The sequence below is a fragment of the Oryctolagus cuniculus genome, chromosome 11, assembly GCF_051225735.1.
Source record: "Oryctolagus cuniculus isolate XC-2025 breed Fujian yellow rabbit chromosome 11, ASM5122573v1, whole genome shotgun sequence".
Lineage (NCBI taxonomy): Eukaryota > Metazoa > Chordata > Mammalia > Lagomorpha > Leporidae > Oryctolagus > Oryctolagus cuniculus.
In genome coordinates this window covers 30367778-30510821 of record NC_142877.1, presented here as the reverse complement: position 1 = coordinate 30510821, position 143044 = coordinate 30367778, and the positions used below count along the sequence as shown (strand labels likewise).

General features: G+C 45.7%; 1 protein-coding gene, 4 long non-coding RNA genes and 1 pseudogene across 10 annotated transcripts; 4 read left to right on the top strand and 2 right to left on the bottom strand.

The window, feature by feature from the left end:
- Positions 1-19167: 19167 nt before the first annotated feature.
- On the top strand, positions 19168-20386 carry LOC100358596 (small ribosomal subunit protein uS2 pseudogene; annotated as a pseudogene).
- A 4883-nt stretch (positions 20387-25269) lies between these two features.
- GPCPD1 (glycerophosphocholine phosphodiesterase 1) lies at positions 25270-86160 on the top strand. Of its 6 annotated transcripts, XR_016215897.1 has the most exons (21): positions 25270-25469; positions 30462-30538; positions 33199-33295; positions 37127-37211; positions 43538-43613; positions 45415-45456; positions 48002-48125; positions 51810-52041; positions 54956-55118; positions 56888-57020; positions 58742-58796; positions 62906-62998; positions 64459-64536; positions 65188-65227; positions 66699-66760; positions 69210-69275; positions 72698-72834; positions 73400-73535; positions 75373-75533; positions 82789-85212; positions 85500-86160. XR_016215897.1 is itself a non-coding variant. In XM_002710841.6 (20 exons), exons 2-20 carry the CDS (start codon positions 30490-30492, stop codon positions 82976-82978), a joined length of 2019 nt encoding a protein of 672 aa, XP_002710887.1. In that variant the 5' UTR covers positions 25270-25469; positions 30462-30489; the 3' UTR covers positions 82979-86160. The 6 variants fall into 6 exon arrangements, 4 of the variants coding, with proteins under 4 accessions (XP_002710887.1, XP_008254504.1, XP_089163379.1 ...); XR_016215898.1 differs by lacking the exon at positions 43538-43613; XM_002710841.6 differs by having other exon boundaries at positions 82789-86160.
- Positions 86161-93299: 7139 nt separating this feature from the next.
- Positions 93300-101951, top strand: LOC149123403 (uncharacterized). The gene is made up of 2 exons (XR_016215900.1): positions 93300-94227; positions 101438-101951. It is a non-coding gene; the product is annotated as an uncharacterized LOC149123403 (long non-coding RNA).
- LOC103348227 (uncharacterized) lies at positions 101609-107069 on the bottom strand. Its single transcript, XR_016215899.1, has 3 exons — positions 106935-107069; positions 102481-102537; positions 101609-101740 (listed from the first exon to the last, which is right to left on the bottom strand). It is a non-coding gene; the product is annotated as an uncharacterized LOC103348227 (long non-coding RNA).
- A 4754-nt stretch (positions 107070-111823) lies between these two features.
- On the top strand, positions 111824-118965 carry LOC149123402 (uncharacterized). Its single transcript, XR_016215896.1, has 3 exons — positions 111824-112056; positions 114270-116201; positions 117189-118965. It is a non-coding gene; the product is annotated as an uncharacterized LOC149123402 (long non-coding RNA).
- A 3021-nt stretch (positions 118966-121986) lies between these two features.
- LOC149123401 (uncharacterized) lies at positions 121987-128977 on the bottom strand. Its single transcript, XR_016215893.1, has 3 exons — positions 128724-128977; positions 124650-126533; positions 121987-123662 (listed from the first exon to the last, which is right to left on the bottom strand). It is a non-coding gene; the product is annotated as an uncharacterized LOC149123401 (long non-coding RNA).
- Between the last annotated feature and the right edge of the window lie 14067 nt (positions 128978-143044).

Below are 143044 nucleotides of genomic sequence, written 5' to 3'. Positions count from 1 at the left end.
GAATGTCAGCACCTGATCTGGAGTTTCATTCATGCGCACATAGAGAAGGATTTAAGCTGAAGCCAAACCTTTCATCCTTATAATTCCATCTCATGGGACTTGGGTCTTAGAAGAGGGAAAAAAGAACAACAAACCCTAATGAGAAAACACAGGAAATGAGATTGGTCGTGAGAACATTCTTCCAGTCCCTGCGAGCTCAGTTGACTGCAGCTGTGTCGCTGAGGGCCAAAACCGCAACAAACAGGAACTAGGGTGTTCATTGCTCTTCACTGAGAGGGATGGGCTCAGAGCGTCCTTGTTTTTGGTCTCAGATGCTGATTTGTCATATCAATTTCTGGATATGGGTGCGATGGAGTACGGCAGGTCGGTCGTATCCAGCAGGATTCCAGGTTAAGACAGAAGCAGTCCTTGGCCGACGTTGCCTTTGATTTGTCTCAAATCTCAGAAGTTCCTTAAAAGTCTGCTGATTTCCTCATTTGGGGAAAAATTGAGCTGACATTATGACTGTGGTAATGACTGATGATGGAAATAAAAGAATGCTATGAGCAGAAGAGGACTACAGAGGCTTGTTTCAGAGAAGAGGGTCGGGGACGCTGCTGGGAGTGGACAGGAATTAGGCCAAGACCCAAAGGAAGAGACAGAGCTAGCATGAGAAGAGGAGGGGAAGAGTTTCTAGGAAGAAAGAACCACAGAAGCAAAGACTCTGAGGCTGGCCAGGACTGCTGCTGTCAGCCCGAGAGTGGCGTGGAATGAGCCAGTAGCAAAGGAGCCTGGTCTTGCAGCAGCTTATAGGGCATTGCAAGTTTGTAAAAATAAAAAAATATATTCTCAGTGTAGTAGGCATCCATTGAAGGCAGTTAACATGGACTGTAGCACAATTTGTTTTATCTTTTACAATAGACCTGGTCTCTGTGTAGAGAATAGTCAGACAGAGCAAGGAGATTGGGTGGTAGTGACGGTGGACAAGTCTGAAGTGAGCTTGGGAGACAGACCCAGCTGCACTCCTGGAGAGCTGGATGCAGAGAGTGGAAGGAATCCAGATACAGTGACGTCTCTCAGTGGTAGCTCAATGAGAGGTGGTGCCATTTACAAAACAGGTAAAGCTTAGGGCATGGGGAACAGGTTTGAGAGGTGCCTCAGTTCATTTTCTGTGCTAATTAGAGAATACCAAGGATTGGTAAATTATAACAAAAAGAGCTTTATTCTGGCTCACAGCTCTGGTACAAGGTCAGGGAGTCACATCTGGTAATGGCCTTCTTGCTGGCAGAGCCCAGGGAGGCACGAGACATCACATGGTGAGAGACAAGGAATATACAAGAGAGCTAGCCAATTATTGCAGCAGCCAGAGCTGTGCCGATCAGAAGCCAGGAGCCAGGAGCTTCTTCCGGGTCTCCCATGCAGGTGCAGGGACCCAAGGATCTGGGCCATCTTTTACTGTTTCCCCAGGCCACAGCAGAGAGCTGAATCGGAAGTGGTGCAGCTGGGACTCAAACTGGCACCCATATGGGATGCCAGCACTGCAGGCAGCGGCTTTACCCACTATGCCACAGAGCTGTCCCTGTAAAACACATTCTTGAGGCAATTAATTTACCCATTAATCCACATAAACAGATTAATCAAGTCATGAGGACAGAGTAATCACCTTTGACATCTCACCTAGTCCCACCTTTTAATATCTAAGAATGAGGATTAAATTTCACCATGACTTTCAAAGAAGCCAAACCACAGTAGAAGGTGAGGAAATAAGGGCACCAGGAGACACCATGTGATGTCTGTGAAATCCTAAGAGGATTATTAAGAAGGCAGTCAGGTACAGCATTCTCAAGTTCCATGGAAAGATCAGAGCTGGAAGCATCAATGTGGACAACTGTTGGTGTCCAGATGGTAGTGGAGCCATGGGGTTGGATAGGATCATGCAGAAAGGGAAGACACAAAGTGACCAGCATCCCCCAGATTTGGAGGTTGGATGGTACAAGAACCTACATCGATGGCCAAAGAGGTAGCAAACAAGGAGAAAATGGTGTTGCAAAAACCAGGAGGAGAGTTATTTCTAGGAGTGGTGGGTATCAGCTGAGACAGTGTTGCTTAGACCTCAGAAAATACATAAACAGAAAGAGGGTGGGGTGGGTGTTTAACCTGGTGGTTGAGATGCCTGCATCCCACTTGGAGCACCTGAGTTTTGTTCTCTGCTCCAGCTCCTGGCTCCAGCTTCCTACTCATGCAGACCCTGAGAGGCAGCAGCAATGACCCAAGTGATTGGGTTCTTGCCATCCATGTGGGAGACCTGGATTGATTTCCTGGCTCTTGGGCGTTTGGGGAGTGAATGAGTGAATGGGAATTTGCTTACACTCTCTCTCAAATAAATAAATGGGGGGGAGGGGTTGTCCATTGGACAACAGGTCCTCTGTGACCATGAAGACAGCTGAAGACAGCAGGTGTGGTGAAGAGACAGGGGGAAAGATCCAGGCCAGAGGGAAGTGGAGACAGCATGAAGAAGGCATTTGTCTAAGAAACCTGGCTCAGATGAAAATAGTTTAGGAAAACTTTTGCCCTCCTATGCACTGTGAAATAGCAAAACTCTAAGGTATTGTCATATTATGGTCTGGATTTCCCTTCCTGTTTAGATTTAGATTTGTCTCCATTTTCAATTAGCACTAACTAGAAAATCACCATTCATCCCAGCGTGAAACTTGGACATTATTGCTCTGCGAAGTTGTTGCTAATTGCATTGACACAAGTAAACTTCCTGCAAGACTGTGTCCTTGTTGAATGAGAGATCATTTTGGAGATCTTGATTTCGTGTTAGAAGCTGAAAATATCTTTCCATATTTATAAAACCAATTAATAATTCAGTAGAAATATTCTTCTTATAGTTCAGCCAAGAAACTGAAAATTACCTCTTATGGAAGTGTGAGGGCAGATTGTCTCCTGCTGTCAGTGCAGGAATAACTTTGCAAAAGGAGAAATGGGTCCATCATTCTCACTTCTGTTTTCACTTCTTATCTTTTGCAAGACATGTCAGGGACCACCAGGTCTCAAAACCCTCCACTCCATTCCCAGCTCCAGGACCCAAATTAGGGCTTGGCTTTTCCTTCAAATGTTCCCAGCTCCAGTATTTGTCTTCTCTTTTCTCTGCTCAACATTGTCTTTTCCTTAGCCTAGCTCACGGTCGCGATGATCCCTACCTCCTTGTCTTCACATCTTATGTAGTCTGTTCTCTGAATATGACTGACCTCAATGAGCCACAGGCTATTATAGATATGAGAGAGGATGACTTCTGAAGCTGGGTCCCAAAACACATAATGGCCTCCTGCTCCTCATCTCTTGGGTTGTTTACTCCGGAGGAAGGAAGCCACCTTGTTGCAAGAATAGTGACACAATCCAAAGAAAGGTCCTTTCAGGGAGGATCTGAACCTTCCCGCCTCTAACCAGCACCCCCCTGAGTGCACCATCTTGGAAGTGGGTCTTCCATCCCCAGCAAGTCTTCAGATAACTCCAGCCCCAGCTAACATCTTGACGGGAGCCCCTGAGAGACTCCAAGGCAGAACTACTCAGCTAAAGTGCTGCTGACACCAGGAACTGTGATATGCAAAGCACATTGTTTTAAGGCACTAAGTTTTGGGGAGATACTGAATACATTCCTGAACTACTGGGAACAACTTCACAACCTGCCAGCTTATGTATTATAAAGAGACTTGTTTCAAACTCAAATATGTAACTGATAAGATTTCAGAAAACTGGGAAAGTGGCATGAAGGAAAGAAGGCAGGGAGTAAGTAAAGGAAACATTTTTTTCCTGTGCACATGTGCATTTTTGAGATGTAGGAAAGGGCAGAAGATGGTAACATATAGCAAGGCAGGTCCTGTGAGCCTGACTCCAGATCAGACTTTTCCTGGCCTATATTTAGAGCTTCTTTCGTTCCTTCTCTTAAAAATAATGACAGCAACAACAAAACTTTTATTGAACTAGATTATTGTGGTAAATTAAAAATAACCTAAAATACCCTAGGGGTAGTCCATTGTGGGAAGCAACTGGGAGCAACTCGGACTAGACTAAGTTACTGGAATTAAGACTTATTCTATGCATCTGCTCTCCCACAATATGGCGCTGAGAAGGGAGTAACAACTTCTACACAGCTGCCTCCAGTTCAACCAATAAACAGCAGGACCTGCTCCTGATTGGAGGAGAGCAGCATACTGGGCGTGTGGGTAGCAGAGTTGGGATTGGTGGAAGAGGACTATAAAGGAGGAGAGAGACAACATGCACCAGGAACACCTGAGGAACATCTGAGCAGCCCCTGAGAGAGCCGGCCGGCGGTGTGCCGCTCCCCCGCGGAAGTGGGGAAAGTGGCTGGGGGAACCGCCCTTCCACGGAGGTGGAAGGGACGGTAGCCAACCTGGGAAGAACCAGCAGCAAACCCGGGGAGGGCTGAGCAGACAAAAGAACAGCGCAGGGTCCTGTGTCGTTCCTCCACGAAGACGGGGAGCGACATAATGGTGCCGTGACTCGGATATGAAGCCTAGGCAGGGCTTAGTGTTGTTCCTCCATGAAGAGGGGGAGCGATAGTCCATAACCATGCCATGCTGTGAGGAAGCCCAAGTAGCCACAAGGAGAGATGCTTATGGAGAGACGCCTCACTGGCCTCACCTGTTCCAGCATCCCAGCTTTGTTCAACTTGGTGAGCAAAGAAGTCATCCTGGGCATCTGGTTGACTCAGCTTTTGTGCCTCCTCCAGCCTCAGCTGCCATTTGACTGTAGCTGCATGAAAAACCCTGAGCCGGAACATCCCAGTTGAGTCCAGTCATCCAAGAAATGAGAGATCCTATGGTTTTTGTTTTAAGCCACTTGTTCTGGAGTGGTTTGTTCTGCAGCAAAATTAATCAAAGTAATTTTAATGGTTTGCCTATGGTTGACTGTGTGCCCCAAGGGCTTGTGTGTTGGAAGCTTGGTCCCCAATGTGGTGATGTTTTGAGGTAGTGGGACCTTTAAAAGATGGAGCCTAGTGGGAGGTCCTTGGGAGATTAAAATAGTTCTCATGGGGGCTCAGTTAGTTCTCACAAGAGGGTCTTACAGGAAGATCAAGCCTGGCCCCTCCCCTTGTTCTGGCTTCTGTGTGATTGCTCCCTCTGTACACAATCCCACCGCGATGCCTTTGGCCAACATGTGATATGGTCAGGAGAGCCTCACCAGAGCCAGTGACATGCTTTTTGGATGTACAGCCTCTAAAACCATGAACTAACTAAATAAGTTCTTTTATAAGTTACCCAGCCTCAAATATTTTGTTGTAGTGATGGAAAATGGAAGAAGACAGCACTGAGAGTAGGACTTATAAGAGGAAGATGAGGAATCCTTGTCAAGGCGTGTGGTCATTCATTTGTCATGGAGCCATTTGTGTGGCTGTCTGATTTTCTCAGGCTCAGGAGCAGAAGGAATGAACAGACGGGCTTATGCAAGACTAATTTTACATAGGCTATGAAGGGCTTCATTAAAAAGAAAGAAAGGGGTCCAGAAAATGAAGGATTCTAGGGCCAGTGTTGCCTGAATAATTTAACTGTAAAAAAGAAGGAGAAGGAGAAGAAAACAAACAGAAGCTAATGTGTCCTTTTCTAAACTCTTGGTCACTTTGTTTTGTTTTAAAGATTTGTTTGAAAGGCAGAAATACAGAGAAAGACAGAGACAGAGAGAGATCCTCCAACCAAAATGGCTGCAATGGCCAGGGCTGGGCCAGGCTTTAGTCAGGAGCCTGAAATTTCTTCTGGGTCCCCCACGTGGGTGCAGGGCCCTGAGTGCTTGGGCCACCTTCCACTGCTTTCCCAGGCACATTAGCAGGGAGCTGGATTGGAAATAGAGCAGCTAGGATTTGAACCAGCACCCATATGGGATTGTAGGCAGTGGCTTAACCTGATACACCATGACACCGGCCCCTGGTCAGCTTGTTTCATCCACAATTCTGTGTATCCTATTGCAATCACTTAGGTACTTGAATTATCCCCAGTTATGAGAGAGTGACATCAAATGAGGTAGTACTGGTTATCTTCTGAGCATCCCTGCTCAATGCTTCAAACATGTCTTTAATAAAAGTTTATAATGTTATTAGGTATTTACATTTATTTCTACTTATTTTTGCTTTATTTTAGCAGAGAGAGAGAGAGAGAGAATCTTCCATCTTCTGGATCCACTGGCATACTCCCCAAATGCCCACAACAGCTGGAGTTGGGCCAGGCTAAAACCTGGAGCCAGGAACTTTGTCCGATCTCCCATTTGGGTGACAGGGATCCAAGTACATGTGCCATCATCTGAGCTTTCCAGGGTGCACATCAACCACATCAACTGGAATCCAGATCAGAAGCAGAGATAGGACTCCATGCACTCCGACAGGGCATGCATGCATCCCAAGTTGGGGCTTAACCCGCTGAGCCAAAATCCCCTCCCCAAGGTATTTAATTTTTAGGAAGCATCAACATCCTTTCATTGTTAACATGTTTCTTGATCAGGAAGCGGAGTACTGGGAGTTTTCAAAACCACAGGTAATAAGTAGGCTTCCCACCGTTGGTCTTTGATTCCTTTGATGGGGCCTCTTGGTCTCATTGTTCATGATTTTGATGAAGACCTCCAATGGCAAATACTTCAGACTGGGATGTTAAGTGTATAATTTTTTTTAATTAATTAATTTGAAAGGCAGAGTTACAGCGAGGCAAGGAGTAAGAAAGAGAGAAATCTTCCAACCATTGGTTCACTCTTAAAATGTCCACAATGGCCAGGGCTGAGCCAGGCCAAAACCAGTAGCCAAGTTCTTTGGAGTTTCCCATGTGGGTGCAGGCCCCAAGCACTTGGGTCATCTTCCATTACCTTCCCATGCACATTAGCAGGAAACTGGTTAGGAAGTGGAGCAGCCAGAACTTGAGCTGGCGTCCATGTGGGATGCAGGCACTGCAGGCAGTGGCTTTACCCAATACACTACAGCACGGGCTCCAGGTGTATCATTTTATAGTGGAAATTCTTATGATTCAGGGATAGTGAAGAACAATGTAATATTTTTCAATATGAGTCTTTGGCAAGTCCTGTGGCTGTCAACAAAACGCCGTTTGAGAGACTGGAGAAGGGGCTTGGAGCTGGGCGTCCTTGGGTTTACCAGGTGAATGTTTGCTCCCAGGAATGGGAGATTTATTTTTAGAAAGCAATGCCATTAATTAAGCAGGTCAGTGAGGTCTGAGTTTGTTCTCTTGGCTTGCATCACCCACTGCTTTGGGGCTGTTCTAATTGGAAAACCAGTCATGAGACCTGTCTAGCATTTCTGTAGAAGCAGTCTAGATGTTCTATCAAAGTTACATGCTCCACAACCACCACTCCCAAACCATTAAAACAGGCCTGAACGCATCCAGGCTGATAAGTAGCTGCAATTTCACAAAACAAAGTGAGAAAAGTCAATGTTAATAGAGTCTAAGATTTCCTCTGACAACAGTGTTGACTAGGGGTGGGACAGGCAGATGGGAACTGGGATTTTAATCTTAGGATCCTGCAACTCTCAACAGATTTAGAACAGAGACAATTGAATGTAATGTAAATACTCAACCATGTTCCCTGAAGCCCAAGGATTTCTGAGCAGGAAATACTGGCTTTCATTTCCCTATAAAGGGAGGGGGGGACTCAAGATTACTGCCCACATTCCTTCAAAAAATCAGTTCAAATAACTTATCTTGAAAAACAAAGCAGCCATATTCTACAATCTCATTCTATCAAAGAAAATAAATATGTAAGATATTTTGTGAAACTTTCAACTTGGAAAACCTTTTTTGGTCAACTCAAAGAATGCTTTAAAAGGGGACCAATATGCTTCTTCCATTCATATTTTGTTAGTAGCTTTTAAATATTTTGTGTTTTAGTCCTTTTGTTGTTGATAAAATGACATTGTGAAATAAAAATGGGTACATTTTGATAGCCATAAGCACAATTCAGATAAACACCTTTGGAAGGCAAGAATGCTTAAGTAACATTAATTTTTTTAAAAAGATTTATTTACTTATTTGAAAGAGTTACACAGAGAGAGGGAGAGACAGAGAGAGAGAGAGGTCTTCCATCTGCTGGTTCACTCCCCAGTTGGCCGCAACAGCTGAAGCTGTGCTGATCCGAAGCCAGGAGCCAGGAGCTTCCTCTGGGTCTTCCCATGCAGGTGCAGGGGCCCAAGGACTTGGGCCATCTTCTACTGCTTTCCCAGGCCATAGCAGAGAGCTGGATTGTAAATGGAGCAGCCACATGGGATGCCATCACCACAGGCAGCGGCTTTACCTGCTATGCCACAGCGCCAGCCCCAAGTAACATTAATTTTAAAAGTTATGAGCCGGCGCCGCGGCTCACTAGGCTAATCCTCCGCCTAGCAGCGCTGGCACACCGGGTTCTAGTCCCGGTCAGGGCGCCAGATTCTGTCCCGGTTGCCCCTCTTCCAGGCCAGCCCTCTGCTGTGGCCAGGGAGTGCAGTGGAGGACGGCCCAGGTGCTTGGGCCCTGCACCCCATGGGAGACCAGGAAAAGCACCTGGATCCTGGCTCCTGCCATCGGATCAGCGCGGTGCGCCAGCCGCGGCAGCCATTGGAGGGTGAACCAACGGCAAAGGAAGACCTTTCTCTCTGTCTCTCTCTCTCACTGTCCACTCTGCCTGTCAAAAAAAAAAAAAAAAAGTTATGATCTAGGGTTTTAAATTAATTTTTGATGTAAATATTTTTTCTATATGTTCAATCAAAATTGTATTTATGTATTTGAGAGGTAGAGTTACAGACAGAGAAAGGGAGAGACAGAGTAAAAGGTTTTCTATCTGCTCGTTCACTGCCCAAACGGCCACAACACCTGGAGCCGCATTGATCCAAAGCCAGGAGCCAGGGGCTTCTTCCAGGTCTCCCACGTGCAGGGACCCAAGGACTTGGGCCATCTTCAACTGCTTTCCCAGGCTATAGCAGAGAGCTGGATCAGAAGAGGAGCAGCTGGGACACGAACTGGCACCCATATGAGATGCAGGCACCACAGGCAGAGGTTTAGCCTATTGTGCCACTGTGCCAGCCCCAATAACATTTTTAATATATCATATTTCAAGTATTTAAATTCCAAACCATAATCATGCCTACATGCAAATATCCATGGGAAGACTTTGCTCTACTATTCTCTCACAACACAGGACACTTCTGTGACCATGACCCCAGGTGTGTGGGTTTTTTCCCCACACACTAAGCAAGCGAGCAGTTCTGCACCAGACAGCAGCTGGGCGCCCTCTTGTTCAGTTCAGTTCTGTGCCCAGAGAACGCACAGGTTGGGAGCTTGGTCCCACAAGAAGGTCCTCTACGTTCCACGCCAGTTGCAAGCTCCAGACTCTTTTACCTGTGTTTCGGGCCAACTACTATGGGAAAAGTGACGATGAAGTGGTTCTTGTTTCACATAGAAGAATTTCCACGCGGACAAGGCAGTGAGCAAAGCAAGATTTATTTAAGTCAGAAACTTCCTGCTGCAGTAGCTAGGAGTGAGCTCTGACAGGCAGACCTGAGAAACTGGTAGAAGTGGAGCCTTTTGGGGTCAGCACTGTGGCGCAGTGGGTAAGCATCCCCCTATGGCACTGGCATCACATATGGGTGTTAGTTCTAGTCCCAGCTGCTCCACTTCCCAATCCAACTCCCTGCTGATGCACCTGGGAAAGCAGTGGAGGATGGCCAAAGTGCTTGGGCCCCTGAACCCACATAGGAGACCTGGAAGAAGCTCCTGACTCCTGGCTTTATCAGCTCAGCTTTGTCCATTACAGCCATTAGGAAAGTGAACCAGTGAATGGAAGAACTCTCTCTCTCGGTCTCTCCCTCTCTCTGTCTCTCCCTCTCAAGTAAATAAGGAAATCTGAAGCAGGAGAGGAGTCTTTGAAGCATGATTCGGGGAACAATCAAAGGGCGTGGACAAAACCCATCAGAAGCCCAGACTTGCAATTCTGTCTAGCCTACTCAGGATAAAACAAAAAAGCAGAATGGAAGGTTAGGTAACTTTCTGTTCTCATGAGAAAACTAGAAACTCAGAAGGGGTAGGATCGGCACTTTTATCTTGCTAAAGGTAGCTTTGAGGGAGAAGCGTGCAGGGAGCTGAATTGGAAAAGGAGCAGCCAGGAATGAACCAGCCTTCTAATGGGATGCCAGCGCCCCAGGTTGGGGCTTAGCCCACAGTGCCACAGTGCCAGCCCCTTGTGCATTCTTAAAGAGACTTTGCCCTTGGGGTTGGTGCTGTGGTATAGCCTGTAAAGCCGCCGCCTGCAATGCTGGCATCCTATATGGGAGCCGGTTTGTGCCCCTGCTGCTCCACTCAGAAGAAGCTCCTGGCTCCTGACCCAGCTCCAGCCATTGCAGCCATCTGGGACGTGAACCAGCAATGAAGACCAGCCTCTACCTCTCTCTAACTCTACCTTTCAAATAAATAAATATTTATCAACAACAAAGATATTTCCCTTTTCTCATTCCCATGGGGACCTGGCCTATTAGTTTATCTCCTCATACAATCAGATAAAAACAAGGGTTCCAGAACCCCCTTCTTGGGTTCTATTCATTTGCCAGAGAGAACCACAGAATTCAGGGAGTCACATTCACTAGCTGGTTATAAAGGATATCCTAAAGGATGCAAATGAACAGATCAAGAAGAGGTCCATGGAGCAAGATCTGAAAGGGCCCCAAACACAGGAGCTGGGATGTGCCACCATCATGACATGGGGATGTGTTCATATTCACCCAGAAAGGAAGAAAGTCCAGGAGGAAGCCCCATGGAACTTGGTTATGGAGTCATGATTAATAAATCATTGGCCATCGATGGTTGCGTCAACCTTCATTCCCTCTTCCTTCTCTGTAGGTGGAGGGTGGGGCTATGAGTTCCAACCCTCTGAGAACAGGCTGCTTCCCTTGGAACCCACCGTGTGGTTATCTAGGGACTTTCCAAAAATCACCTCATTAACATGAACTCAGATGTGGCAGAGAGGAGCTTGTTATAAATAATTATAAATCATATATATATATAAAACTATAAATCATAGTAGATACTATTATTACAAAATATCTACCATTTCAGCAACTAAGACTACATTTGGGAGGACATTTTCCCCAAATGATCAAGCTATATTGGATCTACATAATCAAAAGAAAGGTCTGTGCAATCTAAAGTGACATGGTACAATTTAGCTCAGCCTCATTTCCACTTGGCGTGGGTAATCTGTAGACTTTATCTCTGTATTTGATACTAATGCACCCAATTTACACCAATTTTTTTCCGTTTCAGACACAGTTTGCCCAACTCACTCTTTTGTAACATCTCTCATGGACTTTAGATACTGTTTTCTCTGCTTACCAACTGTAGAAATGGCATAAACATTGGGTGAGTTATCTAAGGTGTCTACAAACATGTTACGGGAAAAGGTAAATGAAACTGGAACCAAAGACGTTGATCGTAGGCTTGATGTCTGATATTTACCAATTGTGCAAATGTTTTCCCACATTCAGTTTGCTTTGGTGAGTACTTTCGTAAAAGTTACTACACAACTGCAGGGTGTGGCTTCTTAAGGAGATAATTCAAGCCCAGGATTGCAGCACCTGATAATCTGCAGGGGCTTTTGTGTAAGGGGCAACCCAATGATGCTAGATGCTAATGTAATTCTTTGGTTACGTGGACTGGCATCATCTTGAAGTTTAGTCAGTGCTCCATCACTGTAAGCTCTTGAAAGTACATTGTCCAGCTCAAGAATATTAGGCGACACACAGATCACACATGCTAGGACCGACCCTATCTACAGCACCTTTGATGTAAATGACAGAAATGACCAGCCCTGGTCTCCCGCAGTCTCTCAGTCTCCCTCCCTTTGTGTAAAGCTTTTTGGTTGTATGATTGCAAATCACCTTCTCACTAAAATTTATTCACTAAATTAAGGGAGTGGTGCTGCCAGCCCTGCACAGCCCCAGATTACCGGAGCTGTGAAGTAATTTATCTCCTCTATAGATAACAACTTGTCATTTGATTTTGTCTTGAGGTCTTTCCAGGAGCCCCAGGCCTTGAGCAAAAAGTAATTACCATCTGCAGTAGCTGCTAGAGACCACCTTGCCACCATCGAAATCCCCAGAAAGACATGATGTAACCAATGTCACCAATGGAAGGTCTCAAGCACCAGAGACCGACTGGAGAGCTGCACAGGAGCTGAATGTGCACCTCTCAACCCCTGCTGTGGTCCCCAGGATCCTTTCCCTTTAACCCTCTAGACTGGGAATCAAGCAACGCATGCCTGACTCATTGCTCTGAGTTGTGCAAATAAATACCTACTCTCTTCCACCACTGCCCCACGTCAGTGATTGTCCTTGCGCAGCAAGCCAGTAGACTCAGATTTGGGGGATCTACAACAGTGTCAAAGACTTACAAAATTATGTATTCCTTAAGCAGTGCTGACCATTTAAAAAGGTTTTTATATTCATGTATTTGAAAGGCAGAATGAGAAGAGAGAGAGAGACAAAGAGAAAGAGAGAGATCTTCCATCTGTTGGTTCACTCCCCAAATACTCCCAACAGCTGTGACTGGGCCAGGCCAGAGCCAGGAACCAGGAACTCTATCTGAATCTCCCACATGAGTGGCAGGGACCCAAGCACTTGGGCCATTGTGTGCTGCCTACCTGGGTGAGCATTAGCGGAAGTGCAGTGCCTGGGAGTTGAACCAGTCACTCCAATATGGATTACAGGAGTCCAAGTTGTGACTTAACCCACTGCACCCCAGCACCTGCCTCAATGCAGCCCTTATGACTGTGGCAAGACTGCTGAGTCTTGCTGTTGAAAACAAGAGCCAAGAAATAGCAGCAGCACTCCCTGGGAGTCAGTAAGAAATTTGGAATCTCAGGCCCCACCTTAGAGCTGCTAAATCAGAATCTTCCCTTCAACAGAATCCCCAGCTGATTCATGTGTAAGTTAAACTTTGATAAGAGCTGAACTAGGCCTTAAATTCAAGGGTATCCCATAATTATATTTTGATTTCTTAGATTATTGAGCAGTGACAGCTGTCTCTATCTGCCTCTCTTTATTTTCCCTTTTCTTCTTTCTTTCCTTCCCATTCTTTTTTTTAAAAAAATAATTATTTTATTTATTTGAAAGACAGAGTTACAGAGAGAGATAGAGTCAGAAAGAGGTCTTCCATTCCACTGGTTCATTCCCCAAATGATCCCAACAGCCAGAGCTGAGCTGATCTGAAGCCAGGAGCCAGGAGTTTCTTCCGGGTCTCCCACTCGGGTGCAGGGCCCAAGGACTTGTTCTATTGCTTTCCCAGGTGCATTAGCAGGGACCTGGATTGGAATAGCAGTAGCTGGGACTCGAACCAGGGCCCATATAAGACGCCGGCACTGCAGGTAGCGGCTTTACCCACTCTGCTACAGCGTTGGCCCCAAGTTAAGTGTATTTTGAAAGCCCTGTGTAGTTCTAGTAGGCATGGAGTTTTTGAAGAGTCTTCCTTTGTGTGGATTTCCATGCTTTTGCAGTAGAAATAAACTTATCATTTAGTTCCATTTTCCAATAATTTTTTAAAGGATTTGTTTTTATTTATTTGAGAGGCAGAGATTCAGACAGAGACACAGAAAGAAAGATCTTCCATCCATTGGTTTATTCCTCAAATGGCGAGAATGGTTAGAGCTGAGCTGTTCTGAAGTCAGGGACCAGGAGCTTCTTTGGGTCTCCCACACGGGTGCAGGTGCCCAAGTACTTGGGCCGTCTTCCACTGCTTTCCCAGGCCATTAGCAGGGAGCCAGATTGGAAGTGGAGCAGCTGGGACTCAAACCAGCGCCTTTATGGGATGCTGGTGCCACAGGCGGAGGCTTAACCTTCTACCCACAGCTCCGGCCCTTCCAAGAATTTTTTGAAGTAGTCATGGATGACAGGAAAACAGGAGTCTTCAATTCACACACATACTCACAAAACCAAATAACTTAGCCTACCCGGAGCATACACCTGTAGGGAGGTTGAGCCCGGGCTATAGAAGGTGGTGGAGGTCACAGGGCTATGGCTCTCTCCATTGGGTTTGTGCTCTCTCTAATTCTGCACAGGAAGGAAGAAAGTGGCAGGTGGAAGTGGTAAGGTGCCAGGCTTGAGGAAGGCCATTGAGACTCCTGCTGTCTCCCTCTGCACATCTCTTCACCTGTCTCTCCCTCTGTCCACCCATCTTGGACTTGACATGGTTATTTACAAACCACTGCCCCAAATATCTAGCTTTCACTTCCTTCTCGGTATTCGTTGGGTCTGTATTGTGCGCTGCAAATAAATATGTCCAACTCCTAACCCCCATCCCTGTGAATGTGACCTTATTTGGAGATAGGGTCTTTTTAGATGTAACCAAGTGAAAATGAGGTCATTAGGATGAACCCTAATCCAATACAACTGGTAAAGAAACTCACACACAGATACACACAGAAGGAAGATGACATGAAGACAGACGCCCAGGGAGAATGCTGTGTGATGACAGAGACAGAGATTAGAGTGAGGCATACACAAGTCAAGGAATGCCAAGGATCACCGACAACACCAGGAGGTAAGAGAAAGGCATGGAGCAGATGAGAGCCCTCAGGGAGCATGGCTCTACTGGCACCTTCATTTTGGCTTTCTGGACTCCAGAGCTGCAATAGAATGAATTTCTTTTGTCTTGAACCACTGAATTTGTGGCACTTTGTTACAGGAGTCCTGGGAAACTAATATAGTATGTAAACTGAAGTTGCTGAGAAAAGCTGATCGGCTTAATTTTGATCAGGTGTCTAACCCTGTGGCCAATCAAAGAACACCCTAGCTTTGCTTCCTAGTCTGGGTATGGGTGGGGCAGTCGGATCTTCCTGTGAAAAAGCTAGTAGGCTAGGACCGGTTGGACAACGACCAGTGAGCGAGTGGGGGGAAGCAGGACTTTAACCTTCAGTTGCCCATCGGCTAGATGCTTGCGTTTCAGGGAGACACAGTGAACTGCCAGAAAGTTCCTCCATTTCTTTGAACGCTAATAAGGGACTTGCTGATATTTTATTGTGAGGGAAAGGCAAGCCTATCCAGCCACTGAGATCAAGTTGACCAATATGGCCTTATTTTGACAAAATATATCTATGCCAAGTACTCTTTTTTTTAAAGGTGCAACTATTGCATTTTTTTTAAAGATTTATTTATTTATTTGAAAGGCAGAGGCACACACACGCACACGCACACACAGAGAGAGAGAGAGAGAGAGAGAGGTCTTCCATCCGCTGGTTCACTCCCCCGATGGCTGCAATGACTGGAGCTGCACCGATCCAAAGCCAGCAGCCAGGAGCTTCTTCTGGGTCTTCCACATGGATATGGGGGCCCAAGGACTTGGGCCATCTTCTACTGCTTTCCCAGGCCATAGCAGAGATCTGGATCAGAAGTAGAGCAGCTGGGAGTTGAACCGGCGCCCATAAGGGATGCTGGCACTGCAGGCAGTGGTTTTACCTGCTACGCCACAGCACTGGTCTCGCCAAATACTCTTAAAAGGTGTGGTCCCATAAGAAAGAAAAAGTGGTTAATGAAATAGCTACTCCAGGGCTTAAGTATGAGGAACTACTAAATAGGCTATTCAGAAAAGTTATTAATCTGGTTACTTTATGGCTGAAGCAGGCAGCAAAGAGATTAAAAAATAAAAACACAACAACACTCAGAGATGTTGAATGTAGTGTTTTGTGTTTCCCTAATCTGATTGAAATAGCTGCAATGGGAAAAGTCTTTTTTCTGGGGCTTTTTTTTTTTTCTTTCCATTCTTAAAATTCCTTCATGGTCCAGCTGGAAAAACAGGCCTCATGACATGCAAAGCCAAGTTCTGAATCATTCCACTTAAATAAATAATTAAATAAAACCTGAATTTGAGCCCAACTAGTAAATCCATAATCTTTTTAAAAAATATTTGTTTTATTTTATTTGAAAGGCAGAGTGACAGAGAGAAAGAGAAAGAGAGAGAGAGAGAGAGAGAGAGAGAGAGAGAGCATGCACATGCCCAAGCTTCTATCCAATGGTTTACTCCTCAAATGCTCATAACAGCAAGGGCTGTGTCAGGCAGAAGACAGGAGCCAGGACCTCCATCCAGGTCTCCCATGTGGGTGACCAGGGGCCCAGACACCTGGACCATCTTCCACTGCTTTCCCAGGCATGTTAGCAGGGAGCAGCATCAGAAGCAGTACAGCCAGGACCTGAGCCAGCACTCGGTGTAACCTTTCAATCTAGAAATGTGGTGTGCTGGAAAATATGGAACAATGGGCTCTCTGGGCGGAGAGGCCCTGCTTTGTGTTGTGTCCCGGTGCCAGACAACAGTGATGGCCAATTCCAAGACTCCAAGCTGGGAGGAGGTGTGCACAACTGACATCTGAGCTAGCTCCTGCACACTGCTGGCAAGGAGTTTGTTTTTGACATCTGTAAAGAACTTAAAAAAAAAAAAAGTGTTGTTTTCTCTGGGCCACGCGTTTCTACACAAGACCTCCTCCACAGTTAGTGTTCTCTTAAATCTTACACTTGATGAAGCAGATATGATCTCAGTTTTATAGGTCATAAAACTCCAAGCCCAGGAGAATTAGCAGTTTGTATATAAACAGGCAGCCAAGCAGAACTAGTGAATTATTTGACCTCCATAGCCTTTGTTTCCTTTTCTGCAAAATGGGTTAATAATAGTACCTCAAAGATGGCTGGGGGGATTTAATAGAATAATACATGTAAAGTTGGTACCACCTTGCCTCATATGCAGATATTCTTAATTCCATAAATATGCATGGTAGAAAATTAGAAAATAACAATATGCCAAAAAGAAGAAATCTTGAAATACGTCTTACAAACATTATTTTTTATTCATTTGAAAAGCAGAGTTATACAGAGAAAAGTTTGAGAGACAGATCTCCCATCCACTGGTTTATGCCCCAGATGGCCACAATGACCAGGTTGGGCCTGACAAAAGCCAGGAGCCAGGAGCTAGGAAATCCATTTGGGTATCCCATGAGGCTGGCAGGGGCCCAAGCACCTGGGCCATCCTCTGCTGCTTTCCCAGGTGCATTAGCAGGGAGCTAGATGAGAAATGGAGCAGTCAGGGCTCAAACTGACACTCATTTAGGATGCTGGCATTGCAGGTGGAGTCTTAGCCCACTGCATCACAATGCTACCCCAAAATAATTTTAATTGCTAACAATGTTGGTCTTAGCCAGAATTTCGTTCTGGCTTACTATGATTTACCAAGGGCATATCCAGAATATGAAATACTTTTCCAGTGATGAAGCACTTGAACAATAGTTTAGAAGCTTAGGTTATATACCAATGTATGAAAATGACTTTAAAAACAAATTAGATCACAAATAATAATGCCATTGTCTCTCACATGTACTATGATGTTCTCTCTCGAGTGGAAGTACTACTAAGAAGGGGACCCAGCCACGGCCTGGGTATTTGAAACCCACAGTGTCTGCAAGGAATCTTTTCTCTTATTTTTTAAAAATTTATTTATTTGAGGGGCCTGCACTGTGGCAAAGCGGGTAAAGCTGCCGCCTACAGTGCCTGCATTGCATATGGGCACCAGTTCGAATCCTGGATGCTCCACTTCCGATCCCGCACTGTGCTATGGTTTCCAATGGGTGCAGCTACGGTCGTTGTGGCCATCTGGGGAGTGAAGCAGCAGATGGAAGACCTCTCTCTCTGTCTCCCTCCCTCTGCCTCTCTGTAACGCCACCAAATCAATCAATCAATCTTTTATTTGAAAGGCGGAGTTAGAGAGAGAGGAAGACACAGAGAGATCTTGCATCTTTTGGTTCACTCCTCCAAATGGTCACAACAGCTAGGGCTAGGCTAGAATGAAGCCAGGAGCCAGGAGCTTCTTCCAGGTCTCGCATGTGGGTGAAGGGAACCAAGCACTTGGGCCACCCTTTGCTGTTTTCCCAGGTCATTAGCAGGGAGCTGGATACTACAACGCCGGTCCCAAGTGATGTTTCTTATGAGTGCTACAAGAAACATGAGAAAACTTGGCCAGCGCCGCTGCTCAATAGGCTAATCCTCCACCTAGCGGCGCCGGCACACCGGGTTCTAGTCCCGGTTGGAGCGCCGGATTCTGTCCCAGTTGCCCCTCTTCCAGGCCAGCTCTCTGCTGTGACCCGGGAAGGCAGTGGAGGATGGCCCAAGTGCTTGGGCCCTGCACCCACATGGGAGACCAGGAGAAGCACCTGGCTCCTGGCTTTGGATCAGCGCGGTGCTCCGGCCGCAAAATGCCAGCCGTGGCAGCCATCGGAGGGTGAACCAATGGCAAAAGGAAGACCTTTCTCTCTGTCTCTCTCTCTCTCACTATCCACTCTGCCTGTCCAAAAAAAAAAAGAAAGAAAGAAACATGAGAAAACCAGATTGAGCAAATTCACAGCTAGACAGGGAGCGAGCAAATGTGTTTCTTCCAAGCACAGACTGTTGTGCTCCCTGGAATAGTGAGTTAAGAACAGTGCTGTGGTATAGTAGGCTAGGCCTCTGCCTGCAGTGCCAGCATCCCATATGGGCGGTGGTTCTAACCCCACTGCTCTTCTGTTCAAGCTCTCTGCTATGGCCTGAGAAAGCAGTGAAAGATGACCCAAATGCTTGGGCCCCTGCACCTATGTGGGAGACCCGGAAGAAGCTCCTGATTCTTGGCTTCAGATTGGCCCAGCTCCAACCTATGTGGCCATTTGGGGAGTGTACCAAGGGATGGAAGACCTCTCTCAGCTCTGTCGCTCCCTCTCTCTGTCTGTAGCTATACCTCTCAAATAAATAAATAAATAAATAAATCTTGGGGCGCTGGTTCTGTCCTGGTTGCTCCTCTTCCAGGACAGCTCTCTGCTGTGCCCTGGGAAGGCAGTGGAGGATGGCCCAAGTGCTTGGGCCCTGCACCCACATGGGAGACCAGGAGGAAGCGCCTGGCTCCTGGCTTTGGATCGGTGCAGCGCATCAGCCATAGCGGCCATTTTGGGGGTGAACCAACAGAAGGAAGACCTTTCTCTCTGTCTCTCTCTCTCTCATTGTCTAACTCTGCGTGTCCAAAAAGAAAAAAAAAATAGAACTGCAGGGTTTCAGCAGAACAAGAGCTATGTGTTCAGCTCCTCCTCCTCCTTTCCTTCCTCCTCCTCTTCATTATCTTCTTTCTCCTCCTCCATCCATATCTCCTTCCATCTTCTTCCTCCTCCTCTCCCTCATATTGCGGGGAGGCCATAAAAGTGAAGATTTACTTGAAGCAAACAAAGGGGAAGCCTTCTGAAACTACAGGTTCATAATACAGTTTGTGACCTGACCTTAGCATACACAATACAGAGCACACACCCCAAGTATTTTAAAAGATGGAAAGAAAGCTTTCGGCACTGCACTGTGAGGGATGCATACGGCTTTGTGCTTGATTCCCAGCGTAACTTAAAGGGAAGCTGTCACAACACTCAGCGCCCTTGATGTCCTGCAAATGGAGGAGGAGAATGTCCTCAAATTCCTTGCAGCAGGAACCCACCTAGGTGGCACCAACCTGGACTTCCAAATGAAACAGGACATCTACAAAAGTGATGCCACTGATATCACCAATCTGCAGAGGACCTGAGAGAAGCACCTGTTGGCAGCTCGTGCCACTGTTGCTGTTGAAACCCATGTTGATGTCAGTGTCACATCCTCCAGGAACACCGGCCAGAGGGCTGTGCTGAAGTTTGCTGCTGCCACTGGAGCCACTCCCATTGCTGCCCGTGACACACCTGGAACCTTCACGGAGCAGATCAAGGTGGCCTTCCGGGAGCCATGTCTTCTGGGGGTTACTGATCCTAGGGCTGACCACCAGCCTCTCAGAGACACGTCTTATGTGAAGTTGCCCGCAGACTCTCCTCAGTGCTATGTGGACATTGCCATCCCATGCAAGAAGAGGGGAGCCTTCGCAGTGGGTCTGATGTGGTGGATGCTGGCCCAGGAGGCACCATCTCCCGTGAACACCCATGGGAAGTCATGCTTCATGTCTGCTTCTACAGAGATCCTGATGACACTGAAAAAGAGCAGCAGGCCGCTGCTGCAGAAGATGTGACCTAGGAAGAATTGCAGGGGGAAGGGGCTGTCCCAGCTCCTGAGTTTACGGCTACACAATCCGAGGCTGCAGACTGGTAGGAGGGTATGCAGGTGCCCTCTGTGCCTACTCAGCAGGTCCCCACTGAAGACTGGGCTGTAGCTCCCACTGATCAGGCCACTGAGTGGGTAGGAACAACGTGGAGGGGTCTTACGCTGCTTTAAACAGTATCTGAAACAGAAATGGAAATGAGGTTGAAGGAAAATAAACACTAGTTTAAAAGAAAAAAGACAAAAAGGAAGCTATCCATAAAGGAACTTTGGTTTGGCTGAGCCTAGCATCCTGAAGAATCAACACTATTTTGAAGACAAAAAGACTTCTGAATATTGTAGGATTCTTAGGTCTTTTGAATTCCTTAAAATTTTCAAGATGAACTTTGATCTTCTACAGCAAGAATTTTGGCCATTTGCTTTACACAATGGCTCCTCACTTTGGCTATAAGTCTATTATTTGAATTATGAGTGATTTAATGATTTATTTATTTATTTGAAAAACAGAGAGAGAGAGATATCTTCCATTCGCTGGTTTATTCCCCAAATGGCTGCAATGGCCAGGGCTGGGCCAGGACAAAGCCAGGAGCTGGGAGCTTCTTCCAGGTCTCCCACATGGGTGCAGAGGCCCAAGCATTTGGGCCATCTTCTGTTGCTTTCCCAAGAGCATTAGCAGGGAGCTGGATCTGAAGTGGAACAGCAGGGACATGAACTGGAGCCTAAATGGGATGCCAGTGTCACAGGTGGTGGTGGCTTAACCCGTTATATCACGATGCCACTGGCCTGGAATTAAGAGTTATTGATTTGACAATGGCTTTGCCTCCTCTCCATCCCCTGCCATTATGAGCATTTGGGGGAGTGAATCAGCAAATAGGAGTTCACAAGTGGGTTCTCTCTCTCTCTCTCTCTCTCTCTCTCTCTCTCTCTCCCCCTCCCCACCCCACCTCCCAAATAAATAAATAAATCTTGAATGTGGTTGTTTCTCCTGTTGACAAGACCAATAGCTGCAACCCCTGCGTGCTTCATCCAAGGAATCATTTGATAGAGCAGGAATCCTGATACTTTATCTTAGGGACAAAAGCACTGATGATACCAAAACTCACCCAAATAGCATTGGTAGGTTAGAGAAACCCCCCCGCCCCAATTATCTTTAAAACAAAACAAAACAAAGAACTTACAACTTAACTTTAAAAAAAAAAAAACAACAACAACTTAGAACTGAAAACGTTGCTGCATCACCAATGGTATGATAGAACACTGTTTGGAGAAACCAGAATGCTGCAGTTACTCAGGGATGAATGGTGAATGTGAAGAACTTTGAGGAATACCTAAGCAAGTTATTTCATTTTTATCTTCCTTTTGATGCATGCACAGAAATGATATCTAGTACAATTTATAACTAAAAGAACACATTCAATAAGTAAAACTAGAAATTCTAAGAAAGCATCATGTCTCAGTACCGAGGGTGGTATTTTTTGATTCTTTGTATCACCTTATGATTTGATGACACTGTTTCCTAGGAGTGAGGTTCAGAGAGGGTCAACACTGGGAGCAGCAACAGGCACTGTGCCAGGTGCTGGGTATGTTTTCAGACTCCATGTGAAACACCCTATGGTGTTCAATTTCACATTTCACTGGTGAAGAAATAGGTCAAAGACGACGTTTTGACCTTACTGTTGGAATCTTTCTTGTTCCAGGCGATTTGCTCCAAAAATGCATTCCAGAACTCAGAAAGCAACAAAGCAAAAAGCAGTAGCAAATTTGAAATCGATTTCAAGGCTCATCTTTGAGATACTAAAATTGCGCTGGAAATCAGCAGTTGCTTTGGTTATTTTATGTGAGTGAACAATCAATAGCAAACATTAATAATCTTTTATCTGCATGAATCATAGATAGTGCATGCTATAATTTGGGAAGCTGTCCATGGACTGAAGCAAAAGGAATGAAGGGAGGGTGTGGCTTCCTTTGACTCCATGGAATCCCATGGGAGTGCCTTTTGAGTGGCAGGGCCACCAGTGAGCTGCACCGGTCACACAAAATTGATAGCATTTGAGCCTGATGAAAGATTCCAACAGTAGGGCAATTGTGGAATACTTGAAGAGGATACCCACAGTATTTTCATAGATTGGACAAGAGTCAAGTGTAAGTGATCAGTCGCTCATCCAAGTCATAATGATTGATTCTCGGAGAAGACTCAGCGTAGAAAAAACGCTGGTAAAACATAGAACTGCTGGGATAAGATGTGCTATTATCTAAACACTGTTGGAAGAAGCATTACTTCCTTTAAATGTTTATAGTGGATCTTTATTTTCTGTTAATCACCATTCGGTCAAGCTACTGTTTGCCTAAATTTTTTTTTTTTCTGACAGGCAGAGTGGATAGTGAGAGAGAGAGACAGAGAGCAAGGTCTTCCTTTGCTGTTGGTTCACCCCCAAATGGCTGCTGCGGCCGGTGCACCACGCTGATCTGAAGCCAGGAGCCAGGCGCTTCTCCTGGTCTCCCATGCGGGTGCAGGGCCTAAGGACTTGGGCCATCCTCCACTGCACTCCCGGGCCACAGCAGAGAGCTGGCCTGGAAGAGGGGCAACCGGGACAGAATCCAGCACCCCGACTGGGACTAGAACCCATGGTGTGGGCGCTGCAGGCGGAGGTTTAGCCTATTGAGCTGCGGCGTCGGCCCTGTTTGCCTAATTTTTATAGTTCAACTGAATAGCCTGAATCCATTCTCCTTTCCTAAACACTGTTGAAATGACAGAAGAATTGATAAAGGATAAAATATGGACTTGCAAAATTAAAATAATGGCTTAAAAAAAGACTCACAGTGATAAAAGTTGACTTAAAAATTAATTGATACCAACACAAACCAATATTTTTGTGGTAAAGTGTGAAAAAATTGAATGCAATAAAATTGTATAAAATAAAAATAATTTCAGTAAAATGTACAGGGAACAAATTAGCAAAAGCTTTACTGTACATCCTAGAAAAATTAATGAAGAAACGTAAATGGTATCAAGAGTTTTCTTTAGAAATAAAATCTCAAAATGCATCAATAATACAATTTTTCATCAAACATTTATATTCAAAGTGTCATATTGAAGGGTAGGAATTAATTCTAATCCTGGCTCTTAAATATAGAGCTTTTCCCATCAATATCATTATCACTTTTTTTTATAAAGATTTTATTTATTTATTTAAAAGGCAGAGTTACAGTGAGAGGGAGTGAGCCAGTGGGTGGAAGATTTCTTTTTCTCTCTGTCTCTCCTTCTCTCTATCCTCTGCCTTTCAGATGAATAAAAATATAATTTTAAAAAAATTAGGCAAATAATGGCTTGACTACATGGTGATTACAGGAAAATAAAGACGCACTATAAACTTTTTTTAAAAAGATTTATTTATTATTTGAAAGGCAGAGTTAGAGAGAGGCAGAGGCAGAGAGAGAGAGGGAGAGAGGTGTTCCATCCCCTGGTTCACTCCCCAGATGGCTGCAACGGATGTAGCTGTACTGATCCAAAGCCAGGAGCCAGGAGCTTCCTCTGGGTCTCTCATGCGGGTGCAGGGGTCTAAGGACCTGGGACATCTTCCACTGTTTTCCCAGGCCATAGCAGAGAGCTGGATCGGAATTGGAGCAGGCGGACTCTAACCGGCGTCCACTTCGGATGCCGGCATTGCAGGCAGTGGCTTTACCCACAATGCCACAGCGCCAGCCCCCACTATAAACATTTAAAGGAAGTAGACTACTATAAAACATTCGTCACCGAAATACAACTAATAGAGGAATGAACTCAACTCCAGCTGTTTGGAAATATACACAGCAGACCTCAGCAGACAATAGCATGTAATCAGAAGGAAGCTATAATTCTTTTAAAAATTTGGGATTAAAATGAATTCCATCAAAAAACCATTGCTGGGGGCCGCACCTGCGATGCCAACATCTCACATGGGCACCTGTTGGAGACCCAGCTGCTCCACTTGATCCACCTCCCTGCTAATTAGGGCCTGGGAAAGCAGTGGAATATGGCCCAGGTGCTTGGGCCCCTGAGCCCAGGTGGGAGACCCAGATGGAGTTCCTGGCTCCTGGCTTCCCTCTGGCCCAGCTCTGGCCGTTGCGGCCACTTGGGGAGCGAACAAGCAGATGGAAGAGCTCTCTTTCTCTCCTTTTCTCTCTTTCAGTAACTCCTTCAAATAAATAAATCTTTTTTTTTTTAATTGCAATCTGTGTCAGCCATTACTATTTATTAACTGGATGAATGACATTGTCAAAACTATGCCCTGGGGTGTAATCCAGGTTCAAACATCAAGTGTGGTGGTGAACAATCCTATTTATAAGACTAGAAGTTCTCGGTAGGCACCTTCCAGACAACTTGCACCTGGAGCTACCTCTTGTTCCATTTCACTTGATGTAAATAAAATCCGGCCACCCCGCTACCTTAGAGGTGAACCAGAGGCTAACCCGATGCTGGTTAGGTTACAAAGCTGATCAGTTTGCGGGAGGGGGTGGGGACATCAAATAAACTCTGCCTATTTTTTTTTTTTTTCAATTTTTAAGAGGGTCCATTTCTCAGGAAGTAAATTATTAGAACTTCTGCTTTCAGAAAGCTGTTTCAGACTGGTTTGCAAACGAGCATCCTGGGGGCGGCGGCCGGGGCGGGGGGGGGGCGCTCAGAGCAGATTGGATTCGGGTTGCCGGATGGTCCTGACAGCTCCCAGGTGGTGCTGTAGGCCAGGAGATCGTACTTTGCCTAGCGACGGTGTAAACTCTCAATCATCCTCAGACTCCCTAGCCCTCGTTTTAGCTTCAATGATCCAAGTGAGACTGGTCACGAAAGTTTCCAGCAAACATCAGGCCTGTTATTTTACCTCACTTTCAAAGGGGGGAAAAATGCAATTCAGAATTGCAGCTTCCGCTTCCACATTAAGTTGTCTCTAAGAGCTTTGGGGGAACAACGGGCAGCATCTCCAATCTCAGGCCACATGGCTTCTGCGTCTCCACCCTGCAGTCGCGCGGGTCGGAGGGCTAGGCTGACGCGGGGGAACCCGGGGATGCCCGGCCACGTCGGCCGCCGTCGCGGGCCCTTTCCAGGAACGGGCGGGCCCGCCTCCAGCGCGCGACCGCCGATTGGCCGAGGCACGGCCGGGCGTGACGTCAGGCCCCGCCCCGCCGGCCTCCGGCCCCGCCCTGCGGGGTGGCCTGGCAGTTTGGTCTGGAGCAGCTGAAACCGGTTTGAGAGGAGGCGCTTTCCACCGCTCGGCGCCGCCGCGGGCCGCCTGGAGGAGCGCTGGCGAGGCGCGGACGGCGGGCGCCCGGCACCTCGGCCCGCAGCCCTCGCTCCCGGGCGAGGAGGCGGCGGCGGCGGCGGCGGCGGGGGGGACCCGCTGAGCCGTGGACCCGGCAGGTGAGGCCGGCGGGCGGGCGCTGGGTGCGGAGCCGCGGCGGCGGCTCACGTGGCAGGATGAGGTGTCAGGGCGGCCCCGGCGGGGACGCTGGGGGCTACGGGGCCGAGGGGGGCGGGCGGGGTCCCCGCAGCCCGGGCAGGGGAAGCGGCGGCCTGGACGTCGGCTGCAGGTCAGACTTGTCGTCCGGCGCGCATTGTTTGTCGCCGCGACTCGGCTGAGCTGCCCGGTGGTTTCCCTTCTCATCCGGAAAATAATCGGGAGCGTTTGGGGTCGTGCAGGGTTTGGGGGGCGCAGAACCACCGCAAATGCAGAGCCGTGAGTGCAGGAACAAAGAGGCGGCCGAGGGCGTCCGGGGGCCCCCGTTGTCCACATCCCGGCCCCGGCTCCCCTCAGCCCTCGGCCCTTCGGTCATTCATAGTGTGGGACAAACTGCCGCTTGGCCGGGATTGCCCCGGGATGATGGCCAGCGGGGAAAACTCTTTGAGCGGCAGACGGAGCGCGTTGTGCTGTGTGGACACAACGTCCAGGGTGGCCGGCGGCGCGCGGTGCTTGCAGGCAGCCGAGGCGCCTTCCTCCGCTGGGAATATTCCTGCTCCAGGAACGGGCATGCGTGCCCTCGGGAGGGGAGGTCTTTAACCCTGCGGCCCCCTCCTCGCCTGAGCTCTGCTTTTTTCCAAGGCTCGGCGGGCCTCCTTGCTGACTCTGGGAGGCAAGAGCCTCCGTCTGTCAGATGCTTCCTTGCACCCCCTCTACCTACCCCCCAACCCCCGCCCGGGCTCCGCCGTCCAGGAATCAAGGAAAGCAGGCGAGCCTCTCCCCTTTGGACAGCTGTTTGAGGCTGATGTAGCCAGCCTGGAGGAACTGATGAAACCGAGCAGGATGTCTGTCTCATTGCCCATTTCTGCCCAGCTGCAACCCACTCCTCTACTTCTCGGGCTGCTGCTTGCTACCCTGCTGAGCTTTTACATAACTAAGGAATGAGTGCGTGCAAGCCTTGGGTCTTTTTCCTCACCCTAATTCTTAGTGCACTGGAGAGCACAAGGCCAGTGGAGCTGAAACTGCCCACCGCCCAGTTCATACCTGATTTAGGGACCAGGGGACAGCAATCTTCTGGAGATTTAAGTCTCCAAAATGAAATAAAGGCCACTCGGAGGCCCAGAAGTAAGAACCACAAAAGGAAAATTTCCGCAGTGGCAGAGGGAGTGAGATTTGCTATGAAGTTTGCAAATCAAGTCTTCCTGTGTGTATAATTTAAATGGAAAAGATACGTGGAATCCCTCTTTGAAGATAGTATCAGGATAAAGTGAAATGGGACACGTTTGGGAAAATGTCAAACGTTGTTTAGAAAGTCGATCAAGGAATTAATTTGGCTTAGTAAAATCAGCTTTACAAATGCCTTCCTAGTAGAACTCGTGATGTCTGCATACGTTTGATTAAAATAAATACTGGCTTAAAGTATACAGGGTCAGAGGCCGGTCATAATGAGCCTCCAAGTGGAGTGGAAGTTAATGCCAGCACTCTTGTGTTCCGTGATCACAGCTAGTTAGCAGTCGCAGAACTGCTGGAACCTAGGAAAGAGCAAGGAGAATTGGAAACAGCTTTTTCCTTGGGGAAGCTGATGTTCTTTTTTTTGGCCAGAAATACACAGTTTGACTAAAAATATCTGACTGAAATTCAGCTCTCAACTAAATGCTTCCTGCACCTTGGTTTCCTTAAATCCTCCTTTTGTTCTTCACACTGCTAAGCCAGTAAGGTCATGCGTCGGTTGGCAAAGTTTGCTTGTCAGAAAGAACAGGGTAAAATTTGTCTTGCAGGTAGTGTGAGCTCTGAAATATGTTTTTGATGCTAATTATGGAGTTGTATTTTGCTAACTGCTTGAGTCTTAAAAGTGTTAAAATAGTGTTAAAAATCATTCAGAATCCCTAAAAATGCAAAATAGAGGTTATATTTAAAAAAAACAAAAACAAAAACCTGTCCCAGAAAGTATAGCATGTACAAGAGGGCAGTAGGTGACTTAGTCCAGCTGCCTGTCTACATATGGTTAGTTCACTGTGTATGACAGCCAGTTTCCTTTTGCTGTATGTGTCTTCTGGAGGACTACTCCCCTCAACGTTGGGTTGATTTTTGCTTGTTGGAAGAGGAAATGTGGGTGGGTGTGTGAATTTTGTGTTCCACAACAGAACAGGTTTTTTACCTTGTCACTGCTGTTGTGGTGGTAGCTGGTGCTTCAGTCCTGCACCGCAGTTCTGGCTGTCCATGATCCCATCCACTGCAATTGCAGCGGCTCCCCAGCCTTTTATTTGGTATAGCATTGCGTTTTGAGGGGTAGAAATTGAATTTGATTTCTTGACTTTTGATGTCTCAAAAGCAATGGTACTTTATTGATTGGCAATTTGTTTGGGGGGGGGGGTCAGTTTGTGCCTGTGTGCACAGCTTTGTATGGTACAGTTACTGCAGCTGTTCATTGCTAAGCTAGGATAGCCACTTTGTAAACAGTGAAAGACTCAATAATTAGTTGATTTCTCATTTATTAAATTCATATAAGTTTCCTGTTTGTCTTAATGCATTAGAAATCTGGAGATAATTTTGTACCAGCTGTTAATTTAAATGTATTAGATCTGATTTCCCTGAAATTGCTTAAAATAGTAATTTAAAATTGGTCAATAAATAGTTGAGTACCAACTGTGTAATCATGCAGATGAGATGATTCTTAGTTTGAGAACTGCAGTAAGCACCACGGGTGAAAGTGTGATTCCGATTAAGATTAAGGCTGGTTTTTCAGCCATTGTGTTGGATGATAAAGTTTTTGCTGTCCCTTAAACCTGATTCAGTAATTTAAAAGCCAAGCTTTATTTGATGTGATAAAGATATGCAGAATTAAATGTAAGGCCATAGCGTTTCAATGAACCATCTTATTTATTAGGAAAGGAAATAGACTCTTAGGGTTTCACTCAGATTCATACCAAATGTCATATTGAGAGAACTGTTAAGATACTTGGTTGACAGTAGGCCTACGAGGGGGTGACAATCTAGAGCTACTTTTACATTTAGAATGTTCTTAGACAATGCTAGAGCTGATGTATGACTTTCAATAGATTGTGTTTATAAGAAGGTAAAATAAGGGATCTTAGAAGTCATTCTGATCAAGGACAGGTTTTCTGCAATGCAGAGTCTTGGGTTTTTCAGCTGAAATTGTGGAGTTGCCAAATAAGGAATTGTTATTCCAAGTATAACATAACACCACACTGACTGGTGCTTTCATTTTATTTATATATTTAACATTATACCTATGTAATATTCAGCACTACATTTTATAAGTGACATGAATGGGATGATATATGGTTTATAGCTAACATTCTTGTACCCTCCTTCCCCAGATACCTTAGTAAATATTTGGAATTAGGTTTTTCAGCCTCAGTCCTGTTGATGTTTGGAGCTGGACAGTTAGTTGAAAGGCTGTTCATGCATTGTACAGTGTCAGCAGCACTCCTGGCCCCACCTTCTAGATGCCAGGAACAACACTCCCCAATTGTGGCAACCAGGAGTGCCTGCTGACATTACCAAATATACCCTGGCGGGCAGAATTGCCGTCAGTGAGAACTGCTGATACACAACTGATGCAGAGAAGTGTGGCTAACTGTTCATTAAATGACCCTTGCAGTTACTGTGGACTCAGGGGGAGGGGAAGGAAGCAAAGGGGAAATTGAAGAGTAAACAGCCATGAAAGGTACTTTAGGGTTGTTTTATGGAGTCATATACAAATGCAAATAACATTTGAGATGGTAAATTGATGGACATATGCAGAATTAAGGCATGATTGGAAGTCTTTTAGGAACATTGGTGAATTTGGCAGCAAAGGCTTTTGAGGGTGTTGGAGAAGTTATGAAGAATGTGATGTGTCCTTGTGAGGTGAATGTGTTCTTTATTTAAATCTCACAGCTTTTTTTTTTTTTTTTAAGAGAAATTATGTGTGTGTATTTTAAAGGTCTATTTCCTGTCTTCCCCCAGGTACTTAAGTTAGGGGATGGTAAAGAGATTTGCTTGGCTGAGGAAGACGGAATAAATGGGAGAAAAATAGAAAGTCTGGATAAGTAATAAAAGTGATTCCAAGTGACAGACATGAGGAAGAAGATTCCAATTGACATAAACTATATTAATGTGAAGAGATTTAGAAGCCAAAATACAAGTATCTGTTAGAGGCTTTAAAAGTTTTGAATGAAGTTGACAACTTTGGAAACAAAGGTATTAGGTGTAAGATCAGTTAGATAAAATGAACAAGACTTGGTAATGGATGCTAGGTTTGAGCCTGTAAAATTTGCATAATGATGGTCCTCATGATTAATAAAGAAAAAAAATCTGAGAAGCGTTGTTTATGGGGGAAGTTTTTTTTTTTAAGTGATTAGTTACACTGTTACCTTACAAGAAATTTCTCAAACTTCTTAGAGAACATAACTAGCTTGTTTCAGTTTTGGTTCTTAAATTCTTTGGTTGTTATTAAAGTAGCAATCCTAAGTTTTTTTCTATCTGTATTTGGTTGGGGTTTGTTGTTTTTCTTTCCACCATAACCTGAGCCTGGTCAGGAAAGATAGGTTGAATTTGGAGCAGCTGCTTATCAGAAGCAAATATGTGGAAAGAGAGTCTTGACTCCTTAAAAATAAAGTTTTGGCATTTATTTGTTTTGTTGTATTTCTGGTCTGTATATCCTAACTAAATAGGTTTGTAACATAAAGCCTTCAAACTTGCTAGATAGTAATTCAGTCAGTTGCTCATAGTTGAAAATAATTTTTCATTATTCTTTGCTTTTTGTTTCTTTTTTCCTTTCACCCTCATCAGTTTTTCTTTTTAAAAACAAGCATAAAAGCTGCAAAGACATTAAATATTTAAAAAATACAAATGTAGATTAGGTCTTGATTTAACATGTTTCATGATGTCACTATCTACAACTAATGTTTTCTTATATTCCAAATGATGACTTTTCTTTTTCTTTCTAGCAAGACATCCTAAAATAAATCCATCAGAATGACACCTTCTCAGGTCACCTTTGAAATAAGAGGAACTCTTTTACCAGGTATTGTAGTTTTACTTAAATACTTTTTAAAATTAAATGGGCATTTTTTTAACTAAATTATCTTAAACATAAGTTCATAGAGTGTGCTTGTTTTTATATGAAAATATCTATAGGTCTTGCCTAATAGAAATACTGAGCATACTAAACCCAAAGTAAAAAAAAACTCAAATAATATCATTCTCATGCTTTCTAAGCAAACTGAATATAATTAATTTTGCATAGAACAAAAATGGTTGGGCTCTGAATTTTTTTTTTTTAAAGATTTATTTCATTTATTTGAAAGGCAGAATGACAAAGAGGGAGAGAGAGACAGAAAGAAAGAGACCTTTTTTTTTTTTTTACAGGCAGAGTGGACAGTGAGAGAGAGACAGAGAGAGAAAGGTTTTCCTTTGCCGTTGGTTCACCCTCCAATGGCCGCCGCTGCAGCCGGCGCACCGCACTGATCCGATGGCAGGAGCCAGGATCCAGGTGCTTTTCCTGGTCTCCCATGGGGTGCAGGGCCCAAGCACCTGGGCCATCCTCCGCTGCACTCCCTGGCCATAGCAGAGAGCTGGCCTGGAAGAGGGGCAACCGGGACAGAATCCGGCGCCCCGACCGGGACTAGAACCCGGTGTGCCGGCGCCGCAAGGTGGAGGATTAGCCTATTGAGCCACGGCACCGGCCCTGAATTTTTTTTTAAGTAACATGAAAATGAAGGAAATTGTGCTAGGTGAGCAGTTGGGTAAAATATTTGGGTAGAATAACTTTGTTTCCTAACTAGAAATCCTTTTTTTAGCCTTTCTGTGTTTTTTAATTAATGTATTAAAGCATTGTGAAATAATTTCAGTGTAAGATAGCATGTCAAAACTGTGTCACACCTGGGCTATGTACCACTCTGTTAGTATCCTCTGGTTGTGTTCACTTTCTCTCAGTTCCTCAAATCTATATTCCTTCCTCCATTCTTCTTTTTTGGTGCCTTCTTAACTTCTGTTTTCTCTGTCTAGATCCGTGCTCCTTGACTTCCCATTCCCTATGTTTTGGCCCCTATGAATTTGCCTCAGTGTTTGGTGTGTTTTTTTTTTTTTTTAAATACTTAAATAAATTTGTTTTTTATTTTATTTTATTTTTATTTATTTATTTATTTTTTTAATTTGAAAGGCAGAGTTACAGAGAAGTAGAGGCAGAGCGAGAGAGCTCACACCACAAATGGCCGGAGCTGGGCTAGTCCATAGCCAGGAACCAAGAGCTTCTTTCAGGTTTCCCACTTGGGTTCAGAGGTCCAAGGCCTGGGCCATCCTCCGCTGCTCTCCCAGGCCGTTAACAGCTGGATCAGAGGTGGAGCAGCCAGGAAACGAACTAGTGCCCATAAGAGATGCTGATGTCACAGGTGGCAGCTTTACCTGCTATGCCACAGGGCCAGCCCCTGTATGTTGGCTTTATTTTTTTTTAAAGATTTATTTGTTTATTTATTTGAGATATAGAGTTACAGACAGAAGGAGAGACAGAAATCTCCCATCAGCTGGTTCACTCCCCAAGTGGCCACAATGGCTGGAACTGTCTTCCCCTGCTTTCTAAGGTGCATTAGCAGATAGCTGGATTGGAAGTAGAGTAGCTATGGTGCCCATATGGGATGCTGTAGTTTTATCTGCTATGCCACAGCTCTGGCCCCTCATAATGTTCTTGATCTTTAGCTTGTTAGTAGCTGCTGTTTGAGTTCCTGGAAAATGGTGGTTAATATTTATGCATTATACTTTTGTACATTTGGTGTTTGCCCCCTTTAAATCAGAAGTGTCGCTCCCCCTCTTTGTGGAGGAACGACACAGGACCCTGCGCTGTTCTTTCGTCTGCTCGGCCCTCCCCGGGTTTGCTGCTGGTTCTTCCCGGGTTTCGGCACCATTATGTCGCTCCCCCTCTTCGTGGAGGAACGACACAGGACCCTGCGCTGTTCTTTCGTCTGCTCGGCCCTCCCCGGGTTTGCTGCTGGTTCTTCCCGGGTTGGCTACTGTCCCTTCCACCTCCGTGGAAGGGCAGTTCCCCCTGGCCACATTCCCCACTTCCGCAGGGGAGCGGCACACCGCCGGCCGGCTTTCTCGGGGCTGCACAGGTGTTCCTTCAGCTAGATGTTCCCCTTAGATGTTCCTGGTGCATGCCGTCTCTCTCCTCCTTTATAGTCCTCCTCCGCCAATCCCAACTCGGCTGCCCACACGCCGAGTACGCTGCTCTCCTCCAATCAGGAGCAAGTCCTACAGTTTATTGGTTGAACTGGAGGCAGCTGTGCGGAAGCTGTTTACTTCTCTCCCAGCGCCATATTGTGGGAGAGCAGGTGCATAGAATAAGTCTTAATTCGAGTAACTTAGTCTAGTCCGGGTTGCTCCCCACAAGAAGGTATTTTATCACTTTATATTTTTGAGTACTTGTTACTGGTTTGCTAAGTAGTTGAACAAATGAAGGGAAGTTCATCCCTGTGCCTCCCCCCTTTCTCTGGTATTTTTGGTTCTGAAAGAGTGAATCAGATAAGGTGCTAGTGTGGTCCCTCAGCCGAGTGCAGGTTCCAGTGAGGCTCTTTTGGCTCTGCTAATGGAGATTCTGCATTCAGTTGAACTAGATAGAGCAACTGCTTTCAAAAATGTGAAACTTTGCTGCTTAAACCTGACATTGTGGTTGATGGTTTTGCTCTTCAGGAGAAGTTTTTGCAATATGTGGGAGCTGTGATGCATTGGGAAACTGGAATCCTCAAAATGCTGTCACTCTTCTTCCAGAGAATGAGACCGATGAAAGGTAAGCACGAAGTGTCAGGTTACAGAGCAGCATGACATTCAGGTTACAGAACTCAGATTCCTGAGAGACTTTTTTTCTTTTGTGTTTTAATTTTGATTAAGGTTATCACATGTGCTTAAACTGGTTCTTTTAGGATTTACTACCATATTTATAAATAACAGGGTTATATTGCCTTATTTAAAACATTTAGTCATTATCTTTTAGATTATCAGTTCATATTCTAGATAAGATCTAATTAATTTTTTTTGTTATCTAATTAATTTTTGAGAAAAAGGTTTATTTATTTGAAAGGCAGAGTTGAGAGAGAGAGAGCTCTCTTCCATTTGCTGCTTCATTCCCCAGATGACTGCAATGGCCAGTGCTGGGCCAGGTTGAAGCCAAGAGCTTTTTCCAGCTCTCACATGGGTGCAGGAGCCCAAAGACTTGGGTCCTCCTCTGCTGCTTTCCCAGATACATTAGCAGGAAGCTGAGCTGGAGGTGAAGCAGCCATGTCTCAACCGGTGCTTGTATGGGATGCTGGCATTGCAGGTGGCAGCTTAATCTGTTACGCCACAATGCCGACCCCTAGATCTAATTAATTATTTTCACCTATGCAGTTATTTAGTTGAGAAGTATATGGTATTGATGTAAAGGAGCACAGAGTGGAGCACACACTTAAGTTTTATCTTAGGTAACGTGAAGAAGCGCATTTGCTAGCAGTATTGAATCCAGCATTAAACTTTACCTTCAGTTCAGTGAGCTGGGGAAAGGGGAGCATGGTGCTGGCTGCCAACATTCAGTCAACTGTGATCTTGGGCAGAACTGTTTCTAGGCCTTGGTGACCTGGTAGAGTTTAGGTTAGTTCTGTGAGGTAAGAGATACAAAATTTGAAAGCAGACATTTATATATGTTTTTAGCAATTTGATACCTATAGGACATCCATATGTGTCATCATGGACTGACTTCATTGAACTGGGGTCATGGACCACAGAGGTATTAGTCTCCAGACAGATTGGGAAAAGAAACAAGCAAACAAAAACTGATTCTTCACAGCAGATAATTTGAAGAGCACTAATGGCAAAACAGAGGGGTAACAAAAGGAAAGGAAAGTAGCTCCATAATGTGAGTTTTGTAAGGGAAAACAAAAATGCACTAGAACACCTTTCTTCTTGCTTGTGGAATGACACATTTTCTCACCTGTTTTTATGGGTAGAATTCTGCTGAAAAATGATATTAGTATAGCATTTTTCCCAGTCTTTTACAGAGTGACGAGTTGTTTATTCCCCTCAAATGGCTGCTTTTCCTTGATTTTTCTGATCAGCCACTCCTGTCTTAAGTGAAATCTCATGCCTTTTTGAACTTCTCAATAAAACATACTCTGTCTGTCTTGAGTCGATTTTACCCAACCTGGTCAAAGTAGTGTGAATAGAATGAGACAGCACCTGACTACTTCCCTTTTTGTTTGCTTTATTTATTTGAGAAGTAGAGTTACAGAGAGAGAGAGACAGAAAGGTCTTCCATCCACTGGTTCACTCTCCAAATGGCTGCAATGGCTGGAGCTGAGCTGGGCTGGTCTGAAGCCAAGAGTCAGTAGCTTCTTCCAGGTTTCCCACGAGAGTGCAAGGGCCCAAGCACTTGAGCCATCTTCCACTGCTTTCCTAGGCCATTAAACAGAGAGCTACATTGGAAGAGGAGCAGCTGGGACTCGAACCAGCGCCCAAATGAGATGCTGGCACTGTAGGCGGAGGCTTAGCCTACTATGCCACGGTGCTGGCCCCTTTGATTACTTCACTTTAAGGGGCCAGCCATTTATTCACTGATGTACACTGAAGTAAAATTGATTCATATCTAGCAGATAAACAGTGCTTCACAGGGAGAACAGAAATAGATGACACAGGGAAATCTTTTGCGTTTAGACAGGATTCTTGTTTTTCTTTGGGATTTCAGCATGTAAGTCCTCTGTGCCTGTGATTTTCAATCTGCCTCCCACCCTCCACCCCCAACTTACACTCTGAAAGTTTATTTGAAAGGCAGAGCTGGGTCATTCCTCAAAGGCTCTGAACAGCTGGAAATGGAGCAGACAGGACTCAAAACTGGCACCCATGTGATGCCAGCATCACAGGCAGTAGCTTTACCCACTTTGTCGCAGTGCTGGCCCCATGGCTTATTCTTTTTTTTTTTTTTTATTAAGATTTATTTATTTATTTGAAGGGCAGAGGCAAAGAGAGAGAACAAAAAAGAGAAAGAAGTCTTTCATCTGCTGGTTCATTCCCCAAATAGCCGCAATGCCCAGAGGTGGATTAATCTGAAGTCAGGAGCCTCCTCTGGGTTTCTCATGTGGGTACAGGTGCCCAAGCTTGCACTTGGGCCATCTTCCACTGATTTCCCAGGCCACAACAGACAGCTGGATCGGAAGTGGAACAGCCGGGACTCTAACTGTGCCCATATGGGATGCTAGCACTGCAGGCAGTGGCTTTACCCACTAAGCCACACCAGCTCCCCCATGGTTTATTCTTAACTTTGGTATGTTTCCTTAGAGAAGTGGTGAAAAAACGCATTGCTTTGCCTTGCCATCTCTTCATTTTGTGGTTCTTAAACAGGGGTACACATTAGAATCATTTGGAAGGGCTTTTAAAACATATACACACCTATGTCCCCTGTTCCTAGAGCTTTAGAAATAGTGGATGAGACAGGAATCCCAGCACATTTCCCAAAGCTTAACCATAAATCCTGTGCACATCATGGCTAGTTTCATATTCTTTGGCTGACTGTGGATCAGTAGTACTGGAATTTTTGCCATTTTCTCATAGGAGCGATGGCAGATTTCATCTCTGAGTTGGTAGTCTGTCTGGTACCCTGTGTTGAAAAAGATTCTGAGAGTTAACAGGGAAAAGTAGGGGCACATGTGCCACACATTTGCTGTACTCATTTTATAGCAGTGACTTCCACAAACCACCTACATCCAAGTGCCCGTGAAGTTTGTGATCAAACTCTAAATGGCCAGGCCTATAAAATCAGAACCTCTCAGGGTAGAATCAGAGATTGTTGAAACTAGGGACATGGGTAACATCTGGTTGTGGGTATTTTGTTAAGAGCCAGGATTGAGCCTCAGAGAGGATAATGCCTTAGTGGAGCCAGTCTGGGAGCAGAGGTGGCATCCGGTCTCATAGAAGAGCATTTGGAGCTGCCCTGTGTTCCCTGAGCTACTCTTGGGCTGAATTCTTGTTTGGGTGGTGGTCTCTGACAGTGGCTCTCAATCTTGGCTTGTAAAGTACAGATTGCTGGACTCAGCCCAAGGCTTCAATAGATCTGCATGCAGCCTGAGAGTTTGCATTTCTAATAAGTTCCCAGATGATATTAAGGATCCTGGGACCAGATTTCGGATACCATTGTTCTGTGATTTGAAGCTCAAAATCAGTTACAATCATGAAGGGTAGTGAATTTGTTCACTTTGTGGCAGAATGTTGAGTCAGAGCTTCAGTTGCTGTTAAGATTAGCGTAATTCCAAGCCAGAACATTGAATTGAAACAAGATACACTGTTTTCATGGTTAGGAGAATAGCCAGAGCCTGGACCAGGACCCTTAGACCCAGGGACAGTTGCGTCATGCGTGTTAACTTGCTGGATGGTCACCCTGCACTTGGGATGCAAAGGCCTGAGTCCCAAAGCCGCTTCGTAGCGATATTTATGTGTTTTTTGCCTGCTGCACAAAAGGGCTGAAGTAAAATCCTGTGTAGGCGTAAAAGAGTGGTATTGGCCTCATATCTTGTTCTAGAGGCTCCATAAATTATGAAGTCTTTAGGCATTTTAGTTTGATACTGATGCTGTTGCTTTGATTGTTCTGTCCTCACAGCATGTTATGGAAAGCAACCATTGCCCTCAGTAGAGGAGTATCAATTCAGTATCGCTACTTCAAAGGGTGCTTTTTAGAACCAAAGGTATGTTTTCTTTATCTGTTTTCCAATGTCTTTAACACTTCTTTCAAAAGCAACTCACATTTGAAAACATTAAAAGCAAAATGAGTCTGGGTCAAATAAGGAACAGAATTCTTGGTTAGTAACAAATTTGGTATTAAAAATGCAAGAAAGTAACCACTTCAGAGGCAGACATTTTCTGCTGTGGAATTTTTAAAAGCCTAATAATAGTAAGTATATTCTGCAATATTCTTATCATGAAAGTGGTTTTAATGATAAATGTTCTCTATAGGTATGCATTTTCTGTAACTTTTGTAAACTAGTTAGTAACCAATTGCAAAGATTTTCCTTTTTGTTTTGTTTTGAATCCTTTTGTGGCGTAAATATATTTAGAGGAGTGCATAGCCAGCTTTAATTGTTTTGTAAAATTATTTCACTGTAGCCATTTCTTAATGGCTGTATTGTTTTAACTTCTATGAAAATTGACGTGATTCCTCTTAGACTTTTTTCAAAGGTGATATTGCTAGGCCAGGATCTTTTCTGAAGGCCTTTGAAATATCTATTCTCAACCTGCCTATTCACAACAATTTATTATTTGGGGATTGTTTTCATATTTAGTAAAGAAAAACACTTGGTTCTTTTCCTTTTAGTCTACAGATAGTTATTTGCTGAAAGGATTTTTTTTCCTTCAGAGTTTTACTTTGGGGCACAGTTGGGCTGCATGTGAAAAAGGTTTAGGCAGGGGGTTAGGAAATGACACTTGAATTAGAACTTTCTTAAAAATGGGTTTCATTTGGGGGCTGTTGAACACTAGTTACATGCGAAAAAGTGCAAGCAGCCACTGTTACTTTGTTCTCTTAGCCACCATTATAAAAAAAGAATGAAAACTGACAAACCCACGTCAGCTGTCTTTTGCACCTATTACGTTCTCATTCTAAGAATATTTTATTATATAAGTATTCAGTAACTGAACTTAAATTACATTTTGGTCGATCATTGGCTTACCTTGACAGTTGTCTTACTTTAACAACTTAAGAAAAGGGCATCTATCATTTGTATGGGTGTTATGCAGCATGGCAAAGTTCTTCAGTATAAATTGAACAATTATGTATAGAAATGTAGGTTATAGCGCTCAAGACATTGAAAGTTTATTGAGCATGTTTTGTTAGCCTTACAGCATATGAAATCAAATTTTACTTAGAAAGGAGAATTTAGGTGAGAAGACCCATGATTTCTAAAGTAAGACTTTTGTCAACATATGTTAAATCAAGCCAACCTGTATATTCCTTTTCATTGAAAATGTAACCAAAAAGAGCAAAATCACTCAAATGCCCTTTGGAAAAATTGGCAAGAACTCTGCTTAACAGTAAAAAACAAGTTTTCCCCTTGTAATACTTGCAAAAGTTTACAGTATGTGTTGGTGAGTGTGTTTCTTTAAGTAGGTGCTCTGTATCGTGTACACATGTACCGTGTGATGCAGGGGCTGCCATGGTAAGTATGTTTTTCATGGAATAGAGTAAATAGCTACATAAAATTCCATGCATATGGATAGAGTTTTTTTTCCCCATATGCTAGCTTAAAGTGACAATTTTCTTTTAAAAGTTGGTGGCACTTTTTAAATAAAACATTTTTATTAGAATTATGAAACTTTGTCTCAGTTGTATGTTATCAAATGATGGAAGTAATGTGCAAGGAATCTTAAATCTTGAAATGATGTAAACTAAAGGGAAACATTTTATGAGCATAAAGAATGATAGGGAAGCAGAGTAATGATGAGGACATTAAAAAGTTAAAATGGGAGATAAGGTTAATTTTACTGGGTCAAAAGTTTAAGTAAAAGCTTATGGTTTTGGACAAACCACTCATCCTTTAGGCTTAAGCTTCTTCATCTATAAAATGAAATGTTTGAATTGTAGATTTCTTAGGTCCCTTTCATTACTAAAATTTTATTGTGAAAAAATAAAATTTTATCATTCATGTTTTCTCTTCCATACTTTGCTTTTTCTGGCATATTACTTTTAGTTTAAAAGTTAAAAGTTTCAAAATATTTTTTCCTCAGTTTTTCATAGCTACATTTTCTCTTACACTTTATGCAATTAGAATAAAATATTCATGTTTAAATTTTTAAATAATTCTCTAGGTGTTATGGTAAACTAATTTAAATGTAACAGTAGTATTTTTGGAGTGAAAACATTGGATGAGCCTACAGATAGGTAGTACATTAATTTTTCATCTTCTCCACATACTCGTTTTGAATTAACATGTAATTTAAGCATTTTTAAAATCAATATCTACTATCTTTTGCAGATGGTTGGAATTATGAGTGTTTTATAATGAAGTGTTAGCCAGTTTTTAATTCTACCTTTGTTGTTTTTCCTTATTTTTTAATCAAAATACATCTTTGCTTTTTGGTAACATAGCTATGTTTCTGACTTTAATAGATGTTAACATTCAGTCATGATTAGATTCATTATCTTATTTGGTCTTAATCTCCCTTGATTTTTGTTTAAATTTTTTAATAAAATAGTCAGTGTTAGGCAGATAATTGCTCATTTTCAGGATAGCCTAGATAATGTCATTTTGTGTAGTGGTTTCTTAATGTAGTAAAATTCTTCTGGATGCTTGAGATTTGAGTCTTCTCAGATATACCTCTCCACTTAGCTTACTTTGCTTTACTCATGCCTAGGTAACCATTTTCCTTACTTGTCTTACTAAACAGAGATTTTTAAATGACAGTGGGTTTGATCTCTGTATGATATCATAGGTAAAATTTTCTCAATTCCCCTTTTACATATAGATATTTGGAAAATTGTGTAGAGAAAACAATCAGTAACAGTTTTAAAATTTCATATCTACCAGTGGTGATACTGCATGACTAGTGATAATTTTTGGTGATTTATTAAATAACAAAAACAAAACTCCAGTCTCCATGTTAGATGATCTTGTTTTTCTCAGTGCTGCATAGAGCTGAGTGAAGTCAGCAATTATTCAAGAAAGCAATCAGTAAGGCTTTTGTTCTTCCCCTTAAAACAAATTTTTTTTATTGTTTTTGTTAATATATATGTTTGGAAACATTTCTGTAGCCATCTGATTTTTGTATCTGCAAAATTGAAATAGTTCTACAAGTACAGTTAATGGAGTATTATCTTAGATTGTTACTGTTACTTTTCCCCCCCAAAGATCCACCTTCTACTTTACTCAAAAACCTTACAATTGTTGATGCCTTCTGCAGATTGGAACTGTTAATTTTTTAAAATCTTGATGAACGAGTTAGTACATTTAGTTTATTAGAAAGGATTGCATGCTTTAGTGTCATCACTGAAATTTTAAATTTTCTAATGTTTAAGACATTTCTTAAATATTTGTAAAAGGATGTCAAATGTAGTTGTAACCATTTTGGATTTTCAGTGTATTTTAAAACAAGTTTTTGTTACCCAATATTATGGCAGTTCATGTACCAAGTAACATGGACTTGTAGTCTGAATGCAGGTAGACCTGTAAGTCATCTGCAGAACTGGCCCTCAGACTGCCCCTCAGGTCTCTGCAGTTAGTTCAAGTCTGGATTGTTTTATGCTATGTCATAGCTTTGTTACTGAAAAGAGAGTGGAGATATTAAAATTGCTATGAAAATAGATTCCCTATCAAGTATTTAATCCACAGGACAATTCTTACGTAATTATAGATAAAACACTCAAAACTTTGTAATGTTCCCCTGTATTAAATTTAACAAAGCAAATTACACCCTCTCGTTTTTTCCACCCACTTTTCAATCGCTGTCAACATATAATAAGTTGATGGCACCCTTTTCAACTCATCTTTGATTGTTAATTTTTATATGAATTTAAGTCTGCCCCATCTTTAGAGACGGGAGTTTTAGGGAAAGGACATGCAGGAGGATGGGAGAGGTAGAGGAAAGGCATAATGCTAAGAAACACTGTTCCTATTTTTAATGTGCACTTTGCATCTTTTGACAGCTAGAAAGTTTAGTTTTTTTTTTTTTTTAATAGCCAGGAAGAAAGTTGTAGTAAAAAACATCTAGCAGATGTAGGATTAAATATATTACTGTTCCTATTTTTAATGTGCACTTTGCATCTTTTGACAGCTAGAAAGTTTAGTTTTTTTTTTGTTTTTTTTTTTTTTTAAATAGCCAGGAAGAAAGTTGTAGTAAAAAACATCTAGCAGATGTAGGATTAAATATATTTCCTTTTTAAAAAGTGTAATGGAAATTAAATGTATCACATTTTAGGATAAGAGAATACATTCCTTTGATAATCCACCGTAAGTGAACTTCTCTAGCAAGGAGGTATGCAGCTAAAGAAAAAGAGCATTTCATTTAGTATCTCAAGATTAATGATTTGAGTGAATAGCTAATGCTTTTTAGCCTTTAAGCTTCACAAGTTTATATATACCAAAAAATTTAGCCTGGTTATTTTAAGTGACATATAGGTAAGGCCACCACCTGCAGTGCTGGCATCCCATATGGATGCCAGTTTGAATCCTGGCTGCTCCACTTCCGATCCAGTTCTCTGCTATGGCCTGGGAAATCAGTAGAAGGTGGCCAAATCGTTGGGCCCCCTGCATCCATGTGGGAGACCTGGAAGAAGCTTCTGGCTCCTGGCTTCAGATTGGCCCAGCTCTGGTGGTTGTGGCCATTTGGGGAGTGAACCATAGGATGGAAGACTCTCTCTCTTTCTGCCTCTCTGCCTCTCTGCCTCTCTAACTTTGCCTTTCAAAGAAATAAATAAATCTTTAAATAAAAAAAGTGCCAAATTTATTAGATATTTGCTATCATTTGGCATGCTTATTATCAAATACAATTAACATTGAAATTCTGTAAGATATACAAGAGTATTTAATGGTATCTAAAGAATGTATATAAAGAGAAGCTTGTGTGTCTTGGGCTTTTTTATATATAACATGTGCTCACTTCAGTAGCACATATAGTAATGTATAATCTGCCTAGAAAAAGGGTCAAAGAACATGTAAAGAAGAAAAAAAATCAAAGTATTGTATAAGGTTATTTGAAAATTTGCTTTCAAAATGTGTATTTTAGTGTTTTCCTTTGTCACATAGTTTTAATTAGCTAATTTTTTTTAAGAATTAAAGGAAAATTAGAACACTTAAACTTTGGTCTTTTAGGTACATTCAGAATCTTTTGTGGCTCATTGTTGGTCTAAAATTGCTCTATGTGTTATCCATAACATTTATGTTTTAACATAACATAACATAAAACATAACAACATTTATGTTTTAGTAAGGGAATTGATAGCAGAAGACAGTATTATGAATTATTACAGTATGAATATAAATTCTAAGGGATGAGACTGTTAGTTCCCCTATTATCATATTTGCCCTTCAAATTCACCTGTGCATGTGTCCTTTCTTTAGGGTTTCTTGTGTTCTTTAGAAGTGCTGTGATGTTGGCCGGCGCTGCGGCTCACTAGGCTAATCCTCCGCCTTGCGGCGCCGGCACACTGGGTTCTAGTCCCGGTCAGGGCGCCGGATTCTGTCCCGGTTGCCCCTCTTCCAGGCCAGCCCTCTGCTGTGGCCAGGGAGTGCAGTGGAGGATGGCCCAGGTGCTTGGGCCCTGCACCCCATGGGAGACCAGGAAAAGCACCTGGCTCCTGGCTCCTGCCATCGGATCAGCGCGGTGCGCCGGCTGCAGCGCGCCGGCCGCGGCGGCCATTGGAGGGTGAACCAACGGCAAAAGGAAGACCTTTCTCTCTGTCTCTCTCTCTCACTGTCCACTCTGCCTGTCAAAAAAAAAAAAAAAAAAAAAAAGAAGTGCTGTGATGTTAAGAACTTTGATATTCTTATTTTCTGCTTATATTCTTAAATAAAGAACTTTACTTCTTTGTAATTTGTGATAATTGAACCTGATATACTTGTTTCTACTATTCATATTGTAGACTGGTTAGGCTTTTTTTAAACACTTGGAGAGTTACTTAAAATAGAGAATACTTTAGTAAGACTTCATTGATTGCTGACATACTAAACAAAATTTATTTAGTGTTGGCTTTAATGACACAATAGAAGTTAAAAATTAAAATTTCTTTGCAGAAAAATTAAGTATTGGAGGTAGATACAAGAATGGGTTTAAGACAGTCTTGTATGCCAGTTCATCTCATTTTTCTTTGCTTACTGCCTCACTCTCCTTTTCTTCCAGCATTTTCATCATGTTTTGTGACCTGGTACATTCCTGATTTTTGGCATATAATATTGATAACTAACAAGATGAATCTCTTGGTCTCATATTTAGTATAAGACTTAGGCCACAAACATCTAATGGAGTCATGGGTAGAAAATAAGGTATAAGAAATTATTGCAGACGTTTAACTTTTAAATTGCAGACTATCGGTGGTCCATGTCAAGTCATAGTTCACAAGTGGGAGACTCATCTACAACCACGATCAATAACCCCTTTAGGTATGGGCATTAACTGCATCTGTTTGAGGCATATGCATAAAGTTACTAATATGCTGGACAATGGCTTAGTGGGATTTCATAAGGTTGTATTCTAAAGTTTAAAGTCAATGAATTGTCAGTACTACAAAGTTCACTTAGCATTTCGTGGATTTTACTTTCAAAACTAAATAGTTCCTAATTGCCTTTCTTTATAAAATTTATTAGACATGCTTGCCTAGTTTTTATTTCATTTTGTTTGGTTAATTTATTTTTAATCATTTTTATTTGGAGTAGTTAGAGGCTTGAAAAATAACATTCATCTTGACTGAGCATCATGGCTTTATTTGATTACATGCTCAGGCGTAAAGGACATTTGAGGAAAGAATTAATCCAGAGCAATGACTCTTAATTTTTTACCTTCGTATAGTGAGAGTAATGGAATAAATTATTCCATTTCTTTTTTTTTTTTTTAAAGCTAGTATGTACTTGAATAAACTTGCATGAATCCAGATTTCTTTGTTATAGTAGACATGTTACTCCTAATTGATTTAAATTCCCTGCTGGCTGTGTTAGAATTAAAATCCAGAGAGTTTTTTGTTTTGTAAAACACTGTTCAGTTTTCTTATGCCTATAAAATGGCATTTCTCTTCATACAATATTTTCGAATTTCCTTTTCCATATTGAAAATAGAATTTGAAATTCATTTCACATGCATTAAATTACCTGCTTGTACTCATCTGTAAATTGATTCATTGCTGAGGACCGTATCTTCTAGTGTCTAGAGGTAAATGGAAAGGTAGCTGGCTGGTAAAGCAGTGGGAGGTTCCACTTACACTGTAGTGAGGACACATCTTTAAACAAACATCTCATTCTGTCCTCTCTGGAATTTTTTTGGTATGTTTTAGTACATTTTTGATAGTATATTTAACAATTTTATGATAGAATATTTTGAATTGTACATTAGTCCCATACTGAGGTTGGAACTTACTAGAGATTCAGCATTTAAAAAATTTTGCATTTTGAGGTATCTTGCAATTAAATATATTATTGTGAAATGTAGAATGATTTTGTTCTTACAGAAAAATTTATTTTTACGCTTGGGAAATATAGCTGTTAAAGTTAAAAAAGTGTTCTGTGTGAGAGTCTTTATTAGGAACCATCATTTATTTTAACATTTCAGACTTACATTTAAAGTAAACTGGGAAGGGATGTAAGCAAGGAAGATAATTAGTATATCCTCAGAGGGTGGGGCTTTACAGCTGTGGTTTAGTTGCAATCTTGTTAGAAAGAAGCCTACTAGTGCTTATTTTTTTGGTAGTTCCTCACAGCTTTGTACTTACAGGTAAGTTTGCTATTTGAGAAGCTTTTAGCTGGCTATAGCGAATAGTTGGAATTTGAGAACTATATTTTAGATGAGTTCAGAATATGCACTACATAAGAATAAGCATTTTAATTGTGCCAAGATGTTGGGTTTGAAACATCAAAAAGGAGTTATCATTGTCCAGCAACTTAAGGCTCCTGCGTGGGTGGGTGTGGGAGTCTGTCCCAGTGCCTCTAGAGCACCTTGCTGAGGAATTTCCTTTCTCGTCCTTTTAATTTCGTGAACAATCAACAAAGTCTGTAAGAACAATCTTGTTGGCAAAGCCTCCTTAAAAGGGCATTCTTTATTGAGGGCTACAATAAATATGCTTATTCACTTTAGGATGCTTGTTAAGTTGTAGATAAAATATTTTAAACAGTCCTAAGGTGGGCAGTTTCTGAATTGTTCATTTTATGTACCTCATGAATTTTAACTAGGTTTTCTATTTTCCTTGAATTCTAGAAAATGAAATTACTATTGATGACGGACAGTTTGGAATCCACAGTAAGTGAGACTGAGTTGTGAAAATGTTTACTGATATGATTAAGATGCTACTTCACATTTCATTGGAAATAAATAGCACAGAGAAATAGGGCATAGAATGATCTTGAAAGTAGAGACTAGATTCCAGAAACATAATTGCTATGTTTTAAAATTTTACCTTTTTGATTTTTAACTAATGACTTCAGGTATGAGTTCATACAGTTAACTTAAAAGTAGTATACTTAGGCCGGCACCGTGGCTCACTTGGCTAATCCTCCGCCTGCGACACTGGCACCCTGGGTTCTAGTCCCAGTTGGGGCGCCGGATTCTGTCCTGTCTCTTCAGTCCAGCTCTCTGCTGTGGCCTGGGAAGGCAGTGGAGGATGGCCCAATTGGGCCTTGCACCCGCATGGGAGACCAGGCTCCTGGCTTGATCGGCGCAGTGCGCCAGCCGTGGCGGCCATTTGGGGGGGTGAAGCAACGGAAAAAAGGAAGACTTTTCTCTCTGTCTCTCTCTCTCACTGTCTAACTCTGCCTGTCCAAAAAAAAAAAAAAAAGTGGTATTCTTAACTTTTAATATACTTTAACACTATTATGTTTGAAAATGATAAGTAGTTCTAAAGGTATAAAGTATGAATTGTAACTCTTTGGCTAAGTAAGTACATTATGTGATTGTGTATGCATTTTTTTAAAGATTATTTTCAAAGAGAGAGAGAGAGAGAGAGCTCCCATTCACTGGTTTACTCCCCAAATGGCCACAATGGTCAAGGTTGGGCCAGGCCAAAGTCAGGAATTCATCTGGGATTCCTATATGGTGGCAGGGGCCTAAACACTTGGACCATCTTCCACTGCCTTTCCCAGGCCATTAGCTGGAAGCTGGATCTGAAGTTGAGCAGCCGGGACATAAACCAGCACCCATATGGGATGCTGGCATCACAGGTGGCAGCTTTACTTGCTTTGCCGCAACTCTAGCCCCTGTATGTGCACTTACAGTAAAACTGAGACTGGCCAGAATGTTCTAGTAATTCTGGCTGACTTTTTTTTTTTTTTTTTTAAATAACATTTGATTGTTTATTTGGAAGGACAGAATGACAGAAAGGGAGAGAGAGAAAGAGAGACCTTTCGTCTGCTGGTTCACTTTCCAGATACCTACAACGGCTGCTGGGGCTGGGTCAGGCAAAAGCCAAGAGCCTAGAACTCTATCTGGGTCTCCCATGTGGGTGATGGACCCAAGTACTTGGGCTATCATCTGCTGCCTTTCCAGGCACATAAGCAGAAAACTGGATTGGAAGCAGAGCAGTCAGGACTTGAACCAGCACTGTGATGTGGATGTGGTTATCCCAAGCACTGGCTTACCCCACTGTGCCATAATAACCTGCCATGGCTGAACCTGTAAAAACTAATTTGCAATCGAGTAAAAATTTTTAACTGAAAATGTATTTGTATACTTCTTTGCTTTAGTAAATACTATATCCTAATAATTCAGATTTTCTTTAATGACTGGAATTGTCATATTGTTATCAAGATTATCTTGCTAAATTGCATTCTAATTTACTGTACCTAGGGAGTTAAAAGGTAGAAAAGGGTCGGAAGAACGTGTGACCTAGAGATAAATTGCCAATAACCAGTTTCCTGTCAAGCACAGGGAGGAAAAGGGCTTGAATGTTTTTGATTGTAGTTTTCCTTTATGCATCCTCATATGCTGGGACACATTAGACGAGTATGTGCTCTCGGAGTATTTGGGTACGAATTTAACTTCTTTAATGTGGTCTGGGATTGTTTATATTACATTAGTCTACTACTTGAACAGCATCAGTGTTTATTGTTTCAGGGCTAGGGTTAAATACACAGCACTTCTCTCCTTTGTTGTGGCTGTTATTCTGCTGAATTCAGCTTGAGTTAGCTTTCAGGATGAAAAGCCATTACATCCATTTCTACAAGCAGTGTTTAAAATTTGACAATTATTAAACATTAAATTATACCTATGGAGAGATGTTTAATTTCTTTAATCCCTATAGATGAAACTTATTATCTATGTTAGATAATTTCAAGTTAAAGAGTGCTAACACAAAATAAGTATATTTTATCACAGGATATATAGATATGAGAATGGAGAGTTGACTTGCAGTTTTGTTCCTACCTTCCTACATCTCACGCCTCACCACTAGTGTGGCATAATAATTCAGCTGAGCATCTCCTCTGAAGCACTGAAGTTTAATAGTAATCCCCAATGAAACGCTTAACTAGATTAGAAGCTATCTTGGAACATGGACTCATTCTGAAATAGATCCGTGTTACTTAAACAATGAGTCTGATAAGAATATTTTAATTTACTTTTTAAAGCATAGCTAATTGTGAATAGCTTAACATTTTTTTCCTTTCAAATGAAACTTTTTTAGTGACAAATTTTAAGACTGTGTATTTGCTATGGGGGAAGGACCAATGTTATAACTTCAGTGTATTAAAATTTGAAAGAGAACTGGAATCATTAGTGTGTATTGTAATTACTGGGCTATTTTTTAAAAAGTGTTTAATAATCACTGTTCTTCATATATTTACTCTGCCAGATGGTGTTGAAACTCTGGATTCTGGATGGCTGACATGTCAGACTGAAATAAGATTACGCTTGCATTATTCTGAAAAACCTCCTGTCTCAATTACCAAGAAAAAGTTGAAGAAATCTAGATTTAGGTATGCACATGTATTTTTTTTACTTCTGCCATTTATTTTTCTTATTGCTGTAGATTTCTCACCCATTTGGTTTTAGCCATTAAATGTAGACACCTAACAGATTATGTCATATCTTCTGGTAACCACAGGGTTTTGTGTTAGTGAACTGCTCAGATTGCTGTTGCAGCATGTACCTAGGTTAGTGTTACCTTGAAACTCAGAACCAGAAAAATGTTTTTATGTAGATAATTTTTAAGTTTATGTATCTTTGTACTTTCTATCATTTAACATTTTCTATAGCAGTAAAAGTTTGTCTTAAAATTGATATAGCCAAAGTTTTGTGCTAAGGGAGAGGAGAATGGCATATACAGAAAAAAAATGATTGGAAATATCCTTCAGAGTTCTAAACTTTGCTGTGACTCAAAAATGAAAAATTTTGTATGATGGAAGGCAGCAGTTATCATAGCTGTTCCATATCATTATTTTTTAAAAAGATTTATGTATTTATTTGAAAGCCAGAGTTACACAGACAGAGAAGGAGAGGCAGAGAGAGAGGTCTTCCATCTGCTGGTTCACTTCCCAATTGGCCACAACAGCAGGAGCTGTGCCAATCCAAAACCAGGAGCCAGGAGCTTCTTCCAGGTCTCCCACGCAGGTGCAGGGGCCCAAGGACTTGGGCCATCTTCGACTGCTTTCCCAGGCCCTAGCAGAGAGCTGGATTGGCAGTGGTGGAGCCAGGACTCAAACTGGCACCCATATGTGATGTCGGCACTGCAGGCGGCGGCTTTAACCACTATGCCACAGAACTGGTCCAGATTATTTTTTAAAAGTCTATACCAATTTAAGAGCTAGAGATGTCAAGCTTTGTGTAAGTGGTTAATTAGTGACTTCCTCCCCTGCTGCGAAATATTATAACTTGGACTGAGCTAGTTTCTTGAAGACCCAGACATCCCTTTCACTTGAGAATTTTTGTGATTTTGAGACTGCGGGTTCTGTGTTTTCATATGTAATGCAGCCTTTTATGGCAAAATGTCAGGCCTGGATTGAAAGGGCCATTTTTGTTAACATTGATTGATAATATAACATTTATTATCTTCATAGTAAAATTCATAATGATATTACAGTTTGTAAATGCATAAATATTTTGCCATGAGTGGTTAAATATTATAGTACTCACAGATCTCAATGATAGATAAGGAAAAGGTTAAGTGGCACTTTAATCCTTTGTGGTGGCCCCTTCAGCTATGAGTAGAGGATTTAGGGTGTAGGTATCTTGCCATGGCTTTTCTTGCCTTCTACTTTGATTCTGCAACACTGTAGTAACTTAAAAAAAGACCTTGAAATAAAGGCATCAATAGAAGATAAAACCTAGTTGGTGGGTTGACCTGCAGGATTTTTCCCCCTTGGCTGCTGTTAAAAAGTAAATAGGTAATCAATGGTTGGGGCATCTGATTAGAATGCATGTGAAAACTGAGTTCTGCATCATTCTTGTTTATGTGAAAATCACTTTGAGGGTTTGTATATACTATTGAGTGCATAGACTTAAATTGTGATATTTTTTTCTTGTAACTACTTAGTTTCGTTTTATAAATTACTTGATTTCTTTTGAAATAATTATGCACAGCTAGAAATTGATGTTTGTTCTGACTATCATTTTCCTTCCTAATTCATATTAATGATAGACTAAGCTTTTTTTATTATTATTATTTGACAGGTAGAATTATAGACAGTGAGAGAGACAGAGAGAAAGGTCTTCCTTCCTAGACTAAGCTTTCTTAAGATAAAAAATAAATTTATCTGCAAGCAGTCAGCACTTTAAAAATTTAACTTAGGCATTTAAAATAAAACAGTATTCCTGCATCTCATTATCACCAAGCTTTTTTTTTTTAAGATTTATTTATTTGAAAGGCAGATTGGCAGAGAGGGAGAGACAGTGAGAAAGATCTTCCACCCACTGGTTCACTCCCTAAATGGCTGCAACCGATGGAGCTGCACCAATCCAAAGCCAGGAGTCAGGAGCTTCTTCCGGGTCTCCCACGGGGGTGCAGGGGCCCATGAGCCTGGGCCGTCTTCTACTGCTAACCCAGGTCATAGCAGAGAGCTGGATTGGAAGTGGAGCAGCTGGGACTCAAACCGGCACCCATATGGGATGCCGGCACTGCAGGTGGCAGCTTTACCTGCTACATCACGGTGCCAGCCTCATCACCAAGTATTAAACAACACTGTTCTCTCTTTGATTGACTCCACCAGTAGGTGGAAAACAATATAAATGTCTTGCTTAAAAAAAAAAAAAAAAGGGCCAGCGCTATGGCATAGTAGATAAAGCCACCTTCTGCCATGCCAGCATCCCATATGGGTGCCAGTTTGAGACCCGGCTGCTCCACTTTCAATCCAGCTCTCTGCTGTGGCCTAGGATAGCAGTATAAGATGGCCCAAGTCCTTGGGCCCCTGCACCCATGTGGGAGACCTGGAAGAAGCTCCTGGCTCCTGGCTTTGGATCAACACAGTTCTGGCCATTGAGGCCAGTTGGGGAGTGAACCAGCAGATGGATGACCTCTCTCTGCCATTTCTTTTCTCTGTATAACTCTGACTTCCAAATAAATACATAAATCTTTTTTAATTAAAAAAAAAAAAAAAAGCAACTATGCACTTCTTTACTTGAAAGTCAGAGAGAGAGAGAGAATTTTCCATCCAAAGGTTCACTTCCCAAAAGCCCACAATGGCCAGCAGTGGACCAAGCCAATGCCAGGAGCCCAGAACTCAATCTGGGTCTTCCACATGGATGGCAAGGACCCACCTTCTGGAGCCATCACTTGTTCTCTCCCAAGTTGCACATTAGCAACTGCAGGATGTGGATATGCCAAGTAGTATCTTAACCTTTGTGCCAGATGCTCACCTGTCAGTGTCTCTTTGTGGTAGACTATAAGCATTTATATAACTATTTGAAGAAAACTTTAAGATTTATTCATTTGAAACAGTTACAGGGAAAGGTAGAGACAGAGAGAGATCTTCCATTTGCTGGTTCACTCCCCAAATGGGCACAGTGGCCGGAGCTGAGCTGATCCAAAGCCAGGAGCCAGGAACTTCTTCCAGGTCTCCCACACGAGTGCAGGGGCCCAAGCACTTCAACCATCTTCGACTGCTTTCCCAGGCCATATCAGAGAGCTGGATCAGAAGCGGAGTAGCTGGTAAAGGAACTGGCACCCATATGGGATGCTGGCACTGCAGGCAGCGGCCTTACCCGCTACGCCACAGCATTGGCCCCTCTAATAGTCTTTTTTCTATATATATAAAGATTTATTTATTAATCTGAAAGGCAGAGTTACACAGAGAGAGGAGAGGCAGAGAGAGAGAGGTCTTCCATCTGCTGGTTCACTTCCCAGTTGGTCGCAATGGCTGGAGCTGAGCCCATCCAAAGCTAGCCGTCAGGAGGTTCTTCTGGGTTTCCCACACGAGTGCAGGGGCCAAGTGACTTGGGCCATCTTCTGCTTTCCTAGGCCATATTAGAGAGCTGGATTGGAAGTGGAGCAACGAGGACTCGAACTGGCTCCCATATGGGATGACCAGCGCTACAGGCAGTGGCTTTAGCCACTATGCCACAGCGCCGCCTTTCCCTTCCCTTTTAATTTAACACTTATGTTGCATTTTTATGAGTTTCCCTCCTGTGCCACTTTTTGCATTTCATTATTTTTTCCTGTCATACAGGGTAAAGCTGACACTGGAGGGCCCAGAGGAAGATGATGATGATAGGATTTCTCCCACTGTTCTTCATAAAATGTCCAATACTCTGGAGATATCTTTAATAAGTGATAATGAGTTCAAGTGCAGGCATTCACAGCCAGAGTGTGGATATGGCTTGCAGCCTGACCGTTGGACAGAGTACAGCATCCAGACAATGGAACCAGATAACCTAGAACTAATCTTTGATTTTTTTGAGGTGAGTTATTTCAGTGCGAGTATCAAGAGTGAATGCAAGCAGGAGTTTAATTTTACATGTGGTTTGATTTTAATCTAATATGTATATGAATAAATCTGAGATTCATACAACTCTTCAGATGTTTGCTCCTGTACACATTTTAGCTGACTTAAACAGCCTGCAGTTGATGGTCTGGAGTACTATTAAGAATATAATTAAGAGAACTTCAGTAGAATTGATGCTTTAATTCAAGACTAGATGTCTTGATGTCTGTGCTTATTAAAAATCTAAATATAAATGAGCTGTATGCAGGGGAGTCTCCCAGGATAAATAGAATACCAGGCAGTGTGATGTAAGCAGCATGGTTATGTCCTCTTCGTGACACAAGTCTGTCATTTATTGGGGGTGTTTTGTTATAAGGCGTTTGATTGTGAAGATTCATTGTGACAGTGGGCTTGCTTTGCAGCTTTACTTGGTATTATATGTATGTAATAAAAAGAGTTGTAAAATTTATACTTGGCTGTACAGAACCTGTACTGCCAACTTCGCAGAGCTGTTTATGCTAGAACTTGGTAGCTTACGGGCTGTTCAGACTTCCTGCAAATAATACTTTCTACCCTTCTCAGATCCTTTCTACATGTGCCCAGTGCAGTAGTTAAACAAGTACTGATTTCCTTGGCCACTGCCTCATTTACTGTCTCCATTCCTGTTTCCTCTATAATAAAGTTTAAATCTTTGAGGCTAGGAGAATATGCCTTTTCTTTTGAAAGGCAGAGTTATGCAGACAAAGAGATCTTCATCTGCTAGTTCACTTCCCAAATGGCCACAACGGCTAGGGCTGGGCTGATTTGAAGCCAGGAGCCCGAAGCTTCTTCCAAGTCTCCCACGTGGGTGCATGGACCCAAGAACTTGTTCCATCTTCTGGTGCTTTCCCAACAAGGAGCTGGATCAGAAGTGGAGCAACCGGATCTCAAACTGGTGCCCATATGGGATAACGATATTGCAGGCAACAGCTTTCCCCACTACTCCACAACACTGGCCCCCAGGGAGCACATTTTTTTTCCCCCTTAATATTTATTTATTTATTCGAAAGGCGGAGTTACAGAGAAGCAGAGAATGAGAGAGAGAGAGAGAGAGAGAGAAATGGCTGCAATGGCCAGAGCTGGGCCAATCTAAAGCCAGGAGCCAGAAGCTTCTTCCAGATTGCCCACACAGGTCCAGGTGCCTAAGCACTTGAGCCATCTTCTGCTTTCCCAAACCATAGCAGAAACCTGGATTGGAAGTGGAGCAGCCAGGACTCGAACTGGCACCCATATGGGATGCAGTCATTGCAGGTGGTGGCTTTGCCTACTACATCACAGCGTTGGCCCCCTCTAAGATGTTTTAAGTGAACCTGCCTACCTTTTAATAATCTCCTGAACATCCTAGCTTCACTTTGACTGGCTTAGCATTTCTGGAAAAACTTTTTTTTTTTTTTAAAAGATTTATTGTATTTATTTGAAGGAGTTATAGAAAGAGGTTGAGACAGAGAGGTCTTCCATCTGCTCGTTCACTCCCCAGATGGCTGCAATGGGTGGAGTTGCACCGATCCGAAGCCAGGAGCTTCCTCCGGGTCTCCTATGCTGGCGCAGAGACCCGAGGACTTGGGCCATCTTCTACTGCTTTCCCAGGTCATAGCAGAGAGCTGGATCGGAAGAGGAGTAGCCGGGACTAGAACCAGCACCCATATGGGATGCTGGCGCTTCAGGCCAGGGCTTTAACCTGCTGCACCACAGAGTTGGCCTTGGAAGTACTTTTTTTTTTTTTTTCTTTTTCTTTTTAAAGATTTAAAAGGCAGAGTTAAAAGAGATTGAGAGAGATCTTCTATCTGCTGGTTCGCTCCCTAAATGGCCACAGTGGCCAGAGCTGGGCAGATCTAAAGCCGGCAGCCAATAGCTTCTTCCAGGTCTCCTATGTGGTTGCAGCCAACCACATAGCACTTGGGCTGTCTTTTGCTGCTTTCTCAGGCACATTAGTAAGGAGCTGGGTTGGAAGTGCAGCTAGTACTTGAACCGGCACCTATATGGGATGCTGGAACTTCGGGCAGTGGCTTTACCCGCTATGCCACATCACCAGCCCCAGAAATACGTTTTTATTCATATACTAGGCTGACATAATACTCAGTATAATCTTAAAGTGAGTATTTGGTTTCCTAGACAGTAACTATCCCTTTGTGCCACCCATATAAACACGTTATTGGAAAATTACAATATATGCTTAAAATTCCTTAAAAATACATCTTAGATTTCTTTTTTTTTTTTTTTTTTTTTTTGATAGGCAGAGTGGACAGTGAGACAGAGAGAAAGGTCTTCCTTTTCCATTGGTTCACCCTCCAATGGCCGCTGCGGCCAGCGTACTGCGCTGATCCAATGGCAGGAGCCAGGCGCTTCCCCTGGTCTCCCATGCGGGTGCAGGGCCCAAGCACTTGGGCCATCCTCCACTGCACTCCTGGCCCACAGCAGATAGCTGGCCTGGAAGAGGGGCAACTGGGACAGAATCCAGTGCCCTGACCGGGACTAGAACCCGGTGTGCCAGTGCCGCTAGGTGGAGGATTAGCCTATTGAGCCACGGCGCCGGCCCTACATCTTAGATTTTTAATGTAAAAGTGCTTAGAAATTTCAGGCAGGGATTTAGATTCTCCTAATACAGGTTAGAATATTAGAAGCATTATTAGAAGACCAGCAGGATTATGACTAATCAGTATGTTAAATCTTATATTTTAAAATAAATGTATCATTTATTATAAAGCCATCAGAATTACCTGATTATAAATTTGATTGTATTTCTTTCTCATCGGTCCTCCCTCATAAATTGTGAGTTGACTTTAAGAGAGTTCTTTGATCTTGGAATTGACAAAGTTGAAAAATTCACATTTTTTGGGTCCTTCCTTTTTCAGGAAGATCTCAGTGAACATATAGTTCAGGGTGATGCTCTTCCTGGACATGTGGGAACAGCGTGCCTCTTATCATCCACCATTGCTGAGAGTGGGAAGAGTGCTGGAATCCTCACCCTTCCCATCATGAGCAGAAATTCCAGGAAAACAATTGGCAAAGTAAGAGGTAAGTTTGGAGAGGTTGGAGGACCCATTCAAATAAACTGTTGTTCAGCTGACTTTTTTTTTTTTTTTTTTAGATTTATTAGAGTCAGAGACCTCCAGCCAGAGTGGCATGGAGCAGGGCTCCAAGAGAAAACCCAAAATGTCTGGTGGTAGTGGGGTTTTTAAGCACGATTTTGAAAGAAAAAAAATCTTAACCCATCCTCACATTCCCCCCCACTCCACAAGATGAATGGACTCTACCTTCTGTTAGGAGAACTAGGCAATGATGGCTCTGGCTGCTTCATGCTAAAAAGGGGCGTTGTTGGGAATAGGAGTCAAGACAGGGTTCCAACAAGAGGTGGCTTCTCAGCTGGAGGTGGGTTCTTGAGGGAGCCAGTGCCAGTGCCAGCGCCAGCTTACAGAGACTGTTTCCATCTGAGGTGCCTGGCCACCTAGAATTTCACTGTTTTAAGTCTGGAGAAAATTAATCTAAAAAGCAGTTTAAATTCACGGGATCTAAAACAAAAGACAAAGTCATTATTAGAGGACCCAAGAAAGGAGCTGTCTAAACCACATCAGCTGGAATTTTAATTTTTAAATTGAGTATTGCAGAATGGTGTAAAGATTAAAGTAAAATTTTAGGGTATTGGTTAAAACAACTTAAAAAACATTGTTAAATTGTCTAGAAGCTTTACTTTGAATTAATTTTTTAAAAAAGGTTTATTTTATTTGAAAGGCAGAGTTAGAGATGGAGAGACAGATCTTCCATCAGCTGGTTCACTCTCCAAATGGCCTCAACAGCCAGGGCTGGGCCAGGCCAAAGCTAAGAACCTAGAATTTTATCCCATGGAGGTGGCAGGAGCCCAAGCACTTGTGCCATCTTCGCAGAGAGCTGTATCAGAAGTGGAGCCACCAGGAATCAAACCAACACCCATATGGGATGCTGGCATTATAGGTGGCAGCTTAACCCGTTACACCACAGCGCCAGCCCCTGAATCAACTTTGGTTTGATATATTTTTTTCTTTTTCATTTATTTGTTTATTTAGCAGGTAGATTTATAGACAGAGAGAAAGGTCTTCCTTTTGTTGGTTCACTCCCCAAATGGCTGCTATGGCCGGTGTTGCGCTGATCTGAAGCCAGGAGCCAGGTGCTTCTTCCTGGTCTCCCCGGCGGGTGCAGGGGCCCAAGCACTTGGGCTTATCCTCCACTGCCCTCCCGGGCCACAGCAGAGAGCTGGACTGGAAGAGGAGCAACCGGGACTAGAACCAGCACCCATATGGGATGCCAGCGCCGCAGGCGGAGATTAGCTAAGTGAGCCACAGCGCCGGCCCTTGATATGTTTTTTTCTAATTGATAGAGGTTGATAAAGCTGGCTTAAGTACAATTTTTTTTAAAGATTTACTTATTTTCTGAAAGAGTTACATACAGAGAAGGAGAGAGAGACACGGAGAGAGGTCTTCCACCCCCTGGTTCACTCCCCTGTTGGCCGCACAGCCGGAGCTGCGCCTATCCGAAGCCAGGAACTTCTGGATCTCCCATGCAGGTGCAGGGACCCAAGGACTTGGGCCATCTTCTACTGCTATCCCAGGCCGTAGCAGAGAGCTGGATCGGGAAGTGGAGCAGCCGGGTCTCAAACCGGCGCCCATATGGGATGCTGGCACTGAAGCGGTTCCTTTACCCAGTGTACTACAGTGTCGGCCCCTTGAGTACAATTAAAAGTAATTGAGCTCATAATGTCCTTTACAATCATTTTTAATCTTTGTCCCTCTCTCTTTTTTCTTCTGTGAAAGTTGACTTCATAATTATTAAGCCAATACCAGGATACAGTTGTGATATGAAATCATCATTTTCCAAGTATTGGAAGCCAAGAATACCATTGGATGTTGGACATCGAGGAGCAGGGAACTCTACAACGACCGCCCAGTACGTTGAATGTTTGAGGAGGATCAGCATTTATTTGGTAGTTCATGTTCGGTAAAGATTTTGTGGGTTTGACCATTAAAGGTCAGATGACTGTTATTAATAATCTGGGAATGAAACATAATTTCAAATAGAGGCCAACTCTCTCCAAAGATTCTGGTCAGTCTTTTTTTTTTTTTTTAATATGTATATTTATTTGCAACAACCTTAGCTGGGCCAGTCAGGAGCCAGGAGCTTCTTCTGGGTTTCCATGTGGGTGCAGCACTTGGGCCGTCTTCCAGTGCTTTCCCAGGCACATTAGTAGGGAGCCAGATTGGAAATGGTGCAGCAGGGACTTGAACAGGTGCTCATATGGGATGTTGGTACCTCAAGCTGTGGCTTTAACCCCCTTCACCACAGCACCAGCCTTCTGGTCAGTCTTGTTAATGTTGTGCTGAGTTGATGACGAGGGAGACATTAAAAGTAGAAGGCCAGGAGGGGAAACTTGATTCAGAAAGCTTTGGTGACTTCAGTGTGTTAGTGTTGGGTTTGAACAAGATTATCCCTAGTGTTCCTTTCTGGTCCAAGCATCCATGATTCTAAGAAAGTTTAAGTAAAATTAAATGTTCAGCCTAGACCTCAACAGAAAGATGCGCTGTTTCTTAGCAGACACAGATTACAGCCTGGTACACTTGTCTTTTCCTTACAACTTTGTAAATTGGTGTGATCACCAGTGTTCATGTAGTTCATAGCCACAGATTTTCTACTGTAACTTTTACTCCTACATGCTTTTATTTTAAAGTGATTCTGTGATAGTTTTGGGATCCATGGTGATCATTATAATCTTTTACGTCTGTAAATTAAATTGTAAATTAAATTACATTTTAAGGAAAAAAGTACCTTCAGGCCACATGTTACCAAACATTAAGCTTTATTCCTTTCTGTCCTTGTTCTTTTTTTTTTTTTTTTTTTTTTTTTTTTTTTTTTTTTTTTTTTTTTTTTTTTCATTTGAAAGGCAGAGTTAGAGAGGCAGAAGCAGAAAGAGAAAGAGAGGTCTCCCATCTGCTGGTTCACTCCCCAAATGGCTGTAAAGGCCGGAGTTGGTCCTATCCAAAACCGGGAGCTTCTCCCTAATCTCTCACACTGGTGCAGGGGCCCAACCACTTGGGCTGTCTTCCATTGCTTCCCCCGGGCCATAGCAGAGAGCTGGATTAGAACAGCAGCCAGGACTTGAGCCGCCGCCCATATGGAATGCCAGCACTACAGGCGGTGGCTTCATCTGCTGGGCCACAGCGCCTGCCCCCTGTCCTTATCTTAATGTTATTTTAATATCTCTGCCCTGTTAGTATGTCTGTCTTCTCCGCCACAGTCTGCCAGGTTTAAGTCCCCTGGAGGCTTCCTTGCAAGGAGCAAGTTTCTATGTTTCTTCCTGCCATTGAAAAGGATTGTTTTCCTTAGTTGATCACCTTAAGTCACCTTGACTTTAAAAGAATCCCATAGTACAGGGAAAGTATGTGTATGGTGCAAGATATGTCTGTATTCATCTTGAATATTCTACAATCGACATTGCATTTATGAAATACATGCACCTATCAGCCAAGTGATGGTTATAGTCGCATTTTGAAGATTCACAAAATCAACCTCAGTATAGAAAATAAGCACTATTTCCACTGTTGAAAATACAGTTGGCTTCTTTATTTTGTCATTTTTTCTTTTCTGTAGTTAGCTGTATTTCTCTATTTCAGGCTGGCTAAAGTTCAAGAAAATACTATTGCTTCCTTAAGAAATGCTGCTAGTCACGTAAGTAACCTTTCTTGAAACAACTTTGGAGTGTTGAGGTAGGGAAATGAGCTCAGGGCGGTCTCCTGCAATCTACATTAACAGCTTAAAAAGGATTAATTACAAAATGAATGCTTCTTTTAAACATGTTTCTAAGAGAAGATAAAATCTCTGTTGGTGTTTGTATTTAGATCCATGGTAAAGATTGAAATGAAAACAGAATCATAAGCAACCTTTTTGATGTAACACATTTTTGGTTATTGAAGCAAGAAAAAAGTTCCTGTTAAGCATTGGCTTTCCCTACTTGAATAATGTGCCTATTCAGATAACATTGGAAATAATGCTTTTAGTAGGGTTTGATGGTGATTTCATGTAACACTTTTTTAAAAAAATCAGGTCCTACTTTACTTACCATTTGATCATGTTAAATTTCTTAATGCCTTTTTATTGTTTATTTTATCCACTCTTAAAGGATTCATCTGTTTTTTAGCTTTTTTTTTTTTAAGACTTATTTATTTACTTGAAAGAGTTATAGAGAGGAAGAGAGACAGAGAGATGCCTTCCATCCGCTGGCTCACTCCCCAACTGCTGCAACTGCCAGAGTTGCACCAATCAGAAGCCAGGAGCCTCCTCTGGGTCTCCCATGCAGATGCAGGGGCCTAAGCACTTGGGCCATCTTCTGCTGCTTTCCTGGCCACAGCTGGATCAGAAATGGAACAGCCGGGGACTGGTGCTGTGGCACAGTGGGTTAAAGCCCTGGCCTGAAGCACCAGCATCCCATATGGGCGCCGGTTCTAGTCCTGGCTGCTCTACTTCTTTTCTTTTCTTTTTTTTTTTTTTTTGGCCAGGCAGAGATAGACAGTGAGAGAGATTGACAGACAGAGAGTTATAGACACTGAGAGACAGAGAGTCAGAGAGAAAGGTCTTCCTTCCATTGGTTCACCCCCCAAATGGCCGCTATGGCTGGCGCGCTGCGCCAATCCGAAGCCAGAAGCCAGGTGCTTCCTCCTGGTCTCCCACTTGGGTGCAGGGCCCAAGCACTTGGGCCATCCTCCACTGCCTTCCTGGGCCACAGCAGATAGAGCTGGATTGGAAGAGGAGCAACCAGGACAGAATCCGGCGTCCCGACCCGGACTAGAACCCGAGATGTGGGCGCCGCAAGCAGAGGATTAGCCTAGTGAGCCGTGGCGCCGGCCTGGGCTGCTCTACTTCTGATCCAGCTCTCTGCTATGGCCTGGGAAAGCAGTAGAAGATGGCCCAAGTCCTTGGGCCCCTGCACCCAAGTGGGAGACCCAGAAGAAGCTCCTGGCTCCTAGCTTCGGATCAGCGTAGCTCCAGCTGTTGCGGCTATCTGGGGAGTGAACCAGCGGATGGAAAACCTCTCTCTCTCTCTCTTTCTCTCTCTATGTGTGTCTCTGTCTCTGTCTCTGTCTCTGTCTCTACCTCTACCTCTCTCTGTAACTCTTTCAAGTAAATAAATAAAAAAAGTCTTTAAAAAAAAAAAAAAGAAGCGGAACAGCCAGGACTCATGGGCCCATACAGGATGCTGACACTGTAGGCAGTGGTTTTACCCTCTATGCCACAGCGCTGGCCCCTAGCATTTTTTTTTTTTTTCAAGATTTGTTTTATTTATTTCAAAGAGTTACACAGAGAGGTAGAGACAGAGAGAGAGGTCTTCCATCCACTGGTTCACTCCCCAGATGGCCACAATGGCCGGAGCTGCACCGATCAGCAGCCAGGAGCCTCTTAGGGTCTCCCACGCGGGTGCAAGGGTCTAAGACCTTGGGCCATCTTCTACTGCTATCCCAGGCCATAGCAGAGAGCTGGATCGGAAGAGGAGCAGCCGGGACTAGAACTGGCGCCCATATGGGATGCCAGCACTTCAGGCCAGGGTGTTAACCTGCTGTGCCCCAGCGTTGGCCCTGCCCCTAGCTTTTTAAAAAGCTGAAACTTGAGAAAAAATACACCTGGGATTTTTTTTTTTCCTCAACCTGTTTCTCTATACCTGACCAGAAAGCCTCTCTGAAATTGGAATTGGTTTTACATGTTAGGTTCTTTTTTAAAAATTTATTCGCGAGATTGTGCTCCTGTATGCTGGTTCATTCCCCCAAATGCCTATACCAGCTGAGTCTCATGTGCGAGGCAGGGAGTCAGCCAGAGGAGCTGTTATGGTCTGTGCTCCCAAGTACACATTAGCAGGAAGCTAGAATCAGGAGCTAAGCCAGAACTTGAACCTAGGCACTCCCATATGGGATGCTGGTGTCTCAACTGCTGGCTTAACTTGAAGGCCAAGCACTTTTCCCTACACCCTAACTTTGAGTCATGGTTTAATTAGCAATATTCTTCTCTTCTTTGTGGTATACAAAATAATAATACAATTTATAATTCATAACATGTTAAATTGATTGTAGCAATTATTTTAATGCCTTAAATATTAATAACAGATAGTTTTGTCTTTGTGTTGAAAGATGATATTAATCTATGAATATATTGATTCATAACTTGGGGGCAGTTTTAGTTCACCATAGCTAACTTTTTTTTCACCATAGCTAACTAATAGAAACATTTTGTTAGCTATAAAAATATGATGGCTCCATTAAGGAATTTTCAGGTTCTCTATTTTTTTTGAAAGAGGATTTTATTAAGTTGCCGTCTTCTGTATTCTGGTGAAATTCTTAAAACTTGTAAGAATCACATTTTTTTAAGATTTATTTATTTATTTGAAAGTCAGAGTTAGAGAAGGAGAGGCAGAGAGACAGGTCTTCCATCTGCTGGTTCACTCCCCAATTGGCTGCAACAGCCAGAGCTGTGCTGATCCGAAGCCAGGGTCAGGAGCTTCTTCCAGGTCTCCCACGTGGGTGCAGGGGCCCAAAGACTTGGGCCATCTTCTACTGCTTTCCCAGGCCATAGCAGAGAACTAGATTAGAAGTGGAGCAGCCAGGACTCGAACCAACACCCATATGGGATGCCAGCACTGAAGGCAGCTTTATCCGCTCTGCCACAGCGCTGGCCCCAAGGATCACATTTTTAAAATCTTACTAATTGTTTATTAACATCTTAATGTTAACATCTTTGAAGGTGTTTTGATCTATTGACTTTTGGAGTCTCCAAATGAATTTTGGGATTAGCTTTTGTCTCTTATTAAGACTATCTTCCAAAACAATGTTGATTTTTGTAAAATTAAACATGTAAACTAGAAAGCTAAAATGTTTAATAGAACTATTTAGGGATGGTGGGCTTTGCTATCATAGGTATCACTAAGGAAGTAAACTTCATAGGCATAATTTGAGCCTCTGGTTGTCTGGAGTCTGTAAGTCTACACGAGTTGCTCCCCTGCTATGACAACCCACTGTAAGTTTAGAAATACATCCACCCATTCTTGTGTTGCTCTTCTGTGGGCCGCACACAGATTCTCAGACCCTGCTTCCTTTGATCCCAGCTGGCTTGCTTTCAGTAAATGTACACATTTATATGTCTTTCTATGTTTTTGGCCTTTATTTGAATTAATTCATAGAATGGATTCACTTTTACACTTGATCTTAGCCAAATGGCCAAAAAATGATGGATCCAACTTTTAAAATACATTCTTAACTGTAATTCCCATCTGCCTCATCTGTTTCTGCTTCCATCAGGAAATCTGGCACATCCATCGATCTTTTTGCCCATTTGTTTTCTGTGTTGAGCAATTTTAGCTTCCTCTTTAGTCCACTTCTGACATTTTGCTAGTTTCTGGCTCTTAAGTTTATTACTCAGATGTCCCAGGGAGTGTGTTTCGGAGGCTCTGCAGCTTACTCCTCCATTGCCTCATCTTTGGGTTTCCCTGTCCAGCTAAGATAGCAGGGCAGCAAGGCGAGGGAGCCCTGTACTCCAGGTCCTGTCAGGTTTCAGTGCTGCTGTTAGCAGTAGCAGAACTGACACCTGTGGGGGAGCTGTTTTCAAATGGATCTGTGCCCATTTTTTGCCATGAAAAAGTTGCTGTGCTTTCACAGAAGAAAAAAAAGAAGAAATTCAATCAGCAGGGAGTTTTATGTACAAGCCTATACTTTTATAATGAAAAGTTTTTGATGTCCTCATACTTTCAGATACATTGTACACCAAATAATATTTTTTAAATACTTTATTTCTGTCAGGGTGCAGCCTTTGTGGAATTTGATGTACACCTTTCAAAGGACTTTGTGCCTGTGGTATATCATGATCTCACTTGTTGCTTGACTATGAAGAAGGTATGTTGAAATTCCTTCATTTTAAACTATTTTTCTGTTAGGTAAACAGCTTAAAAATTAGAACTTTGTTGTATTTTTAGTTAAAAAGAGTCAATTCAGTTTTTTGGCAATTAATGCCAGTACTTTCCTTTCTCGAGCTGTTACTACATTGAGAATGATGTAAGAATGTTAATTTCCCAGAATGTAGTCTCTGTATTGCTGAATGTGTTCTTTTGTGTTGCTAACCAAGGGACATTCCAGGTGGGTTCTCTCTGCCACTGTCACTGAATTGGGGCAGGAGACCAGGAATTATCATGTTTGTTTCTTAGGTTTCCATCTGTTTCTGTTTTACACTTTCTCTGTTAACAGACTGATAGGATTTGGCTAAAGCAGGAAGAGCCACAGTCAAAAATTAGCACCTGGCTCCACCTGCTATCAGATTTTAACCAGAGTCCCAGGGGGTTGGGTTATTGTGGTATAGTGTGATGTGTGGTATGCTACTAGGAACAGGGCAGAAGGAGATGCATCTATTCAGTTGACAAGAGTAGAATAACTTGGCAGAAATGGAGCTGGTTGTTTTTGCTGTGGGGGAACATTAATGCAGTAAAAAGGATCTTGCTAGCCAAGAATGAGATGAATGAATCTACCTATAATTTGTAAAAATCTGTGAAAGTATCATTTCTAATTGAAGAGTATGTTTTTACTAGACTCTGTCTTGCACTAAAGCAGACCTGAATGAATTAATTGGGTAAGGGAAGTAATGAATTACATATATTTTTAGGCTGAGTTTTAATTTTTTTAGAAAAAAGCTGGCATTTTTCTTACAAAAAAATCATACTCAGAAAAACTGCAAGTAGTTCAGATGGTGATGAAGTGAAAAACAAATTTTTATTTTTTTTCTTGGCCTCACTACTTTTCTTTAATAGTTTCTTATTTATTCTTCCAGAACAACTATGCAAATACAGTTTCACACTAATTGTACACTACTGAATTAATGGATTTTAGTATATTTGTTGGACTGCTATTTATTGGTGTTACCTTAACTCACAAATAGAAGATAGAGGTGTTTTTAACAGTGTGACACTTTATCATTTGATATGGCATTAAAGCCTAATAGAACAGACTTGCTTGTGAGTGAAACCCAGTCAGGCAGTGTAGCTGTTGTCAGAATGTTAAATAGCATGACAGGAAATAAGAGAAATGACAACCCACTTCTCCCTATCTTTCATTGTGTCTTCAGTGCCACTACTTCCTTCCTGAAGATTTTCTCTTTCAGGCATTCCCCACCTACTTTAAAAGTAAAAGCCGGAATAAAGAGCTGGGAGCTAGTAAGGAGGGCTTTCTTATATGGTATCACAGTGGCTACCTAATAGTTATCATTGTTTAACAAGTTATTAGGCCTGTCTCATGTAAACACTCAATAATAATTTGGTGCCTATTTCTCTCTCTCTCTCTCTTTTTTTTTTTTTTTTTTTTTTTAGAAATTTGAAGCTGATCCAGTTGAACTGTTTGAAATTCCAGTAAAGGAATTAACATTTGACCAACTCCAGTTGTTAAAGGTAGTAACAGTAGAATAAAATAAAAATTATCCTTTAGCTTTAGGACTACTTTTACTTGCTTATATATAGTAGCATTCTCTTTGCACCCAGGAATGATTATATACGCATCATGCTTTAGTTAAGAGTGTGCTTTAGTTTTTTGTTATAATTTGAGAGAGTGGGTTTGTGCTAATCTGCCTTCTCTCACATCTCTAAGGACAACACTGGTTTTTGGTACTTCATAGGGAACTAGGCCATAAATACTTGTAGGCCTAAGAACTAGCTCTTCAGCTTCATAGTCTTAGGCTCCTTCTGATATTCAGTAGCCCTTTATATCACCTGCACCTGTTTTACAATAATCCTTTAATGTGCTAGTTTTTAGACATGTTAATCTCCAAAATCTTTGTGTTTTGGTTGTACTGTGTAATTTTACATGATTTTTCTTCCCATTGTCTTTAGATACCTAGTTGCTTAGCTTACGAATTTTACATTCTTTGAGTATTTGATCATAATGTGTATGTGCATTTTAAATATGCACGGTGGTTAGCACTTATTGTTAGGAATTGATAAATCTATATTTTACAGTCTACCTTGGTAGCTTTTCCAGTTTTATTAACCAACTCTTCATAAACTAAAACACTTTTTTCTGATTGCATTTTTTGTGTTTTCTAGCTCTCTCATGTGACTGCACTGAAGTCTAAGGATCGGAAAGGTATGTACCACTGTGGGAAATGCATTTTGTTTCGTAGTTAGTATTAGTAGAGTATTTCCTACCCATCTTAATAGATTTTTGAGGAATATAACACTGGACCATCTGAATGTGATTTTATAAATGTGAAGACCTTACATATATTATTAGTTAATAAATGTGTATATAGTAACCATTTTATTTTCTTAGCTTGATGATCAGAATTTTTTTTTCTAAGAGTTTTATTTATTTGAAAGGTAAAGTTACAGAGAGACAGTCTTCCATCTGCTGGTTCATTCTCCAGATGGCTGTGGCTGCCAGAGCTGGACCAGTCTGAAGCCAGGAGCTTCTTCCAGGTTTCCCAGTTGGGTGGCAGAGGCCCAAGGACTTGGTTCATCTGCTGCTGCTTTCCCAGGCACATTAGCAGGGAGCTGGATAGCAAGTGGAGCAGCCAGAATGTGAACTGGTGCCATTTGGGATGTCGGCATTACAGGAAGCATCCTTACCTGTTACACCACAGCACCAGTCTCTTGTGACTACTTTTAAAAGAGTAGTGTAGTGGGTGAAGCCGCCACCTGCAGTGCTGGCATCCCATATGGGCACCAGTTCGAGTCCTGGATGTTCCACTTCTGATCCAGTTCTCTGCTGTTGCCTGGGAAAGCAGTAGAGAATGGCCCAAGTTCTTGGGCCCCACCACCCACATTGGGGATCTGGAGAAAGCTCCTTGGTCTTGGCTTCGGATTGGTGCAGCTCCAGCTGTTGTAGCCATCTGGCGAGTGAACCAGTGGGTGGAAGACCTCTCTCTCTCTTTCTCTCTCTCTAACTCTGACTTTTAAATAAATAATAAATCTTCTTTTTTAAAAAAATGAAATTAAAAGGTGTTTATTTTGGTTCAGAAATATTTGGAAGCTCATTGGTTTTTGTTTTTTAAACTTTTAATTTATTTGAAAAGCAGAGAGACAGTGATCTCTTATCCACTGGTTCACTCTCCAAATATAGGTGCACTCTGCAAATCGGGTGGGACTGAACCAAGCTGAAGTCAAGAGCTTTCTCCCATGAAGGTGGCAGTCTGTCACCTGCTGCCTTCCAGGGTAGACATTAGCAGGAAGCTGGAATCAGGAGCAGTCTGGGAGTCAAACCCAGGCATGGGATGTGAACGTCCTGAATAGTGTCTCAACTGCTACACCAAAAGCCCACCTCAGTGGCTTTCCCTGATATCAATTTTACACATTTTGAAGATCTTATGTATTATGATTTTTATACGGAAATAATATATTCTTACAACCCAGACTATGGTCTTTAAGTGTTTGTTGCCAGCTAGTCTACATGAAAGATACTTTAGACAACTAAATTTTTAATGATCAAAAGTAACAAATATAAGAGCCTTCAAAATACCATATGTGAAAGAATCCCATAATTACTGTAGCTACCCACTAAGGATCTTGGTTATATAGTAGCATTTTATTTATTGAGTTTTTATCATTTGAAATTCTAGAATCTGTGGTTGAAGAAGAAAATTCCTTTTCTGAAAATCAGCCATTTCCTTCTCTTAAAATGGTAAGTTCCTTGAGGAAACCAGGGCAAGACTCTCATTAATTCTGTTATCATCTGAATGATTTATTTTGATGTCTTAAATAGGCACTAAAAAGGCTGTATCAGACAACTTTAAAATAAATTTTATTGTCATTGATCTTTAAAAGAGACATCCCCCTGCATGGTTGTACTGTGCTACTTTTTTTAAAGGAGTAACATCTGCTTAAATAAAAAATTCTCATCTCAGTGGGTTAATTTGGTAAGAAGAGTACATTCACATATTTCTGTGTATAAACAGGAAGGGGATGGAAGATGGCATTTTTACCATGTTTAATAGTGTTCCATAGCTTTTGGAGAGAAATGAGATTCTCCAAGCAAAGAAAATAAGTGCCCTCATCACTTAAAATGAGATAGAAATTTCAAGAATTCACCGAGAAGCAGAAGCAGCCATGAAAACTCTTAAAAACCTGGCAAAAGTTCCTATAAAAGCTGCTTTGGCAGCACCAGGAAAGAGCCTCTGCAGATGACAGAGACTTTCGCTTTCTGCTTTCACTCTCTGCTTTCGCTCCCACTGACTCCATTGCCTAGCTTAAGATATTTAGGTATGTATTCACCTGAGAAGGAATTCATAAGGGAATCTAAATCATTAAAGGTAGCTCAAGTGGTTAAAAGTAAATTAAGTACTGATTGTTCACTGCGCTAAAAGGATGCCACAAGAGAGCGCCTAATGTAGTCCTCATGGCATCTATAGTTCTTATATATTTATGAAGCCCAGCAAAGTGAGATCACTCCATCTGCTTCAAAAGTCTAAACTCATTTGGGTTTCAGAAAGCTCATAATGCCCAGACTTTTGAATCATATTTTTTAAATTATATGTGAAGTATTTGACAACTTTTATTTAGCCAAGTAGTTACACACATAAAAACCAACTCACTTTGCCATTACTGTCATTTAATTAATGAGAAATTTAAAAACAAATGCCAAATACACCATTAGCAGTATAAAGACAGTCTTCTTATACATCTGATGTTTAACAGTTGCAATCCTAAATCATGCTGTTATCCTCGTTTTAAAATTTGGCATTAGTCTGATAAAAGTATGGCTACATTCAATAAATAAGGCTTCTAGGTATAGGAGAAGAAAATCAAGGAGCCCCATATAAATTTTGAGTATAAACTCTTACATACTGTACTTTGTGCTTAGCTGGTTAGTGTAGAGTCCAGGTCTCACCTCTAAGTTATGTTAATATACTTTTATTTGCTGTATAAAATAGATGTCATATATCATCTTTTTAAAATAATTTATTTGAAAGAGTTACATAGAGAGGAAGAGAGAGATCTCCATCTACTTGTTCACTCCCCAAACAGCTACAATAGCTAGGGCTGGGCCAGGCTGAAGCTAGGAGCCTGGAACTTCTTGTGGGTCTCCCATGTGGGGATGCGGGGGCTCAAGGACTTAGGGCATCTTCTGCTGCTTTCTCAGACACATTAGCAGGGATCTGGATCAGAAGTGGAGCACCCAGGTCTTGAACCAGCTCCCAAAAGGGATGCTGGCATCATAGGTGGAGGCTTAATCTGCTACGCCACAATGCTGGCCCTCCTTGCTCTTTATAACCTTTGATTTCTGAACCCCAGCAAAATCTTTAACTTGTGAACAACATCGTTTCAAGGGCTTATTGGTATTATCACTTTCAAAACAAGCTAAAACTCATGTATTTTTTTTTCCATGTAATCATGTCTTTAACATTTATTTATTTATTTGAAATATTTATTATTTATTTATTATTGAAAGATTTATTTATTTATTATTTGAAAGTCAGAGAGTGAAGAAAAGACAAAGCCAGAGACAGAGAGAGAGGTCTTCTGTCTGCTGGTTCACTCCCCAGTTGGTCTCGATAGCCAGAACTGCACCAATCCAAAGCCAGGAGCCAGGAGCTTCCTCCGGGTCTCCCATGCGGTTGCAGGGGCCCAATGACTTGGGCCATCTTCTGCTGCTTTCCTAGGTCATAGCAGAGAGCTGGATTTGAAGTGGAGCAGCCAGAACTTGAACCGGCACTAGCGCCAGCACCATAATCATATCTTAGTAAAGTAGATTGAACTGCCTGAAGACAATTCAGAAAACAAGACCCATGCTTGGAATTCATGACATTCAGTGTTCAGTAACAATGATGAAAAAGATTTTACATTAAGGATTTTCATGGTGGGGTGGTGATTGCTTATCATAGATGTTGCCTGAGGCTAGTGAATTTGCTGTTCCTTTTGATCTTCTTATTTAATGTAAAAAAGCATCAACCAGGTTTGTCAGCTTGGTATGAGAAGATAGTGGTTTATGCTGAAAACACAAAGCATTTTATTCTTACTAGTAATATATTTGTAGTGATTGCCTTTTTGTAATAATTCTTTTACTTTTCTTCTTTTTCTGCCACTGTTTCACCAAAAACAAAACAATTGGCCACCAACAAACAAAACTTTAGGTTTTAGATTCTTTGCCGGAAGATGTAGGGTTTAACATAGAAATAAAGTGGATCTGTCAACAAAGGGTAAGTAGTTCTGTATGCAAGAGATGTTTTTCATTCTTCCCTACCCACATTTAAAAAAAATTCCTTCATTCTTGTCTGTCTGTATTTTAATGGAATAAATAATACTTAAATTTTTTGTGGCTTCTTCCAGCAAGCACAGTGCTTTTTGGACCTTTGTATTAAAGCATTATCACACTTACATTAATATGTCAGTACTTGAAATTTATTGCAGACATTCCTTGTACATGTGTCTTGTGTACACATTAATACAGATGGTTTCCGGGAATACTTAAAAAATGGACAGATTCTCTGTTTTTTTCTTTACTTATTTCTTATGTAAACATATGTTTTAAACAATTTCCTGAGTAGTTTTCTATTGGCTAATAGTAGTTTCCCAGGAAAAGAAATTTCTGCAGCTGTGTTTTAAATCACTCTTGGATTTAATCTTTCCTTGTTCAACAAATATTTATTGAAAAGCAGCTGCTGGCTAAGTTCTGAGTGCTTGGATTAAGTAGTGAACAAAACAAATAAGGCCCAGCTTTCCTAGAACATATATTCTTGTTGGGGGAAACAGCAATTAAAGTAACTTTAAAAATATGTGTGTTTGTTGGTTTATTTGAAAGGCAGAGTGACAGAGAGCAGGCCATCTTCCATCTGCTGGTTCACTCCGCCTCTGGCTACAACAGTAAGGTATAGGCCAGGCTGAAGTCGAGCCAGGAACTCCATTCTGGTTTTTAACATGGATGGCAGTGTCCCAAGTGCTTGTGCCATCCTTTCTCTTGGTCTTCCCAGGCACATTAGCAGGAAGCTGGATCAGAAGTGGAGTTAACTGGGACACAAACTGGCACTATGATATGGGTGCCACTGTTGCAACCAGTAGCTTAACCTGCTGTATCACAGTAGTGGCCCCTAAAGTACATATTAAATATATCCTAGAGGAGGATATATGTATAAATCGATAGGGTGCTTGGTCAGAAGTTTGGAAGTAGTTAAGTATTATGATCAGTTACTCAGACTGATATCCTGGAGTAAGTTTTGGTTACAGTAATATGTAACTGCCTTCAAATCATTCTATTTATGACAGGCTGATTCTGGTTAACATAGTAAAGGCATTTCCAACTGAGATATTTCAAATATATGATTTGGTTTTCTGAGCATCTAGAATTATTTTCATGATTAATATCTTAAGACATTTAATATTTGGATGTCAATAAAGCTCTTTGTATCATAACTCCATTATTTTAATTGTCTAAGTATACTTGATATGTTTAAGACCCAAATAATGAGATTTTTAACTGGTAATTCATAGTAAATAATGTTTTTATAAATAATAGGAGTATTTGAGTTTTTTGGTAGCTGGTAAGTTCATAATTAATAGGGTCTCAGCCAGTGAAGTATCTTATCATTTATGAAGGCTATATAAAGATTTTTTTATAAAGGTTTTTTTCTTTGAAAGGCAGAAATATATAGAGAGAAGGAGAAAGACAGATCTTCCATCTGCTGGTTCACTCCCCAGATGGCTACAATGATCAGGGCTGGGCCAGGCTGGAGCCAAGAGCTTCTTTCGGGTCTCCCAGATGAGTGCAGGGGCCCAAGTACTTTGGCCATCCATTGCTGCTTTGCCAGGCATGTTAGCAGGGAGCTGGATCGGAAGTGAAGCAGCCTGGACTTGAACTGGTGCCCATATGGGATGGGCAGGCGGAGGTTTAACCTTCTGTGCCACAGTGCCGGCCGCCATAAAGATATTTTAAAGTCATATCAGACTTCAGATTTAGTTTCTACACCTGCTGTACCATCACTAAGTAGCTGTGTGGTCTTGGCAAGTCACTTAATCTTTTCAGGCCTTTGGTTTCCTCATCTGCAAAATAATAATTGGTCAAAAAAACTGTGAGCTACCAACTCACACTTGTTAGTATGACAGTCATCAAAAAGTCAAAAGGTAAATGTTAGTGAGGGTTTGTAGAAAAGGCAGTTCTTGTACACTGTTGGTGGGAGTTTAAATGATAAAAACAGTATTGAAGTTTCCAATAAAAATATAATCTAACAATTTTTAATTGTAATAATATAAATCTAATAATAAATAACCAGGGCAATTATATAACATAGCCACCTCTCTTCTGAACATGTAGAAAAAGGAAGTGAAATCACTGCCTTGTAAAAGATAATTGTAACAATATTCACAATAGAGGAGGTAGGGGAGCAACCAAAGTATTCATCAGCGAGAAAGGGATGAAGAAACAGATACACACACACATACAATGGAATAATTATTCGGTTCTTTTTTTTTTTTTTTAGATTTATTTATTTATTTTAAAGAGTTACAAAGAGAAAGGAGAGGCAGAGAGAGAGAGAGAGAGAGGTCTTCCATCTGATGGTTCACTCCCCAGTTGGCCGCAATGGCCGGAGCTGTGCCGATCTGAAGCCAGGGTCAGGAGCTTCTTCCAGGTCTCCCATGCGGGTGCAGGGGCCCAAGGGCCTGGGCCATTTTCGACTGCTTTCCCAGGCCATAGCAGAGAGTTGGATCGGAAGTGGAGCAGCCAGGTCTCTAACCGGCGCCCATGTGGGATACCGGCACTTCGGGCCAGGGCATTAACCTGCTGTGCCACAGTGCCAGCCCCTTATTTGGTTCTAAAAAAGAACATCTTGACATTTGCCGCAACAGATGAGCCTGGAGGACCTTATGCTAAGTCAAATAAATGAGATATAGCAGGAAAAGTTTTGAATGATCTTGCTTATAGGTGGAATCTGACAAAGCAGTGATTTTGCATGGTGAGGAGATGTAGGTCAAAGGATACAAAAATAGATAAGTAGAATGAATGGTCCAGAAATCTAAAGTACAACATGAAGACTATATGTGTTAAAATTGTATTGTATTACGAGATTCTAGTGAATAGGTTCTAGCCGATCTTTGGTTTAAAGATTTAATAATTTATTTGAAAGTCAGAGTTAGCAGAGGAGACAGAGAGAGAGAGATCTTCCATCTGCTGGCTCTCACTCCAGATGGCTGCAACAGCCAAGGGTGAGCCAGGCAGAAGCTAGGAGTTTCATCCAGGTCGCTCATGTGGGTGCAGGGTCCAAGCACGTGGCCATCCTCTGCTGCTTTTCCCAGGTGCATTAGCAGGGAGCTGGATTGGAAGTGAAGCAGCTGGGAATCAAACCAGTGCACATATGTGATGTTCGCATTGCAGGAGACCATTTACCCACTATGCCACAACACCGCCCCTTAGCTACTTCTGCCACAGAAGCAAAAAAGGGGAACTGTGAGATGATGCCTCAATTTAGTATCCTTTTTACTATATTTATCCTGTAACATATTGTTGTGTACCTTGAATATACACATTAAAATAACAGTTTCTATAGATTGAAAAATGAGTTGGATAAGATTTTTTCCCCAACCTTGTGCTTTTGCAGCATGTAATGTCTTTCATTTCCTTTTCATACAGGATGGGATGTGGGATGGTAACTTATCAACATATTTTGACATGAATCTGTTTTTGGATATAATTTTAAAAACCGTTTTGGAAAACTCTGGGAAGAGGAGAATAGTGTTTTCTTCATTTGATGCAGATATCTGCACAATGTGAGTCATGTTTTTTTTTTCTCCTATGTTCCTATAGTATAGCTAGAATTTGAAGTATACATGGAGGTATACCGAAGGTAGGAGAGTTATCCATATTTCAGCCTTGATTTTTTCCTCTCAGTCAAGTTGTATTTATTGTCCTTATTTCTTTATGTTGGCTTGCTGGGGTGCCTTCCACTCCTGACAAGTCCCTGCCTGCTGGATCCTAGAGCCTCAAACCTGTGCTGCACTGTACTGCAGGTCATGTCTTCTTCCCCAGACTGTAAGCTCTCAAGGGCCTTCTGACTGCCTATTTCTATTGTATTTCTTATGCAGAAAAATTTTAAATTTCTTTTTTGACTAAGCACATGTTAATGTTATATCTGAATAATGGGATTATATATTTTCTGTTTTCTTTACATTTTTAGTATTTTCTAAAATTTACAAGTAATATTATAGTGATCTCCCCAATGAAAAGTAATTTTTTGTTTGTTTTTGTAAAGATTGGGTGCTGGCACTGCAGGTAGCAGCTAAACCTGCCACAGTGCCGGCCTTGAAAAATAATTCTTTAAATTATCTTTTTTAGGGTTCGACAAAAACAGAACAAATATCCCATATTATTTTTGACTCAAGGAAAATCCGATATTTACCCTGAGCTCATGGACCTCAGGTCTCGGACAACTCCCATTGCAATGAGCTTTGCACAGTTTGAAAATCTTCTGGTAAGTTTGAATTTTTATTTTTATTTTTATTTTTATTTTTATTTTATTTTATTTATTTTTAACAGGCAGAGTTAGGCAGAGAGACAGAGAGAAAGATCTTCCTTTTCCGTAGGTTCACCCCCCAAATGGCTGCTAGAGCCGGCGTGCTGCGGCCAGTGCACCGTGCCGATCTGAAGCTAGGAGCCAGGTGCTTCCTCCTGGTCTCCCATGCGGGTGTAGGGCCCAAGCACTTGGGCCATCCTCCACTGCCTTCCTGGACCACAGCAGAGAGCTGGACTGGAAGAGGAACAACCAGGACAGAATCCAGTACCCCAACCGGGACTAGAACCCGGTGTGCCAGTGCTGCAGGCGGAGGATTAGCCTAGTGAGCCGCGGCACCGGCCTAAATTTTTATTTTTTAATATTATATTATTTGAGGCCGGCACCGCGGCTCCTTGAGGCACCGGCACACCAGGTTCTAGTCCCGGTCGGGGCGCCGGATTCTGTCCCGGTTGCCCCTCTTCCGGGCCAGCTCTCTGCTGTGGCCAGGGAGTGCAGTGGAGGATGGCCCAAGTACTTGGGCCCTGCACCCCATGGGAGACCAGGATAAGCACCTGGCTCCTGCCTTTGGATCAGCCCGGTGCGCTGGCCGCAGCTCACTGGCCACGGCAGTCATTGGAGGGTGAACCAACGTCAAAGGAAGACCTTTCTCTCTCTCTCTCTCTCTCTCTCTCTCTCACTGTCTACTCTGCCTGTCAAAAAAAAAAAAATTTGATGTTTTAGAGCAGTAGTAAGTTTCATGTTACTTTACACAACTAATGGTTAAAGGTTTGAGTGATGTGTGATAAGCAAATAACTACTTTAAATTGGGGGTGTTAGATTTCAGAATGAAAAGAAATTAAATTGAAGAGAAATGAGTTATCTTGCAGGCCTACACTGAGTTTTAGTTTAGTTTTCTGAGTGGATTTTCTGAATCATCAAAAATGATAATCTTGTTTTTTTAAATTTTTATTTTTACATAGAAACCTTTTATTTAAGGTATACAAACTTCATGCGTTTCATATATAAAAGTTTAGGAACATAGTGATTCTTCCCACCCTACACTCCCTGCCACCTTCGCTCCCACCTTTCCTCCTCTTCCTTCTCCTATTCCCATTCTTATTTTATACAAGATCTATTTTCAACTAACTTTGTACTCAGAAGATTAACCCTATACCAAGAGTTCAACAGATAGTAAAAAAAAAAAAACAAAAACCTGTTTCTCACAGTTAAGATGAAAGCTGTCGAAATCCTCACATATCAAAGTGTCAATATCACTTCTATAGATTACCTGTTAGGTGCTCTATTAGTTACCACAGATCAGGGAGCACATATGATATTTGTCTTTTGGGGACTGGCTTATTTCACTAAGTATGAGGATTTCCAGTTGTATCTATTTTGTTCCAAACGACAGGAATTTTTTTTTTACTGCTATGTAGTATTCCATGGGGTACATATACCATAATTTCTCTATTCAGTCTTCAGTTGATGGACATCTGAGTTGATTCCATATATTAGCTATTGTGAATTGAATGCAGATAACCTTGTTTTGATAGTGCATCTATTAGAGTAAATTTTTTGGTCACACATTCAATATCTGTATGTTTATAAATTACACATAGAAAGTCAGTAATATTTATTCTGAATATATGTCTGTGAAATGTTTAGTCAGAAGAATAAGGTAAATTATAAGAACTGTGTCTAACATTTTCTTTCATGTATGCTCCACTCTAAATAGCAATGATCTAGAAAGTGTGAGCATTTAGGGTGTGCAGTTATACATTGCTTTTTCATGAACAACTGATTTTTCTTCTCTTAGGGGATAAATGCACACACTGAAGACCTGCTCAGAAACCCATCCTATATTCAAGAGGCGAGAGCTAAGGGACTGGTCATATTCTGCTGGGGTGATGATACCAACGATCCAGAAAACAGAAGGAAATTAAAGGAATTTGGAGTCAATGGTCTGATTTATGATAGGTATCTATCTTTCCTAAAAAATTCCCTTGGAATGTTAGGAAAAGTGTAGCATTCATCTTAGAAAACTATGAATAAAATCAAACTTTAACTGCAGTTAAAAATCTTTAGTTTGGCCTGAGGTTTATCTTGACCTTTGTCAGTGGTTTTTTTTTCAAACTTTGAAATAAACCAGAATCATCTGGGAAGCTTTTTATAAAATCAGATGACTGGTCCCTAACTGAGGTATACTAAGTCACCTTGAAGGTGAGGATGGCTGTCTTCCCCAAAACTGTTCATGAGCTCATCCAGTTCTGTGGCATTTCATACCTTTGTATCTGAAATGGGGAAAGCTTTTTTTCTGCCAAGGTCTATTTGGATATTTATAACATCATTTGCAGTCCATACAAAATTATCAAAACTAGGCTGTTATAGATTTACTGAGTTTCGAGTCCTGCCTGTGGTTTGCTTTGGCAGGGCCAAACCATACGATTTTGCAGCCTGATGTGGCCCACAGGCCAGACACTTCCCACCCCTGCTTTTTGTAGACCCAAATTAAGTGTCTCTAACAGACCAGTTCCCTTGTTTTCTAACTTGTATATCCAGGTGCTTCTGTAGCTTTCCAGAATTCATTATAATTGATAACTCCATCTTTCCAATTTCTGAGGCCACATTCTTGGAGTTTTCCATGACTCTGTCCTTTATATCATACCCCAAATCCAGTCAGATAAAACCTCCTTTATGCTTTCTTCAAACTGTGTCTTTCTTGAATCTGTCTGCTCACCATGTTTACTGTTGTCACTCTCAGCTAACCCACCTCCTGTCTCATGTGGATCACTGAAGTAGCCTGTGCCGTGATGACTGCCTCTCCCCTGCTCCCACACTGTCTCTTCTCAGCGCAGCAGCAAAGGGAGCCTTTTAAAACCTTTGTCGGATCATGGCTCGCTTACAACTCTTCCACGGGTTTCTGTGTCACATAAAGGAAAAGCCAAAGATGTTATAAGATGCTGTATGCCCTTGTCTCTGTCCTTCCCCATCCCCACCCCACCCCCAACTGTCCTTCGTTGACCTTTTCTCTCAGAGAGAAAGACTTATGTGAAAATTGAAATGTCACCTAGGGAGGCCTCCCTTGAATAACCTATTTTAAATAATCTGTATTCACAATGCACTTCCCAACTCCATCTCAGCTGTCACCATTTGACACCCTGCATGTACATTATTTTTCTCCCTGGCTCTTCTTCCCCCATCGGCTTTCTTCTTACCCATAAGCTACATGAGAGCAAGGCTTTTTGCTTGTTTGTTCACTGATATATCTCCAGAAGTTAGACAAATAGATAATACACAGTAGGAACTCAACTGTTTCTTGAACATATATATTTTAAATCAGCTTAGGGTGGACATTATGGTGGAGTGGGTTAAGCTACTTCTTGGTCACCCGCATTCCATATTGGAGTGCTCGCTGGAGTCCCACCTCCACTTCCAATCCGACTTCCTGCTATTGCACCTTGGAGGTCAGCAGATAGATAATGGCCGAATACTTGGATTCCTACTACCCATATGAGAAACTGTTTGGATTTCCTGGCTCTTGGCTTCAACCCAACCCTGGCTATTGTGGGCATTTGGGGAGTGGACCAGTGGATGGAAGATACCTCTCTCTTTCTCTTCCTCTCCTTCTCCTTCATGCTGCCTTTCAAATAAATAAACAAATCTTTAAAAATAATAAAAATTTTAAAAATCAGCTCTCTGGGTGTTTATGATGTAAATATGATAGTCACTAATTGGTGAGAGTCACTTCAGTACAGAAAAATTTGTTGAATTAGTGGTCTTTCTAATATTTGAGCAGCATCATAGAGTGAGTGATAAAATTCTCAACAAACTTGCCTTAAAAATATATTCCTTGGATTTAGTTCGTGTTGTATTGTTTGTCCTACGAAGTAACATCACTTTTGTAATAAAGCTTTTTCTCCTGTTTTATCAGTCTGATTTTAAAATTGTAGCCCAACGGTGGGTGTTTGGCTCAGCATTTAAGATACCTTTTGATACACCAGTATCCCTTATCAGAGTGCCTGGGTTTGCATCCTGGTTCTGCTTCCCATTCCAGCTTCCTGCATATTGATACCCAGAGTGGCAGTAGGTAATGGCCCAAATGCTTGAGTCAGTGTCACCTACCTGGGAGACCCAGTTTGTGTTCTGAGTTCCTGGCTTGGGCCTGGCTAGCCCAGCCATGGCTATTGAGGACATTTGGGGGCATGAACAAGCTGAAGGAAGATTTCTATGTGTCCCTATCTCTCTGCCTTCTAGATAAAAACAAACAAAGCAGTAACAACTGAACAAACACCATGTTTAAGAGCATTATCATTCTGAAGTCCCTGCATGCCTCTCCCTAATCCCATTCTCCTGTCTTCTCCCTCATACATAATTACTTATCAAGTTATTCTCTTAAAGCATTTTAAAATTTACTAATGTGTATCTCAACAACATTAAAAACACAATGCCCCTTGAATAGTTCCTATTCATGTGTTACTTGATATGCTAATCCTAGCTTTCTGAAATGATTTTGTGACCCACTCAGTCTCCTGCTCAGCACTGTCAGGACTAGGTCCGTCACGTGGAGTGGGCCGTTCTGTTTCCTGGTTCTATGCTTGTTGTAGCCTGCCACAGTTTCAGGAGTAGGCTGACTACCTGTCAGGTGGTGCACAGTCTTCATCAGTACATGGGTAAGAAATCGTATTTAAGTAACACTTGGGCCTAGGCTCACTGGGCACACTGTGCTTAGATTGCAAGGCTGCAAGAATGTCAGTGATCCTCTTGGAGTGAGAGCCTTTAATTTTTATACAATTCAGAATTCAAAAATTTAGTTGATATCTCTGCCTTTCAAATTAATCTTTTAGAAAGATGAGTTGAGAACCTGAACGCACTGTCACCTGCTAGTTCACTCCCCAGATGCCTGCAATGAGCATGGTTGTGGGAACACAATCCATGGTGCCAATGTGTGTGGCTGAAACCCTGGTAGCTGAGTCATCACTTGCTGTCTCCCAGAGTCTGCAATAGCGGGAAGCTGGAGTGAGAAGCCAGAACTGGGAGTTAGACTCAGTACTCTGATGGTATCTTGATGGGTATTTCAACTGGATAAACATCCACCCCGTGGAATGACAACTTTAATATACCTTCCTTTCTACCCGGAACTTTCCAGTACTATTTGGTTGGCCTCTCTGGACAGAACCACCATCCCGAGAGCTGCTCCCTGGCATTCCCCGTGTTGTATCACATTTCCTGTAGCTCATACCTTTTTTTTTTTTTTTCTCCTTGGTTCATTGTCATTTTTATGAATAACATCTTGAGAAAGGAAGATAGAAAGTATTTATAGGTCTTTTAGGTCTTGAATGTCATGGCTGGGCATAGAATTCTCCTTGGAAAATCATTTTCCTTTATAATTTGAAGCATTTCTCCATCTTTGCAATGCCAGTGTTAATGTTGACAAGTGTGAGGCCTTGTTGACCCCTGCTCTCTGGCATGTAATTTCTTGGTTCCCCTCCAGAAGCTAGGAGAGTCTTTGTCATTAGTGTTCTAGAGCTCCGTGGAGATGATTCTAGTTGTGAGTCTGGTTTTGCCATTGTGCTGGGGACTCCATAGCTCTTTTAGTCTGTCAGTAAATATCCTTAAAGATGGGGAATATTTTGTAAATTTTTTAAAATATTTTATTTATTTGAGAGACAGAGTTAGAGAGAGAGAGAGAGAGAGAGGAGATCTTTTATCCACTGGTTGACTCCCCAATGGCCACAATAGCTAAGGCTTGGCCAGGCTGAACCTAAGGTTCAGGAGCTTCTTCCAGGTCTCCCACATGGGTGCAGGGGCTCAAGTACTTAAACTATCTTCCACTGCTTTCCCAGGCACATTAGCAGGGAGCTGGATCAGAAGTGAAGCAGCCAGGACATGAACTGGTGCCTATACGAGATTCCGGCATCAAAGGCTGTGTTTTAACCAGTTATGCCACAATGCTAGCCCTTTTGACTGACTTCCATGGTTCTTGTCTCTCATTTTGCTGGATGTATTTTCTTTATAGAAATCCTCTTACTTGCATATACACCTCCTGTACCAGACTTGTACTTATTTTCTCCTGTTTATAGTGTTTTTTGCTCTACTTGGAAGATATCCTCAGCTTTATCTTCCATCCATTCTCTTGTATTATCACGTTTGCTACTATGATTTTAATTCCCAAGGACTATCTTTTTTATCTGTGCTTTTTTCTGTGTAACACTATTTGAATTTGATCAAAACAATGCAAGATATTTAAGAAGTTATCTGAAAATGCATATTGTGAAAAAAACTATGCATAGATTTTAAAATTTTTTGCACCCAAATAAATGTCTTTTAATTCCATTTTCCAGGAATGCTTTGAAGATCTCTTGTATTTCTCTGAAATCATTAAGGGTTTTTGTTGTCATTGGCTTTTTGGAGTTTTCTTTACTATCTTTCATTTAGAAGAGTCTCTCAGATGTTTCGGAATCTTTGCCTACCATGATAAGGAATTTCAGTCTACAGAGCTTGTTGGAAATTGAGTATGTGAAGCAGTTGCCCCCTTTTTTTTTTTAATGATAATGAATTTTTTTGAAGTTGGCCTATTTGCTTATTTGAAAGGTAGAGTGACAGAGAGGGGAAAGAGAATGAGTTCACTCTTCCATCTACTGGCTCGCTCCCTAACTGCCTGCAGCAGCCAGTGGTGGGCCAGGTTGAAATTAGGGGCCAGGAACTCCATTCATTGGGGTCTCCATGTAGGTGTCATGGACCCATGAACTTGGGCCATCATCTGCTGCCTTTCCAGGCACATTAGCAGGAAACTGGATTGAATGCTTCCAATGATGAGTAGCTGGGACCAGAATGGTACTCCATTGTGGCATATGAGTCTCCCACACAGCTACTCAAGCTGCTTGCACCATGCCATCTCCTTGTAAATGGAGTTGAGTTGGACTTTGCTTTGGGTAATCAGGTGGCCTGTTTGGTGATACTTCTGATGTCAGTAGATTAGAACTTGCCTGGCTAGTCAGGTTCCTCACAGAAGAATCTGCATATATACCTGTGGGATCCATTTGGCAGCAGAAAGTAAGGGGAAATATTGTTGGCTCAAAGCCTTCACCTCATCCTCCCCATTTTAACCCTGTCTCTTCATTCAGGATTTCAATGCTATTTTTAAGCTTGGACTTTTTTTTGTTATTATTGACTTGTGATTTGGCCTTTTTAGTTCTTTATCCATATGTTTCCCAGCTTCCAAAACTCTATTGCTTTGTTTCTTGGGTTTTCTCATACTCACAGATTGTTTTTATTTTTTAAATCCATTTTATTTTAAAAAACATTTATTTATTTGAAAGGCAGAGTTACAGAGAGGGAGAGACAGAGATCTTTCATCTGCTCATTCACTCTCCAAATGGCAGAAGCCAGCAGCCAGGAGCTTCATCCAGGTCTCCCACATGGGGGCAGGGGCCCAAGCACTTGAGCCATCTTCCTCTGCTCTCTCAGGAGCATCAGCAGGGAGCTGGATCAGAAGTGAAACATCTAGGACTCAAACTGGCACCCATATGGCATAGCAGCATTGCAGGCAGTGGCATAACCCACTATGTCATAAGGCCAATCCCCCTTTTATTTTTAAGAGGATATAGGGGAAAGAATGAAGTTAAGATGCTCTGTTCTAATGGCTTTGATCCAGAAGCCACTTTTTATTTTACAGAAAGCCTTTGTTTTAATAGAACCAATATATATTTGAATCTTGTTCCAAAACTTATTCCCTAGTGTGATATCACTAGGTTCTCTTGTGAAAGGTTGTGTAGTTGCGTAGAATTCACATTGCAGTGTGAGAAGCCCTTCTCTGCCGGTAGGCAGTGCCAGTGCTCATTCTGGGCTCTCGACCCTGAGTTTATCTTCCTGTACTACAAAGCTTACGCTGATTTTCATACTGGTGAGCAGTCCTCATCTTGTTCTTTAGTGAATTTGAACTCAGAAACTTGTCAGTATCTTTCCCCTTGTGAACTAAGACATTGCTGATTGATTAATGTGGAAGGCAAGTACTTTAGGAATCTCTGGCAAGCTATAGATTTCATTTTCCGATTTGCTTTAATCAGTTTTTGCATCAGGGATACAGAAGAACCATGCATCATTAGACTGGGCAAAAGATTTTTTAAAAGATTGATTTATGGGGCTAGCATTGTGGCAAAGTGGGTAAAGGTGCCGCCTTAAATGCTGACATCCCAAATGGGTGCCGGTTTGTGTCCCTGCTGCTCTACTTCCCATCCAGCTCCCTGCCATGGATTGGTCTGGGAAATTAGCAGACCAGCCACATGAGGGATCTGTAGGAAGCGCCTGGTTCCTGGCTTCAGCCTGGCCTAGTCCCAGCTGATGTGGCCATATGGGGAGTGAACCATTGGATGGAAGATTCTCTATCTTTGTAACTCTTTCAAATAAATAATTTTTAAAAAAGATTTATTTATTTGTTCTTTTGAAAGGTAAAAGATCTTCCATCCAATGGTTCACTCTTCCAGTGACCTCAATTGCTGAAGCTGGGCCAGGCCAAAGCTAAGAGCCTAGAATTCCATCTTGGTCTCCATAAGGGTGACAGAGACTCAAGAACTTGGGCCATCATCCACTACCTCCCCAAGGGCATTAGTAGGAGGCTGGATTAGAAGCACAGTAACCGGCCGATGCCACGGCTCACTTGGCTAATCCTCTGCCTGCGGTGCCGGTATCCTGGGTTCTAGTCCCGGTTGCTCCTCTTCCAGTCCCGCTCTCTGCTGTGGCCTGAGAAGGCAGTGGAGGATGGCCCAAGTGCTTGGGCCCCTGCACCCGCATGGGAGACCAGGAAGAAGAACCTGGCTCCTGGCTTTGGATCAGGACGGTGTGCCGGCCGTAGCTTCTATTTGGGGGGTGAACCAACGGAAGGAAGACCTTTGTCTCTCTCTCTCACTGTCTAACTCTGCCTGTCGAAAAAACAAAACAAAACAAAACAAAACAAAAAAAAAACAAAAAACAAAAGCGGAGTAGCCAACACTGGAATCAGCACTCCAGTGTGGAATTTGGGGGTCCCGAGAAGTATCTTAAACCTGCTATGCTACATGCCCACCCTGAAAAGAGAAGTCTTTAGAACTGAAGCTTTCATCTTTCAAACAAAAACTCTGCAATATGGATATTCTAGGCATTTTGAAAACAAATTGTCATGAAGGGTAAATCAGGTAGGTAGGTCTGAAGCATGAAATTGCTTTTTTTTATGTGATTTGCGTTTGTTTCATCATAGGATATATGATTGGATGCCTGAACAGCCAAATATATTCCAAGTGGAGCAGTTGGAACGCCTGAAGCAAGAACTGCCAGAGCTGAAGAGCTGTTTGTGCCCTACTGTGAGCCGCTTTGTCCCCTCGTCTTTGTGCGGGGAGCCTGATATCCACGTGGATGCCAATGGCATTGACAACATGGAGAACGCGTAGTTGCTGTCTGGAGACCATTTGGGTATTCACTTTTCATCACTGAGCATCGTTTATCTATGCCTTTTGGGTTTCTTAGTCCAATGAAGCAATAATGAAGTATTTTACTCTTTCACTACAGTTCTTGCAAGAATTTCAAGTATGCTATTTAATCACTTGGCCAGGTATAATTGCCAGTCATTCTCTTTACAGTAAGAACATTTATTGGTTGGTAAATATTTTGAACTAAATATATAAACCTATAATGTTAAATAAATGTCCTTAACAGCATAGCACTTCAAAATTAGCTATATAAATATCTTATATTTACACTTCTTAACGACTTATTTGATCAGGTCTGAAATCTTTAGCACTTGAGGAAATGACTATGCATAATTATACCTGACCATGGAAAAGAATAAGTACCTCAAATGCATGCATTTGCACTGGTGATTCCAACTGCACAATTCTTTGTGCCATCTGTGTATATAGGCGTTTTTTACATGGGTTGACATGCACATATATCATTTTCATTCAGGATGAACCTTGAGGCTGCTGCCATTTTTTCACTTAACCAAACCAGCCTGGAGGTGAACCTTGGAATTTGTTTCCTAAGTCTTTCAGAAGTTGTTTTGCATAAATGTTAAAATTTCAAAATGCTGCAGGGTAATTTAATGTATAAAATATTAGAAGTATGTAGTGCATACCTAGTAGAGTAGATCACAATGTATATATTCAGTTCAGTGCATGCTTTAGGTTTCAAGCATGGGATTGTACGCGTTTACTGATATAAGTCCTTGCATCTGTGGTGCTAGGTGAGTGTGAGAAGATGTCAAGGACTGAAAATATTTTGTTGCCTAAAAAAAAAAAAGCCTGTTTGTGGGCATATTAAACATGCTTATTTTAAGGGTATCTCACTACCTATTACACACCATTGCTTTGTGGGTTTGTTGGGTATGTGTGCGTGTGTGTGTGTGTGTGTGTGATACAGTAGTTAAATCTTCGTGCAGAAAAATAAATGTCCTGAATCTTATATTGGTATTCTTTATTGGAAATGCATATCATGCATGTAATTTATTTAGAAATATAGAAAATCTTACCAAGCGTTTATGCATGTTTTTAGGATTATACTAAGATTTATTTCATTAGGAGTAGATTATGTTGGCATAACTGTAACTTAAAAATGAATGTTAAATAAAATGACAGATTTATTTTCTCCATTATAAAATGAAATTTCAAGAAGGTGTTACTTTTTTTGTAGAACGGTTTTATATTATTCTGAGCAATTGGAACTTAGTGTCTATCCTAAAGCTTCTTTGCCTCCATCTTTCACTGTACTTTCTTCCCCAGGCCGTTTATTGATGTATGGACATTCATGTATGGCAGTAGCTGAGAACCTAAGACTTGAACTTACATATATCTTTTGATTTTTTTAAAACTAAGCAATGCAATTTTGGTGAGATTTTAATTATGTGAAGATGAGATCTGAAATCCTATGGTATTGTATTTGTAACACTGATATTTGAAAATAGTTTAGGAATTGGGAATTTTTAGAAAACTCCTGGGAAAGAATGTTTTTTCATCTGCAGACTTTTGTACAATACAGTTACCAATATCTTCTGGTAACTTGGTTAGCCATATGTGTGCAGTTTTAGTCCCATTTCTTTGCTCCTCCCCTGTGCCTTTCCAGTTCCAGATCTCTGAAGAAGACTCTAGGGCAGTGGGGAAACTGTTCATAAGCCAGGGTAGGGACAGAGGAGAGTGAGGAAAGGAGCTGGTAGGGGCTATGCCTCTGAGAAGTTTGATTTGCTGAGGAGAGCACATTGCAACTGCTTACGATACAGATAGAACCTTCCCACTCCTTCTCAAATCTGCCTCTTCCAAACCTTAGAAGCCAGTGCTAGGCAATGACTAAAACGTCACAAGCAGAGGCTCCCCATTTTAATACATGCAGGTCTCATGTTCCTAGCTGTTGCCCTTTAACCTCTTCTCCAGCCACTCTAGCTGTGAGAGGCTACTGGGCTACTCCCTACATGGGCCCATGTGTCCGATGCCTAGGAGCTGTCTCTTCACCATAGTCACTTTCTCCATGCCACACACATTTCTCCTGGAGCCATCCGCCTCTCTCCTCTGAGCCCAGACTGAAAGTCCTTCAGAAGACAAGAAACTGTCTTCAAGCATCCTGCTTATGCCTCATTGTGCTCACACCTCCGCCCTGCTCACACCTTCATCACACCATGCCTCTTGGTCCATTCCAGGTGAGCACAGTTGAGGGCCTCTCCTACCAGGCTTGTGCTTTGCAAGGGCAGGGCCCTTGTCCTTAGCCATTTTTATTTCCACAGTATGTGGAACACAGTAGAAAACCAATGTTGGAATTAGGGGGATAATATAATTTGTATCATATGTCCTTTTGGATTGAGAGATTTAGTTTTGTTTACTAAAAATGTTAACTTTGAATTAGTTTACATTTTGACAATGGGGACAATATATTAATGTCAATTTTGTGATGTAGAAGTGTAATATTAAATTATTTTTTGCTTTCTAGAAATCGAGTGAAGTGTTTGATAGCATGCTGCCACTGTCCTCTGTATTTTCTCCTCTCTGGAATGATGTACTGTAACTGACTGGACATGGATGGGAGGCACACAGCTCCCTCCTGGGTGAGCGGTGCCTGAGGGTAACCACAGCTGGCGTCCTGCCACCCACTTACCTCATTCCATTATTCCCTGTAGCACTCAACTCTTCTCCCCTGGGGGCCCCATGCTTTTGCCTGCCTCAGCACCACTCTCCTTGTCTGAAATGCCTTCTCTGCCTGCCTTCCATGTCTCACTCAGGTGCCACCTCTTTAAAACTTGCCTCCGCTTTGGATCTCAATCATGACAGAAACAATGCATATAGCCTCGAAGTCTCTCTACTGCAGTTTGCAGCTAGGCTAATAAACCCAAGGGTTCACTGATCTGTCAGGTTGGTGTTAGAATCTGGGTTTCCCAACTCCTGATCTTTATGTTCCTAAGCTACGCGGCCTTCTGAAGTCTTGTGGCATTTGTTAGCCTAAGCGTTCTTAGAGTCAATTTCTTATGTATCTGTTATATTTCCCTAATAAGATTGTAAGCCCCTTAAGGGCAAGGACTTCTTTGTGTTTTTAGCACCACTCTAGTGTTCTCTCCTTCGTTATGAACCAGCTAAATAAATGGCAGTGGCAACAATCCTAGTTTCCTCACTCAGACTGTTTCATGATTAACATACAGTTCTGTATGGCATGCTTGGCCATTTATCTGGAGTGTGCTCACATGTGCATGTGTGTGTGTGAGTTTGCATGTTCACACCTGGAATTCTCACTCCACCCCAGTTGCTTGGAATCATATATTTGATGGGTTACTGTAAACCAATTTTCTACTCCAAGCTGAATGAGGAGAAATATAATAGTGATGGTTATTCCAGTGATTTGAGCAAAAAGGTAATTTCTCCTCCCAGACCCGATTGCCCTTCCCTGGAGCAATTTACCTAAAGTGGGTGGCGGGAGGGCTGGCAGTAAGGTGCTGCAGTCCTGTCAGTCCAGGTGCACGATTGTCGCCCCTTCTGCCTTAGCTCTTTATCTTCATGGCCGTGATTACTGAGTTTTATCTCTCACCTTAGCGCTGGTTTGGAACTCTAGGTTGATAATGGAGTCCTGCTAACTTAGATTTGGATACATTGACTTACTCCTTTGCATTTTAGTCTTGGATTATGTACTTTTGGAGTTGAAAGCAAAGTATTCATATTAGAAATAATGCATTTTGTTGAAATGCTGCTTTATATTGGCATTCATGATTAGAAACTGATTCAAATGTAACCCTAGTGGGCTTCTGTAATTTGAGAACTTGATCTGAGGTGTTTAAGGTGCAAGAGTACATGGTTAAGTGTGTGCCATGTGTTCTGGAGGTCGGGAGAGATTGCGGCATGATCAACGGTCAAGAACCCTGTGGGGCTCTCGGGCCTTCACGGAGTAGGGGTGAGGCAGGATGGCTGTGGAACCAGTTTGGGTCACTGCCTGTTTAAAGGCAGGTATGCAGTGTTCTAAAATAGAGGAAACTACTAGTAGTACAGTAATGAGGAATGCTGTGGTTAATCCGCCACGCATACCTCCACTTGTTTCCTTACACAAGAAATTGAAATGTAGGTCGGATGGCTGAACTGAAATGTGCAAAACTGAACTGCAGAAGGTCCAGATTGGACTGTGCATATAGAGGGCGAGCAGGCATCCCACATTACTGCACCTCGCCCACGCTCTTCCCTCCTTCCCCCAAACCTCCTCCCATCCCTAAAGTTTTCTCTGCCTCAGTAAGTGGCACCCAGGACTCTTGCATAACTTTTCTCTTGCTGAATCCATGGATTCGTATAACTTTATAATATGATACAGGATAGGGCCATTGCCCAACTTATTCTTTTGCTTTTTAAAAATTCTTCCACATTGTTCAACAAGTAGAAAATGACCTTATCAACTGTCAGGAAAGTCTTTGTGGGATTTTACTCAGTGTCAGACTGATTGCTATATTAAAAACATGACGGGGACGACTTGACTTTTTTTTAAACATTTGTTTGTTTATTTGAAAGGCATAGTTAGAGTGGCAGAGGCAGAGAGAGAGAGAGAGATCTTCCATCTACTGGTTCACTCCCCAGACGGCTGCAACCGCCAGAGCTGTGCCAACCCGAAGCTAGGAGCTTCTTCCCAGTTTCTCACGCAGGTGCAGGGGTCCAAGGACCTGGGCCATCTGCTTTCCCAGGCCATAGCAGAGAGCTGGAGTGGAAGTGGAGCAGCTGGGACTCGAACCGGCACCCATATGGGATGCTGGCACTGCAGACGGCAGCTTTACCTGTTTTCATAAACTGAGTTTTCATTTTCTAAATGGAAATGAATAGACTTTTATGAAATTCCTAGTTCACTTTCTCGAGTACTTTTCTGCTTTAATAATAAGCAGTTAATTTTTGTTTATTGATATTATCTCTAGGTACCTTGCTGAATTCAATTAAAACATTTATTATTTAAGCCTCTGGGGTTGTATAGATAATTATAGTATCAGTAAATGCATTTTTCTAATTTTAAGTGACTATCTTGTTTCATTTCATTGACAAGTAGTAATTATAGGCATCTTTCTTTCCTGATTGTCATGGGAACATAAGAATGTTGGCTGCTGAGGTTTTGTAGTAGATCACATTGATCAAGTTAAGAAAATTCTTAGTTTGCTAATAAATCACCAAAGGGATACTTTTTGTTCATCTGTAATTAAGTGGAGTGAACGAAGCTAATACTTTTTTTTTTAATGCTGAACTACTCTTCAATAACTGATGTAAAATCTCTGTTCATGAATGTTGATTCAACACTAATTTGCAAACTTGTTTAGGATTTATTGTCCGCACTTAGCAAATGAGATTGACTTGGACTTTTCTTCAGCTGGTTTTGGAGACTGTTTGAGATAGCCTTGTAAATTGAGTAGCTTTCAAGTTTGGTGGTGGCTTTTTTTTTTTTTTTTCCATTACAGTTTCTTCAGTTACTTTTCTGTATATATTCTCTACTTTTTTTTTTAGCAAGTTTATAATTTTCATGGAAAATCACGCAGTTTTTCTAAATTTGAATGTATTGAATATAAAGCTGTGTGTTGTTTAATAATGATATATATACATAAAAATAAATAAGTTACTTTGAAAGATATATGGAAAGATGGAATTAAAAGTTAAGTTTATTTTGGTTCAGAAAAACAAATCCAGTGCATAGTTTTTTCATTAACTTATTGAAGGTCCCATATTTTTGGCACCAAAAAAACTTAGCACACACTCTCTCTCTTTATATTTTATATTTATTTATTTATTTATTTGAGGGACAGAGAGACAAAGAAACAGTTCCCATTCACTGGTTTACTCTCCAAATGTCCAAAATAGCCAAAATTGGCAGGCTAAAGTCGGGAGCTGGCAGGCCAATCCAGGTCCTCCACAGGGATGGCAGGAGCCCAAGTACTTGAGCCAGCACCTGCTGCCTCCCAGGGTCTGCATTAGCAGGAAGGTGGAGTCAGGAGCCAGAGATGGTATTAAAACCAGGTACTCTGAAGTGGGATGTGTACATTTTACCCAACATCGGTAATAACCACTAAGCCATTCATTTACCTCTAAACTTACTACTACTTTTTTTTTTTTTTTTGAATTATTTATTTTTGACAGTGGACAAAGAGAGAGAAACAGAGAAAGGTCTTCCTTTTCCATTGGTTCACCCAGTGGCCACCATGGCCGGCGCACCACCCTGATCCAAAGCCAGGAGCCAGGTGCTTCTTCCTGGTCTCCCATGTGGGTGCAGAGGGCCATCCTCCACTGCCTTCCACAGCAGAGAGCTGGACTGGAAGAGGAGCAACCAGGACAGAATCCAGCTCCCCAACCGGGACTAGAACCCGGGGTGCCGGCGCCCAGGTGGAGGATTAGCCTATTGAGCCATGGCTCTGGCCCCTAAACTTACTTCTAATTCCATTTGCCATGAGCTTTTTGAAGTACCCTCATATATCTCTTTATTAAACTAGGCTTTAGCATTATTGAACAGTGTTTTTACTATTATTCATTACCATTAAGTTTTCAGAATTCTGCTTAATTTGGATTTATTTTGTTCTTTTTCTTCTTGAGTTCATCTCAACACAAAATACAATTCTGGTCCAATGGAATAATAATGCTGGCCTCAGAGAAATACAATTTTAGGGTCTAGTGCTGTGCCATAGTCGGTTAAGCTGCTACCTGTGATGCTGGCATCCCATATGGGCCCCAGTTTGAGACCTGGCTGCTCCACTTCCAGTCCAGCTCCCTGCTAACGTGCTTGGAAGGCAGCCAAAGATGGCCTAAGTGTTTGGGCCCCTGTACCACATGGGAGACTAGAAGTAGCTCCAGGCTCCTGCCTTCCACCTGGCACAGCTCTAGCTGTTGCCATTTAGGGAGTGAGCCAGTTGATGGATGATCTCTCTCTCTCTCTCTCTCCCCTTCTCCTGTGTCTTTGGAAAAAAAAAAAAAAAAAAAAAAGCTGTGGTTCTGAATCGCAGCTTCATTTAAAAATTAAAAAATAAATCTTAATAGAAGGACAAGAACTTTTAAGAATAAAAGAATCTATACTTCCTGGAACTGGTGGCTTTACACTAACAGGGATGAGCACTATATGAAGCACAGGCATACTTTATTTTGTTGTGCTTGATTGGTGTTTTTTTTTTTTTTTTTTTAAAGATTTATTTATTTGAGAGAGTTACAGACAGAGGGAGAGACAGAGAGGTCTTCCTTCTGTTGGTTCATTCCCCAAATGGCCACAACAGCTGGAGCTGTGCTGATCCGAAGCCAGGAGCCAGGAACCAGGTGCTTCTTCCTGATCTCCCATGTGGGTGCAGGGGCCCAAAGACTTGGGCCAACTTGTACTGCTTTCCCAGGCCATTCTCAGGCCATAGCGGAGAGCTGGATGGGAAGAGGAGCAGCCAGGACTAGAACTGGCGCTGATGTGGGATGCTGGCGCCACAGGCAGAGGATTAACCTACTGATTCACGGCACCGGCCCCTGATTGGTGTTTTAGGTGTTATATTTTTTTCAATTGAAGGCTTGTGGCAACCCTGCACAGAGGAAATCTATTGGTACTATTTTTCCAATAGCATGTGCTCACCTCACATCTCTCACATTTTGATAATCCTTGAAATATTTCAGACTTTTTCATTATATCTGTTGGGATAATCAGTGACTTTTTATGTTACGATTATAATTGTTTTGTGGTGCTCCAAAACGTGCTCATGTAAGATGGCCAACAAGAGATAAATGTGTGTGTTCTGACTGCTCTACCAACTGAACGCTGATTTCCTGGGCTCTCTCAGTCTGCCTAGTCCATAAGAGAAAGCCATATTGGAATCGGCAGAAACAGTGACTTCTGAAGTGTTCAAATCAAAGGAAGAGTGAGACATTGCTCACTTTAAATAAAAAAAAAATAGAATGATTAAGCTTAGTAAGGAAGGCATTCTGAAAACTGAGACAGGCTGAAAGCCAGGACTTCTATAGCAAACAGCCAGGCTGTGGATGCAGGTTGTGGAGGAAGTTAGAAGTGCTTTTCCAGTCAACACACAAATGGTATGAGAGGGAAATAGCCTTAGTGCTGATACAGAGAATGGTTTAGTTGTTTGGATAGAAGAGCAAATCAATTACAACATTCCTTTAAGCCAAAACTCAAACCAGAGCAAAGATCTAATAACACTCTTCAAGTGTATGAAGGCAGAGAGAAGAATGGAAAATGCAGATTTCTTTTGAAGCTAGCAGAAGTAGATTGGTAAGATTTAAGAAGTCATGTCCATAACAGAAGTGCAGGCTGAAGCAGCACGTTATAGAAGACTGAGCTAAGATAACTGATGAAAGTGACTACACTAACAGATTTCAAGGTAGACAAGACAGCCTCACATTGAAAGAAGACTCCATCTGGACTTCCGTAGCTACAGAGAAATCATTGCCTGGCTTCATGGACTGGCTGACTCCTTGTTAGGAAGGGCTAATGCAGCTGGTGATGATAGTTGAAGCCGTGTTCATTTGCCAGTCTGAAAACTCTGAAGCCCTTAGGAATTTTTTTTTAAGGGTTTATTTATTTATTTGAAAGGCAGAGTTAGAGGCAGAGAGAGAGAGTCTTCTGTTCCGCTGGTTTACTCCCCAGATGGCTGCAATGGCCAGAGCTGGGCCTATCTGAGCCAGGAGCTTCTGGGTCTCCCACACGGGTGCAGGGGCCCAAGGACTTGGGCCATCTTCCACTGCTTTCCCAGGCCATAGCAGAGAGCTAGATTGGAAGCAGAGCAGCCAGGACTCGAACTGGATCCCATATGGGATGCCGGCACTGCAGGTGGCAGCCTTACCCGATTCACCACAGTGCCGGCCCCGCCCTTAGGAATTACTCAATCCAATCTGCCTTTGCCCTAGAAACAAACAACAAAGCCTGGATGATAGCAGAGCTGTTGCAGTGCGCTTTACTGAACTTCAGGTACTCACTGTTGAGACGGAGCAAAAAATATTCCTGCCTAGTCACCTGAGAGTTCTGCTGCAGATAGGCAGATTGCCTTTCCTGCTGTCAGAAGCAGAGCAGGGACTTGAACCTGTACTCTGATGAGGGATGCTGGCGTCACAGGTGGCGACTAACTTGCTGTACCACACCACCAGCCCTCGTGGTAAAATTTTAATGGATGAGAAAAGTTACTCCTTGTGTATAAGCCAAGAAAGTATTTTGCAGAATTACTCCTGACGAAGATGCTGCAAACATCGTTGAAATGGCAACAAGGGATTTAGAGTGTCAGATGAGCTTAGTTGATAAAGTAGCAGCAGGGTTTGGGAGGATTGGCTCCACTTCTGGAAGAAATTCTGTGGGTGAAACAGCATCACATGGCATTGCACGGCAGAGACCTTCTGCGAAAGGAAGACTCATTGTCTTAAAGATGCGAAGTGTAACTGCCACAACCGCACGGCCACCACACTGATCAGCCAGAACCTGTCAGCGTCCCAGCAAGACCCTCTTCTAGCAAAAGCATTAGGACTTGCTGAAGGCTCAGGTAAAGCTTAGCATTATTTTTTTAACAAAGTTTTTTCTGTATGTTGAGTGCTTTTAGACATAACACTGTATTTCTCACTTAATAGAGTATGTGATAAACAGCCTTTTGTATCCACTGGGAAACAAGGTTACTGTTGCAATATTTATTCCTGTAGTTGTGGAGCAGCACCCACAATGTCTGAGACATGCCTGCATTACTTGTATCTTTAACTTTCTAGCTAGTCTGATTGAACTACAATTCATTAAAGCATAATAAAGTAAAGCTATTTGTTGAGAGCTTGGATAATTCATAGAACAGCTTCCATCTTCAAAATGTCCCTTATTTAATTCAGGCAAGGTATATTTTAAAAAATACAAGATTGTAGCAATTGTTTAAAACAGGAATAGAAGGAAAATTACTGGGTCACTCCTCATGCTCATTTAATGACATGAATGAGTCCTCCTGCCCACACTTCAACCACCGTGGCTCTGCGTTGACCTGTTCTATACCTCCTATTAGAGATGTGCTTCAAAGACGGAGTTTTGTGGCTACAGATATTTGAGATGCCTCTTCAGTGTCTAAGTGGAAAGGTGCTTGTGTGTGTGTTGTGTAGAGGGTAATTTCCTAAGTATCATCTTCCAGTTTCCTTGCTTACTATTTTACTATATCCAACTTAAGCCTGTTTATATTAATTAAACCATGTTTTTCTTTCCAAGATTTCTAATTGGTTCTTCTTTGAGTCCATTTGGTCTTATTTCATTCCTTTCCATTTTTCAATCAAATAAGCCGCAGTTTTTTTTTTTTTTTTTTTTTTTTTTTTTTTTTTTTTTTTAACAGAGGTGTAGCTTACGCCTACCCTTTATACACTCAGTCTATTTAAGGATTTAAGGTCCTTTTCAGGCTCTTGTAATGATTGGTTTTAGTGGCTTTTTCTCAGCACACAGTTCCGCATGCATTTGAGAATTTTGGTGTGCAGGATCCTGTATTTAATCTCTTTCCTTCCCTCTTCTAATCTCTCTAGTGGTCTGGTGGTTGCCTCCCGCAGAAGCTCCAAAACCTCACTCTAAACCCGGGTATGTGACAGCACCCGATAGTTAATGCCAAGAAGGAACTGGGACTCTGCCCCAGAGTTGCCAGTTGACCTTGGGTTTTAGTCCCAGGAGATTTGTATATTCTAGTTTGGTCATTTCCATTTTATCTTTCTGTAGTTTACCCATTTCCTTTTTCTGGGTACAGTTTTCTTCTGTTAAAGATTCTGTTGCTTACATCCAAGAACACGTGACTGTTGGAGTATGGACCTTTGCAGTCCTGTATGTGTGCCCCTACAGGGTGTCTGGAGCACAGATTTGTTGGTCTTGCATGAACTCAACAAATCATCACACAGTATTAAAAACCTCACCAGCTCAGAGGAATGCAGTGGAGACTCCCCACTGGGGACCAGAACTAAGAATGTGGTGTCTGCTTCCCTAACTGCCCAGCACCCACCTTCTCCTTTTGGTGGCAGCGTTGCCTCTTTGGCTGTACCCTCTCCCTGTTGGGTGGTCTGGGGGAAATGCCATCTTTCCCCCCGCCTAGGTCTGGGCACGTGAACAAAGCCAGGACTGGACACTCTGCACGGAGGCCATTGCATCTCGGTCAGAGCGCTGGAAGACAGAACAAGTGCCCAGACGGTTCCCAATCCAGGGTGATGTGAGGGGCTCATGCTGGGGAGCCCCCTGGGTCTTCCTGATGCAGGTGGGTTTTTTTTTGTTTGTTTTTGTTTGTTTGTTTGTTTTGACAGGCGGAGTGGACAGTGAGAGAGACAGAGAGAAAGGTCTTCCTTTGCCGTTGGTTCACCCGCCAATGGCCGCCACAGCTGGTGCGCTGTGGCCGGCGCACCGTGCTGATCCGATGGCAGGAGCCAGGTGCTTCTCCTGGTCTCCCATGGGGTGCAGGGCCCAAGCACTTGGGCCATCCTCCACTGCACTCCCTGGCCACAGCAGAGAGCTGGCCTGGAAGAAGGGCAACCGGGACAGAATCCGGTGCCCTGACTGGGACTAGAACCCGGTGTGCTGGTGCCGCAAGGCAGAGGATTAGCCTAGGGAGTTGCTGCACTGGCACCTGATGCAGTTTTACAGACAGTACTGTTGCTTGTGCCCAAGACTGGGCTGCTAGCATAGGTAGGCACACAGGTCTGTGAAGGCTCAATACAGTTTTTATACACTGAATTCAGCAACTTGTATTTTCTTCCCTTATCAGCTCATTTATGTACCTAGCATTAACAAGAATCATTTATTAATTGAAGCACATTCTAATGTGACTTGTGGGGGATGAATTAACAGCTGGTAGATTATATCTCAGTGAACCAAACAAATGTCTCCGTGAATCAGGAGCCCAGCCTGCACTCCGCTGCCCGTGCATGGTGGGACCAGCGTGGCTTGGAACATCTCATGCATGTTCTCCTCCAAGCATGTCTCTACCATTCTCAACCCGACTCTTCTGTTCACTGCCTCAGAGGGCACTCGTACTTTGCTCTCAGAGTCTGAATCATGGCTGTAAAAAAAGAATGAGATATTACTTTGATGACATGAATTTCTCTCTCCTTTTTTTTTTAAAGATTTATTTATTTATTTGAAAGTCAGAGTTACACAGAAGAGAGACAGAGAGAGAGGTCTTCCATCTGATGGTTCACTCCCCAGATGGCTGCAACAGCCAGAGCTGCACCGATCCAAAGCCAGGAGCTTCCTCTAGGTCTCCCACACAGGTGCCAGGGGCCCAAGGACTTAGGCCATCTTCTGCTGCTTTCCCAGGCCATAGCAGAGAGCTAGATTCGAAGAGGAGCAGCTGGGACTAGAACTGTTGCGCCCATATGGGATGCCAGTGCTTCAGGCCAGGGCATTAACCCGCTACACCACAGCGCTGGCCCCAAATTTCTCTTCTTAATGAGAGTGAAGGGGAAGAGAGACAGAAAGTACAAGTGCTCCTATCTGTTGATTTCACTCCTCAAGTGCGTACACGAGCCAGGGCTGAGCTGGAGCCAGAGCTGGATGCTGTGAAGGAATCCAAGTCTCCCACGTGGTGATAAGAGCCCAACTGCTTGAGCCATCACTGCTGCTCCCCGGGATCTGCTGTAACTGGAAGGCAGATTCAGAAGCTGGAGCCAGGAAACAAACCACTAGGCTACATGCCCACTTCCAGCCTTGTCTTTTGAGTGCTTTTAATGACATTCTATCAGTGCTTGTCAGTCCACTAGGGGAGCAGATCCCACACTAGCACAGAAAGTCTATTTGGCATTTGGTTCCCCTTCCACTTTAGAAACCTATTTCCTGAAACTTCTAGCTTATAACCCTCTCAGCATCTCTCTCACCTCCTTTATATATATTTTATCTATCTATCTATCTATCTATCTATCTATAATCTTCCCATTAGAACATTTATTTCTCAGAAAATAAGTTTCAGATTTATTATAGTAGGTAAAATTCACTCTTGTATTCTTTACAGGCATAGATTTTTCTGTTTATTACCTCTCTTATATCATCTGTCATAAACAATTCTAGAAAGCAAATAGTCACTTTCTACAATACATAGGGCATGCTGTGCTTCACAGCAGACGCGACAGAGACAGAAGGCCCCACCCACAGCAGGGTCTGAGCCGTGCCCGTTCTGAAAGAGCATTTTCAAAAATGAGACTGAGACAGACAGAGATTCAGAGACTGAAAAATAGACTAAGAAGGGAAGGTGGTGGTGGGGAGAAAGAGCAAGAGGGAGAAGGTCCCAAGATCTCACAACACAGGTTAGACAAAGGTCACAGAGTCCACAGCTGACCAGCTACCTGGGGAGAGGGGACGCTCTGGCTCCTGTAAGTTCGCCACACTGTGTGGCCACACAATGGAGGGCTCCAACAATGGAAAGTGTAGGCCTGAATAATTTAGAACAGTATTCTACAATTATATACACCATGTCCTTCCCTAGCCATATGCTGAATTCTGTTTTTATTGTACAAAATCCAAAACCCCATCCTTTGTGTTATCTCACCTCCTTTTTTAAAAAATATTTATTTGAAAGGCAGAGTGACAGGGGAAAAGGAGAGAGAGAACGAGAGAGAATGAGAACTCTTCCGTTTGTTGGTTCACTCCCCAAATGCCGCAACACCACAATGTGGGCCAGGTAAGGTTCCAGATTAATTTTTTCAGATATGAAAGTCAAAATCAGTGCCCACATCAATCCCCCTGGCGATAGTCTCTTGAAGATAGACTTCACAAGTGGCCAGCAGCATAGTATTGTGCTGATATTCAAATACTTAGTCATTTTTATAACAAGTGAGATAGTTTTATAATAATGTCACTCAGCCGATGCCCACAGACAATGAACTGGCTCAAAAGCATTAAGTCTGTGGCAAGAGAAGAGTTACTTAATATTCTGAAAGAGTGGTAAACGACTTGGAAAGAAGAAGTACAAAGATCTTGAGTAGGGGCTGGCGCTGTGGCTCAGTAGGCTCTGTAGTGCCTGCATCCCATATGGGCGCCGGTTCTAGTCCCGGCTGCTCCTCTTCTGATCTAGCTCTCTGCTATGGCCTGGGAAAGCAGTAGAAGATGGCTCAAGTCCTTGGGCCCCTGCACCCTTGTGGAAGACTGGAAGAAGCTCCTGGCTCCTTGTCGCTCCCCCTCTTCATGGAGGAACGACACCAAGCCCTGCCTAGGCTTCATATCCGAGTCACGGCACCACCATGTTGCTCCCCGTCTTCATGGGGGAACGACACTAAACCCTGCCTAGGCTTCATATCCGAGTCACGGCACCATTATGTTGCTCCCCCTCTTCGTGGAGGAACGACACAGGACCCTGCGCTGTTCTTTCGTCTGCTCGGCCCTCCCCGGGTTTGCTGCTGGTTCTTCCCGGGTTGGCTACTGTCCCTTCCACCTCCGTGGAAGGGCGGTTCCCCCTGGCCACTTTCCCCACTTCCGCAGGGGAGCGGCACTCCGCCGGCCGGCTCTCTCGGGGGCTGCTCAGATGTTCCCCTTAGATGTTCCCCTTAGATGTTCCTGGTGCATGCCGTCTCTCTCCTCCTTTATAGTCCTCCTCCGCCAATCCCAACGCCAATCCCAACTCGGCTGCCCACACGCCGAGCACGCTGCTCTCCTCCAATCAGGAGCAAGTCCTACAGTTTATTGGCTGGACTGGAGGCAGCTGTGTAGAAGCTGTTTTCTTCTCTCCCAGCGCCATATTGTGGGAGAGCAGATGCATAGAATAAGTCTTAATTCCAGTAACCTAGTCTAGTCCGAGTTGCTCCCCACAGCTCCTGGCTTTGGATCGGTGCAGCTCCAGCTGTTGTGGCCATTTGGGGAGTGAACCAGCGGACGGAAGACCATTCTCTCTGTCTCTCCCTTCCACTGTCTGTAACTCTACCTGTCAAATAAATAAATAAAATATTAAAAAAAAAAAAAAAAGATCTTGAGTAGGGTTTATGTTGACAATAAGCAAGTGTTTACCCTTGTAAGGCATTAAACACAATGCGGTAGTATCCCCCCCCCCCCGCCCCGCCCAATAGTGAGCTGCTCTGAACTGAAATGGATTAGAATCCCATATGACCTGTAAACAAGAGTGAACAGAGGAACAGAGACTTGACTGTCTTCTGATCCTGGGTATGGAGTGCTTTCAGAGTTTCTTTACAGGTTAAATAGACACCTACCATATGACAGCCCATTTTCTTTCTAGCTGTTGCCCACAAGAAACGAAAGCCTCTGTCCACAGAAAGATGCCGTGTGAGTGTTGCACCCGTACCTGTAACAGCCCCTCCTGAAAACAACCTAGATGTCCACTGACATTGAGTGGACACAACAGTGACGGCTCACACAGGCAGTAGGACACAGCAATAAAGAGCAGCTGACAGACTGAGCCTCACAACTAATTCTACTGAGTCTAAGAAGCAAGACAAAAGCAGGAGTTCACACCCTGTATTTCTACAAACTGGGTCGTGAACATAACCCACAGGTGCAGAACACAGGTCAGAGGCTGCAGAGGAAGGGGTCACAGAGGCAGGAGGACATTGAGGGCACTGAGGGGTGTGCTCTGTATTGATCGGGCTGGCTTTGTGGGACACCAGTATGTCAAGACTCACTATTGCTGCTGATTGTACGTGAATTTGGTTTCAGCAAAGCTGTGGGGTGGGAGGTAACAGGTCACACGATGAACATAAGGAGTAGAGCCTACCACCAATCAGTTCATTTCAGAGGCACGTGGGTGCATGCACACACACACATACACACACATTTGCTTGACTGACAGTGCTTGTGAGTTTAAGGTTTGTTTTTTATATCCCAGTCCCATAGAGATAGGGACAGACCAGACCTGTTTGGAAATAAGCCAGATTTTACAAGAAAGTCCACGAGGGCTGAGCCCCAGAGCAACAGAACCTGGAGCCGTGGGGTGTGGAGGTGTCTGCAGGGGAGGTGGGCGTGTGTGTGTGTGTGTGTTGGGGTGGGGTTGCCTCGCCTGCCTACCAGACTCATTTGTTGAGGGCGGTAACTGGAAGATCTGGGCCCTTCTCCAGGACACCAGCTTTCCTCCCATCTGGCTTTATTGCTTCTGTTGGGCACAGACAGCCCAGAGGTTTCCTGGGAAACAGGCACAGGACATGACTGGCTGTAAAGCACTGGCCCTTGGAAGTTAAAAACCCAAATATATGATTATAACTTGGCGTACTACATATAGACAGATGCTCCTTGACTTACAGGGTGGTTACAACCCAATAAACTCATAAGTTGACAATACTATAAATCACAAATGCAATTAACTGTGGCACAGCAGGTTAAGCCTGGGCTTGGGACACCTGCCTCCCATATAGGAGTGACTGGCATCAAGTCCTGCTCTGCCTTCCAGTCCAGCTTTCTGCCTACGCACCTGGAAGGCAGCAGCTGATGGTGCAAGTTCTTGAGTCCCCACCACCCACCCGAGAGATTCAGAAGGCGCTGCTGGCTCCTGGGCCCAGCCCAGACTGTGGTAGGCATTTGGGCGGTGAACTAGAAGAAGGAAGATTTTTCTCTGTGCGTCTCTCCCTTTCTCTCTCATTGCCTTTCAAAAAAAATGTTTTTAAATGCATTTTGGGGTCAGCATTGTGGTTCAGCAAGCTAAGCTGCCACTTGCAATGCCAGAATCCCACATTGGAATGCTGGTTCAAGTCCCAGTTACTCCACTTCCGATCCAGCTCCCTGCTAATGCACCTAGGAAAGCAGCAGAGGATGGCCCAAATACCTGAGCCCCTGCCACCCATATGGGAGACCAGGATGGGATTCCTGGCTCCTGACTTTGGCCTGGCCCACAGCCAGTCATTGTGACCATTTGGGGATTAACCAGCAGATGAAAGATTCTCGTTCTTTCTTTCTCTCTCTGTCTCCTCTTTGAATGACTAAATTTTTTTTTAAGATTTATTTATTTGAAAAAGTTACAGAGAGAGGTAGACAAAGAGAGTCTTCCATCTGCTGGTTTACTCCCCAAATGGCTGCAATGGCCAGAGCTCAGCTGATCCAAATCCAGGAGCCAGGAGTTTCTTCCAGGTCTCCCCTCTTGGGTACAGGGCCCCAAGCACTTGGGCCAGCTTCCACTGCTTTCCCAGGCATCATTAGCAGGGAGCTGGAGCACAAGTGGAGCTGCCGGGACTTGAACCAGTGCCCATATGGGATGCCGGTGCTGCAGGCCAGGACTTTAACCTGCTGTACCACCCCTAAATCTTTAAACAAATTCATTTAAGAGAAGAGCATTTGGTAGAGCAGTTAGGGCTCTTCTTGGGATGTCTGCATCTCGTATCTGAGGGTCTGATTCTTCCACTTCCCTGATTCTAGCATCCTACTAATGTGCACCTGGGAGGCAGAAAGTGATGGCTTGGGTGGTTGGGTCCCTGCTGCCCACGTGGAAGACAGGGACTGAATTCCCAGTTCTTGGACATTTGGTGAGTGACCTACTGGCTGTGAGCACATCCTCTCCCTCTCAGAAAAAAATTATTTAATTCACCTCACCCATTGAGCATCATGGCTTAACCTAGCCTACCTTAAATACGCTGAACACAAACATTAACCTATAGTTGAGCAAAATCATCCAGCACAAAGCCATTTTATAATAAAGTGTTGAATATCTCATGTGATTTACTGGATACTATTTTGAAGTGAAAATAGAATGCTTATATGGGTTCTCACCATTAATGCACAGCACTGAAATCACACTGAATTGACACTGAGGTGAACATTATAGTGGACAAAGTCATCAGTCTCGGGCTGGGAGGTGTGGCTCACTGCCGATGCCCACATCGAAAGAGAACGTCCATCGAGTATCTGTCCTTAGGGTGGGAGAAGACCAACATTCAAAGCACAGCTTGTGCTGACTGTATCACTTTCATCATCCTAAAGTTGGAAAGTCATCAGCTGAGCTGTCATAAGTTAGGCACCACCTGTATATTTTCAGTCTTTCCTATGCATAGAGTGTGTTTTATTTTCAACAAAATTGTGGGATTTTTTCATTTTCATGGCTTAGTATATAAGTAAAATTGGACTTCAGTAAAGATAGATTTAAAACAGCATCATACCAGCTCTCTGCTGTGGCCTGGGATAGCAGTGGAAGATGGCCCAAGTCCTTGGACCCCTGCACCCACATGGGAGACCTGGAGGAAGCTCCTGGCTCTGGCTTTAGATTGGTGCAGATCCAGCCATTGCAGCCGTCTGGGGAGTGGACCAGTGGATGGAAGACCTCTCTCTCTGTCCCTACCTCTCTCTGTAACTCTTTCAAATAAATAAAATAAATCTTAGAAAAAAAGCATTATAGATGTGCTTTGACAATTACAGATGTGCTTAAAACAAATGAAACATAGCAAAGAAACAGGAGAGATAATTAGCAAGTGCTAATAGATAATGAACCAAAACTTGAAAATTTTTCAGAACACAAGTTTGCAATTAATTTACTCCATAAATTGACTCAACAGCAGAATGGAGACAACACAGGCAAGAATTGGAGAACTTAAAGACAACAAAAATAACCCAATCTGAACAGAGAATGTAGGCTGAAGGAAAAGTGAGCAATGCAGTCTCAGGAGCACGTGAGAAGTGAAGCCAACAACCATCCATGTCATCGGAGTCCCGGAAGAAGAGGATGAAGCTGAGAGGATTCCAAGGGCGCGGCATTGTGCGGCAAGGAGTAAACCGCCCCTTGTGATGCTGCATTCGGTACCGGAGCAGCCATTCAAGTCCCGGCTGCTCTGCTTCCAACTCAGCTCCCTGCTCTGTGCCTGGGAAGGCAGCAGACAATGGTTCAAGTCCTGGGGACCCTGCCACCATGTGGGAGACCCAGATGAAGCTCCTGCTCCAGGCTGGCCCAGACCTGGCTACTGCAGCAGTTTTAGGAGTGAAAATTCTGTGTGTGTGTGTTTGTCTCTCTCTTTCTCTCTGCCTCGCAAATAAATCTTTATAAAAATAGCATGGCTGCTTTTAAAAGCTAAATACCACCACGTGTGATGGCTGATTTTATAGTGCTAACTGGGTTAATGAACACTTGGCATCTTTTGGGTGTGTCTGTGAGCCTGACTGGGCTGGGTGGGAAGTCCTGGCTGCAGTGTGTGGGCACCACCCAGCAAGTGGGGGTCCAGGCAGAATGGACACAGGAGGTGAGAGCTGGGCCACATTTGTCTCCTGCCATGGACATCAGTGTCTGCGCTTGGGCTCCAGGTCCCATGTCGGTGGCCCCTGGCTGGTGGTCAGGCAGCCTCACACTGAAAGTGAGCCCCTTGGCTTCCCTGGTTCTGAGGCCCTTGAACTTCAACTGAGCCCTGCTACCAGCAGCCCAGGCTCTCCAACCTGTAGATCACCTGTCTTGGGACAGCTGCTGTGACTGCGGGAGCCAATGACCCTAATAAATCCCCCTTACATAGATAGCCTGTCGGTTCTGTATCTTTAGAGAACCCTGACTAATGCAGCCTATGACCCAGCCCTCACACCCCTGGGTGTTTATCTCAAAGAAACAAAAACTTACATCCACACAAAACTGCACAGGACAGTTCATAGCGGCTTTATCTGCAATGGCCCCAAACTGAAAAATAGCACAAATGTTGATCAACAGGTGAATGGTTCAACAGACTGTGATACAGCTACACCATGGAAATTATTCAGCAATAAAAAGGAACACACTCCTGATGGTGCAGAACACGTTAGAGCTGAGCTGCCCAGGGAGTAGTGAGAGCCCCATCCTTCGTCACGGGATGGGTGACTCTCATCAACTGCCTTTTGGACTAAGTGACCTTGAACACTTATAATGAGATTCGATGAGCGTTGACTGCAAGTGCTAATAGCCTGCTTGAACCCCGCCCCCACCTCCAGCCCTGCCAACCTCACCAAAGGTGTCACAAACTCTGGGCTTCCCTGCAAAGCCATGGGGGGGGGGGCCTCTTGGGAGTCAGTAGGAGGGGTTGAGAAAGGAGCTTACCAGGTGAGTTTCTGTTGCTTTCTAGATAATCTGATGGCATCAGCCATGTCCCCACCTTGAGTCTCACCAATGACCCACTGCTGAAATGAGTCACCACAGGAGTGCAACACGGCCCCCACGCCCCATGCCCTCTCCCTGGCCCTCCCCACCAAACCAGGCCTGGAGTCCCCCCAGCAGTGGACAAGCCATAACCCCCTCCAATGCACAGGTCTGATGACATCTGAAGATGTGGAATTTTTTTTAAAGACTTACTTACTTGAGACGCAGAGTTACAGAGAGAGAGAGGGCGTCACAGAGAGGTCTGTCTTCTGCTGGCTCATCCCCCAAATGGCTGCAACAGGCAGAGCTGAGCCAATCAGGAGCCAGGTCTCTCACGTGGGTGCAGAGGTCCAAGCACTTTTGGCCATCCTTCACTACTTTCCCAGGCCATTAGTAAGGAGCTGGATCGGAAGAGGAATTGAACCAACGCCCATGTGGGATACCCGTGCCTTAGGTGGAGGCTTAGCCTACCACGCCACAGCGCCAGCCCCATGTGGACATTTTGATATGCAAACAAAAGATGTCATCGGGGCCCTGGGCAATCTCAGAACAAGATGGTTTCACAACCACTTCCTCTTGCTAAGTAAACAAACCAGTGAGGCTTCCCTCTTGCTCAAGGGGACTTTCAGTGGTCCATGGACAGCAAGTTATTTCCCCCTAACCTGAGCCTTCCTCCTCCCACCCTGCTTCCTCTTCTCCATTCTCCACCCTGTCCTGCCTGGCCCCTGCACATGCCTGAGCCTCACCCTCGGGACCACACGGCATCTCTAAGCCTCTTCTCTTTCCCTCTCACACTCCCACCACTTCTCCTGGCCCCCAGTCTCACCCGCTCCCACTGCTGCTTCTGGCCCTCACTCTCACCTGCCCCCAAAGTGACAGGGAAAGATTCGGGCATGGCTAATGGCAGGTGGGAATTTGTTCTCTGCCTGTCGGATGTTAGATGTCCAAGCGCCCGTTCCAGAACCTGCCTCAGCTGAGCTGGCCCCTCTGGGCCAAGCAGTGCCTGAGTTAAGACTGGATTCCTCCAAGGACATTCTGTTCCACCTTCCCTGTTCCTGCCTCTCTGGTCATAAAGCAGCCGCATTAGAACAAGGGCGGCTGTTTGTCGCAGCTTGGGGTGCCTGCTTCCCACAGCAGAGAGCGCTGTGGAGTCCTGGCTTCTCAGCTTCCGCTCCAGCTTCCTGCTAATGCATACCCTGGCAGGCAACAGGTGATGACTCAAGGGCTTAGGTCCCTGCCACCCACATGGGAGGCCTGGATAGAGTTCCGGCTCCTGGCTTGGGCCTGGCCCAGCCATGGCTGTTACGGGCATTTGGGGAGTCAACCAGCAGGTTGAAGATCTTAGTCTTTCCTGTCTTCCAAATAAAAGAAAAAAAAATTTAAAAAGTAAATAAATAAAATACATTAAAAAAAGAAAATAAGACATGAAATATAGGCATAAAAAGGGTATCTTTTCTTCTTTTTTTTCCCTAGGTATGTATTCTTGACAACATCTTGCTCTATCTAACATTACAATGAATGTGTATACCCTGGAAACACAACAGACCAGCTGATGGGGAGACAAGGAACCAGAAGCCAGGAGGGTGTATACATCTCATAGTGTAGAGAGTGTAGCTGCACATCTAGAACTTTCTACCTTCTGCTTGCCCTGCCTTGCTCTCCAGTTGCTGGGGCCTTGTTGCAACAGCTTCCCACAGAACCTGGAATTATTTACAATGAATGTTGGGTAAAAGTCCTTGGAGCTGAACCACAGTGAAGAAAGCCATTCTCCCTGAATTGGGCCAACTGGTGAGCAGGCCACGCTCCTGCCCAGACCCTCAGCACAGACCTTGGCACAGATGCTTAGCCAAAGGCATGCACTGCAAGCCAAACCAAACAGAAATTGCATCAGATGAATCTTTCTTCCCTTTTGTAATTCCTTGGTTCGTCAGGAAGATGGAAATAAACTCGACTGCTACCATTTAACCCAGGGTTGGTTCTACATCCTGCTTCCCTCTGGAAACCCCACGCCTCTGACACAATCTATACTATGGCTGCCCCTCTTCCTGGACATAACTTAAAAGTGGCTCTTAAGGGCCAGCACTGTGGTGCAGTGGGCTAAGCCTCCACTTGAGGCACTGGCATCCATATGGGAACCAGTTCAAGTACCGGCTGCTCCCCTTCCCATCCAGCTCTCTGCTATGGCCTGGGAAAGCAGTGGAAGATGACCCAAGTCCTTTGGCCCCTGTACCCACATGGGAGACTTGGAGGAAGCTCCTGGCTTCAGATCAGCCAAGTTCCGATCACTGTGGCCATTTGGGGAATGAACCAGCAAATGGAAGACTTCTCTCTCTGTCTCTCCCTCCCTGTCTGTAACCCTACCTCTCAAATAATAAGTAAATCCTAAAAACAAAACAAAACTCATTAAAAAAAAAGTGGTTCCCAATGCCTGGTTTGAGACCCAGCTCTGTTCCCGATTCCAGCTCCCTAGTGATACACACCCTACGAGGCAGCAGGTGATGGCCCATGTATTTGTGTCCCTGTCACTCATGTGAGACACCTGCACAGTTCCCAGTTCCTGACTTTAGCCTGGCTGTTGCGGGCATTTGGGGAGTGAACCAGCTGGTGGGAGATCTCTGTGTCTCTGACTTTTGAATTAATAAGATGAAAAATAAATCTGGGGCCGGCACTATGGTGCAGCAGGTTAAGCTGCAACTGCACGGCCAGCATCCCATATGGGCACTGGTCAACTCCTGCACTTCCTGAACACTCCCATGCCTGTCGACCTCACAGCTCGGGGCAGCTTTCCTGGAACATTCTCCCTGCTTCCATGAGGAACTGCTGCTCCCACCACCTCTTGTTACAGACGTGTGCCAAAGCCTGGGGATGGATTCCCTGAGGGTTTCACTCACCTCCTCACTGTCGCGTTCTGCACCAGCCTCCTGTGCTTGGGGATATCCTACACCTGTCTGTTTCCTGCCCGTGATTGTACTGTCTCTTGTGGTGCCCACTGCCCTGGTCATAACCCAAGCCTGGCCTATCTGGCATCAACTCCCCCTCCCAACCGAAATCTGGCCGCTTCCCACCAAGGCATCGACGCCACCACCGCCTCTCCAACGCCCACTTCCTGCCTCCCCCAGCTCTGGTCACACAGTTGGGGGTTGGAGTCATACTCTTGCCCTGAAGGCGTCATCACCTCCCCCTGATTATTTCATCTCCTGTCCAGGTCCCACTCCGCGCCCATATGGGTGAACATGGCTGAGAGCGCCAGGAGCCCTTCTGACAGGCCACTAAGTGACCTCAGCCGGTGTGCAGGGCTGGCCTGAGATCTGTGACGGCTCCCTGTCCGTGCACCCTCCCATGCTCCCAGGTGACATTCTACTTGCCCTTGGAAGAACACAAAAGGCCTTAGCCTTAGCCAAGTTCATGTTTGTTGTTGTTGTTTTTTTTTTTTTTCTCTAGATGGATCACTTAGCAAAGTTGTGTGAGGTTTCATTTCCTGAATTTGTAAGAGAAATAATGCCAAGTGCGCATGTCCAAAAATCAGACATGCTATTTTTAGTGACAACCTACCAGCCACATACTCGCTGATGGAACTTGGCATGTTCAATTTAAAAAAGAAGAAAAAGAAGAAGAAGGTGGCGGGGTCCTCTGGTTTCCTACTTAGTTTATCCCAAACTGAATCTGGCTTCTCCTCCCCGACCTGGTGGGTGCCTGAGCCAGGCAGCGGAGTGCGGTGGGGGCGGGAGTGCCCGGGAGCTGTGTGTGGGGATGGGTCAGTGTGCAGCTCAGACTTTATTTACCATCCCTGCCTTTAGCCCTCCTGACTTCTCAGCTGTTCTTCATTTCAGCGCTGCCTCACCCCACACCCACCTGCCAGGAACTGGGAAGAGTCCCCCCCCCACCATGTCCCCTGAGTCCTGGCCAACTGCAAACTAACCACGTGGCTGGAAGCCACCATGAGAAGGCCCGCTGCGTGCGCTCACCTGTCCCCTCTCCCCGCGCGTGTCGGTCAAGGCAGGGCATTCCCTGTGTAAACCTTGTCCCACAGTTGAGTGGGGCCGGCTGGGGGCTCATCATGGATCCTAGGAGACTTTTCCTGGAGAGCAAAGCGCTAATTCCTGTTACGAATTCCAAGCTCAGGGCTGTTCTCAGAGGTGCCAGAATGAACGTGTAATGGTCGTATTAGTGGCAAAGTATTCCTGATGAACACAAGTTCCCCTCTGTTGAGAACCTGAGCCCTTCGCCCTGGCCCTTGCGAAGCAGTAAAACAGCAGACAGGAGCACCACCCAGTGGGGCCCTGGTGTACTGCTGGAGTGTTGAGAGTCCGCCCCTAAGCGAGCGCACCTGTCCTACTGGCTGAGTTCGGGTCTTGTCATTACTTTCCCCACCTGCAGAGGGTGGGTAATAATCACTTCACAAGATGGCTGCAATAAAGCTTAATGAGATCACGCGTGGAAGGCATATTTCAACAAACTTTTGCTTTAGTATTCTTTTGTATCTGAACTGTAATTTGTTTTCCCATCGGTGAAAAGGAACCGCCGTAAGCCGGTTGACATGTGGAACAAATGTTAAAAACTACTTTAGGGGCCGGCGCTGTGTTGTAGCGAGTAAAGCCACCTGCAGTGCCGGCATCCCATATGGACGCCGGTTTGAGTACCAGCTGCTCCACTTCCAATTCAGCTCTCTGCTATGACCTGGGACAGCAGGAGGAGATGGCCCAAGTCCTTGGGCCCCTGCACCCACGTGGGAGACCCAGAAGAAGCTCCTGGAGGCTGATGTCAGCCTGGCCCAGTGCAGATCATTGCAGCCATCTGGGAGGGCACCAATGGATGGAAGACCTCTTTGTCTCTTCCTCTCTCTCTGTAACTCTGACTTTGAAATAAATAAATAAATCTAATTGATTAATATAGTCCATTGTAGCACCAGGATAAATACAAAGGTCACACAATCATTCAGTAGACACAGAAAATGCACTTCATGAAATCCAACGGACCTTTATAATAAAAATAACCAATTACATTAGAACTAGAAAGGAAGTACCTTAACCTTTTAAAGGACATTTATGGACAGTCCACAGCCAGCGTCACGCTCAATGGTGAGAGATAGAATGAACAACAAAAGGATGTCTGCTCTCATCACTCTACTCAACACTCTGGAAGTTCTAGCCAGGAATTACATAAGAAAAAAAAAAGGCATCCAGAATGAAAAGGAAGAAAGATGATTTCTACTTAAGGTCACATGATTTTAGATCTAGAAAACTCTAAGAAATTCACACACACACACACACACACACAAAAAAAAAAAAACTATGAAAACCAGATAAGCTAGGTTGCAGGATACAAGACCCACATACAAAAGTCAATCATATTTCTTTGTAGTAGCAATGAATAAAACAAGAATGAGGAAAGCTAACAACATCAGAGAATGAAGTAGTGGAAATAATCTTAAATGCAAGACTTGTACTCTGAATGTTAAAAAACAACGCTGAAATAAAAGAATGGAATGTTATGTCCCTTGGTTGAAAGAAACTCTATGTGGAGAGCTTTCCCATGTTCACGGGCCAGAAGACTCAATGCTAAGATACCTACACTGCCGTGATGCTTACTTGGGGCGAGTGCTTCGGGAGGAGATACACATTTCTTTTTAATGATTTATTTGTTTATTCGAAAGTCAGAGTTACACAGAGAGAGGAGAGGCAGAGAGAGAGAGAGAGAGGTCTTCCATCCGATGGTTCACTCCCCAGATGGCCACAACGGCCGGAGCTGTGCTGATCCAAAGCCAGGTGCCAGGAGCTTCTTCCAGGTCTCCCACGCAGGTGCAAGAGCCCAAGGACTTGGGCCATCTTCTACTGCTTTCCCAGGACACAGCAGAGAGCTGAATGGTAAGAGGAGCAGCCGGGACTAGAACCGGCACCCATATGGGATGCCGGCACTTCAGGCCAGGGCGTTAACCTGCTGAGCCACAGCACTGGCCCCGAGATACACATTTCAAGCCTTGTGTCTCGTGTAGAGCAGATTTCTTCCCGTGGTGTGGGTGGTCTTCTTCCACTCAGGGTGAAGGCCTGAGTAGAACAGAGACCAGCTTCCCTGAGCACAGGGTGTTTCCCAGAAGGCAGCCTCACACCTCACCTGCAGCCTCCCATGGGTCTCTACCAGTGGTGTGTGGACCGGAACGGGAAGGTCAGCTTTCCTGGGTCTTGAGCCTGCCACCCCACACTGCAGGTGTTGCATTCCCCGGCCTCCGGAATCAGGTGAACCAATTCCCTATCCTAACTCTCTGTCTATACACACTAGTTCTGTTTCTCTGGGGAATCCTGACACGTGCAGGTCCCCACATTGAGCTGCAGGTGCCACTCAATACCTATAGGAGGGCTCCAGCCAGTTTCATTACAAAGTTGGCAAGCTGATCCCCATATCCAAGTGGAAGGTCAAGGTACCCAGAACGGCCAAATCCATCTCGGGCGAGAGAACAAAGCCATGGAGGACGCGTGGTCTCTGACTTGAAAACACATCAAAGCTGCGGTGGTCAAAGTAGTGTGCTCCAGGCATTAGGATGAGTGTGTCCATCAGTGGAATCGAGTCAGGAGTACAGAAGTAAACTCTCATGTTTACATCGATTTGCTTTTGGAGGAAGGTGGCTAAACAATTGAAGGGGGAAGTGATCATCTTCTCAGCAAATGGTTCTCAACCATACAGCTGCGTGTAAAAGAATGTTAGCCCCCCTACATCATACCATTTTGCAAACATTAACTCAAAATAAAGCAGATATTTAAATGCTGGAATCAAATTTGAAGAAAATATAACCATATGTCCTTATGACAATGACTTCCTAGATATGACACTAAATGTAAAAGTGAATGAAGCAAAAATAAACTGGACTTTATCAAAGTTTAAATATTTTCTAGAAAAAATGAAATAGAAAAAAATAAAGATGTTGGCTTCAGGAGCTGGCATTGTGTCGTGGTGAGTTCAGCAACTGCTTGCAATGCCAATATCCTATATAAGCAGTGGTTCAAGTCCCAGGGGCTCCACTTCCAACTCAGCTCCCTGCTAATGTGCCTGGAAAAGCAGCAGCACATGGCCCAAGCGCTTGGGTTCCTGCCACCCATGTGGGCAAACTGGATGGGGTTCCTGGCTCCTGGCTTTGACCCAGCCCAGTCCCAGCCATTGCAGCCATTTGGGAGTGAACCAGTGGATGGAAGATCTCTGTCTCTCCTTCTCTCTCTCTCTAACTCTGCCTTTCAAATAAAATAATCTTTAAAACAATTTTTTAAAAATTTTAAAAATGGCTTCAAAAGGTACTACCAAGAAAGTAAACCCGCAGAATAGGGAAAATACTTGTAAATTATTTTTCTGATAAGAGATTTGTATCTAGAATACATAAACTATTGTTACAACCCCATAAAAAGACAAATAACCTCCCTAAACAATGAGCGCAGGATTTGCATGAACATTCCTTCGAAGATGATAAAACAAGTGGCCAATAAGTACATGAGATGCTCAGCATATCAGTCATTAGGAAAAGGAAATTAACAGCACAATGAAATACTTTATACCTGCTATATTTTTAAAAATATAATAAAGTACAAATATATATATATATATAAAACAGAAAAAAAGTACACACAATACCAAGTGTTGCTGAAGATGGGCACAAATACAACCACCCTACATGGCTGGTGCAAGCACTTTACAAAAATGGTTTGGCTGTTCCTCAAAAGGTGAATAATAGAGTCGCATCTTGTCCCCAAAATCACACTCAATGGTATATCAACTGATGGACAAATAATAGTGGTATGCATACACAGGGATATCTTTTTCAGCATGAAGGGAGTTATGATACATGATTCTGCAAGGACAAAGTTTGAAAGCCTACTAAGTGAGCTGAACTGGTCACAGAAGACTATCCCTCCTGAGGTGGGGTGAGTCTAACATTAAATTGTGGGGGTGATTGTACGATGCAAGAATATATTAAGAGCATGCTTTTTAAAAAGATTTATTGACTGGAAAGCCAGTGTCAGAGTGCAGGAGACAGATCTTCCATCCATTGGTTTACTTTCCAAATGGCAATAACACTAGAGCCAAGAGCCAGGAACTATATCCAGGTCTCCCACGTGGGTGGCAGGAGCTCTGGTACTTGGACCATCTTCCGCTGCTTACCAGGTGCATCAGCAAGGAGCTGGATTGGAAGTGGAGCACCAGGGATGCCACTTACCCAGAGTGCCACTGCATCAGCCCTAAGCATACATTTTAAATGGGTGTATTGTAAGGTATGTGAATTAAATCCCGATGAAACTGTTAAACTTTTTTTTTTTTTGATAGGCAGAGTGGACAGTGAGAGAGAGAGAAAGGTCTTCCTTTTCCGTTGGTTCATCCCCCAATAGCCGCTGTGGCCAGAGCACTGCACTGATCCTTAGCCAGGAGCCAGGTACTTCTCCTGGTCTCCCATGCAGGTGCAGGACCCAAGCACTTGGGCCATCCTCCACTGCACTCCTGGGCCACAGCAGAGAGCTGGACTGGAAGAGGAGCAACCGGGACAGAATCCGGCACCCTGACTGGGACTAGAACCCGTGGAGCTGGCGCCGCAGGCGGAGGATTAGCCTATTGAGCCGCGACGCTGGCCTGTTAAACATTTTTTAAAAGAAGAAAAGTGCAACAAAGCCTCCAAGTGTCTACCTTCAGTCTCTCTTCTGCCTCTGGCATCCCCAGCTCTGTACCTTGGGCAGGTAACTGCTGACTGGCTAACTAGTCATACCATTGGTCAGCTGGCGAGGCTGCTCAGCCAATCAGAACCACTGGCAGTTGGTTCCATGGAGACAGAATCAGTTAAACTGACAAAGCCCCCAGCAGACAGGGCAGGGTCTCTGTGAGTCAGGACTGTTTGTAGGTCTGGGGTCAGCAGGACCCTCACTGATGTGTTGAGATTGGTCAGTCGGGGGGCAGTTGGTGGTGGCGGGGAGTGAGCAATGGTCAGCAGGGTCAGGCTACCAGGGACAAAGTGTGAGCCTGCCCAGGGTCCTGCAGGTGGACAGACACATTCGAGGCTGCTCGCAGGACGACAGAGGAACCTCGGTGGATAGGGACAGGCCCCATCAAGGCTGCACGGTAGGCTCCAGGCAGGATGGGCCCTCCACAGCAGGCTGTGTCCTGGGGCTGGGCCTCCTGAGTGTGACTGCCCCCTGTGGGGCAGACTGGGGCGGGGCAGGGATGAGAAGAGGCAGGGGGAGTTGCTCAGGGCACAGGGCAGCTCCTGGGATCAGAGCTGTCAGGAGGGGAGGGGGCCATGAGGGTGTCGCCCACCGAGGCTGATGGTGGGGATCGCGGTCTGAACCCTGACTTTGGTTGGGCCTGATTCCTTCCGGTGGTGCGGGTGACGGTGCCTCGAGGGCCCTCGCCCTGCTGTCCCCCAGGACGGGCCCTGGGCAGAGTGGGCTGCAAGGACGACAGCACACACGGGGCACATCAAGCTCTCCCTTAGCACAAGGCCACCCCGGGCCAGGGAGGCCACCTCTGCTGCCTCTGCTTCCTCACCTGAAACCCCAGGACCGGCCCCGCCCACCCAGGGCTCACAGGGACGCAGGGACAGCCCCTTTCTGAGCAGCCCAGCGTCATCCTCCTGATGGGGCAGCTCCTGGGGGAGTGGAAGCGCCCCCTCCTCCTGAGTCAGGGTTTCCTGGACGTGGGCTGGACGCCCAGAGGGCCCTGATGCTTCCTCCCGTGGCCTCCGGGAGTCAGGGACCACTGATGTGCAGGCTGCACCTGGGCTGGCTTCTTGTCCCCCATCTGGGCTGTCAGGGAGAATCACCTCTGTTTGGGAGACCAGAGACACGTAATAGGGAAAACCCAGTTCTGTTGGTCCTTTCGAGTGGAAGCAAACCTGACTCAATGGGTGTTTGTGGTGGGAAACTCCTCCCTTCAGCGCCAGCGCCCTGGGATCAAGGTGAACGCTGGGTTAAGCATAGGTGCCCGTGGACAGGGCTGAAGGGGAGTGAACACTCCGGCCTCGCTGTGCACGCTCAGCCTGTTGGCAAGTTCCACCCACCACACAGCCGTGTAATGGATCCATGGTTAAGATGGGACCTGGAGGATCTCGCCCTGCCCTGGAGACGGCTCCACGAGGAAGGCAAGGCCACGTGGTATTGGGAAATTGGCTCTGATTGACACCAGTTTCCCAGTGCATCAGCTTGGGGACCTTGGGCACTTAGGTCACTTCTCTGTGTTCCCCTATCCCGGAAGTCTTTGAAACAGGGCCGATGGCAAGCAGCACCTGCTGCCTGGGAAGAGATGGAGAATTTAGAATTATTGCTCATACATGGGGCACGCCTGGTGTGCAGGCAGCTCCCATCACTGTGGGCAGGTGACGGGACGAACCCAAGCCAGCAGAATCCACTTAGCATGGCGGATGCCTGCCGGTCAGGCTGACCTGGGAGCCATCCCTGGACATGGAGATGCTGGGCCCTGCCCTGTGGGCAGGGAGGTCCCACATGACAGATGGGACAGCTGGGAGCCCGGGGACAGACAGTCTTCCTGGCAGGAAGCACCACAGGCACGGCGGGCACAGAACTCGTGGGCCTGCAGAAGAGTTCCAGTTACTATTGAACCAGGAGAGGAGAGATGAACTCACCCGTGAAAGAAGATGACTCCAAATAGAACATGGATAGACTCATCTTACACCAATCACATGCTAACTATTGGTTTTGGGTGAAAGGCCACACCCAGGCAAGTGTGCCCTGTCTCCAGGGGTCCGGCTGCAGCCCTGGTGCTGGTACCCATGTCTGGGATCAGCCACTGAGAACAGGTCGGTGGGCTCTGCTGCGGGGTCCTCGGCTGCAGCTCAGCACCCCGGGGTAGATGCCCAGAAGGTCACGGCTATTTCCTTGGGCGGTGAGGGCTACAATGCTGCAAGTTCATTGTGCAGAGACACATACCAGGAAGTCCTGCACAGACGCCAGGCTCCCTGAAGGGACCCGGTGCTGGTGTGCTCCCCATCAATTCCCTCTCAGAGACCCGCAGAGGGCAGAGGAGCCAGCAGTGATGGGAGGGGCACGGGAGAGGGCGGGAAGAGCCCAAGAATCATCCCAGAGAAGACCAGGCTCCCAGGAGCGCACACAGGGACAGGAGAGACCCGGGAGAGGCAGGACAGGGACGCCCCTGTGGATAGGGGACCCACACCCACCGCCGTCAGACACTGTGTGCATCTTAGACCAGAGAGGCCGCCCAGCACCGAGCCTGGGGCCGGCCGAGCTGAGCCCTGCCAGGGTGCCCTGCTCCTGTGGGTGCTTCCTGGCAGGTGACGCCCTGTTCCTCTTCTCCCGCAGCCATCGGCCATGGCCGCCCTGCTTCGCCCACCCGCTCAGCTGCCACCTCCTCCAGCCAGGCTGGCACCCTCTCCAACACCTCTCCACCCAGCAGGACCAGGACACAGATCCAGATGTGCAACGGCCAAAGAGGGGCTGGGGCGCGGGCGAAGCCACATGCAGCCCAGCGGCACCTGAGCTGAGAGTCTGCAGAGGTGACAGGATGGAGGACACCTCCATCAGGGCCTGGACAGCCATGCCACGGATGAGCCTTTCTCCAGTGAAAACACCCGGCTTGTCAACTCTAGGTGGCCCAAGACGGGCAGCTTCCCTCCCAGCCTACTGGGGCTCAGCAAGCAGTGTAGACACCAGGAGTGATGGCCTTGACTTTCTGTTCCCAGGGGACCACAGTCACACACACACACACACACACACACACACACAAAATGATACTTTTGTTAACCTGTTGGTTGCCTTTTCCATTCTATTTTTACAAAAGATTTATTTGACACAGAGGTTTTAAATCGGCTGGTCCATGCAACAAATGGACCCAATGGCCAGTGCTGGGTCCGGCCAAAGCCAGGAGCCAGACTCCATCTGGATCTCCAACATGAGTGTCAGGGACCTGCCAGCCCGGGTCATGTGCTGCTGCCTTTCAGGGGCATTAGCAGGGAGCTGGAAGGACACGGAGGGGCCGGGACTCTAACCAGCACTCCTATGGGATGCTGGTATCAGAGGCGGAGGCTTAACTGCTGCACCACAGGGCTGTCCACTGTCACTGGAGTTTTTAAAAGAATCCTTATCTGTGTGTAAAATACAATCTAAGAAAAAAAGTCCTTGTGCTCCTGGGACCACGTGACCCTCGAGTCAAAGCCTGATCTGGAGGGGACCCTGCCCTCGGGGCTGATTCTGTGCCCCCTCCCCTCCCCTGGCGCTCAGCGGTTCTGCAGCCATCGGGTGGCCAGACCCACAGAGGGACTGTCAGAGACACCCATCCAAGTGACTGGACCACAGGTGACTTTGCCTGGGACACTGGCAACGGCCTCGGAGCCTGCAGAGAGGAGGAGAGGCAGTGCTGGCCGTGCACCTGCACACGCCTGCTGCCTGCCCTGCCCGTCCTTAGCCTCTCCTTGGGAATAGAAAATGAGGCAGAGATGACAAGAAAATGGAAAAGGGCCTTGACCCGGGCACCGGGAAGTCAAGGGACCCTGCCCTCCTCCTGCGGATTCTCAGGTGTGGAGATGCTGGTAGGGCTCAGGGAGCTGGGGAGGGGTCTGCACAGCCCCTGTGGGCCACGCACCTGCCCTGAGGGAGGCTTGGAATGCCTCTCACCTGGAGCTGCCTCTCACCTGTGCTGCCTCCCACCTGTGCTGCCTCTCACCTGTGCTGCCTCTCATCCAGAGCTGCCTCCCACCTGTGCTGCCTCTCACCTGGAGCTGCCTCTCACATAGCACTGCCTCTCTCACCTGTGCTGCCTCCCACCCGTGCTGCCTCTCATCCAGAGCTGCCTCCCATCCCGAGCTGCCTCTCACCCTGGACTGCCCCTCACTTGGAGCTGCCCCTCTCCGGCACTGCCTCTCACCTGGGCAGGACAGGACATGGCAGACACCTGAACGGAACTGGCGCCCTCCAGTTTTCTACGGAAACTTCTGCCCAGCGCTCTCCCCACTGCGGCAGCCTGCTCTTATTGCCCTCATCCTGACTCTGGGAGAACAGGGACGTGGACACGGCCCCTGCAGTCCTTAGCGCTCTCACCTGGGAGCCTCCCTCCCTGAGTGGGGAGGTGAGCCGAGGTGAGAGCAGGCAGGGGCTTTGAGAAGAAGTCACAGGAGCCAGGAGTCGCCAGCGAGGGGAGCGCTGTGCCTGTGCGCACAGCCAGTCGGGCCGCCTGCCTGCTGTGAGATCTCGGCAGCATCCTGGAGGGCTCTGTGCCTTCGTTCTCTCTGCTTGATGGTGAGCATGGGGGCACCTGCTCCACGGGTGGGCTGGGGGCGCCCACGGAGCCCTGTGCCACAGAACCTGTGCCGTAGAACCGGGCAGGTGCTCTGGCTGGGAGTGAGAGCCGCCGTTGGTGTGGTTTCTCCGTTGTGATTTCGTCATGGGCAGCAAAAATGAACAGATGTGATTTGAGGAGAGGAAGACTCATCTCCGAACCCAAGTTCAGCGCTGAGCCCGTCCATTACTAAGGAAGTGTTTATGGTGGTGACCGCAGTCGTGGTATTTTCGTGGCCGATGAGTGGTTAAAGCCACTGAAGTTGGGTTTGAGGCTCGCTCTCTGGAAGGTTTTGGGGACCAGACTATGCTGGAAATGGTATCACACGCTTGGGTCTTTGTCATATTTCCTGTGCTGGGCAGTGCCTCTGAGGCCAGTCCTCTTTAATTCCAGTTGTCTTTTTGGGCTCCGTTGCCGCCTCCCAGGGTCGTGCCTGCCCTGGCGGCCCCGGCTGCTCTCGGCCTGTCCTCCTGTTCAGGACCCTGCTTCTTTGGATGAGCCGGACCAGTGTTTCCCAAAAGGCTCTTGCTGGGTTATTTCCTAAAAAGTATCCTAGAATATTCCTACACATCCTTGGAGTTTTGCAGTGATGTTGTTGAACTTCACTCCATTCATTCTTGACTGCCTTGATGTTGTCCCCTTGCCGATGATTTTTTGACCCAAAAGTAAACACTGTGTCATTTGAGGCTCCCTTTAAACTGCCAGTCCTGGGGAACCTCCAGGCCTCAGGCAGTGTGGCCACCCCAGTCCAACTTTGTCCTGCCTTTCGTTTCTAGACTCAGAGGGAAGCCTTCCTCCTCTTTAGGTCCTGTGGGGTCACCCGAGCGGAAGCTCTCTCGGGCTCTAACCTCCAATGATGTGCTTCGATGTATTTTGATGATTTGAGCGCCTCAATGACTTACTCCCATTCCTTCCTTCTCGGTGTCTTCAATCACTGTGACCGTCAGCACAGCTCCACAGAGCGGCCCGGGGACCTCATCCTCTTCCTGTTGATCGTCCTGCCTTCCGCAGCTTTCCACGGAGGCACTGTCCTGCCAACTTCCTCTTCCCCGTGGGTTTTCATCCTCTTGAAGTAGTCACTCCTCCAGACCCTGGTCACCCAGCAATAGTTGCAAGACTTCACGTACATTCTGCAGAGCAGCCTCTCTGCACCTAAGCCACTTTTCTGCCTGGCCTGGGGGCCTGGCCACCAAGATCTTCGTGCTCTCTCGGGCACTGCCTGGCCAACAGCCGGCCCTGCTCTGCTTGGATCAGGGAGACCTTTGCACTCATCCTTCCCCTTGTGACTCGCAATGGACGTTTCACTGAGCTGCTGCACAAACATCTGGAATGTTCTCAGACTTTTCTCCCCTCTGATCTGCCTCTCTCCATCGGCCTGCCTGTTTTTCTCTGCAGACAAGGAAATGTCCCACACTCCAGAGCTTCTAAAAAAAAAAAAAAGGAATTGGACTCCACGAGGGTGGTCATCTGGAGACCACTGAGAGGGGAGGAAGCCCTTGGATCTGGGGCTAGGCCACACAGCTGCCTCCCGGGGGCTCCCCGGTGTCCAAGACTCCCCGTGAGCCGTGGCTAGGAAGGCGCCCGAGCAGAGCTGTCAGAGCTGCCACTTCCAAGGTGCTGCCCCGGGCTCCTGGCCTGAGGTTTCCATGGTGATGGTAACTAAGCAGGCGCCCCTGTGGCCTGTCTCCTCTCAACCGGTTCCGTGCTAGATGTCCAAATGCGACAGACAGATCCCAGGGCAAGTGGGGCCTGAAGGTGAGGGCTCCGGACTCTTAGAGAGGAGGCACAGGAGTCACACAGGGCCCAGGCCTTTGGGACTTTGCCGTCAGGGGTCCACCCCTGGGAGCTGGCTCAGTGCCTGGGGAAAGGGGTGCAAGTCCACACTGGGGAACAGGAGTGCAGTGTGATCTGGAGAATGCTGGTGTTCATGTGGCCCCCGGGGGCGGGGCGGGGTGGGGTAGGGTGCTGGAAGCTTCTCTGTGAACAAGGCAGACACCCAGATGACTGTGGGCTCTCCCCAGCACTGGGGGTGTTTGAGCAGAGGCCCAGCCCTGCTGCAGGAATGGTGCCCAAGGTACCTAAGCACCAGGACGGGTTAGGATAAGGTGGGCTTTGTGATTTGTTAAAAAACACCACTGTGCGTTCACACAGGGCTCAGAGCGAGGGATTTCTCTTTATTGTCTTCCTGTCTGTCCGCAGACAAAAGGGATGTGCTTTGTGGTTTTCATAATCTGTTGCTCTCTTGGTCTCTCATTGTTGACCCCTGATACTTCTCACCCAGTCATTCGTAATGTACTTCTGCTTCCTGCTTTTAGAAGTGACTGCTTCACGAAGTTTTTGTTAACAGCTAATTGAAAAGATTTGCTCATAGTTTTCATAGGCCTTGTTTTAGAATGGTTTTCTTTTTAAATGAGTGGATTTTAGCCACTTGATTTTATTTTTCCTTTTCCTGTGTTCTTTCTAGGTGCATCTTTGATTGGGTCAGGGGCTCAGCTTTCCTCGGTGACTGATCATTTGAGGGAGTTTAGTTTACCTGTATTAAGTTTTTGCGGGAGATGCGTGCCAAGCCCTTAATATACTTTATTGTATGTCGAGAATTTGGGTGTGGCTTTTTTTACCCATCTGAAAAAAAATGAGATGTACAGTATACATGAGGTATTCTGCATATATACATTAGCTATAATGAATCCTAGTAAAACAAAGAGCAATATGTCCACAAGCACTGACTGTCCTTGAGGGCTTCTGTGTGTGTATGTGTGTGCATCCCCAAACATTCCCCCCCGGCTTAGGATAACCGTTACCTGAACCTTGTGCTACTGGACACCTGCTTTCCTTCATAGCTTTACCACATTTCGTGGTGCACGTCCACCATCCAGTAATCTTGCCTGTCCTTGAGCCACTGCGTCCTAGGATCTGTAGCTGTCACTCAGCAGTGCTGCATAGGAAGCCATCTTAGGAGAAGGTGCCATAGTCTGCTGTGGTCTCCTTCGGTACTGTACTGCAAGGGCCGCTCCTAGCAAACACTTGAGCGGTTCCTAGATTTTGCTAAGGACAACAGTGCTGTTTTGAAGAATCGTGCAAATGTGTCCTCGGGAAAGAACTGCTGGAGATGGTGTAACTCGCATAGTTACAATTTTGAAGTCAAGTAGATGATCTGTGTCGGCTTTAAATATTCTAAGAAAAATAAAATATTCTGAATACTTTTTAAAAGGCCATTTTTTTCTAGATTTATTCATCTATTTGAAAGACAGAGTTACGGGGAGAGGGGGAGAGACATCCGGGTCTCCCACTTGGGTGGCAGGGGCCCAAGCACTTGAGAACAAGACGAAACGTGCAAGCACATCTTGGCCACCATGTGGTGTCTGCTATTCCCAGTGACCTGAGCAGGTCATGTGACCCAGCCAAAGTCACTGTCACAAAACTGCGCTGTGGGGCTGCTCTGTGTTGGAATGCGTCAGCGCGGGCTACTGTGACAGGCACAGTCACAGCTAACATTCCGGGTGGCCTGGGGGACCGGGGGATGGAAGAGGCTTTTGATCCCCTCTTGTCCCTTCTGCCTCTGGAACCCCCCAGACCACTCAGGGCACACCACCCCCCTCCTTGCCCAAGGCCTTCGAGAGTCCTCTCGAGTTAGTTCATCCGTTTGTTCCATGCGGATGGATAACTTACATGTAAATGGGAGGGCGGGTGTCGTGGTGTGGCAGGTTAAGCCACATGGGGACGCCTGAGTTCAAGTCCCACCTCCTCCTGCAGACCCAGCTTCCCGCTAATGCTCACCCTGGGAGGCAGTGGGTGATGGCCCAAGAACTTGCCTCCCAGCCACCCACATGGGAGACCTGGATTGAATTTCTGGCTCCTGGATTTTGGCCCAGCCCTGGCTGTGGTGGGTTTTGGGGGGAATAACCAGCAAATGGACCACCTCTCAAATTAATAGTGAATTTTTAACAAATGGAAAACATCTTTCTTGCCCCTTACCCAGCGCCTGAACCCCACATCCAGGAGGCTCAGGCCCCACTCACCTGGTCCCTTTGGGACATCCCCTCCAGCCAGGTCTTCTCGGGCTTTCTGTGTGTTCCTGGTGCCGGTGCTGGGGTGGTCCCTGGGGGCCTTTCTCAGCCATGGCTCCTGGCCCCGGTGCCTCTCGGCAGCCCCGCGGGGGACCCGGGCATCCAGGGCGGACGGCTCCCCGCGTCTTGCTCAGTCTCCCCCTGTCTTCCCGTCACACGGGAGTGTCCCTGCGCAGTTCAGTCAGCTGGGGAGGAGGGGCTCACTGGGAGGAGTGCAGGTGGGGTTCAGTGACGTCACGAAGATTCCATTGTGACCCCTCCTCCCCAGCCAAGCGGACTTGAGGGAGACCTGAGCCCAGCCAAGAGAGACTGGCCCGACTCCGCTCCCACCACCATCGCCTTCCTTCTCATCTCTCTTGTGACCAGGACTCCGACCCCTCTTCTCGGCTCGGCCTCCTCAGCCCTGCTTAGCGCGGCCTCCCGTGGTTCCCCGGGTTCCGCTCGCCTACCATACTATCTGTGCTCGCCTTGGGGCGAGGGCAAGGGGGACCAGCTCAGACTGGGACCCCACGATCCCGTCCCGGCCCCCTGCGAAGGCTCAGCAGCCGCTCCTCGCCAGCTAGGGCCTCGTGCTGTCCACCCTCCTGCCTCCCCCATCTCGTCTGTCCTCTTTTTGGACTTCTGTAAAACTTCTCCTGTCTTTGTTGATGGGTTCGAGTTCAACTGGTGCGGCTGGCCTGCACAGAGAGGCTCCTTGAGCGAAAACATTAAGGTTCCAAGAGTCCTTCCACCTATTAGCTCAAATGCACCGAGTAAATCTTTGGATGTAATTTCCAGAAGAAAGGAGGTCATGTTCAACATGAAAAAAAAAAAAAATCTGAGAAGAATGTCAGATGATGGGACTGCACAGAATCTGTAAATTATTTTGGGTAATGTGGACATTTTGAAGATATTAATTCTTCCGATTCTGAACGTGGAAGATTTTCCCATTTTTTAGTGTCTTCTCTTTAATGCCTTGCAATTTTCATTGTAGAGATTTTTCATAAAAAACTTTCATAAAGAACTACTAAGGAAAAAAAAGACTTTATAGAGCTTAATTTTAGTCATTAAAAAGTCGACAAAGTTATATCCTTGAGAGAGATGATTCTCAGAAGGCTTAATGAAGGTGCTCTTTAAATGCCATTTAAAGACTTCGTGGTGAACTTTTCGCTTTATTTCCAAGTTTTGGATAATTTTGCTCTACAGTAATTTAATCTTGAGCAATTCTCACACAGCTGCTCCAGGTGACACACGCAAGTTTGTTCAAAGCAGCATTATATTGGCAAAACTCCGTTATCCACGGAAAGAAGTATGGGAAAATAAATTCCAGTCATTACACTGGAATACGATGCACGAGTTCAAATGAACAAAATACATTTAGAAGAAATCATTGAACAGATTGCTTCGTGATATTGTGGTAGACTGAATTACAACCCCCATTTGTGACCCACCTGTGTTGTTCCATATCCACACCTTTCTCAAATCCTCATGGCAGGCAGAGGTGAAATCTCTACCTTGCAATTCCAAGCCACGGGGGTGCTGGTGGGCCTGGCACAAGCCAACGCTTAGAATACACTTGGTGGCTGGGCCTGCTCTCATGTGCTCCTGGCTTTTGCTTTGTGAAGAGACTGCCTCAGGAAACCACTGGTCCTAGGAGAATGGGTACTACCTAGAGCAGACTTGGATCCCAACCACCAACCAGCTGACCCAGGCTGACCCAACCAAATCAACTATAAGCACATGAATGAGGAGGAGCTGCTTCCTGTTCTATATTACTGAGCTTTGGAGAGAGTTATAGGACGACACTGGCCAGTATCTGACTACAAAGTATATTTACAGGTACTAGGCTCAAGGATATGTAAAACTGATAAATGGATTTTTTTTTTTGCCCACAAAATTTTCACAAAACTATAAAGACAAGGCAGTAAGTGATAACATTATTTTCAGGATAGTAGCTACCCAAGAGGTAAGGGGAGGGATGTGAATACTGAGGGACACACAAAAGACCACAGAGTAAATTACAGTGCTATCTTTCTGAAGCTACCAAGTACGTACATTGGGATTTAACAGTACCCTCTGTACATTGTTACATACATCTCATTATTAAGAAATGTTTCATTGCAGTTAAATTAATTATACGATAATTACATGTAATTACACAATAACATACGCAGTACTGGCACCTACCCATGTGAATCTCTTAAAAGAGAGATACTAACTGTAAAAGAAGAAAACAAAATTTATTAAAAATTCCTAAGTCCCCCTGCAGCAGGGCTGGGCCTCTGCTCAAACACCCCCAGTGCTGGGGAGAGCCCACAGTCATCTGGGTGTCTGCCTTGTTCACAGAGAAGCTTCCAGCACCCTATCCCCTCCTCCCTGAGGGGCCGCATGAACACCAGCATTCTCCAGATCACACTGCACCCCTGTTCCCCAGTGTGGACTTGCACCCCTTTCCCCAGGCACTGAGCCAGCTCCCAGGGGTGGACCCCTGACGGCAAGGTCCCAGAGGCCCGGGCCCTGTGTGACTCCTGTGCCTCCTCTCTAAGAGTCCGGAGCCCTCACCTTCGGGCCCCACTTGCCCTGGGATCTGTCTGTCGCATTTGGACATCTAGCACGGAACGGGTTGAGAGGAGACAGGCCGCAGGGGTGCCTGCTTAGTTACCATCACCATGGAAACCTCAGGCCAGGAGCCCGGGGCAGCACCTTGGAAGTGGCAGCTCTGACAGCTCTGCTTGGGCGCCTTCCTAGCCACGGCTCACGGGGAGTCCTGGACACCGGGGAGCCCCCGGGAGGCAGCTGTGTGGCCAAGCCCCAGATCCAAGGGCTTCCACTCCTCTCAGTGGTCTCCAGATGACCACCCTCGTGGAGTCCAATTCCTTTTTTATTTTATTTTTTTAGAAGCTCTGGAGTGTGGGACATTTCCTTGTCTGCAGAGAAAAACAGGCAGGCCGATGGAGAGAGGCAGATCAGAGGGGAGAAAAGTCTGAGAACATTCCAGATGTTTGTGCAGCAGCTCAGTGAAACGTCCATTGCGAGTCACAAGGGGAAGGATGAGTGCAAAGGTCTCCCTGATCCAAGCAGAGCAGGGCCGGCTGTTGGCCAGGCAGTGCCCGAGAGAGCACGAAGATCTTGGTGGCCAGGCCCCCAGGCCAGGCAGAAAAGTGGCTTAGGTGCAGCGAGGCGGCTCTGCAGAATGTACGTGAAGTCTTGCAACTATTGCTGGGTGACCAGGGTCTGGAGGAGTGACTACTTCAAGAGGATGAAAACCCACGGGGAAGAGGAAGTTGGCAGGACAGTGCCTCCGTGGAAAGCTGCGGAAGGCAGGACGATCAACAGGAAGAGGATGAGGTCCCCGGGCCGCTCTGTGGAGCTGTGCTGACGGTCACAGTGATTGAAGACACCGAGAAGGAAGGAATGGGAGTAAGTCATTGAGGCGCTCAAATCATCAAAATACATCGAAGCACATCATTGGAGGTTAGAGCCCGAGAGAGCTTCCGCTCGGGTGACCCCACAGGACCTAAAGAGGAGGAAGGCTTCCCTCTGAGTCTAGAAACGAAAGGCAGGACAAAGTTGGACTGGGGTGGCCACACTGCCTGAGGCCTGGAGGTTCCCCAGGACTGGCAGTTTAAAGGGAGCCTCAAACGACACAGTGTTTACTTTTGGGTCAAAAAATCATCGGCAAGGGGACAACATCAAGGCAGTCAAGAATGAATGGAGTGAAGTTCAACAACATCACTGCAAAACTCCAAGGATGTGTAGGAATATTCTAGGATACTTTTTAGGAAATAACCCAGCAAGAGCCTTTTGGGAAACACTGGTCCGGCTCATCCAAAGAAGCAGGGTCCTGAACAGGAGGACAGGCCGAGAGCAGCCGGGGCCGCCAGGGCAGGCACGACCCTGGGAGGCAGCAACGGAGCCCAAAAAGACTACTGGAATTAAAGAGGACTGGCCTCAGAGGCACTGCCCAGCACAGGAAATATGACAAAGACCCAAGCGTGTGATACCATTTCCAGCATAGTCTGGTCCCCAAAACCTTCCAGAGAGCGAGCCTCAAACCCAACTTCAGTGGCTTTAACCACTCATCGGCCACGAAAATACCACGACTGCGGTCACCACCATAAACACTTCCTTTGTAATGGACAGGCTCAGCGCTGAACTTGGGTTCGGAGATGAGTCTTCCTCTCCTCAAATCACATCTGTTCATTTTTGCTGCCCATGATGAAATCACAACCGAGAAACCACACCAACGGCGGCTCTCACTCCCAGCCAGAGCACCTGCCCGGTTCTACGGCACAGGTTCTGTGGCACAGGGCTCCGTGGGCGCCCCCAGCCCACCCGTGGAGCAGGTGCCCCCATGCTCACCATCAAGCAGAGAGAACGAAGGCACAGAGCCCTCCAGGATGCTGCCGAGATCTCACAGCAGGCAGGCGGCCCGACTGGCTGTGCGCACAGGCACAGCGCTCCCCTCGCTGGCGACTCCTGGCTCCTGTGACTTCTTCTCAAAGCCCCTGCCTGCTCTCACCTCGGCTCACCTCCCCACTCAGGGAGGGAGGCTCCCAGGTGAGAGCGCTAAGTCCTGCAGGGGCCGTGTCCACGTCCCTGTTCTCCCAGAGTCAGGATGAGGGCAATAAGAGCAGGCTGCCGCAGTGGGGAGAGCGCTGGGCAGAAGTTTCCGTAGCAAACTGGAGGGCGCCAGTTCCGTCCAGGTGTCTGCCATGTCCTGTCCTGCCCAGGTGAGAGGCAGTGCCGGAGAGGGGCAGCTCCAAGTGAGGGGCAGTCCAGGGTGAGAGGCAGCTCGGGATGGGAGGCAGCTCTGGATGAGAGGCAGCACAGGTGGGAGGCAGCACAGGTGGGAGAGGCAGTGCTGTGTGAGAGGCAGCTCCAGGTGAGAGGCATTCCAAGCCTCCCTCAGGGCTGAGACTGACCTGACATACAAGAACACAGGAGCAGCCTGGGAAGAGGGTGTGGCCCACAGGCACTGTGCAGACCCCTCCCCAGCTCCCTGAGCCCTACCAGCATCTCCACACCTGAGAATCCGCAGGAGGAGGGCAGGGTCCCTTGAATTCCCGGTGCCCGGGTCCAGGCCCTTTTCCATTTTCTTGTCATCTCTGCCTCATTTTCTATTCCCAAGGAGAGGCTAAGGACGGGCAGGGCAGGCAGCAGGCATGTGCAGGTGCACAGCCAGCACTGCCTCTCCTCCTCTCTGCAGGCTCTGAGGCCGTTGCCAGTGTCCCAGGCAAAGTCACCTGTGGTCCAGTCACTTGGATGGGTGTCTCTGACAGTCCCTCTGTGGGTCTGGCCACCCGATGGCTGCAGAACCGCTGAGCGCCAGGGGCGGGGGAGGGGGCACAGAATCAGCCCCGAGGGCAGGGTCCCCTCCCAGATCAGGCTTTGACTCGAGGGTCACGTGGTCCCAGGAGCACAAGGACTTTTTTTCTTAGATTGAATTTTACACACAGATGAGGATTCTTTTAAAAACTCCAGTGACAGTGGACAGCCCTGTGGTGCAGCAGTTAAGCCTCCGCCTCTGATACCAGCATCCCATAGGAGTGCTGGTTAGAGTCCTGGCCCCTCCGTATCCTTCCAGCTCCCTGCTAATGCCCCTGAAAGGCAGCAGCACATGACCCGGGCTGGCAGGTCCCTGACACTCATGTTGGAGATCCAGATGGAGTCCGGCTCCTGGCTTTGGCCAGACCCAGCCCTGGCCATTGGGTCCATCTGTTGCATGGACCAGCCGATTTAAAACCTCTGTGTCAAATAAATCATTTAAAAAAAATAGAACAGAAAAGGCAACCAACAGGTTAACAAAAGTATCATTTTGTGTGTGTGTGTGTGTGTGTGTGTGTGTGTGACTGTGGTCCCCTGGGAACAGAAAGTCAAGGCCATCACTCCTGGTGTCTACACTGCTTGCCAAGCCCCAGTGGGCTGGGAGGGAGGCTGCCCGTCCTGGGCCACCTGGAGTTGCCAATCCGGGTGTTTTCACTGGAGAAAGGCTCATCTGTGGGGTGGCTGTCCAGGCCCTGACGGAGCGAGGTGTCCTCCATGCTGTCACCTCTGCAGACTCTCAGCACAGGTGCCACTGGGCTGCATGTGGCTTCGCCCGCGCCCCAGCCCCTCTTTGGCCGTTGCACATCTGGATCTGTGTCCTGGTCCTGCTGGGTGGAGAGGTGTTGGAGAGGGTGCCAGCCTGGCTGGAGGAGGTGGCAGCTGAGCGCGTGGGCGAAGCAGGGCGGCCATGGCCGATGGCTGCGGGAGAAGAGGAACAGGGCGTCACCTGCCGGGAAGCACCCACAGGAGCAGGGGACCCTGGCAGGGCTCAGCTCGGCCGGCCCCAGGCTCGGTGCTGGGCGGCCTCTCTGGTCTAAGATGTACACAGTGTCTGACAGCGGTGGGTGTGGGTCCCCTTTCCACAGGGGCGTCCCTGTGCTGCCTCTCCCGGGTCTCTCCTGTCCCTCTGTGCACTCCTGGGGGCCTGGTCTTCTCTGGGATGATTCTTGGGCTCTTCCCGCATTCTCCCGTGCCCCTCCCATCACTGCTGGCTCCTCTACCCCCTGCGGGTCTCTGAGAGGGAATTGATGGGGAGTGCACCAGCACTGGGTCCCCTCAGGGAGCCTGGTCTCTGTGCACGCTGAACTTGCAGCATTGTAGCCCTCACCGCCCGAGGAAGCGGCCGTGACCTTCTGGGCATCTACCCCAGGGTTCTGAGCTGCAGCTGAGGACCCCACAGCAGAGCCCACCGACCTGTTCTCAGTGGCTGATCCCAGACATGGGTACCAGCACCAGGGCTGCAGCCGGACCCCTGGAGAAAGGGCACACTTGCCTGGGTGTGGCCTTTCACCCAAAACCAATAGTTAGCATGTGATTGGTGTAAGATGAGTCTATTCATGTTCTATTTGGAATCATCTTCTTTCACGTGTGAGTTCATTTTTTCCTCTCCTGGTTCAATAGTAACTGGAACTCCTCTGCAGGCCCATGAGTTCTGTGCCCACTGTGCCTGTGGTGCTTCCTGCCGGGAAGACTGTCTGTCCCGGGGCTCCCAGCTGTCCCATCTGTCACGTGGGACCTCCCTGCCCACAGGGCAGGGCCCAGCATCTCCATGTCCAGGGATGGCTCCCAGGTCAGCCTGACCGGCATGCATCCGCCATGCTAAGTGGATTCTGCTGGCTTGGGTTCGTCCCATCACCTGCCCACAGTGATGGGAGCTGCCTGCACACCAGGCGTGCCCCATGTATGAGCAATAATTCTAAATTCTCCATCTCTTCCCAGGTGGCAGGTGCTGCTTGCCATCGGCCCTGTTTCAAAGACTTCCGGGATAGGGGAACACAGAGAAGTGACCTAAGTGCCCAAGGTCCCCAAGCTGATGCACTGGGAAACTGGTGTCAATCAGAGCCAATTTCCCAATGCCGCGTGGCCTTGCCTTCCACGTGGAGCCGTCTCCAGGGCAGGGCGAGATCCTCCAGGTCCCATCTTAACCATGGATCAATTGCACGGCTGTGTGGTGGGCGGAACTTGCCAACAGGCTGAGCGTGCACAGCGAGGCCGGAGTGTTCACTTCCCTTCAGCCCTGTCCACGGGCACCTATGTTTAACCCAGCGTTCACCTTGATCCCAGGGCGCTGGCGCTGAAGGGAGGAGTTTCCCACCACAAACACCCATTGAGTCAGGTTTGCTTCCACTCGAAAGGACCAACAGAACTGGGTTTTTCCTATTACGTGTCTCTGGTCTCTCCCAAACAGAGGTGATTCTCCCTGACAGCCCAGATGGGGGACAAGAAGCCAGCCCAGGTGCAGCCTGCACATCAGTGGTCCCTGACTCCCGGAGGCCACGGGAGGAAGCATCAGGCCCTCTGGGCGTCCAGCCCACGTCCAGGAAACCCTGACTCAGGAGGAGGGGGCGCTTCCACTCCCCCAGGAGCTGCCCCATCAGGAGGATGACGCTGGGCTGCTCAGAAAGGGGCTGTCCCTGCGTCCCTGTGAGCCCCGGGTGGGCGGGGCCGGTCCTGGGGTTTCAGGTGGGGAAGCAGAGGCAGCAGAGGTGGCCTCCCTGGCCCGGGGTGGCCTTGTGCTAAGGGAGAGCTTGATGTGCCCCGTGTGTGCTGTCGTCCTTGCAGCCCACTCTGCCCAGGGCCCATCCTGGGGGACAGCAGGGCGAGGGCCCTCAAGGCACCATCACCCGCACCACCGGAAGGAATCAGGCCCAACCCAAGTCAGGGTTCAGACTGCGATCCCCACCATCAGCCTCTGTGGGCAACACCCTCATGGCCCTCTCCCCTCCTGACAGCTCTGATCCCAGGAGCTGCCCTGTGCCCTGAGCGCCTCCCCCTGCCTCTTCTCATCCCTGCCCCGCCCCAGTCTGCCCCACAGGGGGCAGTCACACTCAGGAGGCCCAGCCCTGGGACACAGCCTGCTGTGGAGGGCCCATCCTGCCTGGAGCCTACCGTGCAGCCTTGATGGGGCCTGTCCCTATCCACGGAGGTTCCTCTGTCGTCCTGCGAGCAGCCTCGAACGTGTCTGTCCACCTCCAGGACCCTGGGCAGGCTCACACTTTGTCCCTGGTAGCCTGACCCTGCTGACAATTGCTCACTCCCCGCCACCACCAACTGCCCCCCGACTGACCAATCTCAACACATCAGTGAGGGTCCTGCTGACCCCAGACCTACAAACAGTCCTGACTCACAGAGACCCTGCCCTGTCTGCTGGGGGCTTTGTCAGTTTAACTGATTCTGTCTCCATGGAACCAACTGCCAGTGGTTCTGATTGGCTGAGCAGCCTGGCCAGCTGACCAATCGAATGACTAGTTAGCCAGTCAGCAGTTACCTGCCCAAGGTACAGAGCTGGGGATGCCAGAGGCAGAAGAGAAGGGATACTGCATGGTGGTGGCTTCACCCCCAGAGTCCCTCTGGGCTCAGGGACCACCCAGCCTCCTTTGCGAGGGACTGCAGTCTTCAGTCACAGCTGTCTCCAGAAGCTTCCTGATGTGGGTGCACTGATGAGCTTCAAAGAGAACACTAAGTCCCTGACTTTTCATTCATTGTGTGTTTTGGAGGCAGAGTGCCTATCCAGCTCTCAAAAATGTCTTAGACCCCAAAGGTGTGAGCAGCCAGTTCCCCCAAGGAAGCCCCGGGGAGCTCTGGGAAGTGCCAGAATAAGCCTCACCCATTCCCATCCCTTCCTGCTCCCAGAAGTCCAGTGTGGCACAGAGGCCCTGTATGCTGGGTCTCGGACTGGGGGTGAGCGTGTCAGGGTGCAGGGGCTCTGAGTCGAGTCCAGCCATCCCTCCTGTGTAGTCTCAATGTTGGGGGGCCTGCTTTGAGGGGGCAGGATGTCCCCCTTCCCTGGGGCACCCAGGATTACGGAGAGTTCCCCCTAGGCGCAGGCCTGCTGCCCCCCATTCACCTGCTGTTTTGGAGCAGGAAGAAGCAGCAAGCCCTGGTGTGGCCCGAGCTTCACTTGTCCGGCCGCCTGAGTGCCAGGAAGCGGAGTCTGGATGTCCCCATGCAAACAGCGTTCACTTCTGCAAGAAGGTGCTTTACAGCTTATGTTCAAAGAGCATGACCAGCCACAGTCCTGCATAGACCTTCAGCTGCACACACTGTAGTTTAAAGCAAAGCGGGGAAAAACCTCAATGGCTAAGCCTGCTAAGACGTGTTTTGCACTCTGCTATTTGTGTAGCCTGTAAGGCAACCTGTAACCTCAAGGCTCCTGTTCTTGGTATAGTTCTGAACGAGCACCTGTAACACGTATTCCCGCACGAGCCCTCTGCCGCAGTCCCAACCAATCCCTTTCTCCCACCTGTTCGCCCAGCAGCTGCTCTGGGCACCCAATCACCTGCCCCAGCTTAGGCAGGACTGTGACTTAGCCAGTGAGGAACTGGGGGAAGAGACTGGGACACTAGCGAATAAAAGGTTGCTTGGATCCTGTCTTGCGTGTGCCTGCCACCAGACACCCACCCTGCGAGATGGTAAGCAAAGCCTCGCTTCCCGCTCCCTTCATGTCCAACTCCATCCTCTGGTGGGTAAGTGGTCTCACGTGGGCTTATTTCCCACAGCGTCCCAGGGTGCTCAGGTCTCTGGTGACTCTGTTTTATCATCGAGAACGCGGGGGTGGAGCCACAACGGGCACCACCCTCCTTCCCCGAAGCTCCATGTGCGTGCACCCCTTGGGGAACCTCACCAGGCCGCTGGGCAGGAGCACCCACAGGTGAGTCTTTCCTACACTGGCTACCGGAACCCATGGGAGGAGCTGCTCCCTTGGGGCTCTGGCCTGAGATTTAAGGTCAGGGCCCTGGTGTAATCATGGTTGCCATGCGCTGAGACCCACATGGGGACGTTGCCATGGTTCCTGCCGCCTGCACCTTGCTTTCCCAGTTTGTGCTGCAGCCTCTGTGGTGCCGAGCACCCATATGTGGATACAGCCATCTTGGGAAAATCCTATCTGCCCCCAGCTGTGTGGCCAATCCCCGGGGGTGGGGGGATGGGGAAGATGTGGGAGGGGCAAGTTCCCAGGCCCAGCCCCTGCACAGCCTGATTCAGTCTAGGGGGATCCCCCCGGGAACCTGTACTCTCAGGGTGGGTGACCCTTTAGAGTCCCTGCCACAGGGGTTGAGGGTTTGGGTCCTGGAGTCAGAGGGGCTTTCTGGGGCGAGTCATTTAACTCTTGTGAGTCTTAGCTTTCCCATCTGTGAAACGGGCACCGTAATGCCTACATCATAGGTTCACTGTAAGGATTAACATGGAGTTTGTTAGGAGCCTAGCGGAGTGCGGTCTCCATGAGTCTTTGCTTTTCACACCTGGAAACCAGGCTGCTCCGGGGAGGGGGTGGGCAGAATGGCTCTCAGACAGAGTGCAGGGTCCTGGGGTACCCACCGTGGCCCACGGAGGGCCTCTTCCCTCCATGGAGTGCCCAGCTGGACCCCAGCGCCCTCCCTCTGAGGGAGGCTCATGGCTGGTTTCCCCATCTGCACCGGGGTGGGTGGGGGGGCAGCGCTGAACACGGGAGGGGCCGCTCCTGCCTGGTGGGCGGTGCCAGCACACAGGGCATCAGAACCGGGCCCTGTCCAAAGTGGGGAGGAAAGGTGAGCTTTCGTCATGCCACTCTCCTGCTTCCTAACCCTTATCGGCTCCCGTGTGCCAGAGGAAAAACCTTCTTCAGGCACCCCCAAAATAAATAATAAATAAAAATAAAATAAATAAAAAAGAGACAGCCCTGTGACCTAGGCAAATCAGCCGAGTGCTGTCCTTTTCACAGTCCCAAGCCACCCTGCCTCTGTCCCCAGCTTCTCCCCGCCTGCTCAGATCCCATGGCTGCTGCCATTGCAACTGCACAGCCTCGGTTTCCCAGCATTTACCCGCACCGCACCGTGGCCCCAGACAGCACTCCCCGCACCCCCGTCTGAATTCTCTGACTCTGAAGCAGAATTCCCAGCCCGTCCCCCTCGGTCCCTTGGGTCCCGTCACACTGCCATCAGTTTTCCAGTCACCTGCTGGTCCCTGAGTTGCACACGGGTCAGGGCAGGTGTTAGGACCCCAGCCGCACAAGGCGCAGCGGCAGGGGGAGAGCGAGCAGGTTGAGGAGGGGGTATGGGGTGGGGGAAGGTCTGTTGGAAGAGGCCAGGACGGCTGCCGGACCCCTTCTGGAAAATGGACGCTCTGAGCAGTCGGGATTGGGATGGCTGTGTGGGATGAATTAAAGAACAAGGAAGTGCGAGCTTGGAGGAGAAGGGGACACAGGACGAGGGGTCTCTGTGGCTGACACCAATCGCCCCCCACCCCCGAGCCTCTTGTTCTCATCCGTCCAGTCTTGGCCACTCTGACTCCGAGGCTGCTTTTGTGCCGGTCTCACCCACTGAACTGCAAATTCCTTGGCGCTCCCTGCTCCCCTTCCACCCTCCCCCGGAGCAATGCATTCTGATGATGCGTTCCCACAGCTCTAGTTACTGAGAGTGACACACAGAAACGGGAGTGGTTGGGAGTCAGTCACTTCAGGGACGCAGTTCAAAGTAGATACGTAATGCGTCCTGTCGTAGCGGGCACTGGGGTGCATTAACGGGGGAAGAGCGAGCCCCAAGAGGGACGATGAATCAAGGAACGCTTTGGCCACGGCCACTCGGCACTTCCTAGATGGTGAATTCGAACGGTTGTTTTCCATTCGGCCACTAGAGGGCGCTTCAGGTAAACAGATTCTGAGGCTCCTGTCCTTCAGCCTGGACTTCCCCGGTAAACTCTGGAATCCTCGCTGTCTCCTGGGGAAGGGGCCTCCCAGATCCGCTGCACCTTGCCGGGATCTCAGGGTGTGGGTGTTTACCGTTTGCTCGCATTTCTGAGCAGAGGCCTCAGTGGTCTGCCGCTCGCTGGATGCAGAGTAACTGGAAAAGGCAACGTGACTTTTGTGCAAAGGTGAGTCCTGTGCCTTGAGCCCTGAGCTGGTCCTGGCCTGACCAGTTTCTAGAGGTGTATCAGTGAGAGAATCCTTCTCTCCTCTGGGCCTGGTCTCCCTCTCTAGACACTGCGTGTCAGCTCCAGGCTGTCCTGGGATGCCCTCAGCCCATACGTCCCACCTGGGCGGTGGCCAGCAGTCTCCTCCACAGTGGGACCTTGGTGCCCACTCTGTGGCCTCTTGTAGGGAACCGTAGACATGGATCCCAGCACTTGCTGCAGTAGGAGCTGCTGCTGAGGTCCGCCCCCCCCCCCCCCATCCACAACCAGAAGAGAGAGATCTGGGAAAGCCAAAGACACCCAGGGCACTCCTGAGAGGTGAGAACACAGTAGGATACTGTTCATGAAAACTCTTTTTTTTTTTTTTAAGATTTATTTATTTATTTGAGAGGCAGAGTTACAGAGAGAGAGAGAGAGGGAGAGCCAGAGAGAAAGGTCTTCCATCTGCTGGTTCACTCCCCAAATGGTCTCAACAGCTGGAGCTGGGCCGATTCAAAGCCAGGAGTCAGAAGCTTCTTCCAGGTCTCCCACGTGGGTGCAGGGGCCCAAGCACCTGGGCCATCTTCCACTGCTGTCCCAGGCCATAAGCAGAGAGCTGGATCGGAAGTGCAGCAGCCGGGACACAAACCGGCATCCATATGGGATGCCGGCGCCGCAGGCAGGGGTTTAGCCTGCTACGCCACAGCACCGGCCCCATGCACTCTTACAAAACACAGGACCGTGGCATGTGATTTTTGAGTCATTCTTGTGTATAACAGCAGAGCAACACGCAATCGAATGACACATCGCTCAGGTTGGGGGCAGTCTCGGGAGGGAGACAAGCAAGGGTGAGGAGGCAGCACACCAGCGGCTGTAGCATCTTATTTCCTAAGGGAGAGGCGGACAGTATTCAAGCATACATGGCAGCATGTCGACCAGATGTCTGATAAATCTGGCTTGCTCTTCAATGGCTTCCTGTAATCCTTTCTGTGTTTGAGCCATTTTTTAATTAAGAAGAAAAACATTTGTCTGAAGTTCTTTTTAAAATGAACAGATTGCTCATGGGGCTCTCAGGCTAAGGCTTGGTGTGGGGCAGCTTCTTGACCTGGCTGAGTTCTCCGTAGAGGAAGACAAGCATTCCCAGGGTAGCCCGAGGCTCCCTGGGCCCAGGACGGGGCAGGAGAAGCATGGAGGAGGCAAGTGTCTCAGCAGCCACACACGCTCTCAAGTCCGCAGGGCTTCGTCTTTCTGCTGTGTGGACGGGGATGGGGGCCATCCTAGCTACTTCGCTGCACTGGAGCAGAGCAGATGGGCTTTGTGGGAGCAACCGGGGAATAGCAGAGAGATGCAAGCCCACAAAAGGGAGTTCACTGCCGGAGCTGTGGGTCCTGGGTCTCCTTTATTAGCAGCGGCAACAACCACTGAGGGAGAAGTGTGCAGAGGGAAGGAGGAACAAAGGCGAAGGAGAGCCTGCCGCAGAGTGGAGGAGACAGCCGCTCCGGCTGGATCCCGGCTGCAAAGCTATCTTCTGAGCCGCTGCGAGTTATACCGTATGAAAACAAGAGATCCCACTGGTCATCGTCATTACAATGTAACTCCATGGTCACATGGCTTCCTCTGGTGAGTCAATGCTTCATGGAAGCCACAGGACTTGAATTTCAGAGTCTAAGTCATCAACACAGAGACGCTACCAAAGAAACATGTATTAAATATCAATGTGGAATCGGACGGAAGAAAGCGCACTGCCACGTTTCCAGCCGAGACTCTGTGCTACAAACCCTGCGGGACAGGCGTGCACTGGATGGCTCAGGTTCAACGCAGTGGGTGGCGAACTTTCTGGGACAAGGACAAGGCAGCTTCTGCTCTGAACGCACAGCGCTCCCAGGAAAATGTCAATCCATTAAACGGAAGTTTTGCAGGAAAGTTGCTGATGGCATAAAGCAATGTTCAGGGGTGGGCATATGGCAGAGCCGTTGAGATGCTGCTCGGGATGCCTGCAGCCCACACTGGCGAGCCTGTTTCTTGTCCCATGTCCGCTGCTTCTTGTCCAGCTTCCTGCGAAGGCGCACCCCAGGAGGAAGCAGACGATGCCTCAAGTGCTTGAGCCTCTGCCACCCACATGGGAGACCCGGCCCAGCGCTGGAGTGAACCAGCAGGTGGAAGTTCTCTCTCTTCTTGTGTCTGTCTCTCTGCCTTTTGAACAAAATGAAAATAAATAGATTTTTAAAACAATTTTAAAAAGTGCTCAGATGTCCGCCAGAGACTTTCTGATGGCTGATGCCAGCGACAGCAGGAAACTAAATGCACAGTGAGTGGTGGTTACGTGGGCCCCTCCCCCTGGGCCTGCCTCTGGCTTGGTGCCACCTTCCCCCCCCCCAGCTCCTAGTGTGCCCAGGGCATCTCCACCTCAGCACATGCCTCCTATGGTCAATGTACCACCCTGTGCTATTACAGACTGCAGGTTTAATGTAAGTTTCAGAAGGACCCCAAAATTCCAACAGGCTGCTTGGGGAGGGCAGGACTGTGAGGTACAAGTGCACTTCTAAAAGTTCATGACAGGGCCGGTGCTTTAGCTCACTAGGCTAATCCTCTGCCTTGCGGCGCCAGCACCCCGGGTTCTAGTCCCGGTCAGGGCGCCGGATTCTGTCCCGGTTGCCCCTCTTCCAGTCCAGCTCTCTGCTGTGGCCTGGGAAGGCAGTGGAGGATGGCCCAAGTGCTTGGGCCCTGAACCCCATGGGAGACCAGGAGAAGCACCTGGCTCCTGGCTTCAGATCAGCGCGGTGCGCCAGCCGCAGCGGCCATTGGAGGGTGAAACAACAGTAAAGGAAGACCTTTCTCTCTGTCTCTCTCTCTCTCTCACTGTCCACTCTGCCTGCCAAAAAAAAAAAGTTCATGACAAACAGAACTAAAAGGTTGATTGTGGTGTGAAAAAGTTTCGAAATCCACGCATGCAAGAGAGCTTCAAGTTCATGGAAAATGCATATTATGAAAAACACTATGCATGGATTTCTAAAAAAGTTTTGGACCAAAATAAATGAATCTTTTCATGCCATTCCCAAGAATTTTTTGGCGTGCCCTTGTAAGCAGGCTTGCCGTTAGACAGACCTGGCCGTGAGTTCCACTTTCCACTTGGGGCTGCCAGGATCTGGGATGGCCGACAATGACCCCTGCCTTCTGGTGTTGGTACCCTCGATAGCTCCCTCGCACATGGGATGAGGGCGGTCCTGGATGGCCAGCAGATTATGAGGTCTGAGGCTAGGCTGCTTCCATCTGGGCCATGTGGCTTGCTTCTCCTTGGGGAATGCTGTGTGGGGAGACCCCGTGGAAGGGAGCTGGGGCCTCTGCTGGCACCCAGCACCACGGCCACCCTTGCACGTGGAGTCTCCAGCTGACTGCAGTGTCACAAGAGACCCCGTATTCGAACCACCCAGCTTCTGCGTTCCTGACTTACCAAAAGAATGACACAATGATTACTGTTGTGTTCAACCCCAAATCGGGGAGTGAGATGTGATACCAGCCATACTGACAAGAACTTAATGTTTCTTTTTCTTTTTTTTCCTTATTTGCGAGTACATTGTTCTTTTTGATGCCACTGTAAATGGAATTTTTTCAACTTTTACTTAATAAATATAAATTTCCAAAGTACAACTTTTGGATGATTATAGCGGCTTTCCCCCCATAACCTCCCTCCCACCCACAACCAACCCATCTCCCACTCCCTCTCCCATTCCATTCTTCATCAAGATTCATTTTTAATTATCTTTATATACAGAAGATCAACTTAGTATGCACTAAGTAAAGATTTCAACAGACTGCACCCACACAGACACACAAAGTATAGAGTACTGTTTGAGTAGTAGTTTTACCGCTAATTTGCATAGCACAACACATTAAGGACAGAGATCCTACATGGGGAGTAGGTGCACAGTGACTTCTGTTGTTGATTTAACTATTGACACTCTTATTTATGATGTCAGTAATCACCCGAGGCTCTTGTCATGAGCTGCCAAGGCTATGGAATCCTCTTGAGTTCACAAACTCTGATCTTATTTAGACAAGGCCATAGTCAAAGTTGAAGTTCTCTCCTCCCTTCAGAGAAAGGTACCTCCTTTGATGGCCTGTTCTTTCTGCTGGGATCTCACTCACAGAGATTTTTCATTTAGTTTTTTTTTTTTTTTTTTTTGCCACAGTGTCTTGTCTTTCCATGCCTGAGAAACTCTCATGGGCTTTTTAGCCAGATCCGAATGCCTTAAGTGCTGATTCTGAGGCCAGAGTGCTGTTAGGGCATTTGCCATTCCATGAGTCTGCTGTGTATGCTGCTTCCCATGTTGGATCATTCTCTCCTTTTTAATTCTATCAATTATTATTAGCAGGCACTAGTCTTGTTAATGTGATCCCTTTGACACTTAATCCCATCATTATGATCAATTATGAACTTAAACTGATCACTTTTATTAGTAAGATGGCACTGGTACATACCACCTTAATGGGATTGAATTGGAATCCCCTGGCACATTTCTAGCTCTACCATTAGGGGTAAGTCCGAGTGAGCATGTGCCGAATTGTACATCTCCTCCCTCTCTTATTCCCACTCATATTTAACAGGGATCACTTTTCAGTTAATTTTAAACGCCTAAGAATAATTGTGTGTTAATTAAAGAGTTCAACCAATGGTATTAATAGAACAAAAAAATGCTAAAATGAATAAAATACTAAGTTGTTCCTCGACAGTCAGGACAAGAGCTGATCTAGTCATTGCTTCTCATAGTGTCCAGTAAATGGAAGTTTTTTTTAAAAAAAGATTTATTTATTTACTTAAAAGGCAGAATTACAGAGAGAGAGGGAGAAGTAGAAAGAGGGAGAGAGATTTTTCCATCTGCTGGTTCACTTCCAAAATGGCAGCAAAGGTGGGGGCTGGGCCAGGCTGAAGCCAGGAACCAGGAGCTTCTGCTGGGTCTCCCACATGGGTTCAGGGGCCCAAGGCCTTGGGCCATCTTCTACTGATTTCCCAGGCCACAGCAGAGAGCTGGATCAGAAGAGGAGCTGCCAGGACTCGAGCCAGCACCCACATGGGATGCCAGTGCTGCAGGAGGCAACTTAACCCACTATGCCACAGCACCAGCTGCAGAACTTAACATTTCTTAGTTTTGGGGGGCATTCAAGATTGATATTCACTTGGGAGACACATACAGTTACATGATTGCTGGAATCTTTACATATTTTTATAGTGCTTAGTAAAGAGCCTTGTACTGTACACCCAAGATCTCGGATGGCTGGTTCCCCAAGGTACCTTCTAAAGAGAAACCCTCTTCAGAGCAAGGTGACATCATCCTTGGCCTCAGGTTCTTTCAACAGATAATCTGGCAAATACCACATCCAGCCCACACCCCGAGACAGAGTGACACGCAGTGCAAAGCAGAATTTGCCACCGTGAAGACATCTGTCACCTAGGGCTTTTGTGATAGACAAATGGAGCACAGGAGAGACACCAAACATTGGGAGAGGGGCAAATGGACCTCATGAAAGAGAAAAGAACCTTCCATTGCTTCTCAAGACCCGGGCTCAGCCCTAGGAATGGCTGAGCTCAGACCCTTCTCCTTGCTGTCCTCCAGAGGGTAGCTGGACCTCACATGGGGGAGCCAGACTCCCACTTCTCTCAAATACCCTGTCTCCAGCCTCAGTGACAGACTGCCAGTTTCCCTCCTACATGGGCCTGTGAAGGGGACTAAACTGTCAAGAAGAGCAAGGCACCCTTCTCTGAATGTCCTGGGCTGGGTGAGACCTGGAGACCCCAGAACACAAGAGTGAAGTGGGGGGTTTCTCCAGCCAGAGAGAAGGAGGCTCAGAACAGCTCTACCCGACGGGGTTGGGGGGAGGATGACGGTAATATTTTTAAGGAGTTATTTATTTATTTGAAAGGCAGAGTTACAGAGGAAGAGGCGGGGGGTGGTGGTCTTCCATCTGCTGGTTCACTCCTTAAATGGCCACAATAGCCAGAGTTGGGCCAATATGAAGCCAGGAGCCAGGAGCTTCCTCTGGGTCTCCTATGCAAGTGCAGGGGCCCAAGGACTCAGGACATCTTCTACTGCTTTCCCAGGCCATAGCAGAGAGCTGGATCAGAAGCAGAGCAGCCGGGACTGCCAGTTCCCTGCTAATGTTATTGGGAGGGGAATGCAAGATGGCTCAAATGCTTAGGCCTCTGGGAGACTCGACTGGAGTTCCAGGCTCCTGGCTTCGGCCTGATCCAGACCCAGCTGTGGCCATCTGGGGAGTGAACAAGTGCACAGAAGACCTCTCTTCTTTCAGTCGCTCTGCCTTTCTAAGGAAGTTAGACAGCGAGGCCCAGCCTGCTGGTCACACCCTGCCTGGCTCTTCCCCTACCCATCTGCCCTAGTGGATGCGGTCGAATTCAATTTCTCCCTGACTCTCAGCATTTTGATAGCCTGATACCACCTGGCATATCTTTCCCAAGAAGCCAATACGGGCCCATGCAAACCCAAAGCCTCAATTTGACATCATTTCTAGCATGCCCTGTACTTTTCTGCTTCAACCCCAATTCCAACATCCGCTGCTTTCCACCCAGCGGGCACCCACAAAGGGTCTTCCCCCTGATGCTGCACGCTCGCCCTGGCACACTGCTTTGAGTGGTGCCATCTGGAATATCTGATTTCTCTGAGCCTTTGTTAGGAGTTACACACACTGCCAGCTAGGAGCTCTCTGCTTCCACCCTGCACAACAGCTTTGATGAGTGATTCTGAAGTGTTTAGGATGGGCAGGGGGGCTCTGGCACCATGAGGGAAGGGCTTTCCATCCCTGAAGCTGCTCGGCAATCCTCTGCCAGTCTGCCAGAACCAGGAAGTGGGTCCAGAAAATCTCCATGTCCTTCGACCCTCAGAGCTCTTTGTTTATCGGGGGGGGGGGGGTAATTATTATAAACAAAATTATAGCCGGCGCCGCAGCTCACTAGGCTAATCCTCCGCCTAGTGGCGTCGGCACACCAGGTTCTAGTCCTGGTCGGGGCGCCGGATTCTGTCCCGGTTGCCCCTCTTCCAGGCCAGCCCTCTGCTGTGGCCCGGGAGTGCAGTGGAGGATGGCCCAGGTGCTTGGGCCCTGCACCCCATGGGAGACCAGGAAAAGCACCTGGCTCCTGGCTCCTGCCATCGGATCAGCGCGGTGCGCCGGCCGCAGCGCGCCAGCCGCAGCGGCCATTGGAGGGTGAACCAACGGCAAAGGAAGACTTTTCTCTCTGTCTCTCTCTCTCACTGTCCACTCTGCCTGTCAAAAAAAATTATAATTTCTGTTCACCCCCTCTTGGGGCTGGGAGCCTTGGGCCGTCACCGATGCACCTGCCTCTCTTTCCTTCAGCCTCCTGGAAGGCAGGTCCTGTGTCTTCCCCACACTGCAGCCCCTGGCTCAGAACTTCATGGGTACCAGGCACGCTGTGACTTCATTTTTAACACGTTGCTGAGATATAGAAACGGGCACTCAGGGCAGAGTGGCTCATACAAGGTTCAGGCCTGCTAGGAAGCTATGCTGGACAGACGGACAAATGCAGAGTGCTCTCTGAGTTGAGTTGAAGATTTTAGCTTTCCTAGGTCTTTTAATAAGATGCCATTCCTTCAGCCTATCTCAAAACAATTGGCCCAGGCGGTCACAGGCTTTTAAAAGCAGAGCACCTTCGATGAAGGAATATTCTAATTTCTGTGGGCTCTTGAGAGCTCAGAGAGCAACAGAGACAACCGTGACAGAACAGAGAGCAGGCCCCAAGCTAAGCGTCACTTTTCATTTTATTTTGCCCAAAATTAACTTATTTTCATTCCATTTTTCCATGAACACATTTTAAAAAGATTTATTTACTTATTTATTTCAGCGTCACAGAGAGTCACCCCGAGCTAAGCGTCACTTTTCAGGTAGTGTCAAGTGAACGCACTGAAGACTGCGGGAGAAGGCAGACTTCTCTCTCGGCTAAGCGGGAGGCTGGCGTCGGAGGCCTCTGATGGGAAGCTTCCAGCTGCTGCGTCTTATGCTTGGCGTGTTTGCAAATCGCAGCTCCTGGATGTTTGTGCAGCCTACAATCTCTGCTAAACTGTCTCTCCACGCAACCACCTCGGAGACCCCTGTACCCCGCGGCGGCAGCTTCCCCCTGCGTCCACGCTGCCTCGTACCCGGGTGAGAAGCGAGGAGCTGTTTTGCAAGAGCGCCCTTCTTTTACCTTGATTCATCTGTGTTTTCAGGAAAAGCACTTGTCAGCCCAGGAAACCAACAGGAAGGCTTTTTATGAAGCATGAATGCGTCTAATGAATCTCTCGCACCTGTCGGGGGCTGGAAGTGCCCGCGTTGGCTTTCTCACTGCTGTGACTTATACCATAAATCTCCACCATACTTTGTTTCCTTTTTTTTTTTTTAAGATAGATTTATTGGAGTCAGAGACCTCCAGCCAGCGTGGCATGGAGGGGGCTCCAAAAGAAGCGAACCCCCTGTTTCCGTTTAGAAAATCGTCTTGTGCAATTTGGGATTCTGTGGGGTTTGTGTTCAGTGTTGCTGTCAGAAGGAAAGCAAGTCAGTGAAGGAACAGTCACTATTGGACGTCCTTCAAGAAGTTCTTCAGGGGCCGACACTGTGGCACAGCGGGTTAATGCCCTGGCCTGAAGCGCTGGCATCCCATATGGGCGCTGGTTCAAGTCCCGGCTGCTCCACTTCCGATCCAGCTCTCTGCTATGGCCTGGGAAAGCAGTGGAAGTTGGCCCAAGTCCTTGGGCCCCTACACCCACGTGGGAGACCTGGAAGAAGCTCCTGGCTCCTGGCTTCAGATAGGCACAGCTCAGGCCATTGCGGCCAATTGGGGAGTGAACGGCCAATTGGGGAGTGAACCGGCGGATGGAAGACCTCTCTTCTCTCTCTCTGCCTCTCCTCTGTGTAACTCTGACTTTCAAATAAATCTTAAAAGAAAAAAAAAGTCCTTCAAAAAGATCATGCAAAAAGGAATGAAAAGATAAGTTTATATGAGGGCAAAATATTTTAAAATCCATGAATAGTTTTGTTAAAATATGCATTTCCATGAGCATAACAACCACCTCATATGCATAGATTTCAAAATTATTTTGCCCAAAATAAACTTATTTTAATTCCATTTTTACATGAATATTTTAAAAAAATATTTATTTATTTGAAAGGCAAAGCTATGGATCGAGAGAAGGAGAGACAGAAAGAGAGAGGTCTTCCATCCACTGGTTCGCTCCCCAAATGGCCATGACAAGGGCTGGACCAGACTGAATCCAGGAACTAGGAGCTTCCTCTGAGTCTCCCACATGGGTGCAAGAGCCCAAGGACTTAGGCCATCCTCTGCTGCTTTCCCAGGCACATTAGCAGGGAGCTGGGTGGGAAGTAGAGCAGCCAGGACTCGAACCAGTGCCCATATGGGATGCCGGCACTGCAGGCCATGACTTAACCCCCTGTGCTACAGCACCGGCCCCTCCATGAACATTTTGAAGTGGTCTCATACATGTGTAAGTGTGGATGATATAGATATGGAGATGTAGGTGGCAAGATGGGAAAATTTTAGCTTGTGTATAATCAGTGTAAATTTTACTTGTGTAAAATCAGTGTATATATACAAAGAGAGAAAGGATTCAGTTTAGGGTCCAACACATTCGTGTGGTTTTTTTTTTTTTTTTTTTCAGGCTGCAGTAAAGGCTTAGTGTGGTTCAAGTGCCTAAAGTTGATTTCCTAGAGGAAAACATGTGGTGGTTCCAAAACAGGGGTCAGAAAACAGAGCATTCCCCTGGGCAGCAGCAGCCAAGATGAACACCATTGACAGGATGCACACACATCATTGGTCAAGCTTGATAAAAATACATCAGAAATATGTGGAATATGGAAAGTTTATTGGCAAAAATTTATATTAGATCTTATATTAATATAAAACTTGATTTTTAATCTTTTTCTATTACTTTTTTTCTAAGCAAGTGAAATGTGCTTTTCTGTGTGTGTGTGTGTGTGTGTGTGTGTATACATGAAGTTCCTTTGTCATTGATATAGAATCTGATTGCTTGTTTATTAGTTAAAAATTATAATATCGGGGCCGGTGTTGTGACACAGTGATTTAAGCTACTGTCTGTGACACCAGTACCCTATATAAGAGCCAATTCCGGCTGGCGCTGCAGCTCAATAGGCTAATCCTCCACCTGCGGCGCCAGCACACCGGGTTCTAGTCCCGGTCGGGGCGCCAGATTCTGTCCTGGTCGCTCCTCTTCCAGTCCAGCTCTCTGCTGTGGCCTGGGAGTGCAGTGGAGGTTGGCCCAAGTGCTTGGGCCCTGCACCCACATGGAGAAGCACCTGGCTCCTGC

Coding starts and splice junctions, on each gene's coding strand:
- GPCPD1 (XM_002710841.6), top strand. CDS start 30,490: ATGACACCTTCTCAGGTCACCTTTGAAATAAGAGGAACTCTTTTACCA. Junction 45,457..48,001: donor CGGACAGTTTGGAATCCACA/GTAAGTGAGACT, acceptor TTACTCTGCCAG/ATGGTGTTGAAACTCTGGAT. Junction 64,537..65,187: donor ACCAACTCCAGTTGTTAAAG/GTAGTAACAGTA, acceptor TGTGTTTTCTAG/CTCTCTCATGTGACTGCACT.